Here is a 144179-nt window from a genome sequence, read left to right on the forward strand (position 1 = left end):
GGGATTTATCATTCTGTCACTGTTGTGATTTTATTGAAGTGACATGTGCTGCCATGGATACGTCTAGTAGAACTTTTCTGACGTTACTAAGTGATGAAATGTGTGAGTAGGCTGTTTAGGTTTTCTTATTGGCAACGTTACATAGCGCTCTGTATGAAAATCACTGGCTGTGCTGTGTGCAGTCTGTGGCTAGTTTGCATTGTTGTCTGCCATTGTAGTGTTGGGCAGCTGGATGTGAACAGTGCGTAGAGTTGCGCAGTTGGAGGTGAGCCGCCAGCAGTGGTGGATGTGGGGAGAGAGATGGCGGAGTTTTGAAATTTTTAAAACTGGATGTCATGAACTGATATGTATATTATGAGTTTTCAACATTATTAAGGTAAATACATTGTTTGTTCTCTATTAAAATCTTTCATTTAGCTAACTATGCCTATCAGTAGTTAGTGCCTTCAGTAGTTTGAATCTTTTATTTAGCTGGCAGTAGTGGCGCTCGCTGTATTGCAGTAGTTCGAGTAACGAAGATTTTTGTGAGGTAAGTGATTTAGTGATTTGTGAAAGGTATAGTTTAATGTTAGTCAGGGCCATTCTTTTGTAGGGAATTCTGAAAGTCAGATTGCGTTGCGCTAAAAAAATATTGTGTGTCAGTATAAGGACAGTCATTTGTAATTTTTCTAAGGGGACGTTTCGTTGAAAGGGGACGTTTCATATGTCGACCCTTAGCCGAAGATACCTCACTGGAATCTTCTGATTTATTTCTTGTAGTTTGTGTAATTAGTGTAGCTTCTGTTCATTGCTAGCGCGTAATTATAGAGAGAATTTCCTTTGTAGTTGTAGTTTTTCATTGTTGTACAGTAAAACAGTTGTGGGATGCATGTAGATTTGCAGCAAGTATTTCGCAGCTGCGCTTGCAATGAACTAGATATTATTTTCAGTGCTATGTTAATGTGTTCCCCTATTTTTGCTCTTCAAATTGTGCTTTCCTGTGTTATCGTGTGAAATATTGTGACAATAATGGCGTACGAAAAACGTAACACTAGGCTCCAAAGTAAACTGAGAAATAATAGTGACGACGAGCGTAGCTTATCAGCACCACTGTGTAATGAATTAACAGACATTCAAAGTAGTAATTTGGTAATTGTGCGTAGGGAAATGGAGCCGGCGGCAAATAATGGTGTAGACAGTGAAACAATTAGTGAACAGGGAAGCATTATCGATCGATCGATCGGCAACAGCTCGCCTCAGGATTCCGAAATGACAGGACACAATATTGTAAATACTGTTGACTCAGGTTTTGGGTCCTCGCCGTTCTCTCAAATAAGTCAAGACACATTTTCTGCTCGTCAAAATGTAAATGTTGCCGGGCAAATGCAGTGCCGAAAAGCATAGAGGAACCGATTCCAGACACTAACACGTTATTATTGCAATTAATGCAGCAAATGAAACAAAGTCAGAGACAAACACAGCAACAGTTAGACAAAATGGAACAAAATATTCAAAAGTTAGTCACAATGGAACAACACCAGAGACAAACACAGCAACAGTTAGACACAATGGAACAAAATCTTCAAAAGTTAGACACAGTGGAACAAAATCTTAAAAAGTTAGACACCATGCTTGAAAAAACACGTGAAGATTTAACTACTGAGTTACATAAAATCGAATCGAAATGTCAAAATGTCTGTAACGACGTAAAAACACAAATTTGTGAGCATTTCCAACCTATTTTTTCGCGTCATGAAAATGCATTACAGAATCACGAAGCAGCCATAAAAGAACTGCAAACTGTTGTTCATGAAAATCACGACACCTTGGAAGCTAAAACTGACTCAGTTGCATCTACCGATTCGGTTACGCAACTTGCAAAAACTCAAGAAAACTTAAAGGACACAGTAGATACGATTTCAACACAAATGGACACTCTGAAACTTGGTTCAGAAAAACGCACTGAGGAAATAAGTACACTATCGGAGAAAGTAGCCGAACTTTCGGATCAGTTCACTAACTTATCTGCAAAGGTAGATGATGATCTGAATGACACAAGACCTGTAGCCATCACTGACACAGAAGAGTATGAACAAATTAAGAAATTCAAACAAAATCAGAATCAAATTAATACGCAATACAAAAGAGGAATCCGGGAAGTGCAAGATCAGTTGGCACAAGTAATACAAAAAGTTCATATTTCAGAGGACACTCGCGCTCCAACACGGGAAGAGGAACTTAGAAATACGGAAAAGCCACAAAATAATAACACAGGGCATTTCGGAAATTATGAAAGAAATTGGTAAGGTGCACCGAATTTTGAGATGGAACCGCCGACACGACGTAACATTGACCGATATGCTACTCGCCGACACGATGATTTTGACTATAAGCTGTTCATTACTACACGTAAATTCAAAACGTTTAAGAATTCTGCCAACGACATTCATCCACAAGCGTGGCTCCATCAATTCTCTCATTGTTTTCCTCCCAACTGGTCATTGGAGCACAGGTTAGAATTTATGTGTGGCTACTTGGAGAATGAACCAGCTGTAAGAATGCGATCGGTCATTCACGATTGTCACAGTGAAGGAGATTTTTATCACGCCTTCCTCTCAGCATATTGGTCTCAAGCTACACAAGACCGAGTAAAACATAGCATCATAATGATGAAACATTTCGAACCATCTGAATTTTCCAGTCTTGTGAAATATTTTGAAGACATGTTGCACAAGAATCAGTACCTGTCAAACCCATACAGCCCCTCAGAACTCATCCGCATTTGCTTAATGAAATTGCCTGAACATTTAAGAAATATTATTTTGGCAAGGCGTTGCAAAGACATTGAAGCTTTTCAAGGACTCTTACAAGAATTGGAAATTGACACAGGCAGTCGCGGGATGCGAAAACAGGAAAACAATCACTACAGATCACATCCGTCACAATTCCGTGACGACAGAAGCAATAACTGGACACGACAAGCCTATTCTTACAACGTAAATCGTGACCAAAACAGACACCACCCGTATGACAACCACTGGCAGAGTAATAGTTACAGAGAAAGATCGCATTTCCGTAGTAATGAATATGACAGAGACAATCATAGAAACAGACAATTTGGCAACCAGAACTATTATTATCACGGGAGACAGAATAACTTCAGACGCAACGGTCCACCGTGCAGTGATAATTCAGGGATAAATTCTCCACCACTTAACCGCCAAGAAAGAAACTACAGGAACTACCGACATGACGACAGACGATATAATCATAACGACAGACCTGAATTTCATCAGAACTGGCGGGATTTAAACAGGGCTGGGCCCTCTGGGCAAGGTGAATTTGTAGAAGTTAGACCTCCAAATCCCAATAACGACGCGCGCCAACAAAGGAACAGACAATGACTCGCACCGCAGGCAGCCGCGTGCGCCGGCTGGCTCAGAGAAAAATAACATAGACGCTAACCTTGAGAAAAATTTTAGCACTCCTCACCGACGTATACCGCATGATAATTCCGTTCAAGTTGAAACTCTGAGTACTAGGAAGAGTAAAGGACTGCACCACGTTTCTCATGTAAAACCGTTTATTGAAAGATAATCTGGTTTTTAACTTTGTCTTTGCCATATAACTTTTCACTTTACATTACTAGTAGGCTTTGTCAGACTTAGAATCTGTTAATATGCAACAATATTTGAAGTTAAATATCCAGTCAAGAACCAAGAGAACTTATTTCAACAGAAATTGTGAATGCATTGTTATAGTGAACAGATGACACAATGTTGTTATTTGTACATTCTTGCTTGTTAGTTGCACGATTATGTAACGACTATAAGGCTCACAAACTTAGAACATTTACCAGTACTGCTAATGAGATTTTAATGCAACATTTTGGTTTACTTGAACATACATTCTGGATTTAAAGTACTTTCTGTGAGATACCAGATGACACAGTGGTTAGTTTATGTGACAGCCACATGATTTTATCACGACTAGTACTTTCTTGATCTCGGTAAGGTATGTAATAACTACGATATCTATACGCAAAGCATTTCACTTTCGTTTATGATGAGGTAAGTACACTGACTTCAGTAGAACTTTGCTTACAGAGGACGATAACTACGACACTTCCACAGAATTATCTTACAGCAAGACGCACATTTAGCGCTACAGGACACGCATTTGAGAGATTAATTTTGTACTTAAACCATTTATTTTTCAAGATTTTTGAATTACAAAGAAAGTTTTCCGTGATACATTTCATTCCATTGCTGTAATCTGTAACACCTGAGGGTATAATTACATTAATCCTCAGGGGGGTACACGCCTACTTTGTGTACCATGTGTGTGGCAAGCACAAGGAGCCCTAGCTAATATGGTATTTGCTTATACAACTTCACACATCGGTACCATATTTCTCTAACACATAATTACACAGCTACCTGATCATTTAACTGAGAGAGACAAATATTTATTTTACTACATCAGTGACAGATGTTTACGTACTTACACAGTTGGATAACTTCACACTTACGAAATTGTATTTTGTCTGTACTTTGTGAACTGTTCATATTTTTTCAGAACCATTGTGATACTATGAGAGCTTTGAATGATGTATTTGGTGTGAGATCATGATTTTTAAGGTACGTTTGAGGTAGATGACACTATTGAAATGAGCAGAGAATATTTTTTAGGTCTTGAAATTATTGCAGAAAGCTACAACGTTTTTGAGATTTGACTCAGGTGTTATGATGTTATTATTATGACGACGATGTGTATTATGCTGCTGGGGTATGTTTATGATCAATAAGCTGATGCTATATGAGGAATTTGATTATGCTACGTATCTGTTATGATGAAATATTGAAGAAGTGTCGACGAATATTTGTATGTGTAATAAGGTAAGGAGTAATGAATAGTGGTTAGGGACTCTGACTTGTGAAAAAAGGATGTTGGAAACCAAGAATCGTACTTTAAGAATTATGAAATGTGTGTACATGCGTGAATGTATTACAATGCCACTGAAAATTTTTTGGACTCTGTTATATCAATAGGATTTTGTTTCTACAGATTTGTAACGCAAATTCTTGACCTGTGAAATATTTTTATGTGAGACTGTCACTGTAGCAGAAACTGGTGTCGTAAATATTTCGGTAAGAAAGTTAAGTGACCACCTGCACGTAATGCGTCGTGGGCACCCAGCTGGGCGACAGTCGCCTGAACAAAAAAGCCATTAGTGAGTGCCTTTCAGATGCACAGGTAGGAAAAAAAAGGGAGGCCATATCCTCGCTATTGACATTCCTTTGTAGAAAGCATCGCAAATACGACACGCTCATAACTTGGAAACGTTCTTACATCTGCACACCGGATTAGGACAAGTGTCTATATACGAGAATTGAGAGAATTTCTACTAACTTATGAAATGCCTCATGACTACTGAATGATTATTTTATGCTTTACTTTGTACATAGTTGCTTATTTCATTTGATATCTAGTTTCCAGCTGTGTTGCAGCGTTGGTTTCATAAAATAAAATTAAATGCATTTGCTAATGTGAACACTTTCTGTCAACAGATCTATTAAATAATTATTTTATGACCCACCTTCTTCGAAAAAGGAGCTCTTGGAATTGAAAGAACAATAAGAAGGGACTAATAACAGTAACTGCATATATCATTTTCTTTTCAAGTACTTGGTAATTTCTTTTGTAGAAATAGTTGTGGTGCACCACTTTAATTACATAGACATTAAGATGCGATTATACATTACCTTTATCTGCATTGTTGTCTTTAGTGTACTATTTTTTCTGCTTGAGCTTTGTCTTGCTTAGGTATACGTTATAGCATTTACTGCTTCTGTTTGCCAGGCATAGTGCTACTGAATTTTAATTTGTGTTACTCTGTTAAGCTAGTTTTGCTACTGATTTATTTTTCTTGTTGCTGCACATTGGCTCATATTAGTTGTAATGTTGCATTGCTTCGTAATTTAGATTTACTGTAGCTTGCTTTGCAATTTTCCATTTTTTTTGTCATTGCTGTTTGTGTTAATTGTTTTGTGCTGCTGCATTGCCTCATCCCTTAGTTTAGTATCTGAGCTCAGTAGATTTAAGTTAGCTTAACAGGGGTAGACTATATAAGAGAATGAGTTGCAATGAATTGGAAGAAATGCATTGAGAAGTTTTACGAAGAAAGTACAGAAAGCAGGTATAGATAGCACTTTTTGAAATAATGAAGAACGAAGGGAGATCTCCAAGAAGTAAAGAAAGTTTTGTTTGCAAAATACTGCAGTAAAACAAACCCTGTCCTTTCCCTTTCTGTTATTCCGCTATGTGTTTGTGTACTCTGGTATATTTGTGTTCTTCCTGTCTTTATGTGTTTAGCTAATACGATTTATGTTGTGGAATTTTTTTAGTACTAAGGTACATTCACTATGATGAGGAATACTGCTATCCTCAAATATAATTTGCATGAATAATATGTTATTCATTTTCTAAAGATGAATAGACATTATTAATTCTGTTCTGTTTCTATGCTCAAGTGTGAAATTAATGTTTCGAAAACTATTCTCATTATTTTATATATTTACTTATGTCATAATTCCTGTAACACTGATGTACATGTTTATTTCTATTCTTTTGTAAAGCCTGTTTTACTACAAATGTTATCTGTATTGTTATGTTCTTTAATGATGTATTTTGTACCTTTGTTATTGTATTCTTATGTTATAAAATTGTAACTGACACCAGTTCATCAAATTAAGTAACTTGTAAGTTACATTTCACTGCACATGTTTCTGTTGATCATAGTATATGGACAATATGTGAGAAGTTGGGACTTTTAGCATTTGCACATGTGTTAATAATTCAGCAAGGGACTGGATAACAGCATTGCTGGTTCTAAGGACATTTCAAACAAATTTTTTGTGAGTGCACAAGTGGTGGTTCATGGACTTGCTATATTCTCCGCAAGACTCTTCAATGGTGATTGTGCACCTGCACAGTCACAGCAGATGGCTGCTAGCCATCTCTACAAGGACTACAGTGGGTCTGCATCTTTGATGGCTCACCAATACCATTATCTCTACAAGGACTATAGTGGGTCTGCATCTCTGGTGGCCCACCAATACCGTAATCTCTACCAGGACTACAGTGGGTCTGCTCTGTGATGACCTACCTACCAATACTCTTCAAAATTTCGACTGACTCTGCTGTGGGTTTGCTCTGTTGTGGACCAATACCTGTCTGCATGTCAAGAGTCAGCACTGTCTTTCCGTTGAAAGGACAACACTACTTCTTCAAGATTGCTTGGAAATCCACTACTTCCGTGTGCATTTCCATTTACTGCTCAGACTTTGAGAAAAACACTGCAATGTTACTGTGATGAATGATCGGGACTGTCTTTATGGACTGTGAGAAAATTTTAGCTTTTGACCAACATTGTATCAATAAGTGTGTGTGCATTTGATTTCTTTGTTATTGTAATTGTGAAAAAACTTCAACAAATATGTATTGCCCAGTGCCCAAAAAAATTTGTAAAATTTTTTGTGGGGAGCATGGGGGCTATGTAAGTAGGCTGTTTATGTTTTCTTATTGGCAACGTTACATAGCGCTCTGTATGAAAATCACTGGCTGTACTGTGTGCAGTCTGTGGCTAGTTTGCATTGTTGTCTGCCATTGTAGTGTTGGGCAGCTGGATGTGAACAGTGCGTAGCGTTGCGCAGTTGGAGGTAAGCCGCCAGCTGTGGTGGATGTGGGGAGAGAGATGGCGGAGTTTTGAAATTTTTAAAACTGGATGTCATGAACTGATATGTATATTATGAGTTTTCAACATTATTAAGGTAAATACATTGTTTGTTCTCTATTAAAATCTTTCATTTTGCTAACTATGCCTATCAGTAGTTAGTGCCTTCAGTAGTTTGAATCTTTTATTTAGCTGGCAGTAGTGGCGCTCGCTGTATTGCAGTAGTTCGAGTAACGAAGATTTTTGTGAGGTAAGTGATTTAGTGATTCGTGAAAGGTATAGTTTAATGTTAGTCAGGGCCATTCTTTTGTAGGGAATTCTGAAAGTCAGATTGCGTTGCGCTAAAAAAATATTGTGTGTCAGTATAAGCACAGTCATTTGTAATTTTTCTAAGGGGACGTTTCGTTGAAAGGGGACGTTTCAAATTTTACAAAATTGTCTTTAGTATCTCTGCAATAATTTGGAAGTCGAATTTTCTTATGATATGGCACCAAGTGCAATTATGTAGCACGCTCAATCTTGTAGACGAAACGTTATTCACGAGGTGGACATACGTAGTCTTACATGACGTCCATGAGCCATGGTAAAAATTGCTGTTTTGAAGAGCGCGCCGCAGCGCGTAGTGTGAAGCGGTCGCCCTCCGTTTCTGGCGGTGGCGCCGGTGTGGCAATCTCAGCTTTGGTGTCTCCCTGTGGTGGGAAAGGGAAAAGGTTGCTGTTCACATGCATTTAAGGGGGCTATGAGCTCGCCATTCAGTTAGTCTGTGGTCAGTCTGGGTCAGTCTCTCGTCCCCAGCTTCCTGTCTGTCTCCTAGTCTGTCTCTCGTCCGAATTTGTGAGGCAATTAGCGTCGGTCTGTCGTCCGGAGTGCTATTATGTCTGTCTATCGGATCAACCTTTAAAGCCGGCAAAATGACAGTCTTTCCACTCCGTCAGTAAGAGAACTCAGCGAGTGGTCGCCCGATCGGGACTTAGTTCCTGTATCAGAGTCTGCGCGTTACGCCGCCAGTCTGCTCGAGTTTGCTCAGACAATGGTCATTGGCGGTTGGATCTATCGGTTGGTAGGTCGCACACTGGGACACAAGATGACTTGTCCGTCTTGAGCGTCGGTGCAAGGAAGAGGATGCTGGTAGACCTCTTTAATTCATATAATCTTATGCAAACCGTGTTCTTTCCAACGAGAGTGCAAGGAAACAGTAGAACAACCATAGACAACATTTTTGTTCATTCCTCATTACTAGAAGGGCATTCTGTTAGCAAAAAGGTGAATGGCCTTTCAGATCATGATGCCCAAATTTTAACTTTAAAAGATTTTTGTGCTGCAACACGTGTTAAATATAGTCATCAGCTGTTCAGGAAAGCTGATCCAGTTGCTGTAGAGATCTTTGTAAACCTTATAAAGGAACAAGAGTGGCAAGATGTTTATAGCGCTGATACAGTAGACGATAAATATAATGCTCTTCTCAAGACTTTTCTCATGCTCTTTGAAAGTTGCTTTCTGTTAGAACGTTTAAAACAGGGTACTAGCACAAACAGGCAGCCTGGGTGGCTGACCAGAGGGATAAGAATATCTTATAGAACAAAGTGGCAATTATATCAAAACGTTAGAAACAGTCAAAATCTAAATGCAGCAGCCCATTACAAACAGTATTGTAAGGTGCTTAAAAATGTTATTAGGAAGGCAAAAAGTATGTGGTATGCAGATAGAATAGCTAAGTCTCAGGATAAAATTAAAACCATATGGTCAGTCGTAAAGGAAGTTGCTGGTCTGCAGAGACAGGTTGAGGATATAGAATCAGTGCCTAGTGGGAATGTCCGTGTTACTGATAAGTCGCATATATGTACAGTATTTAATAATCACTTTCTGAATATAGCAGGTGAACTAAATAGAAACCTAGTCCCAACAGGGAATCATATAGCGCTCTTAGAAAAATGTGTTCCGAGACTGTTACCTGAAATGCTCCTCCATGATACTGACAACAGGGAGATTGAGTTAATAATTAAAGCACTAAAGACAAAGAACTCTCATGGATATGACGGGGTATCTAGCAGAATACTGAAGTATTGTTCTATGTATGTTAGCCCAGTTCTCAGCCATATCTGTAACTTTTCCTTTAGGAGTGGTCGGTTTCCTGACCGATTAAAGTACTCGGTAGTGAAGCCACTTTATAAAAAGGGAGACATTGATAATGTTGACAATTTTAGACCTATTTCTATGCCATCGGTGTTTGCTAAAGTTATCGAGAAGGTTGTATATACAAGGTTACTGGAGCATTTAAATTCACATAATTTGCTGTCAAATGTTCAGTTTGGTTTTAGAAATGGTTTAACAACTGAAAATGCTATATTCTCTTTTCTCTGTGAGGTTTTGGACGGATTAAATAAAAGGTTGCGAACGCTAGGTGTTTTCTTTGATTTAACGAAGGCTTTTGACTGTGTTGACCACAAAATATTACTGCAGAAGTTGGACCATTATGGAGTAAAGGGAGTAGCTTACAATTGGTTCGACTCTTACTTTAAGAACAGAAAGCAGAGGGTAATTCTCCGCAATATTGAGAGTGGTAGTGATGTTCAGTCCCAATGGGGCACTGTTAAGTGGGGCGTTCCCCAAGGGTCGGTGCTGGGGCCACTGCTGTTTCTTATTTATATAAATGATATCCCTTCTAGTATTACAGGTGATTCAAAAATATTTCTGTTTGCTGATGACAACAGCTTGATAGTGAAGGATCTTGTGTGTAATATTGAAACAGTAACAAATAATGTAGTTCATGAAATAAGTTCGTGGCTTGTGGGAAATAATTTGATGCTAAATCATAGTAAGACTCAGTTTTTACAGTTTCTAACTCAAAATTCAACAAGAATCGATATTTTGATCAGACAGAATAGGCATATTATAAGCGAGACGGAACAGTTCAAGTTCCTAGGTGTTCGGATAGATAGTAAGCTGTTGTGGAAAGCCCATGTCCACGATCTTATTCAGAAGCTAAATGCTGCTTTATTTACCATTAGAACAGTATCTGAAATAAGTGACACTTCAACACGAGAAGTAGTCTACTTCGCATAATTTCATACGCTTATGTCGTATGGTATTGTTTTTTGGGGTAATTCTTCTGATTCAAAAAGGGTATTTTTGGATCAAAAACGGGCTGTTCGAGCTATACGTGGTGTAAGTTCGAGAACCTCTTGTCGACCCCTATTCAAAAATCTGGGAATTCTGACATTGCCCTCACAGTACATATTTTCTTTAATGTCGTATGTTGTTAGCAATATTAGCCTATTCCCAAGAGTTAGCAGCTTTCACTCAGTTAATACTAGGCAGAAATCAAATCTGCATGTAGAATGCACTTCCTTGACTCTTGTGCAGAAAAGAGTGCAGTATTCTGCTGCATCCATTTTCAATAAGCTACCACAAGAACTCAAAAATCTTAGCAGTAGCCCAAACACTTTTAAGTCCACACTGAAGAGTTTCCTCATGGCTCACTCCTTCTATTCTGTCGAGGAGCTCCTGGAAGAGCTAAAAAATTTAGCAAATTCCAGTGTTACATTGTTGATTTTCTTCATTTAAACTTACGTCTTGTCACCTGAATATGTATTTTTATATTTCATTGTATCTGTTTCTAATATCGTGTTATAATTTCATGTATTGACTCGTTCCGTGACCATGGAGACTTCTCCTTAATTTGGTCCCACAGAACAATAAATAAATAAATAAAAATTAATAAATGTGAGGTCGCCACCTGAGTCCAGTGGGCCGCGGCGTATAGCGAGGGGTAGTGACTTCGCGGTCGACACGAGAACAGCAGGAGTCAACCCACGACATCAGTCTGGCCGGTGCGAGCTGCGACGCCGTGGTGTAATTGGTTCTCCGAGCACTTCTGGGGCCTTTCAGTTACCAGTTGTGGAGCTTGGCTCGATCCTTTCCTGATGCAGGGATGTCGTTTTGCCAGTGGGCGTGTTTGCATGGTTGGGTCCGAGCCCGTATTTCCGCCGTCCTGTGTCTGGAAGTGAGTGGGAGACGCACCAGCAGTGCAGTCGCGACGGAGCAGCAGTCGCGGACGGACCAACTGTCCAGTCGGTCGGTTGGTGCGGACCAGGAAAGACGTGAGATCGGCGCGCCTTCCTGCGTCCGTTGAAGCGGCTGGCATCGGACGGTTCTGGAGAGCGATTTGGGGGTGCTGCGCCAGGTCTTCTCCAGAAATCGCAGTTTATTAGAAGTTAAGTGATAGGTGATATGTTGTGTGATTTACCGTTGTTAAATTCTTCTTGTTTTCTTGGTCAGTCTCTCGTCCCCAGCTTGCTCGTCTGTCTCTCGTCCGCATTTGTTAGGCAGTTAGTGTCTGTCTGTCGTTCGGAGCTGCCTCTGTCATGTTTGTCGAATTTGGTGTGTTAACGAATTTATTGCTTGGAGTGTCACGGCCTAATTCCTGAAATATGTTTTGATCTTGCCTATCATCTTGAGAGGCGGTATCTGTGTACTGTAGAGCATGTTAACTTGCTTGGCCAACCTTGTATAATTTTATATAAGATTGCATTTCATGGGCTTTTATTTAAATGATCATTTTAGTATATAAAGCTGCCACCCTTTCACCGTAAGACTTTTCTTAGAAGTTAAAATCAAGTTGCACCTACGGTGGCAAAGTTAATATTTTAATTGTTAGTGTTTTGTACCATTTCCATCCCTCCTACGGGGTGCATAGTTTGTGTGCTTGTGTGAATTGTTACAACATTTATTTTAAAGTAATCTGGTGTGTTGTAGATTTGCACCAGTGTAGTCTTTCAGAGGTGGTTGTGAGCGGTCGTAACTACGGGCGTGTCAAAAGGGAGTGGCAAGGTTCACAGCCCGAAAGCTCATACAGTCAAAAATTTGTTTCTTTCTGCCTCTGAAGCAATTGTGACTTGGTATTTAGAGGGTGCTTTGTGATTATAATTTTAAATCTGTTTCTTTTTTTAAAAAAAAGGCTTTAGGCACCATTAAATTGAATAAATTACCATTTGTTAAAAAGGAATTTGCTTATGATTTCATGAGTTACTCCCTGGCAACTACTTCCACGCGCACATGGTGTGATTAAATGTGCTAATGTTCTTGATGAATCGCTAGTAAATAAAATAAATTCTTAAGAATATTCTTTGAAAATAAATCCACGGTTCAGTCCATATGCAGTTAAATTTCTTCAGGCTTCTGTCGCTAAGTGAGAAACCGTCTCACATAAGATATGGCTGCTAACTCAAGGCGGGGGCAGCATACGTTGTTCAGTGCTGTTTCTATGTTTTCAGCTGAACGGGGAGGGTCTACAAGGGTAGCCACTCAAAGTTAATGCCTCTGACAGTTAAATGTAGCATTCACTGCAACAGTAATATTTTTAATACTTACTCCACCGCTCCAGATCAACTTTAGAACTAAGTACAACCCACTAGACAACATCTCTCAAAGATAACACTCTGCTTCTCAGAAGAAGTTAATCCCAATTAATTTCAGAACAAGAGGCATTATATATTTAGTATTCTACATAAGAATACTACAAATGATTGAATTTCTCTTATTATCAAGATCGAAAGTTAAATTTCGGGGGTTATTTAGCCACAAAATGCAGTTACAAATGGGGCAGAGTTCAGTTTTCACACACTTCGCTCTTCACAGTTTTGTGATTGTGTGAAATATCACTTACACTGCGGTGTCTTCTCAGTGCTGTGTTCGGCGAGTCGACTTCTGCAGATAACTTACCTGCTCATTGTTTGCCGTCAGCTAGTTCGGAAATAAGTGGAACCATTTCATTCAACATCTCAATTGCGTTACAAAAGGACAAAAAATTGGAGTCTTACTTACATAGTAGGAAGACAATATTAATTAACTTGGTTTTTGCATAATACAGTGGAACTATGAACCATGACTACTCAGATGTGAGTAGTTAAAAGGACCCTCCTATCCTTAATGTCTTTTGTAGTTACGACGGTTTAAAAGAGAGGGGGTAGCGTCCTTTCTCTATGCTGCTGTGGAAACGGCAGCCATCACTATCTACGGTAATAACATATGTCTGATCATCGTTACCCTAGATGATACATGTCTTAAATGATCGCATTTTGCCCTGCTGCCTTGTGCTTGTTCCACTCTCACAGGCAGTTTTTGCCTTTTGACACAGACGGCTTCTTCAGCACTAGTTCGACCAATTTGCCCCACTCAGAAGCACCCAGACAGGTTGCCTTTCCTAACACAAATTAATCATTTGTATGAGCCATGTTCCTACAAAAAAATTAGTATTGTTATTTCTTTATCTAATTTCATGATAGTCTTAACTGTCGATGTTCAACAATAGCTTAAATGTTTAATATGAGTACTAAAGTATGTAATAGTAACTCTGCCTCCTAATGGCTTCGAGTACATCACTCTCTCTGTCTGTTAAATTATAAAAAAGTGATGAAAAAATTAATATTCCATCATAGAAAAACTCTTACAATGTTTTCACTGCTATTTTCAATACCGTAAATGAGTTTCAAACAGTAACAGCGTTCTTAATATACTAACGGGGAAAAATCGAAGCACCAAGGGGTTGTATGACGGAAAGAAAAGTTGATAGGCGTGTTACTACAACTGAAAGATGATGTCTACTCACATTTCATGCACGTCGCCCCCTATGAGGATGCAAATCAGATTTGCTTTAAATACACGCTGTAACTGTCGTGAGAATTAGTTATCTAGTTATCCTTGAGATAATCTGAAATTTCACTACTCTACATTAATTATTTTTTTGTGTTCTGATATTTTTCGCCAGTATACTATTCCTCAGTATTAGTTGCAGGAAATTTCCCTTGCCCTTTATTCTATCCGCCATATGACACAAATCACAGTATTATTTTTATGTTTGAGCTTTTCAAGTGTTTCACTGTCTCACAAAATATGCTTTGCGTCTACTCTGACGTAATAAAATAGATCTTGAAATTATCTTCCATACTCGCTTGCAGGAATGTATTGTCAGATTTTTACATCAAAGATATTTTCAGATACAAACTCTGATGCAATGCCACAGTTATAGTTCTTCAGTGACTCTACAGCTGAATAACTACTCAGTTTTTACCCTCACTTTAAATCCTGAGAGAAACTGGACAAGTCTGCGAACAGATATGCACAAAAGATAGATTGCAATGGTGGCAACCAGAAGTAGGAAGGCGAGGATATCGAGCAGCAGCCACTGCCACCAGTGCAGGTCGAGGGCAGCACTGCGCAAGTGTGGGGCCCCCTTGTGACGTATCACGTACTCCACCCACCGCACGGCGCGCTCCAAAGAGTCCACCTGGTGCTCACGGAATATCGACGACAAAGTTCTCATGCTCTCCCTGTACCTGAAAAAAAAAAGATACAGATCAGAAAATTGCACTTCAGAATAAAGTGTATGAGTATATTCGTCACCTTCTGTAAATCTTCCATATTGTTAAAATTCTACATGGATTTAGAAATTATATTCAGCCTCAGAATAATTAACCGAAAGTTCCACGAAACAGAAATAAATGGCGTTGTGACTGGCATTGCTTCAGTGATATATTGAATACCAATCATTGCGTTTGTTCCCCTTTTACGATTGTACACTACTGGCCATTAAAATTGCTACACCACCAAGATCACGTGCTACTTACGCAAAATTTAACCGACAGGAAGAACATGCTGCGATATGAAAATGATTAGCTTTTCAGAGCATTCATACAAGATTGGAGCCGGTGGCGACACCTACAACGCGCTGACATGAGGAAAGTTTCCAACCGATTTGTTATACACAAACAGTAGTTGACCGGCGTTGCCTGGTGAAACGTTGTTGTGATGCCTCGTTTAAGGAGGAGAAATGCGTACCATCACGTTTCCGACTTTGATAAAGGTCGGATTGCAGCCTATCGTGATTGCGGTTTATCGTATCGCGACACTGCTGCTCGCGTTGGTCGACATTCAATGACTGTCAGCAGAATATGGAGTCGGTGGGTTCAGGAGGGTAATACGGAACGCCGTGCTGGATCCCAACGGCCTCGTATCACTAGCACTCGAGATGACAGGCATCTTATCCGCATGGCTGTAACGGATCGTGCAGCCACGTGTCGATCCCTGAGTCAACAGATGGGGACGTTTGCAAGACAACAACCATCTGCACGAACAGTTCGACGACGTCTGCAGCAGCATGGACCATCAGCTCGGAGGCCATGGCTGCGGTTATACAGACAGGAGCACCTGCGATGGTGTACTCAACGACGAACCTGGGTACACGAATGGCAAAACGTCATTTTTTCGGATGAATCCAGGTTCTATTTGCAGCATCATGGTGGTTGCATCCGTGTTTGGCGACATCGTGGTGAACGCACATTGGAAGCGTATATTCGTCATCACCACACTGGCGTATCACCCGGCGTGATGGCATGGGGTGCCATTGGTTACACGTCTCGGTCACCTCTTGTTCGCATTGACGGCACTTTGAACAGTGGACGCTACATTTCAGATGTATTACGACCCGTGGCTCTACCCTTCATTCGATCCCTGCGAAACCTAACATTTCAGCAGGATAATACACGACCGCATGTTGCAGGTTTTGTACGGGCCTTTCTGGATACAGAAAATGTTCGACTGTTGTCCTGGCCAGCACATTCTCCAGATCTCTCACCAATTGAAAACTTCTGGTCAATGGTGGCCGAGCAACTGGTTCATCACAATACGCCGGTCACTACTCTTGATGAACTGCATGAGCATCTGTACCTATACACGTCATCCAAGCTCTGTTTGACTCAATGCCCAGGCGTATCAAGGCCGTTATTACGGCCAGAGGTGGTTGTTCTGGGTACTGATTTCTCAGGATATATGCACCCAAATTGCGTGAAAATGTAATCACATGTCAGTTCTAGTATAATATATCTGTCCAATGAATACCCGTTTATCATATGCATTTCTTCTTGGTGTAGCAATTTTAATGGCCAGTAGTGTATTTTTTTTTTTTTTTTACAGAACTTAGTATGACTTCATTTCTGCCCATGTTCTCCTTAGGATAAAAATTTCAAGTTACGCAGGATATACTGACTTAGTCCAGAAGGATAGTTGTAAGTGGTCATATGCTTATCAAGTATAACTGACCATAACTTCTTGTCACATCTATCTTTTTCCCAAATGTATAAGGCTGCAACTCACGTTGATTGTGAGCTACTTTTCGTCTCCTTCACCACTTGACAGAAGTAGTGACTGATGGAAGCACTGGACCAACTTTTCTGTAGTGTCTCCGTCAAAATTATTGTTAGTTCTTGTCCAGAAACTTAATCAGGTTTCACAGGAGAGTGCATTGACATAGACAACTCAACTTTGGCTGTAACAATGGGGTTCAGTAGGTTCCCTGTCTGCACGTGTTGTTATAGTGTTAAGACGACATAGCTAAATGGCTATGTATGCACCCAAACAATGCAAATTTCTCTTTATTTCTAGAGTCTAACGGCCATGGACAGTGTGCAATTTACTGCTGTACTGAATGCATGTGATTAACAAGAAATTGCCAACATTTATGCCTGTATCTACCAAGAAACTCATATTAAGGCTCAAAATTGTGTTCCATTCAGTGGAATAGTTATATCAACCACAGAATATTGGTTAAAACTCTCAGAAAATAAGGTTGAAATACCAGCTTTTGAAGCAGCGAGAGGAGTCTAGAAGAAACTTTACGACAGAGAGAATGAAAAGCACATATGTGTAAAACGTAATGTACTGTGTGTCTATGAATCCATACGTCATGATTATGCTGTTTGGAACACATAGTAATACAGAATAACATAGAATGCCACATGCAGATTCTTCCGACTACATGGGCCCTCGAGAACTGGCAATGCCAGTTACTGTTGCTTCCTATAACCGGAAACAACGTGTAGTTCGTGTACGTAGCTATCTTTACTGGCCATGACTGGCAAACGAATCTGCTCTTTCGCCACATTTCACTTTAAGACCCTCTGGTTACAATTGCAATACATTAACTTTTACTGTGTCTTAGCTGCAAAAGAATCAGTAAAACCTGAGGTACATATTTGTGAATGTTCAGCCTTTTCATCAAGCGGAGTTGCTGCCAACCGCTGGGCATCACTATGAAAAATCAGCAAGTCAATACGTGGTGCGCAGCAGCTCGTGGCCACCAGAATACACGAATGTAGTTGGTTCGTTATATTACACTGTATAATTCAATATTGTTATTTTGCATGTTAAGTATTGAGTGATAATTTCACTATTTCTTACAATAGAGAATATTTCGTAATTAGTTATTTTAGTCCATGAGCGAACGCAGTATGTTTTGAAAATGCGTCCATATTTTTGTACAAATTTAGCATCTAAAATCATTAAAAAATCTCCTAGCAGTGCTACATAAGGAAAAATTTGCAAGTCTGAAAGGCATAAGGAGACGCTGCTGCCTACTCTGTCTACTGCCATGTCAACTGAAGTCGCTATCTTCATGACCCGATATTGGTTGTTGATAACGTAGATGATCTCCGACAGTTCATCAGTGTGGTAGCAGATTACAACCGTGATCTAGATCTGAATATTAAAATAAATAAGATGCAGTTTATTATTGTCAAATGACAGCCCAACTCTTTTACAAATACAGATATACAGTTTAGTAGCTTCTTAATACAGAGAGCGGACAAGTTTAAGCACCTTGCTGCTACGTAAAGACTAGAGATCAGATATGGAGGTAAAATTTCGCTTAGAGATCTCCAGCAATGCTTTCATAAAATTTAAGAAAATTCTCACAAAGTACAGACCAGGACCTTCACGTCAGAGTAAACGGTTTTGAAGGTTGTACACTGAATATAATGTCAGCAAGGGAGATCGAGGTTTTTGAAATGCGGATTTACGGCAGAATGATAAAAATACCGTGGGCAGCAAGAGTAATTGACACAGATGTATTACTACACAAACAGTATGAAGTGTTAAAAGTACAGATAAGAATAATTGCATTCCTGGGATATATCTCACAGAAGACCAAATTCAGTCATGTGCAAATCTTAAGGTCGAAAGTAATGTTCCACATGTGCCACTGCAAAATAACATAGATGAAGCTTTAACCTGTTACAGTATTGAACTGCTACAACATTTTCCATAACGTAAATGAAAGAAATACGCAGTGAGTGTAAAATAAATGACACTTTTATTCAAAGACAATAATTACACGGAAGTGGCCACGATTTATGATGATCCCCTTGTTGTTGTTGTGGTCTTCAGTCCTGAGACTGGTTTGATGCAGCTCTCCATGCTACTCTATCCTGTGCAAGCTTCATCATCTCCCACTACCTGCTGCAACCTACATCCTTCTGAATCTGCTTAGTGTATTCATCTCTTGGTTTCCCTCTACGATTTTTACCCTCCACGCTGCCCTCTAATACTAAATTGGTGATCCCTTGATGCCTCAGAACATGTTCATCTTATATCCTCCACTCAAGGCACTGTCCGTTCCGTTCAACTGCTCTTCCAGGTCTTTTGCTGTCTCTGACTGAATTACAATGTCGTCGGCGAAACTCAAAGTTTTCATTTCTTCTCCATAGATTTTTCCGTTTAATGCCCTCGACTCTTATAACTGCCATCTGTTATCTATACAAATTGTAAATAGCCTTTAGCTCGCTGTATTTTACCCCTGCCACCTTCAGAATTTGAAAGAGAGTAATCCAGTCAACATTGTGAAAAGCTTTCTCTAAATCTATAAATGCAAAGATGGTTCAAATGGCTCTGAGCACTATGGGACTTAACTTCTGAGGGCATTAGTCCCATAGAACTTAGAACTACTTAAACTTAACTAATCTATGGACATCACATACATCCACGCCCGAGGCAGGATTCGAGCCTGCGACCGTAGCGGTCGCGCGGTTCCAGACTGTAGCGCCTAGAACCGCTCGGTCACTCCGGCCGGCTTCTAAGAAACGTCGTAGGGTCAGTATTGCCTCACCTGTTCCTACATTTCTACGGAATCCAAACTGATATTCCCCGAGGTCGGCTTCTACCAGTTTTTCCATTCGTCTGTAAAGAATTCGTGTTAGGTTGCAGCCGTGGCTTATTAAACTGATAGTTCGGTAATTTTCACGTCTGTCAACACCTGCTTTCTTTGGGATTGGAATTATTATATTCTTCTTGAAGTCTGAGGGTATTTCGCCATTTTGCTCACCAGATGGTGGAGTTTTGTTTCGCCTGGCTCTCCCAAGGCTGTCAGTAGTTCTAATGGCATATTGTCTATTCCCTGGGCCTTGGTTCGAGTTAGATCTTTCAATGCTCTTTTAAACTCTTCACGCAGTGTCATACTCCTATTTCATCTTCATCTACATTCTCTTCCATCTCTATAATATTGTCCTCAAGAACATTGCCCTTGTATAGACCCTCTGTACACTCCTTCGACCTTTCTGTTTTCCCTTCTTTACTTAGAACTTAACTTTGACAAATACAGAACATTGTTTTTAACAGGGCGTGCAATCATTACGGGCAGCAGTGCATGCATTGCAACGTGCTCTCATGCTTGTCACAAGGTCGGAAAGTAGCTCTACCAGCATAGTTGACAACTGCTGGATGGTCGTTGGTGCCTGTAGACTTGCTGATATATGTCTCCCTACCGTATCCCGCATGTGCGTGATGTGATTTAAGTCAGGGGAAGCTGCAACTCATGCGCCGAGTATCCTCTCACTCCAAGAGGTCCACCACTTGCGCTCTTCGAAGTTATCGCGCCTTTTCATCCATAAAAATGAAGTCAGGGTCGAATGCTCCCCTGAAAAGACGGACATGTGGAAGGAGCACAGTGTCACGATAACGCTGATCAGTGAGTGTATCGTGTTCAAAGATTTGGAGATCGGTACGCCCGTGCAAGATTTTGCCTACCACCGCCATAACACCTGGACAACTAAATCTATCATGTTAGACAATGTTCCTGTGTGCATTACCTCTCACCATAAGAGGATATAACCACAATCACATGTCAGAATGAATTTGCTCTTGTCTGAGGAGATAAAGATGGTCCAGTCCTTGACCAGCGAGTGTATCGTGTTCAAAGATTTGGAGATCGGTACGCCCATGCAAGATTTTGCCTCCCACCCCCATAACCCCTGGACTACCAAATCTATCATGTTAGACAATGTTCCTGTGTGCATCACCTCTCACCGTAAGAGGATACAACCACAATCACAAGTCAGACTGAATGTGCTCTTGTCTGAGGAGATAATGTGACCCAACTCTTCGTTGGTCCAGTCCTTGACCAGTGAGTGTACCGTGCTCAAAGATTTGGAGGTCGGTACGCCCATGCAAGGTTTTGCTTCCCACAGCCATAACCCCTGGACTACCAAATCTATCATGTTAGACAATGTTCCTGTGTGCATTACCTCTCACCAAAAGAGCATACAACCACAATCACAAGTCAGACTGAATGTGTTCTTGTCTGAGGAGATAAAGTGACCCCATTCTTCTTTGGTCCAGTCCCTATGCTCTTGGCACTATCGCAAACGGCTCCTTTAATATGCGGGTATTAACGGAATGCCAAGTGCTGGTCAGCGAGCAAAGGGATCACCCCCATCCAGCCACTATTTGACGTTTGTCTCTTCTTGCCTTCAGGACAATGTAGCCGTCAACTGCTGCTACACCTCACCGTGGTCAGTCACCTCCCTCCTTCGCCCAGCAGTACCAATGGTTTGTAATGCTCCCCATGCACGTGAAATAATGCTATGAGCAGTACCAAATTCGTGGGCTGAACTCATTACACTTTATGTTTCCAGATTCCCGAAGATTGTTCACCTTGTGTAATCAACCAAATTTTGCTACCCATTCATGTCGACAGAGCACCCTAATTGCTAGCTGATAGACACGCACTGTCATTCCCAGTTCCCTCCGTTGCGTGTTGGGTGGCTGGCCCTACCTGAAGTTATAGTCAGGCCGGCTTCACACCATGTGGCGTTGAACTTTCCTTGCACGACTAGGAGACCACTGGAAACGTGCTGCCAAAGTTTCATTCACTCCCGATGAGCTATTATTAGGTATTAGTAAGTTATGTTACTTTATCTATCATGTCATTAAGTTTTTCCTAGCACTGTATATACCTTTACTGTTGATAACCGAGGGGGAGATTGAGGGTGAAAGTGAAAAGCATGAAGAAGAACATCTTCGTTCAATATAAAGCAGTGGACAAGAGCACCAAGGGCAGGTCACCTACTATATAGTGCAGCTCATAGAAAAAATATAAAGATGCATCGTGTGATCGCAAACATCCATTGACGGATACACAGAAGAATATACATATATACAGTGTTGCCTACTTAAACGTTGCAACGCAAGTATCTCTGGAACGATATAGAGTGAAAAACGAGTTTCACGATGAATGTCAGGCAGAGCTCATGAAAGTAAACACTGTGAGACGTTCTAAAATGTAACCAAATATTATTTTCAACACAAACTTAGGTTTTTTTAATGAACTATTTATCACGCAAACAGCAGCAGCGTAGTCTGCATCGCAGTACATTAGCTACTCCCCCTCCTGCCAAGAAATTGCAAAGCGAAATTGAACCTTCAATGCACGACACGCGCCGCTATTGTAAATCCAAAAATGCAAGTGTGAACTCCACGTAGCTCGCAATCGCGATGTGATTGACGTACTACCATGTGACAAACATTGTACTTATTGTTGTTTACACTGTAATTGAGTGGACTGCAAACAATACAGACGTCCAGTCACACACAATGAAAATCAAGGAAAGGAGTTACTCGGTCGTGCTTTATTGAACTTTACTACAGTACTGGAATAGACGTTGCAGTAAAGAAATTCCGAATGTCACCGGCCGGGCTTAACATAGTTAATGGGTAACCAAGGATCTAACAGAGGAGTAAAGGCTAGTTGTACGTAGTTGTACATCAATCAGATAAAGGTACTTGACACAAACAGAAATGTCAATGATTACGTTAAAACTGAAATTTTGCACATACTGAAAAGGTTACATAAACTTTCACTAGTACCTACAAATCGAACATACGTCTTCTCAGAAACACACGAAATGTAAGACGATTTGCAGTCACATTGCTCAAAGCAGGAACGCTACAGCCTATTTTAGAAGAGATCACCATTTACGTGACTACACCTCTATGCACGCTCCAACACTGATCGGCTCACTGCTGTCAATGTTTCTGGTGTTATTGCAGGACATGCAGCGGAAATACAGGCTTTAATTTTGTCCACTGTTGCTGACACCTGCTGATACACCACATTTTTTCACACGTCCCCAAACAAACAATAATCCATGTGGTAAGGTCGTCGAACGCGCTGGAAATCTCTGAACAGGACTGCCCCATCCTATCCATCGGTTTGGGGACTGTTGGTTTAGTGCATTTCTTTCCGCCATGGCACCATGCGTAAGGCATCCATCATGCTGACGCAAGTGAAGAAGTAGATCTTCCATCAGTCCAGGTAAGCTGCATCTCGAGAATTACCCGTACAGTCAACCGTTAAGAATACCATCAGTCAAATATGAGACAACGATGAGTTGTCCTACAATACCACACTGTGCAGTGACATTCCAGTGACGTTAATGTTCTACCTGACGAAGTCAGTGTGGGTTTTCTGGTGACTAGTTGTGCATAATGTGTAAGTTGACGTTCCAATGGTTTGTCAACATGGCGTCATAGGTAAAAAGTGTCCTATGCATAAAGTTCCAGCTTCGACGCAGAACTCACCTCACTAACAGTATTCCAGGCGAATTTGGAATTCTTTGCTGTGAAGCCCTTGATGTAGTGATATGCGGATTGGCGGTCTTTATGCTTACGAAGAATGTGCAGGACTCTTGTTCGGCCGGCTGCTGTGGCAGAGCGGTTCTAGGCGCTTCAGTCCGGAACCGCGCTGCTGCTACGGTTGCGGGTTCGAATCCTACCTCGGGTATAGATGTGTGTGATGTCCTTAGGTTAGTTAGTCTAAGTAGTTCTAAGTCTAGGGGACTGATGACCTCTGATGTTAAGTCCCATAGTGCTCAGAACCAACCATTTAAAAGAAATTTACGCTGATCTGCCAGAAAATCATGACCACCGACCCACTATCGATATAAAGCCATCTACGCCACAGCAGAGTCAACTGGCGAGGAGTGACTGCTAGTCAGAGGCACGAAAAGTGCGTGTAGTATCAGCCAGCGCACTGTCCTTGTGTACACACATCCGGAACCTGTACATAAAATTGGAATAGATGACAACATAAACACCATTTCCGCCCTTTTCACGGCTCGTGAAAACCACACATTGCCTGTTGTACCACCATACAGCGAGACCCAGAGAGGCGGTGGTCCAGACTGCTGTCCACACCGGTACCTCTGATACCCAGTAGCACGTCCTCTTGCATTGATGCGTGCCTATATTCGTCTTGGCACGCTATCCACAAGGCACCGTTAATCCAGATTGTCCCACTCCTCAACGGCGATGCGGCATAGATCCCTCGGAGTGGTTGGTGGATCACGTCGTCCATAATCAACCATTTTCAGTCTATCCCTGGCATGTTCGATAGGGCTCATGTCTGGAAAACATGATGGCCACACTAGTCGAGCGATGTCGTTATCCTGAAGGAAGTCATTCACAAGATGTGCACGATGGGGGCGCGAACTGTCGTCCATGAAGACGAATGCCTCGCCAATATACTGCAGATATGGTTGCACTATCGGTCGGAGGAAGGCATTCACGTATTGTACAGCCGTTAGGGCGCCTTCCATGACTACCAGCGGCGTACGTCGGCCCCACAAAATGCCACCCCAAAACAGCAGGGAACCTCCACCTTGCTACATTCGCTGGACAGTGTGTCTAAGGCGTTCAGGCTGGCCGGGTTGCCTTGAAACATATCTCCGACGTTTGTCTGGCTGAAGGCAATATCTGTGTTTCATGGTCAATGTGAAGGTCCGAGGGAAACAGAAAAACTGCAGTGGTGCACCGGAATCTAATACTGGTCTCCCAGGAGAAGCTCAAAGCACAGACTATTAGAAGAGTCACTCCTCTTGTACTTAAGTGGGCATTGTGCTTTTCGTATTCGAACCCGATGCAATATCTGTGTTTCATGGTCCATGTGAAGGTCCAAGGGATACAGTAAACCTGCAGTGGTGCATCGGAATCCAATACTGGTCTCCCAGGAGAAGCTCAAAGCACAGACTATTAGAAGAGTCACTTCTTTTGTACTTAAGTGGACATTGCGCCTTTCGTATTCAATCCCGATGCAATATCTCATCGGTGAAGAGAACGTGAAGCCAATCCTGAGCAGTCCATTCGGTATGTCGTTAAGCCCATTGTGTCGTGGTTGCACTCGCCATGGACGTCGGGAGTGAAGTTGAGTATCATGCAGCCTGTAGCGCACAATTTGAGTAGTAACACGACGTCCTGTGGCTGCACGGAAAGCATTATTCAACATGGTGGCGTTGCTGTCCGGGTTCCTCCGAGCCATAATCCGTAGGTAGCGGTCATCCACTGCAGTAGTAGCCCTCGGGCTGCCTGAGCGAGGCTTGTCATCGACAGTTCCTGTCTCCCTATATCCTCTCCATGTCCGAACAACATCGCTTCGGTTCACTCAGAGACGCCTGGACACTTCCCTTGTTGCGAGCCCTTCTTGGCACAAAGTAATAGTCCGTACGCGATCGAACCGCGGTATTGACCGTCTAGGCATCGTTGAACTAAAGACAACACGAGCCGTGCACCTCCTTCCTGGTGGAATGACTGGAACTGGTACGTCTAATAGGCGCTGCTCATCCACGGTTGTTTACATTTTTGGGTGGGTTTAGAGACATATCTGAACAGTTAAAGGGACTGTGTCTGAGATACAATATCCACAGTTAATGTCTATCTTCAGAGGTTCTATAAACCGAGGTGACGCAAAATTTTTTTTGGTGGGTCTAGAATGAGGAAGGTACACAGTCTATCTAAGTTTGAGAGTGGATTGATTGTGGAGGGCTGGAGACATTTAGAAAACTCAACAACTTCGGTGTACGAGGAGTTCTATGGTGGGTGTCTTCTACACGTGGCGAAACCAAGGTAAAATCTCTTTCAGATGTCATGGGACCGGGTGGCCAACCCTAATTACAGATGTCAGATGTCGTAGGGTGGGCAGACTGGTAAAACAGGACAGGCGTCGAACTGTGGCGAAACTAACATCAGACTTTAATGCTTGGCACATTACAAGTGTGTCTGAATACACAGCGCACTCAGCGCTCCTAACGACTGGCCTCCTTTCCTAACGGCCCATGCACGTGGGAATGTTAATACCACGGCATCGACAATTACAACTGAAATGAGCAAGTGGCCATAGGCACAGGACGTTGGCGCAATGCGTTGCATGGTCTGATGAATCCGGACACCTTCTTCACCATCGCGACGGGAGGGCGCGATTCCAATGTCTTCCAGTGTAACAGTCCTTGGCACGTGTAATGCGGGACGGAGACAAGATCGTGGGACTCCATTATGCTCTGGGGAACATTTATGTTGGCATACATGGGTCGAGTCGAGCTCTCGCAAGGCACCGTGACGGTTAAACGATATCGTATACTAGTTGCAAATCACATACACTTCTTCGTGACGATCATATTTTCCTGCGGTAGTAGCACTTCTCAGAAAGGTAATTGGCCATATCACAAGGCCAGGACTGTGATGGGGTGGTTTGAGGAACAAAGTGACGAGTTCCAACTGATGTGTTGGCCTCCCAATTCGGCAGCGCTGAACCCGATCGAACACATTTGGAATGAGACTGAGCACGCTGTAATTTCCTGGGAAAATCCCGTCGGAAGAATTCAGAACTGGGCTCTGCGAGTACTGTCCAACTTCCTACTGACCTTTTTTTTTCATCAATCTTTGATACAGCCCGCCACGTATTCCTCCATCGTGCCAGACTCTTCACCTCAGAGTAGCTCTTGTAACCTACGTCCTCAGTTATTTGCTGCATGTATTCTTTGTCTTCCTCTACTGCTTTCTCTAGTACCATGGAAGTTACTCGCAGATGTCTTAAAGACATCGTATCACATTGTCCTTTCTTCGTTTCAGTGTTTTCAATATGTTCCATTCCTCGCTGATTCTGAGGAGAGGGCTCCTCATTTCCCACCTTCTCAGTCAATCAAATTCTGAACATTCTTCTTTAGCATAACATCGCAAATTCTTCGATTCTCCCCTTTACCGGTTTTTCCAGAGTCTGTGTGCTCCAAACGTACATTCCCTAAAGTTCTTCCTCGAGTTAGGAGCTATGTTTCGTATTAGTAGACTTCTCTTGGCCAGGAACGTCCTTTTTGCCACTGCGTCTGTTTTTGATGTCCTTACTCCGTCTGCATCGGTTACTTTGATGCACAGGGAGCATAATTCCTTAACTTCGTCTATTCCTTGATCCCCAACTCTGATAAGTTTTTCTTTGGTCTCAGTTCTGATACTTCTCATTACTTTCGTCTTTCTTCGATTTACTTTCAATTCATATTCTGTACTCATTATGCTGTTAATTCTGTTTAAAACGTTCTGTAATTTTTCTTCACTTTCACTGAGGATATCACTGTCCTCAGCGAATCTTATCATTGACAGTCTTTCACCTTGTATTTTAATCCCACTCTTTCAATTATTTTTTATTTCCGTCGTTGCTTCTTTCTTGTATAGAGTGAAGAGTAGGAGCGAAGGATACATCCCCGTCTTACACCCTTTTTAATTCGGCTACTTCGTTAGTCGTATAGAAGTCTTCCTTCTTGGTTCTCAAATATGCTGTATACCACCCGTCTTTCGCAGTAGTTAACACTTATTTTACTCAGAATTTCGAACATCTTACATCATTTTATACTGCCGAACGCACTCTCTAGGTAGACAGTCCTATGAGGGTATCTCAATTTTTCTTCAGTCTAGCTTCCGTTATCAACTGCAATTTCAGAATTGCCTCTGGTGCATTTATCTTTCCTAAAGCCATACTGATCGCCATCTATCAGATCCTCAGTTTTCTTTTCCCTTCTTCCATATGTTATTTGTGTTAGCAATTTGAATTCTTGAGCTGTTAAGCTGATTATGCCTTAATTCTCGCACTTGTCGGATATTGCTGTCTTCGAAATTGTGTGGGCGATATGTTTCCGAAAGTCTGATGATATATCGCTAGTATCTTACGTTGTACACACCACCGTGTATAGACGTTTTGTTGCCACTCCTCCTAGTAGTTTTAGAAATTGTGATGCGATGTTATCTATCCCGCCTAATCTGACCTTCAGTCGTTCAAAGCTCTTTTAAAGTCTGACTCTAATACTATCCCTTACTTGTCGACTCCTGTTTCTTCTTCTATCACATTTTGAGACATGTCATCCCGTCATGGAGGTCTGCAACATACTCTTTCCTCCTATTTGCTCTCTCCTTCACATTTATTAATGGAATTTCCATTCCACTCTTAATGTTTCTACTCTTGCTTCTGATTTCAGCGAAGACTGTTTTGACCTTTCTGTATGCTGACTCAGTTCTTCCGACAATCATATCTTTTTCGATGTCTTTTCATTTCTTACGTAGCCATTTCGCTTTAGGTTTCCTGTTCTTCCTATTAATTTAAGTTGTAAGTGAGTTGTATTTCTGTATTCCTGTGTTTTCCTGAAGGCTTTTCTACTTCATTCCTCAGTCAGCTGAAGCATTTCTACTTTTACGCATTGTTTCTTCGCAATTATCTTCCTTGTGCCTGTGGTTTTCTTTGACTTCACCGACTGACCTTTTCACAGATGTACATTCCTCTTCAAAGAAATTCCTATTGTGAAATTCATTATCGTAGTATCTATAGCCTCAAAGAACTTCAGTTGTATCTCATCACTCCTTATTATTTCCGTATCCTACTTTTTTGCGCGTTTATTCTTCCTGAGTAGTCTGTTAAACTTCAGCCTCCTCTTCGTCATTACTAAATTGTGATCTCATTTTATAACTCCTCACGGGTACAACGTACAATTCATTATCTAATTTCGGAATCTTTGCCTGTCCATGACGCAATCTAACTAGAATTTTCCTGTATCTTTCGGCCCTTTCTTGTGATTCTTGAACACAGTATTCGCTATTACTAGACGAAATTTACTGCAGAACTTGACGCCCTTCCCCTCACTCATTTCTAATAACAAGCCCATATTCTCCCGTAACCCCTTCTCCTAGTCCTTCGCCCACAACCTCATTCCAGTCCACCATGAGTATTAAATTTTTATCTCTCTGTACGTAATGAATTAACCTTTCAATGTCCTCACATATTTTCTCTCTGCACGTTCTGCTTGCAACATTAATGTGTATATCAGAGCTATTGCTGTCGGCGTAGGCTTGGTGTCGATTCTGATGAGAACAATCCTATTTCATTCCTACTACCAAGCCCGTATTCTCCCGTAACCCTTTCTCCTAGTCCTTCTCGTACAACCTCATTCCATTCCTCTATGACTATTACATTTTAATCGCCGACCGGAGTGGCCGAGCGGTTCTAGGCGCTACAAGTTCAAATCCTGCCGCGGGCATGGATGTGTGTAATGTCCTTAGGTTGGTTAGGTTTAAGTAGTTCTAAGTTTTAGGAGACTGATGACTTCTGAAGTTAAGTCCCATAGTGCTCAGAGCCATTTGAATTTGAACATTTTAATCTTTCTGTACGTACTGAATTACCCTTTCAATATCTTCATAATTTCCTCCCTCTCTCTCTCTCTCTCCACGTTCTGCTTGCGACGTTGGCATATATACCAGAGCTACTGCTGTCGGTTTGGTTTGGTGACGATTCCGATGAAAACAATCCTGTCAATGAATTATTCACGGTAACTCACTCTCTGCCCTACGCTCCTATTCATAAAGAATCCTATTCCCCTTACATCATTTTCTGCTGCTGTTAATATTACCGTGTTCTTGTCTGACCAAAAATTCTTTCCTTCCTTCCATTTTACTTCACCGATCTCCCGTATACCTGGTCTGAGCCTTAGCGTTTCCCATATTAGATTTTCTAACTCCACGTTCAAAATTCTAACGTTCCACGCCCCGACTCGTAGAACGTCACCCTTTAATTGGTTATTCAATCTTTTTCCAATGGTCACCTCCCCCATTGAAAGTTCCTTCCAGGAGATCAGAAAGGGGGACTAAGTCCGAAATCTTTTGCCAATGGAGTGATCATCATGACACTTTTTCATTTACAACACACATGTCCTATGGATGCACGTTACGTGTCTTTAACGCAGTGGTTTCCAATGCCTCCTGCACCCTCATGCCGTTGATCATTGCTGATTCTTCCATCTTCCAGGGCAGCTTCCATACGTCCCATACGACTTCTCCTTGAGTCTGCAGCAGTTGCCTGGGGCAACGCTGCCGACACCCGCATCGAACATATGCACCGAATTCAGAATAGGGCTCTGGTACTGTCTCTCCACCTTCCTAGGCATTGTCTACCTTGAGAACTGCATCTACTGGCTGATGTATCACGTCCGGAAAGCGATATCGAGAATTTGCAAGGATGCTCTACCAACATGCAGCTAGCTCTGCAAATAAAAATGTCAAAAACCTAGGTAGCAAACGCGCAAACTGGCTCACTCGACAACTGCTAAGCAATTTTCTGGACTGACATGGTGCGATATTTAAAAAAAAAGTCGGTATAAAAGAAAAGTAATAAACCTTCTGGAACGTATTGAGTACGCACTGCATATTTAATATGCAGTAAAAAACAAAAACGTAATATATGTTATTTGGATCATTAGTTCCGTTTTAATCACTTCCTTTGTTTCAAAATAAAGGATATGATGGCGAATCTCTATTACTATATGTTCCACAGACTTTTGATACTTGCCTGTAGCTCAAAGAAATTCTTTTATTAGATACAACACATGCTGAGTGGAACAATTACTTATATCTGATCGCATGCGCGTCGTCTAATTCAAATATGAACTAGTATCGAGAGGTTTTATAAACATTCGTATCGACTGCTCCTGCAAAGAAAATTTATCTATCCCTGCCCACACACAGTTCAACTTGACGAGTTTAAAATTACATCTGAGTGTGTTTCTGCTTGTATTCCGCATAAGCAAGTCATCTTGGTACCCATCAAGGGTCAAACAACTAAACTAGTATACAGGGTGTTACAAAAAGGTACGGCCAAACTTTCAGGAAACATTCCTCACGCACAAAGAAAAAAATATGTTATGTGGACATGTGTCCGGAAACGCTTACTTTCCATTTTGGAGCTCATTTTATTACTTCTCTTCAAATCACATTAATCATGGAATGGAAACACATAGCAACAGAACGTACCAGCGTGACTTCAAACACTTTGTTATAGGAAATGTTCAAAATGTCCTCCGTTAGCGATGATACATGCATCCACCCTCCGTCGCATGGAATCCCTGATGCGCTGATGCAGCCCTGGAGAATGGCGTATTGTATCACAGCCGTCCACAATATGAGCACGAAGAGTCTCTACATTTGGTACCGGGGTTGCGTAGACAAGAGCTTTCAAATGCCCTCATAAATGAAAGTCAAGAGGGTTGAGGTCAGGAGAGCGTGGAGGCCATGGAATTGGTCCGCCTCTACCAATCCAGCGGTCACCGAATCTGTTGTTGAGAAGCGTAAGAACACTTCGACTGAAATGTGCAGGAGCTCCATCGTGCATGAACCACATGTTGTGTCGTACTTGTAAAGGCACATGTTCTAGCAGCACAGGTAGAGTATCCCGTATGAAATCATGATAACGTCCTCCATTGAGCGTAGGTGGAAGAACATGGGGCCCAATCAAGACATCACCAACAATGCCTGCCCAAACGTTCACAGTAAATCTGTGTTGATGACGTGATTGCACAATTGCGTGCGGATTCTCGTCAGCCCACAAATGTTGATTGTGAAAATTTACAATTTGATCACGTTGGAATGAAGCCTCATCCGTAAAGAGAACATTTGCACTGAATGAGGATTGACACATTGTGAAGTGTACCCGTGGAGTCCAATCAGCTGCTGATAGTGGCTGCACACGCTGTACATGGTACGGAAACAACTGGTTCTCCCGTAGCACTCTCCATACTGTAACGTGGTCAACGTTACCTTGTACAGCAACAACTTCTCTGACGCTGACATTAGGGTTATCGTCAACTGCACGAAGAATTGCCTCGTCCATTGCAGGTGTCGTCGTAGTTCTAGGTCTTCCCCAGTCGCGAGGCATAGGCTGGAACTACTCTCTAAGACGCCGATCAATTGCTTCGAACGTCTTCCTGTCGGGACACCTTCGTTCTGGAAATCTGTCTCGATACAAACGTACCGCGCCACGGCTATTGTCCCGCGCTAATCCATACATCAAATGGGCATCTGCCAACTCCGCATTTGTAAACATTGCACTGACTGCAAAACCACGTTTGTGATGAACACTAACCTGTTGATGCTACGTACTGATGTGCTTGATGCTAGTACTGTAGAACAATGAGTCGCATGTCAACACAAGCACCGAAGTCAACATTACCTTCCTTCAATTGGGCCGACTGGCGGTGAATCGAGGAAGTACAGTACATACTCAAGAAACTAAAATGAGCTCTAACATGGAAATTAAGCGTTTCCGGACACATGTCCACATAACATCTTTTCTTTATTTGTTTGTGACGAATGTTTCCTGAAAGTTTGGCCGTACCTTTTTGTAACACCTTGTACGTAGTCGTCGGAGGTATTGAACAAATTTAAGTCTTGATGACACCTTTCTCAGCTAAGATGTCGGTTAAAATGATATGGTCGTAACTTACGAAAAAAAGCGTAAATTAGCTTACTTGGAGTCGTGAAGGACGGTCCGTATGTTCCTCAGCAAGGCGTCCTTGGTGATGTCACTGTACTCTAGCCGGACGCCAGCCCCAGTCTGTTGTATCTTAGCGGCGTTGTGCGCCTGGTCGCAGAAGAACGGGATGACCAGCAGCGGCACGGCGTGGTACGTGGCTTCATTGAGACTCTGCAGGCCACCTTGCGTGATGAAGAGTCGCACGTTTGGATGAGCTGTAACACACACAAACAAGTAAAATGTTACAAAAGTCTTCAAAACAGTTATATTGACGTTTCTTTGTCGGATAACGTGATTTCCACCCTCTTAGGATGACTTGTTAAGTCCACGTAAGCTCGCTGTAAAAATATTAGTCCCCCGCTTAATAGAGCCGAATTTCGTGATGATCACAATCAAGTTCTGATGACATAAGTCGTAGCAGTGAAGCGATATGCACATGCATGCTTCAGTTGGTTGTATGTAATGAGCGTAATAAGATGTATCGGCGTGGAAATTTGAGACAATGGCAGAAGGAAGCTGTCGTGTTTTGACGTGTCCATTACCACACCGTGACTGATGTTGTCCAGTACTCCCATCTTCATCAGATCACAGACATCAGAAGAATTTAAAACTGAGGGCGAGTCTATAAGTACAGCAATAAAAAAAGATAAGTCCGGGAGAGCTGGACCCCTGGATGAGACGGACCAGTGGTGTGTTTCCCAAATGCGCCGCTGGAGGGCAGCTGCCGCTACTTGTAAGGAAGCTCTTTCGTCAAGAAACGTAGTGTAGAAGTGCTGCTGTCATTTTCGTGTTAGTTATGCAGAAAAATCAGATTCTCTGTTGTGATAAACCGAAAAGTTTTATCGTGCAGTTACATAAGTGCAATATTAAGGCTTAGTTTGTATAATATTGATGCAGTTTTTTTACTGTGAAGCTGACAAATGTGTGGGTATGAAACAAATATAAAATGACCACTGAGTTGGCTGCCTACAGACAAAAGTCGTGGTGGTTCTTCTTTCCCAGACCGTTGGGAGCGATGGACCAATGTTATTTGGGAGATATGGACCACTTGTTTTCATGCGAGAGAAGTTGTACACAATTAAATTTAGCTCAAGGTATGCACAGTATACCCACTGAAAATAGCCGCAGTCCCAGACTATTATTATTTGTCGGAAGATATGTCTGTGGTAACAAATGCAAGACAGAATGTTGTACACAGGTCAGCCAACTACTTCAAAACTCGTCAAAAGAGCTACTGATCCCAAACACATCGCCGGCCGGAGTAGCCGTGCGGTTCTAGGCGCTACAGTCTGGAACCGAGCGACAGCTCCGGTCGCAGGTTCGAATCCTGCCTCGGGCATGGGTGTGTGTGATGTCCTTAGGTTAGTTAGGTTTAATTAGTTCTAAGTTCTAGGCGACTGATGACCTCAGAAGTTAAGTGGCTTAGTGCTCAGAGCCATTTGAACCATTTGAACCAAACACATCAAAAGGGCAGAGTTATCTACACAAGTCAAATTCCTTCACTGACACAGCTTCAGAAGCCACTTCTACTAAACCTAAAACTTCAAAGATTACCACCTACAATCTGACTTCTCCTAAGCCAGCACAGACAAAAATTTTGGAAGAAATATCACCTGTTCCTTCCACTGAAAAAACCATTATTTTTAAGAGGAAGGCAGCAACTGTATCCAGAGGGCTAAATTCTGTTTGAAATATTGAAACTGTAAAGGAAATGAGGGATAATAATAGAAAGCAAACAGAAAAAAGGCAAGAAACGATTACCAAATGGAGATAGCAGTGAGACGAAAAACAGACTGAAGATGCTCGATAAGATATTGCAAGTATCTCACCTGTGCAGACATTGTAGAAGATTATGAAAATAACTTTGATGAATCAGATTAGGATGAATGTGTTGGATGTAGTAAACTCTACTAAGAAACTGATAAAAATTGTGATTGGATTCAGTGTGTTTCCTGTTCAGATCAACATTTGGTAATAAGTGTAGCTGCTGTGGTGAGAGAAAGACAGACTTATGCTTGAACAGAACCAACAACTCATTACAAAAACCAATGTTAATTAAACATATTCAAAACAAGAATGTGAAATTTTTATTGACTCCCATCTTCATGGATGGCTTTTTTTTACGTACTCTTCTCTCCAAGACCATTGATCGACCTTACCCATACACTTATGGGTGAGATGGACCACGCATATATATTTTCATTTTATCATATGTCTCTTTTTAAGGGGCAGTGCCTCAGTGATACACTATACATAAGTTTGTATGGCACTCTACACGAACATACCGCTGGAGGTCAAAAAAGTTGAAAAATACACAAATTTTATGCTGAAGAAGAACTGTGGTCCACCTCTCCGTTGTCAACTTTAATGAGGGAAGTGTTTGTAAGGCAGAGTGTTGTTAGCCACAGCTGAAACTCTCAAACAGACAGGGAAAAGTGAAAGCTGTAGTATAAACCATGTTTGGATGACGGCGATAGTGGCTGCTTACGTTTCCACGTGTGCATATGTAATACACACAATTCAATTGCAGCAAACAACTGATAGGTAATGTGTGTATCATAACTAAAAGCGCAAAATGACCGTGTTGCAAGTATACAACAATAGAAACAAGAAAAGTCCAGTAAATTTCTTCCGGATGCACTACTTGAAGAAAGTCATATTTTTGAAATAAAAAAAATATTCCGAAGTGATTTCCTTGCACGAATGTACGCTCTTTTCTTAAGGAAATGTTTCATGTCATCTTTCAAAAATGTGATAAAACGCGAATGAACTGTTAATTCAGGTCAACGATATCAGGGAAATCAACCTATGGCTGAAACGAATCGAAGGAATAATTTCAAATTTTTCATAACGAAATGTAATCGGGGAGCGAAGCACTCTTTCTTCTCGTCTCCATCGAAGTAAGCTGGCGTATTTTATCTAAGTCTCTCTGTGGTAGAATTTGTTTTGATTTATAATTAAATGTGTTAAAATGGGGGTATATTTATGTTTCAATTAAAAGGAAATGTGCTCCCTGCAATTATTAAGCGGTACATGATTTATGATTTTTGTAATAGTTTTATTTAGAAAAGGCAGCTGGATCCGTGAGGTCAGCAGATGATGATAAAGTGAGGCCATTTGTCAAATGCAGTTCGCATTCGGCCATTGATTTCATTCCGTTATAAACAAAACGCGTCCATCAGATTATTTGCAGATACTTTGCACAAGCTCAAATAGCGAGGGAGGATCGGTAAGCAACGCATAATAATTTTTTTCTACCCTGGTATTGAAGCTGAAATGCTGAAACGTCGTTTTTTCTGTTTTCCGTCATTCCTTCGTTGCTTCAAAATTCATGCAGAATTGTTCCGTCTGCGCAACTAGCTGAAGGTAGTTTGTTTATTGCCATACGCGTTTCACTTCTTTTATTTTTGAAGCATCTTGAGTGACTGAAATTTCAAGACGATGTTGTGTGAAATTTGTGCTACAGAGGTGCTTTGCGTATTTATTTATTTAGCTCTAGTGTGACAAGCCTGAGCTATGAAACACAAATGGCACCCATGATATTGCCGTCAACTTGTAAAGAGCAGCGAAGCGTAGCTCGATATTTGTGTGCCAAAGAAAATAAACCGAGTGAAATTCACATGGACATGCGTGTCATTTATGGGAACCGCTGTGTAGATCTAAGCAATGTCTCGAGGTGGTGTGCATTCTTCCAAGAGAGACTGGAGGTACCTTAGTGATTCGCCACGCTCCGGGTGGCTATTAACGGCTGCAGCCACGCAGCAACTTGGAACGACCGGCGTGTGCAGCTGCGAACCTTATCTCAGCAGTTCATCATTGCCTATGGTGCAGTGAACACTATTGTTCACGGCACTTCAAGTTAGTGCTCGCCCCCCATGTGGCTGCTCCTGTTCGTGAGAAAATCGCCAAATTTGGGTGGGAGGTGCTCCAGCGTCCACCATACTGTACGGACCTTGCACTGTTGGACTTTCATCTGTTTAGTCCCATGAAGAAAATCCTGGCCGACCAACGCTTTGCGACGAATGCGGAAGTGAAATCAACAGTCCGCAGATGGCTGTATTCCAACCGAACGGACTTCTACGAACAGGCATTCTGAAACTCGTAGCACGATGGGACCAATGTGTTGACAAAGTTGGTGACTACGTAAGAAAGTAGATAAGATAAGTAAGTTCATTTGTGATTTTTTGTTACCTATTAAACTTTTTTATGGTAAAATTATTGTTCCTTACTTTCCGATATTCCCTCGTACATATGATCTGGCCATCATCTCTGAACTCTGAATCTGCTGTTCTCGCTTCTATAAGATACGGGAACCACAGAACTGATGGTGTTGTTAAATTAGTGCGGCTCGTGAATGGCAAAAACTTCAGGAGCCAATTTCGTTCTGAACTCACTGCATCCTTTTTATATGCGTATCAGGTGCAATAGGAAGAATACGCACCACCATCAACAAGAACCGTTGTTCCATTGCTCTATGAGAAATAAACTATACTCATACACTAATTTGATTTTCACAAATTCTGTCATTTTATTCAAATACCTCAGCCAACAACGCGTCAGTCCCCAATCGAGCTATTGACGAGATTAGCGAGAATGTGTGCTAATTATCTGCCTCTGACTTGAGTATGAAGTTTTGTCTTAGTTAATGCAAATGCATTTTACTTATCGGTTAAGACCACATCTAACTGAGCTCAGGTTTTACTCTTTGGCGGCCTAATCTCGAAACATCGATAAGAGCACCATTGATCAATGCCTCTAATGTTACGCACGTTTGAAATGTTCTCAAGGTCAATCAATACAAAAACATGTGGAATTACTGACAACATGTAATGTCTTTTGGGGTTATCGGCCACACGCTGCCAAATTTCAAACGCGTTGTTGGTATATTGGGAAACTTTTATTCGAGACACATAATGCAGTGTATGGAAACAGAACTTTTTATGCATTTATATGCATTTTCATCCATATTATAAGGTTTTTATGATGCATATAATCCGGTTTCCAATTATCCCGCTTCGGGTGCACGGTTTATCATGTGAAACGAGTGACAAATACGATTTCTTGTCTCCTATTGGCATGTCCTTTTCTGGCCTCTCATTAGCTAGTTTTTGAGAGGTGAATCTCGAGAAAGGTCTGGCGCACAGGGTTGGCATCAGTCTGAGAAAAAATGTGTCTGGGAAAAGATTTGCGTAGATCAAGAGTGTATTTTATTCTACTTTAGTTGTGTGGAATTATTTTTCAAGTGATTGTAATTGCAACTGGTTCACTGCCGCGCGATAATAGTTGTGATGAGTGTAAAGTATAATGATATCATTGTTCGAATAATTTAGAGTATTTGTGACTTTTATGTGTATATACAACAATAATGGTCAAATGAGCAATACAGCCAGTGACTAACAACGCAATGTGAGAATGTATGGATTTACAGAGCGATCTGCCAAATCGTTTAACCGATTAGTGACTTTGATGAGTAGCAGAAGTCAACACTGCTATTATCGTAATGAGAACACTCTACGTTAGAACTGCGAATCTGCTGGTACATAGGTCAATAAAGGTAATGTGACAGTGGTAATTTCTCATGACGGTATTGATAAACATGCTGATGAGAAGTGATACACAACAGCGAACGATTGGCAATAAAACTTGGTGTGTTCAACATTCAGTAGTAATGATGAATGGAGCTGTTGAAAAGAGGCTATAATTTAAAAGAAGAAACTTTATCATCTGTGCAGAAAAGACTTGCATCAGTGAGATTATTATTTAGAGTGTCACCGATTACCATTAGGCTAAGATAGATACAATATGCAGATATAGTTACGTGCCTAGTACGTCCTGCTGTGGCAGCCACTTGCTGACCATGACGTTCTCAGGCCGGCTGGGAAGGGAGTCGTTCTCCCACTTCCAGAGGACCCTCTGGGGCAGCTCCCGGAACGCTTCAATGAATGCCTGTCGCTTCCAGTCTGACATCGCATTACTGCGGACATTGGTTCCTAGGCTGAAGTAGATGACGCCGTGTTCTGCCCCATCCAGAAACTGCTTGATGTCCTGACGGCAACACATTAGAGATCAGAAGTAAAATCCCGTGTGACTAGGGCCTCCCATCAAGTAGACAGTTCGCCTGGTGCAGGTCTTTCGATTTCAGGTCAGTTCGGCGAGTTGCGTGTCGATGGGGATGAAATGATGGTGATAAGGACAACACAACACCCAGTCCCTGAGCGGAGAAAATGTCCGAGCCAGCCGGGAATCGAATCCGGGCCGTTAGGCAAGACATTCCGTCGCGCTGACCACTCAGCTACCAGGGGCGGACAACTCCATAATAACAAACACAGATTAGGCAACTACTCAACAGGCCTACATATGATTCACAGAAAATAGTTCAAGTCTTAATCTTACAAGCGCAAATATTATGCAACTCTGAAACAATAAAAGTTGACAAAAATAAACATTATATATAAATCACCACATGAAAAACTTAGAGTAAAATTAAATGTCTCAGACCAAAATGGTCAATCAAGAACCTCTTGAAGACAACAGTATTAATTTATTTTACGTACATTCATTCCTTGTAGACTTGAGTAATGCAACCTGTTGTATAGCTACCAAAACTTCAAGGCCACAAGCAATGTAAAGGTAGAAGATTCATCTCATCCTCTTTCCCCTTCATTAAAGATAAACTTTCTAAAGAAACAACAGTCATTCTAACAGAATTCTTAAAAACCTCCAATGCACATCAGCAAAACAGTTCTGTGCACTCTCATAGAACAAGAAATTGCAAGAGTATTCTTGTCTCTCATGCCAGAACATCTGTCTTAATCAGAATAGTGTCCTTCACAGTGGAACACAATTATACATTCATATTCCTAACATCAAGTTGGTAAAGATAGAAAGCCAGTTTAAAAGCGGCCTAAGTCAATTCCAACGGACCAGAGTTTCTAGTCTGTAAATGAATTCCTCACCCAAGCAATTGGAATTTTGTAATCTACAATTATCAGCCATATTATATCAGTCATGTTTGTGATACATTTTAGGAATGAAAGACTGTATTGACATAGGCATTTGTATTTACAGTCAAACTTGTCCACAGAAGTCACCTGAGGTAAACTGCATTAACTTTGTTATAGACTTGTAAAGTTTCTCTGTTGTGAGACCTGTATACTCGCTTTAAGCTCGCCAGCGCGTCCTATGATCATGCCCATACTTATCGTCTCTTTACGCTCCCAGACTCGATTCGCCATTGTCTGCCACTGAATAAACTTGAGTGTGTTGTCGGGTACAACGGGTACAAGCAAACTACACCAGCGTAGAAAGAAAGACGAGTACATGAGTTCCGAAGTATAACCAAAGATTCGTGGTATTGCTACTCCATACGCAACCATTGCCATAACATTACACATCAATATACAGAATGAAGAAAAGTTCGCGCACTCGGACTTCGTAGCGTTATTCCTCACATACTAGCAATACAAAAACGACTGTCACAAAATTTCGCCCTGCCCATAATTCCGGCAGTAAATGGACGTTAAAGATTGGCAGTCCGGCAACCCTGTAATAACATGTATTGTAACTACCTCTCTCAGAATACAGGCGTACTGTTGTGCAGTTGATGCAGTGGGTACTGTTTTTGGGTCAGCATGCAGGATGCCGAGTTTTCGATTCTAGGTCGAGGTGTATTTGTTTTTATTTGCCAGTTTCATTCTACCATATAGCACTGTTACACATACTGTTTTTTAAGCCATACGTATCCGACAGTTAAGTAGTGCAGTCTATTGTAACGGGGAACTTAACATAAACATGGTCAGACAGATCAGAAATAGAGAACTGAAACAAATGACCTGTCATATGACAGAGTAACAGAAAAAAAAGCAATATCAGTTTCTAGATGCTAAAGACGGTTGCACAGTTAAATAGCTCAGATCTACTAGTCGTTAGTACTACATGGAGTACGCCTGCTCAGATTAACGCATTAGCAACCAGTGACAATAATGATTTCCGTATTAATGATCGCGTGACTTTTACAAAAGAATAGAGATTCCAATTGCACGTCCAAACACTGCACCATACAACTCTGGACTCTTCGCAACATGGCTGGCTACACAGATGCAAGAGCGGCATGAACACGCCCTATCAGTTCTTCTGCATGTGTCGGCGTAGTAGAGTACACTAGCTCCTTCAAGTGTCCTCACAGTAAAAAATCTAGGTGATTTAAGTCAGAAGAACGCGGAGGTCGTACAACTGGACCTCTCTATCCGGGCCGTTTCCCTTTAAATATTCTGTGTAAATACCTTCAACATTAATTCCAGAATGTTGAGGTGCACCATCATGTTGGAAGCATAACCTCTGTCGAAAATGAAATGGAACATCTTCCAGGGCATCAGGCAAACGGTTTGAGAGGAATGCATGATACCTTCGTGCAATCAACCGCCCAGGCAAATGGACCAAGTTTCAAACCCGGAAGTGCGCCGATGCGCGATTTTTATGTGAGTGAACTGGCGAAGTTGACGCATATAAATCGTCCTTACGAAGATCACGACGCTCAAAAGATGCTAAACGGAATTTTTATTATGGGATCTTATCCAGAGACGGACGTATTCAATTGACAAATTTTCTGATTTTATCGAGAAACTAACAGACCCTGAAAATCAAGACACATAATGGGAATAGCAGACAGGGAAATGGCTACCAGAATGGGGATTATAATAGTCACGAAAATAATTATTACCGTAATGGTAGCAATAATATTGAAAGGGGAAATCAAAACCGGAAAGGAAGATTTCGAGACGAAGAGATGAAAGGAGCAGGAGCCTCACGAAATGCAAAAATAAATAGAGATCGCCACATCTCAGGTCAAGATGTGGCGAAAGAAACTGGTGCCGAAAAGGACAAATTATTTTAAAAACTGTGTGAGTGTCGAAAATTGGAAAAGAAGCCACAAATCTCAAAGATGGAGCTTATAACAAGGAAGAATAGCTTTGGGAATAATTTTAAGCAGCGCAACGTAAAGAGGGTGCAATACATGGAGTAAAATGTGCTGAGAGATTCCATAATGGTAATATAGGGCTGGAGGATTTCTTTTGCGAAAGAGAAGTGAATGATGGCATGAATGTATGTATAAAGAAAAATTCTTTGATCAGAAGAGAGGCAGAAGTATATCTCAATTTGGTGGAGGTGGAATGTATGACGAACTCTGATGAGGCACTAGTCAAAAGCAACAGTTGTACTAATGTAGGCGAAAGTACTGTAGATGATTCTGTATCGGTGGAAGTAGGTGAAGCTCTCTGTGAAGGCGGGGAAACTGTAGTTTCATCAGCCGCAGGTGAGTTTTGTGGTGTATAGACGGAAGTATGCGAAGGTATTTGTGAAGGTCGCGTAGCGATAGTCACATCAGCTGGTGATAGAGAATCATTATGTATCAACGGAAGTGGGTGATTTATTGTTAAAGGAAGGTAAAGATTCTGATTTAGATGGTGATGTTGCGAAGGTTGATGTTAGTGATTTAGATATCTGGAAGAAGGAATTGTGCATTTATTGCCATTGACGGAAGAGAACCGATGGCTTTTGATGAAACCATGAATTATGATTAGGTGTGGAAGGATGACCGTGAAAATGTTTTAGACTGTATGTTAAAGCATAAAAGGCGGATGCGTCTGAGAGGAGAGTAAATATTACGGAGACAGAGGTAGATCCGAGTTTGGCGGAATACGTGTGTACAGTGAATTCTAATGTGGAGCGATACAGTAGTGGCAGTTGATATTGTGCATCGGCGGAGGTTGACGGAATTATCAGTGATGATTTGTATAATTTATCGATGGGTCTATTGGATGTTTTAAGGAATGAATTTTATGAGTTAACGGCGGATGTTAATTGAGCTAATTTTAATAAAGTCTATAGGGATTCGGCGGAAATAAGTGAAGTTTTACGTAAAGGAGATGAAATATTTAGTGTGATTAATTGTGATACTGATATCGTAACTTCACAGGAAGGTAACACTATATTTGATGAAACAACTGGTTCTGAGAATGATTGAAATCCTACAGATGATTTAGAGCTAGATTGGGAGAATATAGAAGTGGATAATAAAGAAAAATTTTTTAGGAGGTGATGTTAGTACTGAAAGGTAGAGCAGTAAAGAAAGTGTCTACTCAGTTAATGATTGGAGATGGTATGGAGAATCACTGAAGTCATTAATGCCTTATTTCTGGGCATGGGAGAAGTATAAAGTAGAGGTCTTGAAGGGGTAAACAATGGAATTAATGAATTATTTGATGGTGATAATGAAATTAAGAGTTGGTTTGGCGTTATAATGTATAGAATAAATATGGAGGAAAAATAATGAGAGCAATGTTTAGAGGGTTGAAATTAAAAACGTGCATCCTTTAACTACAATTGTTGATGTCAAAGAAAGAGGAAAGTGTGCACGAATTTGAGTAGGTGAAGAAGTGGAAAAACGTGAGATTCAAAAGATACACAGGCGACGTAAATGTCATAAGAGGGAACAGTGGCAGACTTGCATCTTGTGAATGAAGAATGTGGTATGAAAAAAAGGTGTACAAATATAGGTTTTTCCATGTGTGGTTCTTAAGAATTTTGGTGTCTATCTTTGTTTTGCGTAAAGGGTAAATTTGGTGAATTTAAGATGTTGTGAAATATACTGTGGCACAACTTAGTGCGTGAAGAGTCTCCATATTGGCCACACAAATCTTGGTGCGACAGTACGTAATTAACCTCGTTATTTACCTAAGAGAGGAATATGAATTGCACTGCACATAAAATTTGAGGGAAATGTCAAGGGGTCTGCAAACATACTATTTGTAGTATCTTGGATGGGTTTTTCATGTGGTGTTTAGTATTTTTTAATTATTTTTGGCAGAAATTTAGGTGCTTGGAGGTCATTAGACCTCATTAAAATTTTGCTTGTGGAAGTAGAACATGTAGCTACATGTAAAGTACAAGCTAATTTTTGGGGGTGTATTAAGTGGGCTAATTCGAAAATGAACGTTATTTTGGGAGACTCTTAAATAAAGTTTATGTATGTAAATTCAGGCTAAATTCGTATTACGTTTAAGAGAATAATTCTAGTGATAAACATTTTATGATACAAATAGGATACTGATGAATTTATAGTGCAGTTAAGCTGCTGAGAAAAAGGGAGTTGAATGGGCGATTTTTGCACAGGATGGTATAAGTTCTTTTAAGTCTCTAATTATACGCGGTAACATTGTAGAGAAATGATAAAATATCAGTTTATTTATGGCACCAAACAAATTTCGTGGCACAAAAGACATGTTTTCTAGTGGGGACATGGATAGTGTGATTCAAATGTCGAACTGAATCGATTGTGTTTTGTGAAAACAACAATTTTGACTTTCTATCCTCTCTGTGGCTATATCGATTCCACTGGGAAGGGCGTTCAGTGCCTGACATATGAGGATTTGGAAAGTCGTATGATTATTGGCAACTACACAACAGTCGAATTTCAACCGCTATTGTCCTTCAGTACTGGCGGTGGCAACGCATTGTCACATATATTTAGATTAATGTTCAGTCTTGATCACGTTATGTCTGTTTTAATGAGTAACCGGTTTCGGTTTTTTCTATAAAACCATCATCAGACCCATTGGTCCCTTGGGTTGGTAGGTGGAGCTCTCCTTGCTGCTGCACAGCAGCAAGGAGAGCTCCACCTACCAACCCAAGGGACCAATGGGTCTGATGATGGTTTTATAGAAAAAACCGAAACCGGTTACTCATTAAAACAGACATAACGTGATCAAGACTGAACATTAATCTAAATATAACAATTTATTGATCACTGCATTCCAAAAATGTTTACCAAAATTGTGCATTGTCACATGTTTCTGTGCAGTAAGTGGCCAAGGAGGTCACGAATTTGTGCAATGGCGGCGGGACTGCGTAAGATATAAACTTCGACGCCAGAACACCTTTAGTGAGCTGTGTTTGTGATAGTGAAGTGCTATGATGTGCTCAAAGCAAGAAGTGCCACCAAATGAGCGCAAGATCATTGAAAACTTTTGAAAACATCGAGCTTCATATTTACTTCATATTTACTATCCTTTACATGCGCTCCAAATGCTGTCCGATTGCTATGACTGCAATGTTCCCTGTATCGAATTTCAAAATTCCGCCCTGTCTACCCTACATAGTAACTGTCACATTCAGCACATTTGATCTTGTATACGCCGGAATTGTTGTATTTCATTTGTTTTGTCGTTGCTGGTTTATGTCTTAATCTATGTGTCATTTGCCCTTCATTCTGGAATGCCACAGCGATGTTTTTTGGAAAGCATTTATCAATCCTTTCCGACACATTCCCTTTGTATATCAGGGTGACAAACTTCTTTTTTTTTTGTTTTTCTAGAATCATTACCGATACCCGCGGATTTGTTTTTGATCTTGTTAAACATACGTGCAAAATCTTAGTTGCTGCTACTTGCTTAATAATGCCTAGTTCTTTCTGCAACTCATCTTCCTTTAGTGGCAACCTCAAGGTTGTGTTGCACATTGCAAGAAAGTACGCTGTGCCGGGTGGTGTGACGTCGCTTCTATAATGTTGTCGGAACAAGTGTCTTTTCTATAGACACCGAAAACGTGCCCACCTTCCTCCTTTATGACGGTCAAATCTAAATAGTTAATCGCTCCATTGCTCTCCAGTTCTAGCGTGAATTGAATTTTTGGATGCTGCTTGTTTAAAACTTTAGTCATTTCCTCTATTTCTTCTTTTTTCCCTTTGAATAATAAAGTAGTACAGTCAACATACCGTCTGTAATAAATAAACTTCTCCTTAATTTCTGGAAAAGAGCTGAAAACTTTGTTCTCAAATTCATCCACAAAAATTTCAGCTAAAGTGTTTCCCATAGCTAAACCTTCATCTTGAATAAAACCTTGTCGTTACAGACGAAACTATTAAAACTCAATGTGAACTCTAGCATGTCCACGAGTTCGACGATTTCACCGATGCTCATTGACCTATTTTTTATCAGGTTTTTTCTTATAATTTGCAAAGTTTCTGCAATTGGTGTATTAGTGTTGAGGTTGACTACGTCTAACGAGGATAGGCCAGCGTCCTCTGGAATTGCAATATCCTTCACTCCTTTCGCGAAACACTAGCTTTTTCACTTGGAGCGAGTAAAAATTGTATTGCTTATACCCTAGCCTTTAAAGCTATCTGAAACTTCTTTGTTAGATCTTTTTTGATTTCTTTAATTCCATTTTCTTGAAAAAACTTCATTGTCTTATCTCATAATCTTTTTCGTAAATCACAACTGAGGTATTGTCCTAATCTGACTTAATCGCGATTGCGTTGTTAGAATCCAGTTTTAAGTTAATTTCTTTCACTAACCTCAGATCACTATAATTACCGTTACGTAATGTATTCTGGCATTCAATTGCCTCTTTGGCTTCGATGGCGATACATGTCTCCTGGAATTTAGTTATCTTAGCGTCCCTGCATGCTACCTTCACTTCTGCGATCATTCTCTTGATGTCTCTATCTTGCAAGTTCGTTCGCGGCTTATGCTTAAGCCCCTTATCCAAAAGCTTCTGCTCTTCATTATAAAAAACAATATCTGTTAGGTTAATGGTTCTGTCATAAAAGTTATGTACACACTATACTTTATCTGTTTCCCTCCCTGCATTTGCTATTGCTCTACACAGATTAGTAATTTTCTTATTATGTGTCTTCATGATTTCGTCCCTGTGTACCTGAATCCTTGCTTGAATCTCATTTTCAACTTGTGTAAACTGCAGTGGCGACAATAGGTAAAAAGTAAGATCTGAGTACATATGCACAATTTTTGCAGATAGAGGGCACTTTTTACTTTTGCCGATCAGGTTCCTCCAAACTGTGATTTAAGGTTTTAACAGATTAAAAATTACTTTAGTTATGACAGCGAACCAATAGTACTGTACTGACAGGTTGCTCTGTAACTGCAATATATGGTATGTTCGAATTTAATACGTTCCAAAATTTCTTTTTGTAAACTACGATAGTTCTATCAGTAAATATATCTCTTTTATTAATTGTATTTTTAACTTTATCTAAAAGATCTGAAAATGGGCAACTATCCTGAAACCGGTCGCCGAAAATAAAAAATAGCGATCAAAGACTGAAATGACATATTTTTATGCCTATTTGTTTACTTCAACTATCACTTCTTCCCTGCTTAGCATAATATTTTGGCGTTTTGTCGCGTTTTCTAGCACTATGGGCTTGGTCAGGTACATAGCCTTATTCAAAGCTAAAATGAATTGCCACCCACCTGCTTGGTATCTTACTTTTAGCAGAATGTATGTTTTTTGTTGTAGAAAGTAAGCATTACAGAAAGGATTGAAATTCACTGATGAGCCAGTATGGTATTTCAATCTATTTTAATGAAGTATAAAACAAAGACAGATGAAATTTACTAACGATGCAGAATTTTTTAAGTATAATATTGGACGTAAACAATGTTTTTAGTGAAATATAAAACAGAGAGATGAATTTTACTCAGTGTAAATATTGTTACACTTATTACATAATTTTTACGGTGTGTGCGTACACTGTATGTGAGATGATATTTACTGAAAGACTGTGCACTATTTGATATGAACATTTTTAATAACTAATACAGAAGTGAAACATTGCACAATGTGCGTATACGAGTGTGTGTGTGTGTGTGTGTGTGTGTGTGTGTGTGTGTTGTGCCCCAGTGGAAATATTGCAAAAATCTCGAATGTGATATTTAAAAAACAAATAAAATTGACTTTATCTCGATATTAAATATGAATACTGACCGTTCAGGCTGTAGGTAATTTTTCTCATGTATTATTATTATTATTATTATTATTATTATATAAAATTCTGTTAGAGATTTTCGAGTGCAAAGAATAAAATGGATGCACTCTGACAATAATGGACTACGTAGGTGAAAAAGGACTGTTCAGTTGTCTTCTTTTATCTGTTCACTCTCTCTCTTGTCTTCGGTGCGAGAAGTCGGACATATTGGCGAGTGCTGTTGAATGTAAGATCAATTGTAATGTTGAATTCATAATATATTATTTTCATGTTAATATTCATTTTTATCTGTAAGAGTTGAGCCCTATCTCGTGTCCGCTTCCTTTAAATACCTGTATTTCAAGTGGTTTTTAGCGCAACAATTGCTGCTGCCGCTGCAGCCATAGACATCATTACGTGGCAATCTTAATTTATAAAATACGCGGAAGTGAAGAATTCTCCCGCGTAAATTATAATAAGCATTTTTTCTACAGCCGACAAACGCGGTAGCAGAAGGCATAGTTTTAAGATTTTCATTTTCAGTTCAACGGCCTAGATCCAGAGCCACGATTCGGACTACAATGCATTATAAGAAGGTGGTAAGAAATAATTCTCAGGCGAGTGTGTGGGCAAATGCAAATAATAATCAAAGATCTCATGCTTGAGAGAAAAGTTTAGCAGAGGCAAAAATATAAAAAGAAGTTTATTTCGTTTTTCAACTTAAATGTAACGTGTTTCAATATCAATGTGTTTTAAAGCTATTAATGTGACTGATAACTTCGCTCAGGATTAACTCTCATTAAACAACCAATTTTCCAAAATGCAGTTTGATTTAAATTCAAAAATCAAAACCAAAACCAAATTATCATTTTTTTGAGAAAAGTCCCCCACGTTGCGACAGCTAAATAAAAAGAAATATTTTATTATATTTCCTCTCATTTAACGACGTTGTCTGTGTAACGCGAGTGTGTGTGTGTGTGTGTGTGTGTGTGTGTGTGTGTGTGTGTGTGTGTGCTTACATATTTTCGATAAATAATGCAGGTAGTTAAAACTACTTTTGAACATGGCGCAAAATTCTGTTCATTCAGATAGCTTTGAGCTTGACGCTATTCTACTAACTCAGGTGAATCTTATATATTTGTCACAAATAATACAGATGTGGAAATACTGAACGCCACACCCTTTATATGTTTTTGGTAAATAATTCAGACTGTTCCGATACTGTTCAACATGGTATAAAATTCAGGCCTTTCAGATACTTTTTAATATGGTACAATAATGGTTATTAGAGTTAATGAGTTATTTCTGCGATCTCGCATTTTAATATTTCTAACACAAGGTGGCTAGTTCCACTACCTTGCAAAAAAATGTGTGTGAAATCTTATGGGACTTAACTGCTAAGGTCATCAGTCCCCAAGCTTACACACTACTTAACCTAAATTATCCTAAAGACAAACACACACACACCCATGCCCGAGGGAGGACTCGAACCTCCGCCGGGATCAGCCGCACAGTCCATGACTGCAGCGCCCCAAACCGCTCGGCTAATCCCGCGCGGCCCACTACCTTGCATTTTTTTAATTTCTCGCCACCGCCATCCCGCGTTTTTGAATTTCCCACCAGTGCCGTCTTAGATTTTTTAGTTTCCTACCACTGCCACTGTTATCTTGGACTTTTCTTTGGCTGTTGTGCTGACAAGTGGGAATAACTTGAACAATGGACCACGACCACCACACCCATTCGGCTCATAACGTGTAGTGTATACCGTCGAAGTCAGCACTGTTATACAGATGTTTTCAATTTAATACAGTTACAGTGATAAATAATGGTAAGAAAGTAAATGAAATGTAACTACCCTACAGTGAGCAAGAAGTAACACCAGTTGTATATTACTAAAATACTCGGACAGAAACCCTGAACAACCTCCGAAATCTCGTCATGGCCGCTCGAATTCATCCTGTGTATGTAGTTTTGAAATTTATATCGGTTTCGAACTCACTTTCTTTTAGAATGAGATTTTCACTCTACAGCGGAGTGTGCACTGATATGAAACTTCCTGGCAGATTAAAACTGTGCGCGGGACCGAGACTCGAACTCGGCCCCTTTGCCCTTCGCGGGCAAGTGCTCTACCAACTGAGCTACTTGGGTAGCTCACCGAGGTCGAGTGACGGTCCGGCACATAGTTTTAATCTGCCAGGAAGTTTCACTTTCTTTTGTTTCAAGATTTTTGTTAATGTGCTAAATACAGTCAAAACTGTTTCTGAAATTATCGTTCAATTAAAACTGAAACACGAACAGTAAATGCAGTTAATGGCAAGTTATTTGAGCCGTAATAGGTGTAAGAGGATGTTACATGAAGAAACTGATAGAAAGTATAAGCAAGTACAAAATAACTAATAACTTACTGCAGAGACTCTTATCTTCTCGCTTTACTTTTATTAATGATTCTCATATCTACCGTTCTAATAATTCTTAGCGATGTTTGCATAAGTGGACCAAACTGTGGGGAAAGAAAACAAATAGTAGTACCTTTGGCAGAGGCTTCTGTTCTGTGGCAACGTGGATTCCGGTGATCTCGATGATGTTAGGCAGGTGCGGGCGAGGATATTCCATGACGAAGTGGTTGGTGGTTATGAGGAGACTGACGTTCCTGTCTGCTTCGTACACAGACGGAGGATCTGGACCAAAGTGTTTCCTCATAAGTCCTTCTTGAACTGGCATCGCCTGACAGAACCACATGTGCATCAGCCTTAAATAGAAGTACGTGTTGTACAGCCGCTGCCAGAAATTCATACGGTCTGAGTACCCGAGCCACATATCCGGCATGTAGGCTGGGTTCATGGGGCTTCCGAAGTTGTAGTAGACTGACGAGGGAGCCGTCATCGTCAGAAGCTTCACGACAGGAGGCGAGCCCATTTTGTGTATGAGTCCATAATAACACATGTATATGAAGCCCTCCAGAATCGCAAGGTCGTAGGTTTCGCCAGATCTGTAAGCAGGAAGGTTATTTATTTTATTCATTTAAAAGTGTATGGTAGAACAACAGGAAAAGGTGGCAGATGGAAAACAGAAAAATAAAACCGAGCAAAAATAGGAAAATATTAACGGATCAGTATAAAATTATGGCAAATGAATTTCAAAGTTTCATCGTAGATCTATAACCAAGGAGTTCGACTGTGCAAGAGTTGTAGGAAAGACCTTCATGTTCCAATCTCCTTCACGTCTTATTCGGCGCTCTCCGATAATGTGGTATACTGATCGTTTCATTGTAGCACAGTCACGTTCATGACTGCGTAAAGGGATGCTCTTCATCCTTAATGAATGGTTTTGACGTGGTTAAGGCGGCTCCATGTTTTCCTTGGCAGCTGCATACCTATATGTGGTAAGGTTCCATCCATGTGAATCCACAGATCTTGTCCAGCAAACGGTATCCGTAAGGTCTCCAGCACTCTTGTTCATGCCAAGAAACAGACTATTGGAGAAGGCTGAGTTCCAGCACAGGTTTTCTACATTTGAGCCTGCTGTGTGGAAGGTGGGAAATTGTTGTTGTTGTTGTTGTTGTTGTTGTGGTCTTCAGTCATGAGACTGGTTTGATGCAGCTCTCCATGCTACTCTATGCTGTGCAAGCTTCTTCATCTCCCAGTACCTACTTCAGCCTACATCCTTCTGAATCTGCTTAGTGTATTCATCACTTGGTCTCCCTCTACGATTTTTACCCTCCAGTACTAAATTGATGATCCCTTGATGCCTCAGAATATGTCCTAACAACCGATCCCTTCTTCTAGTCAAGTTGTGCCCCAAACTTCTCTTCTCTCCAATTCTGTTCAGTACGTCCTCATTAATTATGTGATCTACCCATCTGATCTTCAGCATTCTTCTGTAGCACCACATTCCGGAAGCTCCTATTCTCTTCTTGTCCAAACTATTTATTGTCCACGTTTCACTTCCATACATGGCTACGCTCCATACAAATACTTTCAGAAACGACTTCCTGACATTTAAATCTATACTCGATGTTAACAAATTTCTCTTCTTCAGAAACGCTTTCCTTGCCATTGCCAGTCTACATTTTATGTCCTCTCTACTTCGACCATCATCAGTTACCCCAGCTCCCCAAATAGCAAAACTCATTTACTACTTTAAGTGTCTCATTTCCTAATCTAATTCCCACAGCATCACCCGACTTACTTCGACTACATTCCATTATCCTCGTTTTGCTTTTGTTGATGTTCATCTTATATCCTCCTTTCAAGACACTGTCCATTCTGTTCAGCTGCTCTTCCAGGTCCTTGGCTGTCTCTGACAGAATTACAGTGTCATCGGTGAACCTCAAGGTTTTTATTTCTTCTCCATGGATTTTAATGCCTACTCCGAATTTTTCTTTTGTTTCCTTTACTGCTTACTCAATGTACAGATTGAATAACATCGGGGATAGGCTACAACCCTGTCTTATTCCCTTCCCAACCACTGCTTCCCTTTCATGTCCCTCGACTCTTTTAACTGCCATCTAGTTTCTGTACAAATTGTAAATAGGCTTTCGCTCTCTGTATTTTACCCCTGCCACCTTCAGAAGTTGAAAGAGAGTATTCAAGTCAACATTGTCAAAAGCTTTCTCTAAGTCTAAAAATGCTAGAAAATGATGTTTGCCTTTCCTTAATATATTTTCTAAGATAAATCGTAGGGTCAGTATTGCCTCACGTGTTCCAACATTTCTACGGAATCAAAACTGATCTTCCCCGAGGTCAGCTTCTATCAGTTTTTCCATTCGTCTGTAAAGAATTCGCGTTAGTATTTTGCAGCTGTGACTTATTAAACTGATAGTTCGGTAATTTTCACATCTGTCAACACCTGTTTTTTTTTGGGATTGGAATTATTATATTCTTCTTGAAGTCTGAGGGTATTTCGCCTGTCTCATACATCTTGCTCACCAGATGGTAGAGCTTAGTAAGGGCTGGCTCTCCGAAGACTGTCATTAGTTCTAATGGAATGTTGTCTACTCCCGGGGCCTTGTCTCGACTGGTGGGAATTTAACAACGACAAAAAAATAACTATTGTAAAGAAAATATATTTGTCAAGGTAACACAGTTAAGTGGTCAACACTGCAAGTGCGTAGGTTAATGTAAGCGCGAGATAGCCGTTTCAGAAGTGAAAAGCTGGTACATTAATAACCGGTGTAGCCGCCAGAATGTCAAATACCAACATACAGTCGTCCATTCATTGCGTTGTATAGGTGACGGACGTCAGTTTGTGGGATGTAGTTGGTTGCCTGTTGCCCTTGGACGGTCAATACCCGGATGGTAAATGCTCTTTGTGGATGACGCTGGAGTTGTCGACCGATGCTGTTCCATATACGTTCGATTGGAGACTGGTCTCGTGACTGAGCAGGCCAAGGCATCGACATTTTGTAGTGCATGCTGGGTTACAAGAACTGTATGTGGGCGAGCCCTGGAATCTCCTGGAATGTTGTTCATTAATATATATCGTAAGATTAATAGATCGTAAGACTGACGTACAATTTTGCAGTCAGGACGCGGGATAAACACGAGAGTGCTCCTGCTATTATACGAAATGGCACTCTAGGCCATAACTTCAGTTGTAGGTCCAGTGTGTCTTGCACAGACACCAGGTGGTTGCAAAGCCTACACAAACTGCAGCTGAAATAGATATTCCCGGACAGAGGAAATTACAGAAACTGCAAGAAGTTAAGTTTTTTAATAGCTCTGAAGGGAGACAACACGAACGCCGACCACTAGTTGTCTTGGATAGGACGCAGACAATACGCTTTATAGTCGGTTCTGTAACCAAGTTCTCGGAAAAATTTATTAATAGCTTCAGGTCATCAAGTAAATGTGTCATACAACCGATCATATTGTGTGCATCTAGTGCCTACAGAAGAACTTTCTGACCCACCAAGAAAATAAAGAAATGAAAAACACTGATGACGCCTAGTATTAATAGATGGAACATATGTGGTTAAAAACGAAATAAACACTCACTTGACGGTATTGTTCTTATCTATAAGACAAACACTGAATAAAACTCAGTTGCAAGAGACTAGGTTTCGTAATTACTTCCTACAAAATGAATAACTAATCTGGAAGAGACTATTATACGAAAACATTAAATTCAAAGTAGGTTCTAATAATTATGATCATGATTACATCAAGATAACAGAGCTAACTAAATGTATAATAATACTTAACTGAAAGAGCAGTTATCAAAGCAAGTCAGTGCTATTATGTTAGTTTCTGTTCAAGATCCATACGTCACCATTTATCTGACAGTGGACTGCAAACACAGCTTTCAGCGTAACACTGAAGTATAGAAAATTAAATAAAGCAGTAATTAAAGATAAAATAATTCGTCTACCTGATGAACCTCTGTACCGAAGTCTCATTTAACTGCATCTCAGCGCACTTAGCGGAAATGTCCAGCCTCATTGCCATCGACCGTGTCGGTGTTTCTTCGTATACCTTCACATAATCACAGTGGCCTCTTATGTATCTATAAGCTATTGACAAGTCAATCTCGGTATAGTTCTCATGAGATATCTGAAACACAAATGAAACAATCTCAGTTTCTTTCACCTAAATGATACTCAAATGTATCTTTATGACATTCGTCTGTAAGGATAAATAAAAGTCTGTGTCTTAATAATAAAAACTATGTTCTCCCAACAAGATGATTCAGACAAGCATTTCTTCTGGCACTTGGTGTAATTGATTCCAAGATACAATGAATGGTTTTGGTGGACTAATATCTCTGACGACTGGGCTCTAGATATTAGTAAGTACACAAAACAGTTATCGTGTGACCAGCGTTCTGAAAAACCGCATGAATTGATAGAGACCTTGATAGCAACGACTCACACAGAATTTCTGCGGAGTTTATCACATGTCAAGATGATTTTAGGCAATAGCTCAACATTTCACAGGTACTTACTTATATATAAATTGATAGTACTGTATTGTACATGTGTTGTTGTACTCAAGAAAGCATAAAATAATCAGATACACAAAGAAAACCTGAGAGATAAGATGCTCAATTTCCGATTAAAAGTTCAGTGGTCGACATAGGTGTATTTATACTGTATAATGATTAAATTTTTTACCAATCCATAACGTATGGGAGATTCTAGTTTCGTGCATGCATACTTCAATGGACTGGATTGTGGATATTGGGGAAGCCTTCCAGCAAATAATTACTAACTTCTAGTATTTTAGTGCCACTCAATGTTAATCAAAAATTAATTATGTGATTCCTCTTCTCACCACCCCCCCCCCCCCCCTCCTCCATCAATCAAAGTGGTTCAAATGGCTCTAAGCACTATGGGGCTTAACATCTGAGGTCATTAATCCCCTAGACTTAGAACTACTTAAACCTAACTAACCTAAGGACATCACACAAATCCATGCCCGAGGCAAGATTCGAACCTGCGACCGTAGCAGCAGCTCGATTCCGGACTGAAGCGCCTAGAACCGCTCGGCCACAGCGGCCGGCTCCCTATCAATCAAGATGGCTACCTGTGTACAATGCAATTGTTTACAATTTTTGAACTAAAGTATAGAAAAACGTACTGTAAAGTTTACATATCCTAACACGTAACATTCCTATGTGATATCTTCCCAGGTTTCGTTATTGTTTATTCTTTCGTACTGAGTGTGGCTGTCTGTCCATGATAGGTACGCGACAGCATGTGAAAGTAATAAAGAGGTGCTCAAAGAACATGAAAAGAGTATTCCCGACCGCCGACAATGGACCATAGGAAGCAGTGTCAGAGCTGCCCGAGTTTGTAGTAATTCCTTGGAACTGCGAACTCGGTTAAGCCTAGTGATTTGGTTAATATCTAAACATGCCGGTTATATAGAATTTAAGTGTGAAAAAATTTAGTAGTACCTTGTGGGTCACATTCTGATGTTATTTCTGTGAATCTTGGGTTTGATGGAGGGATGGAAATAACAAAATTACGTTTGTGAGCCGAAATGGGAGTGTTCCTATTGTGCAGTCCTAAAGCACTGACTGCAACCGAGCAGCACAGCGCCGCGAACGACGTCAAGAAGGCGCTGACCCGAGCACAAATGGAAAGAGCAGGCTGCACCACACCTCCTGCAAGACAGATTTCAGCGCCCCCTGTCGACTCTGATTTAACCAGTTTCCCATCGCTGGGCGGATCCCAGTTCTGTCGCAGACTTCTAGAGCACGGTACAGGGTAATAGGAAGACGATACTTAGCCTGTGTTCTGAGAGTGGTAATGGAGACTAAAGAACGAGGGTCAGTCCAAAAGAAATGCACACAACTTTTTTAAATCCATCTTTTATTCTACATGTTTGAAAGTTTTACAGTGTGTAGATATATCCTTTAGGAACAATATTTTCATTTCTCCACATAATTTCCATCCCCCTCAACTGCCTTACGCCATGTTAGAACCAGCGCTCGTATACCCGCACAGTAAAATTCTGGACCAACCTGTTGGAGCCACTGTTTGGCAGCGTGCACCAGGGAGTCATCATCTTCAAACCTTGTTCCAAGAAGAGAGTCTTTCAGTTTCCCAAAGAGATGATAGTCACATGGAGCCAGGCCAGAACTGTAAGGCGGGTGTTTCAGTGTTGTCCATCCGAGTTTCGTGATCGTTTCCATGGTTTTTTGACTAACATGTGGCCGTGCATTGCCGTGCAACAGCAAAACATCCTGCTTTTGCCGATGTAGTCGAACATGGCTCAGTCGAGCTTGAAGTTTCTTTAGTGTCGTCACATATGCATCAGAATTTATGGTGGTTCCACTTGGCATGATGTCCACAAGCAAGAGTCCTTCGGAGTCGAAAAACACCGTAGCCATAACTTTTCAAGCAGAAGGTGTGGTTTTGAATATTTTTTTCTTGGGTGAATTTGCATGATGCCACTCCAGTGATTGCCTCTTTGTCTCCGGTGAAAAATTATGGAGCCATTTTTCATCACCTATCACAATTCGTCCAAGAAATTCAACTCCACCATTCTCGTACTGTTCCAAAAGTTCGCTGGATACCGTTTTTCTTGTTTCTTTGTGAGCCACTGTCAATATCCTGGGAACCCACCTGGCACAAACCCTTTTTAACGCCAACACTTTCAGTATTCTGCAAACACTTCCTTCCCCTATCCCAACGTAGCGTGACAATTCGTTCACTGTGATGCGTCTGTCAGCAATCACCAGTTCGTTAACTCTCTGCACATTGTCTGGAGTGTGTGCAGTACGAGGCCTGCCGCTGCGAGGACAATCCTCAATATTGCCGTGACCGCTTTCATCACGTAACCCACTTGCCCACCGACTAAATGTACTGCGATCGACAGAAGCATCGCCATACACCTTTATCAACCTCTTGTGCGTGTTTCCCACTGTCTCGTTTTCACAGCACAGGAATTCTGTGACAGCACGTTGCTTCTGACGAACGTCAAGTGTAGCAGTCATCTTGAAGACATGCTGTGACGGCGCCACTCACGGGAACAGGTTGAACTAAGTTTGAAAACAAGCGGGAAGGATGTATCTACACACTGTAAAACTTTCACACATGCAGAATTAAAACTGTATTTTCACAAAAATAGTGTGCATTTCTTTCGGAGTGACCCTCGTACTTGTATACTGGACGCACAGGAAGTAGTTAAGTTTCTTTCCTTTTTAGAAACAAAGTGATCAAATAATCTTAGTGTTTTGTACAGATTTTGGATCCTGCCGCTGGCCATCGCAACTTCTCTCCTTACTTGTTTGTGTCCGAGCTGAGTTCCACACCACCCGACACAACATCTGGCGATGAGGATTCGAGAACCAACGCTGCCTTCGCTCTACGCCGCTCCGTTACAGCGCGTCACTAAGATTTCTCTCTTTTCCTTCAGAGATGCATTGCTATTAATTGTGTTCTTTCTTTCGCCTTGTTTCTACTTATAATTTGTTGCGGCGCTCACATTAAAGTGCCCTCTAACCCGCCTCCTCCGCCGCTTGCTGTTATTGGTCTAACGCAGTTTATTCATTTTAAGAACCAATAAATGTCGCAGTTGATGACGGCAGTGAAGCGCGCTCATTAATGCAGAAGCCCCTGCTGCATCGTCTCCGCACAACAGACAGCCAAATCCACAGCACTGCCTCCACACATTTTCTCACTCTGAGCTTTCCACGTACAAACAAGAGTTTGATTTGAACAGTTCTCGGGTATCCGACAGGGTAGCGTCGTAATTTCTCCACAATATTTCGGCAGAAGTACACGCTGCCATCTTCAGGTGGTTCCTGACGAATGCTGTGCTGTTCCTCTCGGCGCCCTACATATACTAGCCGTTACCCTCTCCACCGTTCCTCTCCTGGTGTCTTCGGTGCTGCCAGCGCGGCGGCTATTGGAGGTGGTGGGAGAAGCGGCGCCTGAGTCTGAACTGGGGTCTACAGTCTCCCTGCTGCCACCGTCGGGGGCGGTCCTCGATCTCTGGGACCGCATCTTTCGCTCCAGATGAAGATGACCTAGGCCAATGAAAACCAGGCGTTTATCAAATTCCCTGTCTGTGCGGAAAATCATACATTGGGGAGACAGTCCGCACTGTAGAAGAGAGGTGCCGCGAACACAAGCGCCCTACCGAATTACGCCAGGCCACTAAATCAGCTGTTGCTGACCATTGTATAAAGACTGGCCGTACTATGGACTATGAAAAACCAAAAATACTCTGCCACTCCTCCTACTGCTGGGACTGCGTTACTAAAGAGGCCATCCAAATCCGACTACAGGACGATCTAATTAATAAAGTCAGACCGAGCGGGGTGGCGCAGTGGTTAGCACACTGGACTCGCATTCGGGAGCACGGCGGTTCAATCCCGCGTCCGGCCATTGTGATAAAGGTTTTCCGTGATTTCACTAACTCGATCCAGGCAAACGCCGGGATGGTTCCTTTGAAAGGGCACAGCCGACTTCCTTCCCCGTCCTTGCCTAATCCGATGAGACCTATGACGTCGCAGTTTGGTCTCTTCCCCCAAACAACCCAACCCAATAAAGTCAGCGGCCTTCAACTTAGTCAGGCTTGGAACCCTGCTCTCAGCCTGGAGAGAAAGATGCGGTCCCAGAGATCGAGGACCGCCCTCGACGGCGGCAGCAGAGAGACTGCAGACCCCAGTTCAGACCCAGGCGCCTCCTCCCCCGCCACCTCCTGTAGCCGCCGCGCCTGCCGCACCGAAGACACCAGGAGAGGAACGGGAGGGGGGGGGGGGGGTGTAACGGCTAGTATATATAGGGTGCCGAGAGGAACAGCACAGCATTCGTCAGGAACCACCTGAAGATGGCAGCGTGTACGTCTGCCGAAATATTGTGGAGAAATTACGACGCTACCCTGTCGGACACCCGAGAACTATTCAAATTGGAAACACGCCGGGAAAATCTCAGATCGCATACAAACAAGAGTAATGGAATGAGTACTAAGCAAATTTCAACGCTTGCTACACATCAAATGCAAGGTACTGTGGAACTTTCTTGTCTCTTACCGTGGCCAGTACAGGAGACAATCGCCTCGCTCAGAATTTATCCGCACTAGTAGGCCGGAGTTGCTAGTTTTTGAAGAGTTAGTTTCCGCCCTCTCTAAGTATTCTGAGGATCAGGTACAGGTGGTTGCAGCTTGTTACAAGTATTTTCGACTAAGGAGAAAGAACAGACATGCCGTCAGTGGGTCACCGAACTTAAAGGTTTGACACGATAGTGTCATTTTCAATGTACCTGTGGACAGTACTACACTGCCGGCCGAAGTGGCCGCGCGGTTCTGGGCGCTGCAGTCTGGAACCGCGAGACCGCTACGGTCGCAGGTTCGAATCCTGCCTCGGGCATGGATGTGTGTGATGTCCTTAGGTTAGTTAGGTTTAACTAGTTCTAAGTTCTAGGAGACTAATGACCTCAGAAGTTGAGTCCCATAGTGCTCAGAGCCGTTTGAGTACTACACTGCCATAATGAATCATGATGCAATTACGTACACTTTACCACACAGTAGGATTCGTGACCAAATTCTTAAACATTCTGATCCTACTTTGACACAACTATTTACCATCAGGATTCATGTGATAGGGCCGTGGAAAACCTTTAGGCAGCACCCATCTGCAGTGTAACGCAAAGCAACAAACAGATACGACTTTGTGACTGACCACAGCCTACAAATAGGCCACCACACTGTGGCCAAAGTAAACAAGTGTCACCGTGTGTGTCTGCTGTGAAATCGTATCCTCACTGCTTTTCCATGCATAGAAAAAAATTGCCCTTCCTGGAATGCGACTTGCTTTCCTTGTAGAAAGCCAGGTTATGTACAGTCTGTGTGCTTGCAACAGAAAAACACCGAGTACCTTGTAATTTAGTGAATATAGTTTTTTTTCTAAACTGGGTACCCGTACTGGTAGTAACACATTAAGGAAGTGCCCTCTTCCCCCCAAGTTCTGAGCAACGACAGTCAAACAAACTGTTTGTGAGCTTAGTCACTGCCGGGCGATATGTGCGACTTCAATTAGACACTGGCACTTCCGTTACATTGCTTAATCGTGCCACTTACGAGCAGGTGGGCTCGGCACAGTTGACAAAATCTTGTATGCAGCTTACTGCGTATAGTGGTCAGAACATTCCAGTGGTTGGTATACGTAGTATGCCTGCCACATTCCAGTCTCGCACCAGAACAGTGACAGTTACCATTTTGCTTTTGCGACGCTGTGAAAATATTTTTCGGCTAGATTGTTGTTGTTGATTCAGGACACTGTTCTTTCTGTTTCTGCTTTCAATCGAAAAGACACTCTTCTCATTTGACTGAGAAGTTTCCTGATTTATTTTCTGAAGGGCTTGACAGAGCAAATACGCACATCAAAAAATGTGATGCATCACCTTGGTTCCGAGAGTTCCGGAACCTGTACAGAAAATTGAAACAGAGATAAACATAAACATCATTTCCACCCTTTTTATTGCTCATGAAAACCACACATTGCATGTTGTACCACCATACAGCGAGAGCTTCAGAGGTGGTGGTCCAAACTGCTGTACACACCGGTACTCCTAAGACCCAGCACCACGTCTTCTTGCATTGATGCATGCCTGCATTCGTCCTGGCATACTATCCACAAGTTCATCAAGGCGCTGTTGGTCCAGGTTGTCCCAATCCTCAATAGCGATTCGGCGTAGATTCCTCAGAGTGGTTGGTGGGTCACGTCGTCCATAAAAAGCTCTTTTCAAACTATCCCAGGCGTGTTCGATAGGGTTCATGTCAGGAGAACATACTGGCCACTCTAGTCGAGTGACATCGTTATCCTGAAGGAAGTCATTCAGAAGATGTGCACGATGGAGGTGCGAATTGTCGTCCATGAAGACGAATGCCTCGCCAATTGGCTGCCGATATAGTTGCACTATCGGTCGGGAGATGGCATTCACGTATCGTACAGCCGTTACAGCGCCTTCCATGAAGATCAGCGGTGTATGTCGGCCCTAGAAAATGCCACCGCAAAACAGCAGGGAACCTCCACCTTCCTGCACTCGCTGAACAGTGTGTCTAAGGCGTTCAGCCTGACTGGGTTGCCTCCAAACACATCTCCGACGATTGTCTTGTTGAAGGCATATGGGACACTAATGGGTGAAGAGAACGTGATGCCAGTTCTGAGCGGTCCTTCCGGCATGTTGTTCAGCCCATCTGTGCCGCGCTGCATGGTGTCGTGATTGCAAAGATAGACCTCGCCATAGACGTCGGGAGTGAAGTTGCGCATCATGCAGTCTATTGCGCACAGTTTGAGTCGTAATACGACGTCCTGTCGCTTCACGAAAAGCATTATACAATATGTTGGCGTTGCTATCGGGGACCCTCCGAGCCATAATCCGTAGGCATCCGTCATCCAGTGTAGCAGAAGCCCTTGGGCGGCCAGAGCGAGGTATGTCATCAACAGTTCCTGTCTCTCTGCGTCTCCTCAATGTCCGAACAACATCGCTTTGATTAACTCCGAGACACCTGTACACTTTTCTTGTTGAGAGCTCCTCCTGGCACAAAGAAGCAATGCGGACGCGATCGAACCTCGGAATTGACAGTCTAGGCATGGCTGAACTACAGACACCACGAGCCGTGTATCTCCATCCTGGTGGAATGACTGGAACTGATCGGCTGTCAGACCCCGCCGTCTAATAGACGCTGCTCATGCATGGTTGTTTACAACTTTGGGCGGGTGTAGTGACATCTCTAAACAGTGAAAGGGACTGTGTCTGTGGTACAGTATCCACAGTCAAGGTCTATCTTCAGGAGTTTTTGGAACTGGGGTGTTGCAAAACTTTTTTTGATGTGTGTAATTTTGTGGCGATCGTTACAGTGAAGGACAATCAGGTTTTTTCGGGCGTGTCCCGTAGTTCATGCTCTTCGAGAGAAAACTGAAAATGACCTTAGAGAATATCAAGACAATGGTGTTATTGCTCCTTCCTAGGATAATCAATGGGCTTCTCCCTTATTAATCTTACCAAAGCCTTTTGGAAGACTTCGTATTTGTGTTACTTTAAATCCAATGCGGATACACAAACAATGATTGATACCTTTTGTTGCCTAGCCCTGTAATGGACAGGCTGGGTGCAGGCCGCTATTTTTCAAAATTTGATTTACGCGTTGCGTATTTACAAATTCCGCTAGACGAGGAATCTCAAAAAATGGTTCAAATGGCTCTGAGCACTATGGGACTTAACATCTGCGATTATCAGTCCCCTAGAACATAGAACTACTTAAACCTAACTAACCTAAGGACATCACACACATCCATGCCCGAGACAGGATTCGAACCTGCGACCGATAGCGGTCGCGAGGTTCAAGACTGAAGCGCCTGGAACCGCTCGGCCACCACGGCCGGCGAGGAATCTCAGAAAGTGTTTGTGGTCAACACACAGTTAGCGATGGTCAAATTTTTGACCTTACCCTCTTTCAGCACTTCCGCGCCTGCCATATTTCAACGCTACTTAGAACAACTTATTGCAAGTATTTCACTCTGTTCAAGTTACTTTTGGTGTCAGGACATGAATCGGAGCAACATATCAATACCCTTCGTACGCTTTTTCAACTGCTTTCAGCTGCTGATTTGAAATACCGCCTTTCTCAGACTGAAATTCAGTACGTAGGTCATGTTAATCCCATTTCCTCAAATATGCTGGGCATCCGGGACCTCCCTGCTCCTCCGAACGTGACAGAATTTCAGTCAGTTCTTCGGAAGTTGACATATTATATCCGGTTTATACCCAACGCAGTCCAGATCCCGGCTCCGTTGCATCGTCTGCGCTGGAAGAATGTGCCTTTATTTGGATCAAAGAATGTCAGAATGTATTCCAGAAACTTAAAAATGCCTTCTTGAGCGAGAGATGCCCTGTTCATTTCGATACCGCAAACCGAATGGTTTTGGCAGTGTATGGTTCTTCGTACAGAATTGGAACTGTGCTCTTGCACAGAATTCGTTCACAGAACGTTACTGATCAAGACTCAGTGTAATTATTCCTGAATAGAGAAGGAAGTGCTCGCTATTACATGCGGCGAGACAAAGTTTCACCATTATCTGTTTGGTCGGAAGTTGTACCTACTGACGCGCCATGAGCTATTTCAGCCTTTGTCTGATCCGTACAAGTCCGTTCATCATGCACGGATCATAAACTGCAACATTGGGCGTTGTTGTTGCAACAGTATCGGTATGATATATTATAGCCGGCCGGAGTGGCCGTGCGGTTCTAGGCGCTACAGTCTGGAACCGCACGACCGCTACGGTCGCAGGTTCGAATCCTGCCTCGGGCATGGATGTGTGTGACGTCGTTAGGTTAGTTAGGTTTAGGTAGTTCTAAGTTCTATGGGACTGGTGACCACAGCAGTTAAGTCCCATAGTGCTCAGAGCCATTTGAACCATTTGGTATATTATACCGGCCACCTCAAAACACGCAAATGCTGACGCCCTTCCTTGCCTTCTTGTTGGCTTGATTCTGAATTCGATGCTACTGCTGCATCTTGTTATCAGATCATTGCGCAGGACACTAATCTGTTACAGACTTTTCCACTGAACTATACGAAAACTGTGCAGGCCACAGAAGCAGACCCTGACGAACCATTTGTTGCACTGCATCCGTACTGCTTGATCTCCTCCAGTGAAAAACATTCAGAATTCTTATCTGCGCGGATATCTTGCTCGTCGGCATAGCCGCTCCGCCAGCATGGTGTGATTTCATTCCAAAATGTTTCTGGACAATCGCATGTGCCTATTAGTAAAATGATGCAAAAAGATGTGTTGCGATTGCTCCACCAAGGACATTGGGAAATAATGCACACAAAACAGGCAGCGCGTCAGCACTGTACTTGGCCGGGACACTCACATTGAAAACATGACGTCACAGTGTCGCATTTGTGCTGGAATCCATCGGCCCCACCGCAAACGCTTTCAGCTTGGCCAATGTCACAACCTCCGTGGCAGCGAGTGCATATTGACTTTGCTGGTCCCTTTTGCAACACACATTGGCTATTCGCTAACAGATATCCGTTTCCAGTGCAAAAAAAAAAAAATGTTCAAATGTGTGTGAAATCTTATGGGACTTAACTGCTAAGGTCATCAGTCCCTAAGCTTACACACTAATTAACTTAAATTATCCTAAGGAAAAACACACACACCCATGCCCGAGGGAGGACTCGAACCTCCGTCGGGACCAACCGCACAGTCGATGACTGCAGCGCCCTAGCCCGCTATTTTTTTTTTTTTTAATCTCATTTTGTTCTATATTGATCACTGAATTTGTTCGGGGCGGAGGTCCGGTGACACTCCTTCAGGTTGTTTGTTGATCCATTGAGTCAGTTTCTTTATTTCAGAGGGTAGCTAAACCCTCTGACCGAACACGCTGAGCTACCGTGCCGGCTTCCGGCTCGGCTAATCCTGCGCGGCGTTTGTAGTGCCCATTCGAACTTTGCCACATAATTTTTGCTTGGAAGTACTGGTTACAGTCAACGTACCACATTTTACGGCTCAGGACTTTGAACAGTTTTCTACACTCAGTGGTACCATTCACCTTATCATTGCACCGTTTCATTCTCAGTGGAACGGAGAAGCTGAACGAATTGTGCGTGCGCTCAAGCAACAGGTGAACAAACTATGTGCCTCACACACGTGGGAGCAAGCGCTGATGGTCTTCCTCGAAACGTACTTTTCCCAGCCCAGTGACGGTCCGTCGCCGGTGGGGCTTCTACATGTCCGGCACCACTGCACACTGCTCCAGCTGCTGCACTTAACGCAGCGCATAGCGCCTCCCACGCTCCACAAGTATCGCTTTGCGCCTAGTGATTCTATTCTTTCCAGAGTTTTTGTCGCACAAGGCGCCGGGGGACAGGAACGTTTCTTCGAAATTTGGGCGCTAACGTGTATTTAATTCAGGGTCCTGCTGGGTTGCTGCGCCGCCATCAAAACCAGATTCGTGCTTGTCGACTGCGAGATTCTTCTACAGATTTTCTGACCCCTCTGATTCGCATCCTACCGGTATCGTGAGGCTGGTGCAGCCACCTCCGGGTACTTATTCGGCACCGCCAGTGGAACCGGTGGAGCTGGACGCATTGCCTTCGCTGCCGCTGCAGCTAAACTTCGCGGTGCTCGTCCCGCCGCCCTCAGTGGTACGGGCGCCGTCATCATCGTCATTGTAGCCGTCGTCGTCATTATGCTCGAGTATAATGACTTTTATGGAGACAATAAATCACGGGTTTCGAAAAAGACGATCGTGTGAAACGCAGCTCGCGCTATTCGTCCACGAGTCTCAAACGGCCATAGACACGGGTTTCCAGGTAGATGCCGTGTTTCTTGACTTCCGCAAGGCGTTCGATACAGTTCCCCACAGTCGTTTAGTGAACAAAGTAAGAGCGTATGGACTATCAGACCAATTGTCTGATTGGATTCAAGTGTTCCTAGATAACAGAACACAACATGTCATTCTCAATGGAGAGAAGTATTCCGAAGTAAGAGTCATTTCAGGTGTGCCGCAGTGGAGTGCTGTAGGACGGTCGTGCGGTTCCAGACTGTAGCACAGGAAGAGGGTGGGTGCCTGTTCTGGGGTTTTCCGACCGACGTTCCCCTCCGAGCGCAGGGCACATGTCGAGGAGCGACCGAGAGCTCGGTGTCAGTCCCAGTTGCGGCCCCCGGCTCCTCACGCCACCCAGTTTCCTGCCCCCCCCCCCCCCCCCTCACACCTGCAAGACAGAGTTCAGCTACCCTTGTCAACGCTGTCCATCGGTGGTCGGCCCCCATTTGGGTCGCAGATTTCGAGAGTACTAATAGGAAGACGACTCTTAGCTCGTGTTCAGATAGGAGTAATAGAGAGTAAAGTACACTACTGGCCATTAAAATTGCTACATCACGAAGATGACGTGCCACAGACGCAAAATTTAACCGACAGGAAGAAGATGCTGTGATATGCAAATGATTAGCTTTTCAGAGCATCCACACAGGGCTGGCGCCGGTGGCGACACCTGCAACGTGCTGACATGAGGAAAATCGCCAACCGATTTCTCATGCACAAACAGCAGTTGACCGGCGTTGCCTGGTGAAACGTTATTGTGATGCCTCGTGTAAGGAGGAAAAATGCGTACCATCACGTTTCCGACTTTGACAAAGGTCGGATTCTAGCCTATCGCGATTGCGGTTTATCGTATCGCGACATTGCTGGTCGCGTTGGTCGAGATCCAATGACTGTTACCAGAATATGGAATCGGTGGGTTCAGAAGGATAATACGGAACGCCGTGCTGGATCCCATGGTCGAGATCCAATGACTGTTACCAGAATATGGAAACGGTGGGTTCAGAAGGGTAATACGGAACGCTTACTGGATCCCAACGGCCTCGTATCACTAGCAGTCGAGATGACAGGCATCTTATCCGCATGGCTGTGACGGATCGTGCAGCCACGTCTCGATCCCTGAGTCAACAGATGGGGCCGTTTGCCAGACAACAACCATCTGCACGAACAGTTCGACGACGTTTGCGGCAGCATGGACCATCAGCTCGGTGACCATGGCTGAGGTTACCCTTGACGCTACATCACAGACAGGAGAGCCTGCGATGGTGTACTCAACGACGAACCTGGGTGCACGAATGGCAAAACATCATTTTTTCGGATGAATCCAGGTTCTGTTTACAGCATCATGATGGTCGCATCGGTTTTTGGCGAGATCTCGGTGAACGCACATTGGAAGCGTGTATTCGTCAAGCCATACTGGCGTATTACCGGGAGTGATGGTATGGGGTGCCATTGATTAACGTCTCGGTCGCCTCTTGTTCGCGTTGACGACACTTTGAACAGTGGACGTTACATTTCAGATGTGTTATGACCCGTGGCTCTACCCTTCATTCGATCCCTGCGAAACCCTACATTTCAGCAGGATAATGCACGAACGCATGTTGCAGGTCCTGTACGGGCCTTTCCAGATACAGAAAATGTTCCACTGCTGCCCTGGCCAGAACATGCTCCAGATCTCTCACCAATTGAAAGCCTCATGTCAATAGTGGCCGAGCAACTGGCTCGTCACAATACGCCAGTCACTACTCTTGATGAACTGTGGTATCGTGTTGAAGCTGCATGGGCAGCTGTACCTGTACACGCCATCCAAGTTCCTTTTGACTCAATGCCCAGGCGTATCAAGGCCGTTATTACGGCCAGAGGTGGCTGTTCTGGGTACTGATTTCTCAGGATCTATGCACCCAAATTGCGTGAAAATGTAATCACATGTCAGTTCTAGTATAATATATTTGTCCAATGAATACCGGTTTCTCATCTGCATTTGTTCTTGGTGTAGTAATGTTAATGGCCAGTAGTGAAATAAGTTGTGTCATTTGCCATTTTGTTTGGCGACGATTATTGTGAACAAGCCGATTCTAGAGTTTTCACCAAAAGAGGTGTTCATCACACAAGTCGAGTTTTTCTCCTTAGAAACGAGAAATTCATGTATGTGCAGTCTTCCCAAGAAATACATCCCTCCCATACATATGACAAATGGAATTTGTCAAATCCTTCTCGTAGCTTCAACTGCACAATGGTCTCAATCAAATTCAAAAGTAAAACATGCCAGCAGTGTTTACCTTTTTTTTAGCTTGACATTACTTACTGAGTAGTCTTGAAAATGGCCAAAATGAGTTGTTAACAATTTGCGAGGTTCTGCTCTCAGCGATCTAACTCCAAAAATATTCAGTAACGAAGTACGAAGGCTTCACAATGCAACCAAATGAAGAACAGCACGTACTTATACCTTAAAATTAGACTTGATACTTCAACTGTCTGACCCTTACACACCTTTTCCACAATGTGAAAGTAACATGCATACTATACAGCGAAAAAAATAGATTATACTACAGATAATTTATTGGGATGATCTTAACAACACAGCAACAGAGAAAGCAGTGGGGCATGGTTGTCTGGTCGCATAGTGCGTGCCTGTAATTCGACAGGTCGCGGGATAGAATCACAGTCGGACCAAAGAGTTTTCACTCTGCGTTTTAACCTAAGTTTCACCTCTCAACGACGTGAAGAGTCAGCAGAAAAAAACACAAGGTTCTGATTCCACGATGAACTGGAGGTCATCTTTCCAAAGTTGGGTAGCTGGAGTAGGTTACAGACATGCAAGTTGCCAAAATGGCGTCTACTTGAAACACATGTACCAGGCCATTTAACCGTATGAAACTATAACAAAGTAAATGCTATATTTTCTGTTATTCGATCACGCACATTGCTTTTATTTTCCTAGTGTAGAATTACTGGAGTTACGTTACAGTTAGTTTTCTTATGCTGACGTGGTGAACTAGTATATATATATATATATATATATATATATATATATATATATATATATGCCAGCAGTAACTGATTAACACTTTAGTGAGATGGCATATATGTAGCCCAGACTAACCTGAAAGTTTAATATAATGCAAGGCTCATTCACACAGACGGGTCGAAAGAAGTGAAAATGTGTAAACAGAATGCCGCATCAGTACCAAAAAACATGCTTGTGAGCTGCAACAGTGTCGAGATTGGTCTTGGGAAAGTGAATTTGTCATAGTATGGCACGTAGGATGTATAATTCGAGTTGTTAGAGCAGTGAAACATGTGTGGGACTAAGTTGCAGAGTAGGACACCACGCTGAAGTAAGTCAGTTCTGAAGTACCCAGTAAAACTATAGCATCTGATGATCGTTTTCATCTTCACGTAGCTGTAACGTTATCACAGCTTTGTACATGGGTTCCGCTTGAGGTTACAGAATCTGATCCACGATTCGTGCAGAAGTGCTGGAATACTCACCATTCCTCAGTTTTTAATGTCTAGAAATCATACTTCCTTCGGTCAACCACGTTCCTAGGTGCTAAGTAACGAAAATGTAGTGTTTCCAATCGAGCCCCGCTACGAACTGTGCATTAATGATTGCTGTGTTCTTGTTAAACGCTATCATTGTGAAATCAGTTTGGTAACCGCTACGTCAGAGGTATTTTTCTGCAAAACGTACCGCAACAAAAATTTACAACACAATAATTTAAGACCCATTAGGAAACAACTTGTCTTCAGCCCTTCCTTATCAGGTGATGAGCAGTAGTTTATATGCTTGAGTGTGCATCATTACATCCAAAAATCACTGAAGTTTTATTTACAATTAATGACATGATGACTCTGCAAACCACAATGAACTGCTTGGCAGAACAATGCGGGGGAAACATGAGCACTTAAATCTTTCCGTGCGACTCTGATTGCCCTTATTTCATTATGATGATCATTTCTCTCTTTATAACTGGACGCTGACATAACATTTTCAAAGCTCTAAGGCGAAAGTGAATTTCGTGAGAATATTCTGTCACAATGAAAAAGTCTTTGTTTTAATTGTAGCCACTCCAATTCGTGTATCAAATCCGTGGCCCTCTCTCCCGTATTTCGCGATAATACAAAACGAGCTGCCCTCCTTTTCACCTTTTAGATGTTCTCCTTCAGTCCTTTCTGATGCAGGTCCCACACTGGATGGATATACTGAAGAAGATAGCAGGCAAGCCTAGTATGAGCAGAATCTCCTACCGAATATTGACAGGGATGTCTATGGATTCATTGCAGGGGGTGCACACAGATAGTCGTGCGGTGCACTTATTAACACGTCTTCTGGAAACTGTCCTGAGCAGCCAATTTAACAGCCGACATGCAATCGAAACATCTTAGACCTCCTGGCTAAAAAACACACAGGACCTTATGGATGTAGGAGTAAAAATGTTCAAATGTGTGTGAAATCTTATGGGACTTAACTGCTAAGGTCATCAGTCCCTAAGCTTACACACTACTTAACGATGTAGGAGTAGAAATGAGGGCCAGTGATCATCGTGTTATGATAGCAACTGTGGCTACGAAAGTTAATAAAACAGTCAAAAAGGCTAGGAGAGTATTTCTCATAGATAGAGGAGATAAGCATTGTTAGTAAGTGACTTAGAAAGTTAATTGACATCACTTATTTCCAGTAAGATGGGCGTAGAGGAATTATGGGTGAAGTTTAAGCGGATCGTAACTCGTGGTCTGGAGGATTATCTGCCCAGTTAGTGAATGAAGGACAGAAAAGACCTATCATTCGGAAAATGCTGAAGTCCAAAATGGTTCAAATGGCTCTGAGCACTATGGGACTTAATATCTAAGGTCATCAGTCCCCTAGAACTTAAAACTACTTAAACCTAACTAACCTAAGGACATCACACACATCCATGCCCGAGGCAGGATTCGAACCTGCGACCGTAGCGGTCTCGCGGTTCCAGACTGAAGCGCCTAGAACCGCTCGGCCACTCCGGCCGGCAAAATGCTAAGGCAGCAGAGGCTGTTGCACTCTCGATACAAAAGAGCACGCGAAAATGACCATAAGGAGAGGTTAATAGAGATTCATGCGTCAGCCGGTTCTAGGCGCTTCAGTCTGGAACCGCGCGACCGCTACGGTCGCAGGTTCGAATCCTGCCTCGGGCATGGCTGTATGTGATGTCCTAGGGTTCGATAGGTTTAAGTAGTTCTAAGTTCTAGGGGACTGATGTCCTCAGATGTTAAGTCCCATAGTGCTCAGAGCCATTTGAACCATTTTTTCATTCAAGCGCCTGTGAAAAGAGCAATTCCCCGAAGCGTACAACTTTTACCACCTGCATACCCTGGCAAAAGGGCTGGCAGAGAAGCTACGAAAAGAAATAGCACCCCAGACCATCAGTCCTGGTTTTCGGGCCGTATGGGGGGTATCCTGCCGCTGTTCAGGGTGTCTCCAGAAACGTCTAAGCTGGTCACCGGGGCTCAGCTCCAAGCGCGACTCATCTCTGATGACAAGTCTACTCCAGCCAATGAGATTCCAGGCCGAAGACGCCCCACACGGCGGTGGGAAGCCAACTTATCTGTCGCCCACCATCGGGCCCAACAACCAGGAGTCATGGTCTGGGGCGCTATTTCTTTTTAAAGAAGGACCCCTTTGGTTATCATCCGCGGCACCCTTACAACGCAGCGGTACGTCGACGTTATTGTGGCCTTACATTTCAGCAAGATAATGCCCGCCCACACTCGGTGAGAGCCTCTGCTGCTTGTCTTCCTGCCTGCCAAACCCTGCCTTGGCCAGCAAGGTCGCCGCATCTCTTCCAAATTGTGAATCTATGGAGCGTTATGGACAGGACCCTTTGTCTCGGAATTTTGACGATATAAACCCCCAAGTGGTCAGAATTTGGCACGGTACCCCTCAGCAAGACGTCTTACAATTTTATCAGTCAATGCTAAGCGAATAGCTGCTTGGATAAGGGCCAGAAATGAACCAACGCATTATTGACTTGCTCAGTTTATGAAGCTTTTTCTTTTGAATAAATCATCCAATTTTTCTGAAGCTATAATCATTTGTTTGTCTCTGCATTACATCTAATGACGATTTCCGTCCCGTCCGGATAATTCTTTCGTGGTGCGTCTTTTTTTTCTTAGATTGTACAGTCAGTTGCTTATAATATGCTTTTGGCTGACCTTCATGGAGTCTGTCGTCATGAGGGTGACTCGGTGGCCCCTCTGCAGGAGAGCCTTTGTCAGGATGTGGAATGGCAGCTGGTGGCTGTAGGACGGTGACGGTGCGATCACCAAGATCATAGCTGCTGATGACGTGCTCACCACCGCCAGCAGCGAAAACGCGACCACTTGCAGCATGGTTCCTCCTGCAATGAACACGGTCGTCTGGTAGCAGCAAGTGAATTACCCATTTCGACGTGAGCATCGTGCTTGGAGCACGTTAGGTGTTACAATTCATTTAAAAGAACAGGCAAAAGCGAGGACCTTCTGAATCTGAACAAACACAACCTTACTGAGAAGATGGGTTAATAGAAAAAAAATAGGCTAAAAACAGGTGGCACATGCTCTTATAAACACTGTACCTACGCTCCATCTGTGAATGGAACGGAGAGCTATCAAACTGTTTGGTACGATAAGTACTGCCTACGACATACGAGGTGCGATAGTACAGTAATGAGACATGTGAACAAAAAAGTTGCTTACCGTTTTAGTCAAGTTTAGTGTCGTCTTCTTCAAAGTAGTTCCCTTCTGATTGCACACACTTTTTCTAGCGCTTCTGCCATTGATGGTAACATTTCTGGAACTCATCTTCTTTAATATCCTCCACGAGCCGCGTCACAGCTTTTTGGACGCCTTGTGTTGTTCGAAAATGGTGTCCCTTGACCCCGCCGTTTTGACTCTTGGGAATAGAAGAAAGTCGCACGGAGCGATATCTGCTGAATAGGGTGGCTGTGGTAGTACTGAAATTTGTCTTGAGGTTAAAAATTGCTGTACTGACAGAGCAGTATAGGTTGGCGCATTATCATGATGCAGAATCCAATTATCAGCAATGTTGGCACGGACACGAAGAACTCTTTTACGAAGTCTTTATAAAATTTCTTTGTAGTAATATTGGTTAACTGTTTGTCCAGGAGGCACCCGCTCTTTATGAACAATTCCCTTGGAATCACAGAAGCAGACAAGCATGCATTTCACTTTTGACTTTGACATGTGAACTATTCTTGGTCTGGGTGATCCCTTTGAGCAGCATTGCAAACTTTGGCGTTTTGTCTCTGGATCGTACTGCAAAAACCAACTTACATCACCAGTGATAACATGGCTCAACAATTCTGGATTGATTTCCGTTTGCTGTTACAGATCGGCTGCCACATTTTTCAGTGTTTCTCGCTGTTTCGGTGTGAGGTTTTTGGGGACCATTTTTGTACAAATCTTTCTCATACGAAGATCTTCAGTTATTATTAGACGAACCATTTCTCGATTGATGTTCAGTTCTTCTGCAATCATTTTTACGGATATTCTTCGATCAGATCATACGAGTTCACGCACCCTGACCAAGTTGACATCTGTCCTTGAGGTTGATGGTCGTCCGCTGCAGTTTTCATCTTCAACATTCGTTCCGCCTTCACTAAACATTTTATGCCAACGAAAAATTTGAGCCCTTGACATAACCTCCTCTCCAAAAGCCTTCTGAAGCTTACTGTAAGTTGTCGTCGCGTTTTCACCCAATTTAACGCAAAAAGAAATGGCATACCGTTGCGCAATATAATGCGGTTCCATTTCCGTGACGAGAGACACAAACACATGTTAACTTATTACAGCACAACTCACAACCGAGCAGTTGCATCGATGTGCCGCTTGGACCAGAAGCAGCTTATAGACCAAGGTCAAAGATATAGTGCCTACGCAAGCCTGCAGGGTTGCCACATTTTGCAAAGATGCACCTCGTACGTCATAGTGTCAGAGCATAGATATAGATGTACACGTATACTGAGGCCTTACAATCCAGGAGGGAAAGCTCAGTTTGCAATAATTAATGTTAAATCTTTTTTCAGAGGCTTCGGGTCTACATCTACATGCACACTCAGCAAAACACTGTGAAGTAGAGATCAGAAACGCAGCGAGTACGAGTGTAACGCTGAGGCTGCATTTTCATATATCTAGACGCCACTGTTACCACTCGTACTGGGCTTCCATTGTTCTGACTACAGTTCTGAGAGTATGGAGAGTCAGAACTGAGGCGCTGCTGTCGGTTCATACTAGTAGACTCGTTCTCTCTTACTGAAACACGAAGGAATGTGAGGCTAGTCGTGACTTATCGTCAGTACGGAAAATGAGTGCATAACGCTGCAGCTGTAAAGTAGCACTGACAAGGGGAAATGACCGATTGTTGGGATCAGATGACCTTTAACGAAGCTATGTTTTGTAAGGCTGTAAAGGGGCAAGACGAAAATTAATTGATGGCAAACACACAAATACAAATGTGTTCCATTAGAGGAGGAGTGATATCTAACTTCAGACTGAAAATATACTTATTTTCGTCAGATGCAAACGAGATTGTTGTAGCCTTGTTTATTCTATTTCCACCATGAGAACACTTGCTGTAGTGGAAATCAGTACAAAAGCATGATTCCATGACAGAAATACTACAATGTCTGAAACATGTATGTATCGAATTTTCTATGAAAGTAGTAGGTACATACAAGACATAAACAATAATGACTGAACTACAGGGGTCCTTTTATAACACAAAGTAACAAAATAAGGCAATCGTATTTCTTGGAGGAAATTGGTATAAAAACACTCACTATTCCACTGTTTTATTGGATTGTTAGTACTTTCCTAATTTCCTCAAAAATTATCTTCGGCACTGATTTTGCCAGGGTTTGTAGTTCTTGGAATGAAATTGTCACCCTCTCTTCTCGTAAAGCTCATTTCAGTTTACGTATATCATCAAATGGCCTTCAATTGCGAGAAACAAGCACTGCAAGTTTTCCACAAAGATTTTCCGCACGGTTCAAATCCTTGCTATTTTCAGGCCAGGGCAAGACATTTATATTTTATCTTCAAACCACTTTCTGGTTCTATCAGAACCAAACACAGATTCATTTCTTGTTGAAACGTTAGGCTTGCGTCCTCTAGGCCCTCATACACTATAATCAGTTCTGTTTCTAGCATCTCAGTGTGCACACACTCTAGTGTTCAGTTAAGCATTGTTGTGATTTATCTTTAGCGCAGAAGGTTGCCCAAATCATAGCAGTTCCACCACCAAAATTTCTCTTCATTCTCACCGCCTGACGTGTTCTCAGATCATACCAACAGCACTGTAATTTATCCTGGTCATGTAAATTAATCTTATTCTAATTACTGTTTGTCTTTAGCAAAATCCAGACTATTCTGTTTATGTATGGGTATTAATGCGTGTTTCTACTGCCATGTGACAAAATCTGTAGTACAGTCTAGCAGTTACCGGTAACTGTAAATGCAAGTTGAAGAATAATGGTTTGCGGACCTTGATTAGCGCAAAAGTAACCTTTCTATGAGAGTAGAGGTGGAGGTATACTTGGAAAAGGCCGGGTGATACGGGAAGATTTCAGTTAGATTACATCATGGTCGGACAGAAATTCCGAAATCAGGTACTGGATTGTAAGGCGTATCCAGGAGCAGATATAGACTCATATCACAATATAGTAGTGATGAAGAGGTAGCTGAAGTTTGAGATATCAGTCATGAAGAATCAGTACGCAAAGAAAGTCCTAAGGAAAGATGAGAAACGCTTGAAGTTCTCTAAGGCCATTGATACAGCAATAAGGAATAGATCAGTAGGCAGTACAATTGAAGAGGAATGGACATTTCTAAAAAGGCCATCAAAGAAGTAGGAAAGAGAAACACAGGTACAAAGAAGGTACTGCGAAGAAACCATGGGTAACAGTTGATCCATGAAAGGAGGAAGTACAAAACCGTTCAGGGAAACTGAAGAATACAGAAATACAAGTCGCTGAGGAATGAAATAAACAGGAAGTGGAATGAAGCTAAAACGAAATGGCTGCATGAAAAATGTGAAGAAATCGAAAAAGAGAGATCGAAAGGACAGACTCAGCATACAGGAAAGCCAAAACAACGTTCGGTGACATTAAAAGCAAAGGTGGTAACACTAAGAATGCACCGGGAATTGCACTGTTACATGCAAAGCAGAGAGCGGATAGGTGGAGAGAATATTATATTGAAAGCCTCTATGAAGGGGAAGATTTGTCTGATGTGATAAAAGAAGAAACAGGAGACGATTTAGAAGAGATAGGGGATGCAGTATTAGAATCAGAATTTAAAAGACGTTGGAGAACGAAAGAATAAATAAGGCAGAAGGGATAGAAAACATTTCAGCAGAATTTCTAAAATCATTGGGGGAAGTGGCAACATAACGAGTCTTCATGTTAGTGTGTAGAGTGTATGGGTCTGGGGACATACCATCTGACTTTCGGAAAAATGTTGTCCACACAATTCGGAAAACTGCAAGAGCTGACGAGTGCGAGAATTATTGCACAATCATCTTAACAGCTCTTGCATCCAAGTTTCTGACAAGAATAATATACAGGGTGAAAATTATTTAAACTGACAAACTCTGGAGGTTGTAGGGGACATCAAAACAAATACTTTTCCCTAATGGCATTTCTTCTACATCTACATCTACATCTATACTCCGCGAGCCACCTTACGGTGTGTGGCGGAGGGTACTTATTGTACCACTATCTGATCCCCCCTTCCCTGTTCCATTCACGAATTGTGCGTGGGAAGAACGACTGCTTGTAAGTCTCCGTATTTGCTCTAATTTCTCGGATCTTTTCGTTGTGATCATTACGCGAGATATATGTGGGCGGTAGTAATATGTTGCCCATCTCTTCCCGGAATGTGCTCTCTCGTAATTTCGATAATAAACCTCTCCGTATTGCGTAACGCCTTTCTTGAAGTGTCCGCCACTGGAGCTTGTTCAGCATCTCCGTAACGCTCTCGCGCTGACTAAATGTCCCCATGACGAATCGCGCTGCTTTTCGCTGGATCATGTCTATCTCTTCTATTAATCCAACCTGGTAAGGGTCCCATACTGATGAGCAATACTCAAGAATCGGACAAACAAGCGTTTTGTAAGCTACTTCTTTCGTCGATGAGTCACATTTTCTTAGAATTCTTCCTATGAATCTCAACCTGGCGCCTGCTTTTCCCACTATTTGTTTTATGTGATCATTCCACTTCAGATCGCTCCGGATAGTAACTCCTAAGTATTTTACGGTCGTTACCGCTTCCAATGATTTACCACCTATGGCATAATCGTACTGGAATGGATTTCTGCCCCTATGTATGCGCATTATATTACATTTATCTACGTTTAGGGAAAGCTGCCAGCTGTCGCACCATGCATTAATCCTCTGCAGGTCCTCCTGGAGTACGTACGAGTCTTCTGATGTTGCTACTTTCTTGTAGACAACCGTGTCATCTGCAAATAGCCTCACGGAGCTACCGATGTTGTCAACTAAGTCATTTATGTATATTGTAAACAATAAAGGTCCTATCACGCTTCCCTGCGGTACTCCCGAAATTACCTCTACATCTGCAGATTTTGAACCGTTAAGAATGACATGTTGTGTTCTTTCTTCTAGGAAATCCTGAATCCAATCACAAACCTGGTCCGATATTCCGTAAGCTCGTATTTTTTTCACTAAACGTAAGTGCGGAACCGTATCAAATGCCTTCCTGAAGTCCAGGAATACGGCATCAATCTGCTCGCCAGTGTCTACGGCACTGTGAATTTCTTGGGCAAATAGGGCGAGCTGAGTTTCACATGATCTCTGTTTGCGGAATCCATGTTGGTTATGATGAAGGAGATTTGTATTATCTAAGAACGTCATAATACGAGAACACAAAACATGTTCCATTATTCTACAACAGATTGACGTAAGCGAAATAGGCCTATAATTATTCGCATCTGATTTATGACCCTTCTTGAAAATGGGAACGACCTGCGCTTTCTTCCAGTCGCTAGGTACTTTACGTTCTTCCAGCGATCTACGATAAATTGCTGATAGAAAGGGGGCAAGTTCTTTAGCATAATCACTGTAGAATCTTAAGGGTATCTCGTCTGGTCCGGATGCTTTTCCGCAACTAGGTGATAGCAGTTGTTTTTCAATTCCGATATCGTTTATTTCAATATTTTCCATTTTGGCGTCCGTGCGACGGCTGAAGTCAGGGACCGTGTTACGATTTTCCGCAGTGAAACAGTTTCGGAACACTGAATTCAGTATTTCTGCCTTTCTTCGGTCGTCCTCTGTTTCGGTGCCATCGTGGTCAACGAGTGACTGAATAGGGGATTTAGATCCGCTTACCGATTTTACATATGACCAAAACTTTTTAGGGTTCTTGTTTAGATTGTTTGCCAATGTTTTATGTTCGAATTCGTTGAATGCTTCTCTCATTGCTCTCTTTACGCTCTTTTTCGCTTCGTTCAGCTTTTCCTTATCAGCTATGATTCGACTACTCTTAAACCTATGATGAAGCTTTCTTTGTTTCCGTAGTACCTTTCGTACATGATTGTTATACCACGGTGGATCTTTCCCCTCGCTTTGGACCTTAGTCGGTACGAACTTATCTAAGGCGTACTGGACGATGTTTCTGAATTTTTTCCATTTTTGTTCCACATCCTCTTCCTCAGAAATGAACGTTTGATGGTGGTCACTCAGATATTCTGCGATTTGTGCCCTATCACTCTTGTTAAGCAAATATATTTTCCTTCCTTTCTTGGCATTTCTTATTACACTTGTAGTCATTGATGCAACCACTGACTTATGATCACTGATACCCTCTTCTACATTCACGGAGTCGAAAAGTTCCGGTCTATTTGTTGCTACGAGGTCTAAAACGTTAGCTTCACGAGTTGGTTCTCTAACTATCTGCTCGAAGTAATTCTCGGACAAGGCAGTCAGGATAATGTCACAAGAGTCTCTGTCCCTGGCTCCAGTTCTGATTGTGTGACTATCCCATTCTATACCTGGTAGATTGAAGTCTCCCCCTATTACAATAGTATGATCACGAAACTTCTTCACGACGTTCTGCAGGTTCTCTCTGAGGCGCTCAACTACTACGGTTGCTGATGCAGGTGGTCTATAGAAGCATCCGACTATCATATCTGACCCACCTTTGATACTTAACTTAACCCAGATCATTTCACATTCGCATTCGCTAATAACTTCACTGGATATTATTGAATTCTTTACTGCTATAAATACTCCTCCACCACTGGCTTTTATCCTATCCTTGCGGTATATATTCCATTCTGTGTCTAGGATTTCGTTACTGTTCACTTCCGGTTTTAACCAACTTGCCGTTCCTAATACTATATGCGCACTATTTCCTTCAATAAGAGATACTAATTCAGGAACCTTGCCCTGGATACTCCTGCAGTTTACCAATATTACGTTAACTTTTCCTGTTTTTGGTCTCTGAGGACGGACGTTCTTTATCAACGATGATAATGTCCTCTCTGGTAAGCCGTCAGGTATTTTATCGTTTCGCCCAAGGGGGGGTCCCTCTAACCTAAAAAACCCCCGTGTGCACGCCACACGTACTCTGCTACCCTAGTAGCTGCTTCCGGTGTGTAGTGCACGCCTGACCTGTCTAGGGGGGCCCTACAGTTCTCCACCCAATAACGGAGGTCGATGAATTTGCAACCATTATAGTCGCAGAGTCGTCTGAGCCTCTGGTTTAGACCCTCCACACGGCTCCAAACCAGAGGACCGCGATCGACTCTGGGCACTATGCTGCAGATATTAAGCTCAGCTTGCACTCCGCGTGCGATGCTGGTTGTCTTCACCAAATCAGCCAGCCGCCGGAAGGAACTAAGGATGGCCTCAGAACCCAAGCGGCAGGCGTCATTCGTTCCGACATGTGCTACTATCTGCAGCCGGTCACACCCAGTGCGTTCAATAGCTGCCGGAAGGGCCTCCTCCACATTACGGACGAGACCCCCCGGCAAGCACACCGAGTGCACACTGGCATTCTTCCCCGACGTACCCGCTATTTTCCTGAGGGGCTCCATAACCCGCCTAACGTTGGAGCTCCCTATAACTAATAGGCCCGCCCTCTGTGACTGTCGGGACCTTGCCGGAGAATCGGCCACTGGCCCAACAGGCGAGGCATCCTGTGGTGGCTCGGAAACGATGTCATCACTACTAGGAAGCACCCCGTACCTGTTGGAAAGGGGTAAGGCAGCTGCCACGCGGCCAGATCCCACCTTCGCCTTTCGGCCAGGCACGCGCGAGCCCACCACTGTCCGCCATTCACCCTGGAGTGATGGCTGACCGGTAAGATGCTCACTGCCGGAAGACGCAGCGACATCAGGGGTTCCATGTGATTCCAAGGCCACCGAAGTAGGCATAGGTCTCACCACAGTTGCCCCAACGCCACTACGAGCCGACGCCTGCGCCTCGAGCTCGATGAGCCTAACAGACAAAGCCTCCACCTGCCCCCGAAGAGTGGCCAATTCTCCTTGCGTCCGCTCACAACAACCACAGTCCCTACACATGACTATGTTTACCCTACTCTATACGGTGACAAATTCCCAAGATAATCTTCTGATGAGCTACTCTGATAATCAAGAAACACTCACTGAAATACGAGACGCGAAAACTACGCTAGGTTTTCCCAGAAAAACTATTTAAAAGCTAAGCGCAGCAAATAAGTACAAAAACGCTTTATACAAACAGTACTCGCTACTGCTGGTGCTCTCGCTCTGGCTGTCGCAAGACAACTGCTGATTCAAGTGACTAGTGGCTAACGGCCGCGAAACAAACAAAAGACGGTTTTAGGGCGCTTTCTGTTCTAAACGATCAAGAAAACACTAAGAAATCTAACACGAAAACTACGTAAAGTTTTATCAAGAACTGTTAGTTACTATGCAGAGCAGATAAACACAAATAGAATCCCTTCCTTAGTGGAAGGTCGTAAACAAAATGCAAAATAAACGCTTTATACAAACAGTACTCGCTGCTGCTGGTGCTCTCGCTCTGGCTGTCACAAGGCAACTGCTGATTCAAGTGACTAGTGGCTAACGGCCGCGAAACAAACAAAAGACGGTTTTAGGGCGCTTTCTGTTCTAAACGATCAAGAAAACACTAAGAATCTAACACGAAAACTACGTAAAGTTTTATCAAGAACTGTTAGTTACTATGCAGAGCAGATAAACACAAATAGAATCCCTTCCTTAGTTGAAGGTCGTAAACAAAATGCAAAATAAACGCTTTATACAAACAGTACTCGCTGCTGCTGGTGCTCTCGCTCTGGCTGTCACAAGACAACTTCCTATGAGGATTATTTAAACTGGTCGCCGTATTAAGATCTTCAGTTGTAGGCAACTGCTGTCCAACAGCGTGGTAGTGCATTGTCTCTGTTTACTAATGGAGCGATACACCTGGAGTGAGTACGCTGATATGGTTGGTACGTACTACGTAGCGCACCACAGCGGACCAGCTGCACAGCGGGTTTATCAACAACAATATCCTAATCGCCGTATGCGCATCATACGACCTTTGCTGCGTGTACCAACGTCTGCGTGAGACCGGGTCATTTAACAGATTACCTGGACAGGGACACCGTCGCTCGGTAAGAACGTTGCAATTTGAGGAAGCTGTCCTGCAGAATGTGGAGCGGGATCCTTCATTCAGCACTCGTGCAATTTCACGTAACATAGGGACGAATCAGACGAATGTAAGAACAGTCCTTCGAGAGCAATTGTTACGTCCATTTCGCTTACAGCGTGTCCACAACCCAGAACCAGCTGATTATCCACCCAGAGCACAGTTTTCGCAGTGGTACCTGGAAAAGTGTGAAATGCATCCTACATTTCCATCCTCTGTGTTGTTTACCGACGAAGCAATGTTCGGGCGTGATTGAGTCTTCAACATGCACAATTCGCATGTTTGGAGTGAGGATAACCCACATGCCACAGTTACTAGCGCTCATTAAGTGCGGTTCTCCGTTAATGTGTGGGTCGATGTTGTTGGGGACTGTTTAATTGAGCCGTATCTGCTACCTAGGCCATTAAATGGCAGTCACTATTACAATTTTCTCGCCAGAGCATTGCCAGAATTGCTGGAAGACATTCCGCTCCCTACAGGACAACGCATTTGGTTTCAACATGACGGGGCGCTGGCACATTTCAGTCGTCGTGTGCGTCGATTCCCGGACCGACGGTTCTCTGAAACGTGGACTGGCAGAGGTGGTCCTGTACCATGGCCTGCACGATCCCCAGATTTGTCTCCTCTGTACTTTTTTGTGTGGGGAGAGATGCGCAACCATTTTTTTACGCAACTCCTGCTGCATCAGAAGAGGATCTGGTTGCCCGGATAGTAGCAGCAGCAGGAACAATTCAGGATACTCCTGGGGTTTTTGCCCGTGTCAGATAGAACTTGATCTGACGGTGTAACCTTTGTTTACGTGTGAATGGAGGCAGTTTTGAAAATCTACTGTAACTTAAATTGGGTTGTGTTAATGTGTTATCTCTTGAGCATTAAAAATGGAAAAGTGTTTGTTGGTTTAATTAATTTGCCACCAGAGAAATCTTTCGCCTACCGGTCTAAATACTCCTCATAGGAAAAAATGACATTAGGAAAAAATATTTGCTTTGATGTTCCCTACAACCTTCCAGACTTTGTCGGTTTAAATACTTTTCACCCTGTACAGAAGAATGGAAAGAAATTAGGGGATGTGCTAGATGACGATCAGATTGGCTTTAGAAAACGTAAAGGCATGGGAGAGACAATTCTGATTTTGCGGTTGATAATGGAAGAAATACTAAAGAAAAATCAAGACACATTCGTAGGATTTGTTGACCCGAAAGAGCGTTCGACAATGTAAAATAGCGGAAGATGTTCAAAATTCTGAGGAGCAGAGGGGTAAGCTATAGAGAAATACGGGTAATACACAATATGTGCAATCGCCAAGAGCAGACGACCAAAACGAAGCGTTCGCATTAAGAAGGATGTAAGAGAGGGATGTAGTCTTCTGTAAATACTGTTCAATCTGTACATCGAAGAAGCAATGACGGAAATGAAACAAAGGTTCAGGAGTGGAATTGAAATTCATGGGGAAAGGATATCAGTGATACGATTGTTATCCTAAGTGAAAGCAAAGAAGAATTAGATGATCTGCTGAGTGGAATGAACAATCTAACGAGTACAGAAAATTGACAGAATAAATCAAAGAAAGACGAAAGTAATGAGAAGTAGTAGAAATGAGAAAAGCGAGAAACTTAACATCAGGATCGGCGAAGCAGATGAAGTTGAGGAATTCTGCTACCTAGGCAGTAAAATAATCAATGACGGACGGAGCAAGGAGGACATGAAAAGCAGGCTAGCAATGGCAAAAAGGGCGTTCGGGTAGGGTACACCTAATTACACACGAAATCGATGAGCAAATCAGTACGGTCATGTTCTATCTATAGCATCCGTGCAGGTTACATTTTTATTTGAACGATAGTTGAGGGTACCGCGAACGCGCGACACAGCTTAATTTGGAAAAGCAATACAGCAACGGCCAACTTAGTGCCAAGGTGGGATTAAATTCAGTATGGTAACATGAGTGTGGCTGGGTCCAACCGTTGTTAGAAAGTGTGTTGCTAACGAACGCAATAAACTAAGTAAATGGTATGAGCTGTTATTTTTTGCAAAACAACGTTTTACTCTTAAAATTGAAGAACTTCTATATTCGTAAAGGAAAGAGGCACATCTTCGTTCCGGGAAACATGTCGGGTTTCGTAAGGAGCGTGTTCTCTCTCTTAATTATGCCTTTTCCATGTCCGACCCCAGCAAAGAAAACTGTTTCAAGAAAGAATCAGCAAGTTATAGTGGGGGAGAGGTTGCACACTTCGAGGATACTGTAGCAGCAATACAGAGCAATTTAATGTCATCACGTTTTGGAACGGACCTCTGCTATTAAAGTGTTAAATACTCCTTTCAATGACGATACTCTTCCAGCAACGTCAACTACTGGTCTAAACAGTAGATTATTTGACAAAACGACACGTGAGTTTGCGGATATGTATTCGAAGCCAATTCACGAGGATGTAGTATGTATCGTTAGTGCTGATGCTCTACAGTAATCAGTATAATTAGTAACATAGCGAGTAGCACTGGTTGCAGTCTGATACTTCTATAGCGTTAAAAACACTTGACAAAAAAAAAAATCTGGTGCTGATATTTACGTCTAGGTCGTACTGCAGAGCTGGCCGCGGTGGATGAGCGGTTCTAGGCGCTTCAGTCCAGAACCACGCGACTGCTACGGTCGCAGGTTCGAATCCTGCCTTGGGCATGGATGTATGTGATGTCCTTAGGTTAGTTAGGTTTAAGTAGTTCTAAGCTCTAGGGGACTGATGACCTCAGAGGTTAAGTCCCATAGTGCTCAGAGCCATGTCGTACGGCAGAAAAACGCAGTGGACCAGTTACGGCCAATCATGTCATACAGGTACTTGCGAAAAAATATGTGTAAATATATGACACTCGTATACCCCCACGAAGCATATACCTTGCCGTGGTGGGTCAGTATGTGTACCTGTATGATACAGATAACCGTACTGAAGGTACAGCCACATCGCAGGGGTAACTGTGGCAAGGCCAGACTAACATAAGGGACCTCAAGAGGGGCTGAAGCATTTTCCTTGGAGAGACAATCTGGATTATTGATTGATGTGGCCTTGTATCATTTGCCAACATGGCCTTTTTTCCTAGTACTGCGAACGACTGAAAGCAACGAGAAACCGCAGCCGTTACAATTCTCCCTCAGGAGTATGATTGTATCCTCGAGGCTGAAACGTTTCGGAGGTAAAATAGTCCCCCATTCGAATCTGTGGGCGATGACTACGTGGGGAGATGTTGTCATCAGGAAAACGAAATTGCCGCTCTCCTGGTCGAAGAGAGGTAGGTTAGACCCATTATAGGTGTAGGTATGAGTTTAAAAGGAAAAAAGATAGTTTAAAAATGATATAGTGGGAATTAGTATAGGATGGTGGCAGGAAGAACAGCACTTCTGATTACGTCAGCACAGTATTATCGGAAAGAGCAAATTAATTAATGAAAAAGCAAATAAGAATTAATGTGAACTACTGTGAACAGCATGGTGAATGAATTATAGTACCAGAGACTGACACGGAGCCAACATTCACCATAGTAGTATACGTTCATAAGCCTACTCGCTCCAAAGATAATGATGAGATTGAAACAATGCATGAGGCGATGACGGAAATTATACTGTAAGACATCGTGGTCTCCTGACCTTCATTGCTTACATATTCCGCCCTCACAATCATATTCCGCACATCAGGACGCTTCATTCGAACCCAAACTCGATAAGATAAAGCCAGTGTTGTATGAATTCATGTAAACGATATGCAAATAACTAATAAATCGCAACTGCGCACAGTGGTTGAAATACTCAAGGCTGGCATACACACATACATGCCAGACATGACGGTCACAGGAGCTTTTAGTTCGAGAGAGGCAACCGCACGCCAGGAGGCCAGTCCCAACCCATCTATGTCGGCCGGTGGACGCCCGTGGAGCAGACAGCATTCGCCCGAGGGAAAGGAGGAACGACCCCGTGTTCGGCTTAAAAGCAAATTCCGCTACATTGTGTGGGAGCGGCCAGCCTACGCATTCTTTACACATATCACGCAGTTTCACAAATTTTCACAGGGAGACAGCAAACGCCAAACGCCGATACCACAGATTTCCGGATTGGTCACCTTAAACGAAACGTCATTCTCCAGTTTTAGAACAGCAATGCTGATTAGCAGATGATATTTCTGACGCCTTGAGCTGAAGGAGTAATGGAAGAGACATATGGCGTGGAAAGGCGCCGCTCTGCTGTCGCTCTTGGAGTGAGGAACAAGTCTCTCCTCAGTACTTCACTGGGAGAGCACCTCTGTCGAGAGCGAATCGAAGTGCGACTCTCTATATTGAGTCCTTGCGATTAAGCATTGTTCAATGTGTTGGCCGACACACTTATTGTGTGGTGTAATGGACAGAGTTATAGTTAAACGCCTGCGAGCGAATTTTTAGTGGCATCGTGGTGGACTGGTTATCTGACCGGTGTACCATGCCAATAGTTAGATGAGGCGCGAATAGGAATCCTTGACTTGGTCAAGGTGTAGGGAGTGTTTGATTGGCGAAGGTCAATCCAGATAGAACGAGAGTTATCTTATTTGTCAGCAGTGAGCAGCGCAGACAGCAGTCATCGCAGCTTATGGTATTGTGCGCTACAGCTATTGTGAGCCCCATATTTCCTCCACAACAGTGCACTTCACTGCATTTCACACGTGGCAGCCTCGACCGTACCTAGCAACATTCTAAAGGATAATTATTCAAGTTTAGTAGGCACGCCTCTGAGCCATCCTGCCAAGTCAACAACCATCTTAAACTTTGTTTAGAAATTTCATTAGCGAATCCTATCCTTGAGAGGTAACTTCACATTCCGAATAGAACCAGGATATAACTTGTTCAATTCATAACTAAAAGTGTCATTGTGATTTCTCAGAATTTTTGCAAAATAAATAATAACTTTCGTTAGTTTCATGCTTTTCTTACACTAACTAGCATTACCCCACTACCCAAGTATCCCACTAGTTACATAAGAAATTTTGTGAATTTTTGTGTCATTTCCTTACAGCGGACGACTCCAGAAGATATTTATTGCTGAAAGTTTTTCAGGAATTTCTCTTTAGAACGTTAGTAGCGTCTGTCTGACTTCCGTAGTAGTGTGGAGGTGGAAATTGCATCTTGCAGGAGCCACAGGGTAAAGGGTACATCTCAGATTAATCCGTTGCGCAGAATAACCGAATCTCAGATCAACCCCACGCTCACAATGCAGATACATGACAGAAACCTAAATTTAATTGTGATGGCGGACTGGATCTCGATAATATGGAATGTACATACCTTAAACAAAAATATTAGAACGAGGATGGGGGGAGAGAAATGAAAGGGAAGCCACCTAGTAGAATTTGTACAGAGCACAATTTAATCATTTCTAATACTTAGTTCAAATATTATAAAAGCAGGGTTGTATACGTCGAAGATGCCTTGCGTCGCCGGGAGGTTTCATACAGACTACATAATGGAAAGACACAAATTTCGGAATCTGAAACTGCAGAACATTTGAAGGGGCAGATGAGTACGCTGACCACAATTTATTTATTATTAACTGTACTTTAAAACAGAAGAAATTGCGAAAAGATAGAAAGTTAAGGATATGTAACTTGCATAATCTGGAAGGTCCAGAAGTTCCTGAAAGTTTCAAAGGAACCGTTAGGCAACAGTTGACTGAGTTAGTGGTAAGAAACATAATGGAGACGAATCGGCAACTTTTACAGATGCAGTAGTGGAGACAGCAGAGGATCAAATAGGCAAAAGACAAGGCCCAGCAGAATCCATGGATAACATACAATTTATTGAATTTAAATGGCCGAGCGAGATGGCGCAGTGATTAGCACACTGAATCCACGTTCGGCAGTATGATGGTTGAAATCCTCGTACGCCCATCCAGATTTAGGTTTCCCATAATTTCATTCAATCGTTCCAAGCAAATAACGGGAACATTCCTTTGCAAGCGCACGACCGATTTCCTTCCCCGTTACACAGTGCAACTTCGTGTCTTGCCGCGAGATGAAAGTATGTCTTCTTCACTAGATCACATACGCTGACTGAAAACTAAATAAGAAATGTTCCATCAAGAACCAGTTTTTCAGGAAAACATACGCCACATATACCATTTTCGAGAAACTTGGAAACAACTCAGTAGCAATACTGGAGAAAACTGTAGTTATTTAATTTACAGATGATGTAACAAAAGTTACTGTTTGTATTACAAAATTTAAAATAAAATGAAAATAGAATGAGAAAGCTGAATAAAGCTTGAAATGTACTTACAAGTCACAAACTTTTCCTGGAAACTTACCATTTGTGACTGGACGGTAAACTTATTGTAAGAGTGTCAGCAGTAATTCGTCAGAACATTTGGCGACCAAGCTCCTTTATTTCGTTTTCCGTGGCAGCGATATCGTAGTGAAATCACTCCCATGTTGGTCACTTAAATCTTCAAGATTAGGTAATAAGAAATCCAAATGGGAATGAAGTTACCGTAATTCCAGTGAAATGTTGCACCCCATAGCATTGTAATAGCCCAGGTCCCTGTAACTTTTAGACATTACGTTTACCAAGAAATTGTTGCACACATCTTTCGAAGAAAGCCAAGCTGATTTCTCAGTAACTGTTCAAAGATAGTGTCTTTCATTAAGTCACGGATCTGAGACCGAATGAAAATGCCTTCTCTAATTTTTGCAGTGTCAATTGCAGAAAAGTTAGATAGTAAAAACTGAAAACCCTGATCATCTTTGTCCATTGCTTTCCGCAAAATTCTTCATAAAGCCCAATTTCAGATCGAGTGGTGGTAACAGCCTATTGTCTTTGCCAACAAGGGGTTCACGCGAAACATTTTTTTTTTTTTTTTTCACCAGCATGGCATATTGCTCTTAAAGGCTACTCTTTCACTGCATAAGGGTCTTTTTTTTCCCCAATATTCCAGTGACACAAGAAGCAGCGATATTTTATGGAACCAGTCCGCATTCCCAGAAGAAATCCCAGATCTTTGAGATCACCACAGATTTTCCAATTGTGGTTTGCGTAGCAAGCAGCAGGGAGTAACCTCATGTTCTCGCAGATTTCCTTTAACTAAATGGAGCCATTCGTATATAAGGTTTCTCGTTTGCGTTCTGTAACTAAAAAAGTCTGATGTTACTCTTTGAGGAATCTATAAAGGCTCCATTCTCCCAGATTTTGAATCATCGCAAATTTTGTAAGCAGCACATTTATATCATTACAATATACCAAACTCTCTGTCATTGCGGAAAAAGTGGAAAGAAAAAGCTGTCGTTTACGGAGTGTCATTGAAGTGTTTGGTTGTAACAGGTTCTTTTCTTGAAGACGCGACCGAAGTAATTCTCCTTTCCACTTTGAATGATTTAGATCTCTTACAAGATCAATCTATTCTGCCTCCGACATAGGGTGTTCTTGTAGCCCTGCTGGAGATGGCGTGCACTCAAGATCTTCTTGATCTATTGTTTTGTCACTACCATCGTCCGTTTCATCTTCCACGATCCATTCCATCGGTGGTTTTGGAACTGGGGGGAGAATCAGAATAAAAAACTGCAGGAGCTGGATAAGAAACTGTCTGTTTTGATGTACTAGGTACCCTTTTTATTTTCGTTAAAGAAAAGTAATAATCTGTAGCGTGGTCTCTAGGTTCCCTCCACAACTGTGGTACGGCAAATGGCATAGATGGATGGGTTCCATGCAAAGAGCCTCGTAAATAGCAGGAGTGACGCGAGCATCAGTTCAGCGGTGCCCAACACTTACCCTCATATACCTTGGATTCAGATTACAACTCGTATGATTTTTGACTATCGGTGAAATGGGATGTCTTCGAGACTTAGTCATAAACTTGCCACGCACATAATAGAAAAGATATGGTGAATTAACAACACTTCCTAGACATCACTGAACGTAAGAAACACTCGAACACACACAACGTGTTAGCAACTATACACGCGTCAATAACCCATACTGTATTATCTCAAAATGAGACAGTCGATGGTCAATAGTCGATTGACCTATATAAATGCTACTTTCCTTTAGCTACTCCAAGTGGCTATCTCTCCCCCCCCCCCCCAGGTCTCTACTCCCACCACTAGGACATAATATCCCTAAAATAACAGAATGTGATAAGTGCCACGACAGCATAATAACGCGGCCAAGCGCAAATAAAACTGTGTTTCCAGAAGACAGTTTAGGTGATAGTGAACAATGGCTTTCACCACTGTCGTCAGAGTACTGAAATACGTAACAAACAAATATTTTTTCTTCTGGGGTAAACTCCATTGTCGGACTGTGTTACTGAAATATTCCCAGAGTGTGTTGTGCCTCTTGTGACTTAGCTTTCGGCGGGACGTTGAATCCTAATCTTCCCTCGTTCCTTGAATGTAACTGACGGCAAAGTAAAAAATATAAAAATTCAGAAAACGAAGCAGTCAAATAGGAATGCAGAAGTTTAAAAAATGAAATTGAAACCAAGCCTTAACTGGCAAAACAGGAATGGCTAGACAAGAAAATTAGAACCACCAGCTGCCACTCACAGCTGCGCTCACATATCATAATCAAATGCACGCTGGCTTAAGTCTCCCACGTTCTTCACGTAAAGGTGCGACATCTCTCTGTTTGTCACACAGTATTTAATGTTCCTAATCGTTGCGAGTATTTAAGGGTGTCGGCAGATGTAAAAGACGCTTGATGCTCTGCGCCTAAAATGCGTCTGGTTTGTGACAGGTGGTAGTATAAAACAGTGGATTAAACTCGTTTAGGTTTCTACAAGTTTTGTATTCATTATGTTGAACCGTATTATATAGAACACATCAAACAATAAAAGCGTATTCACAATCATGATAAAGTTTCAGAAGTCAAAGAATAAGTAACTTTTTGAAAGGTAATTATTGTTCCATATTTCGCTTTATATTGTTCAAATCAATATATATATTCTACTACGCACTTTTTTAAAGTAGCCTATACTCTTTCTCAGCATGCAAACTATTTCCACCCCAAATTTCATCAAAATCGATGAAGCGTGTTCGTCGTGAAAGCGTAACAAGCGGAGATACTTTCTCATTCATAATACTAGTACGGATGTATGACTGTGGCAAAAATAAATGCAACTTGTAGGAAAATTAAAGAAACATTTGAAGAAAACTGAAGCATTCTATTAATATTAAGAGTTTTGACGGCTTGAAGAATTTGACAGAGGTCTGAAAGAGGAAAGTGGCCCAAAACGACATACAAAAAAGTTAACTGTCTTTCACGGCGCATATCTGCAAATTAAAATTATATAAATGCAATTTTAAATTTCAGTGGATTTATACAGCAGCAAATGCATAAAGAATTCATTACAAAATATTTGGTTTTGCTATGAACTCACAATTTCAGAGACGTTGTCAACGTGTCTTTTTGGGCTACCCGGTGGGGCAAAATGACACACCTTTTCTCTTAGCAGGATAATTCCTTTATTTTTACTAATAAATTGCTAACATAAGCATAAATTATAGCATAAACATATATTATAGTTCAATTAAGTCTTAGAACTGTAATCCTACCAGTTTAAGGATGTGCATTAGTAAAATAAACCAAAATGTATTGCAAATTATTTCCAGGAACTTAGTATCTTACAAATCACATTTAAAATTTGAACAGTATTCATTTCTGAATGATACTTTCAGTTAATTAGTTAGAAAAAAAATATGTTATTGGCACAACTCACACACAAACTTTTTTGTACCCTTTGAAAGTCCAGCACAATCAGCATTGCTCCATTTTGAGCAGCTCATATACTTCAGCCACTCTTCCCTTTCTTTTGATCGGCTGCATGAATCACAACAGTAAATACAAGCTGCGTCCTTTTCTTCAGCAGTACTGACGTTTATATCTGCTACTTCTTCATCTGGTGGGTGGGTGGTGGGGGGGGGGGGGGGGAACCATGGCCAAACGTCGCTTCACAAGAGCCCGGTTTGATTTTCTCAGCTCCTTTTCTCTTTTCTGGAGCTCCTTTTCCTTCAGAACTTGCAATTTTGATGTTGCAGTGAGCTCCTGGCAGCCTTCACCAGTTCAGCGTTTCTTACGCATACCCAAAGTGGAAGGAGTTGGAGAAATCTCTTCGAGGATTGTCTCTGCAGTCTCTGTGTCATTTTTCCCTCTTCAACACAAGCGTAATCTTTGGCCATAACTTCGAAAAATAACGAACACACCATCAAAATATTGCCACAGATTTAAAGACTTACCTTTATAAGACGTCCTCCTGATAGTAAATTTTCCACGAAAATAATCAACACTGCACAAATGTGAAAGTTTGCTAACAGAAGTACTGGTTTCGTTGACTTCAAATACGGTTACCCACGTTTCACGTCACCATATGGAAGCAGGCAAAGATTAATGTCTTGTGGCCAAAGTGTAGCCATAACAAGCTATCAAGCAAACCAAAGATTATGATCCTGTCAGCTGCCAAATTAGAAAAAAAGGGACTATGTCGTTTTGTCCTACTATGTCATTTTGGGCCACTTTCTCCTACCATGCAGATGAAATAACCTCAGACTTCAATAAGAAGGTAATAGTTACTGTTTCAAACAAGACCGGTGAGAATATTACGGGACTATCAGTTTCATAAGTCATGCTTCAAAATGCACGTATTATTTACAGAAAAATGGAAAAGCGGTAGAATCCTATCTTAGGAAAGATCGGTTTGGATTCCGGAGAAATGTAGAAACACTTGAAGTCGTACTGACTCAACAACGTATCTAATGAGACAGGCAGAAGAAATAGAAACCTACGTTTATAGCACTTATGCATTAACAGAAAGCTTTTTATAATATTGACTCGATCACACTCTGTGAAATTCTGAAGGTAGCAGGGAGAAAATAGTCATCTACAACATGTACAGAAACGAGACTACAGTTCCGAGGGCCGATGTCGTGAAAGGGAAATAGTGGTTGAGAATGGAGTTAGTGTTGTAGCCCCTCCCCGATGTTACTCAAGCTGTATATTAGCATACAGAAAGGAAACCAAGCTGAAATTTGGCAAGGGAATTAAAGTTGAGGGAGAAGGTAAACTTTCGGGTTTGCCGATTATGTTGTAATTCTGTCAGAAACGGCAAAGAAGTTGGAAGAACTGTTGAACGGATGGATAGTTTCTTGAAAAGAGATTATAAGATAAGAATATCAATGAAAGTAGAACAAGGATAAAGAATGGAGTCGAGTTGCTGAGGGTATCAGATCAGAAAATGACGCACCAAAAGGAGTAGATGAATGTTGTTATTTGGAAAGCAAATTAAATGCTGATAGTCGAAGCACAGAGGATATAAAATGCAGAAATGCAGACTGGCAATAGCAAGAGAAGCTTTCCTGAAAAAGAACAATTTCTAATATCGAATTTAAATTTGGGGGTTGGGGAAGAGTTTGTCCGGAGCATAGCCTCGTGCGGAAGTGAAACGTGGACGATAAACAATTCACACAAGAACAGGAGTTTTAGCAGTGTGGTGCTGTAGAAGAATGCTGAAGATTGTATGGGTAGATCGCATGTCTACTGAGGAGGTACTGAATCGAAGTAGGGTGAAAAAGTATTTATGGCACAATTCGACTAAAAGAAGAAATCCGATGATCTGACACATTCTCAGACATCAAATAATACTCTATTTGCTTTAGGAGGGAAATGTAGTGGATAAAAATTGTTAAGGGAGAGAAAGGAATACCGTAAGCAGGCTCAAATGGTTATAGGCTACAGTGGTTAATCAGAGATGAAGAGGTTTTCGTAGGACAGACTAATGTGGGAAGCTGCATCAAACCAGTGTTCGGACTGAAGACGACAGCAACAAAACAAGTTAAATGTCCACAGAATACTGTGTCTGAAGTAGACATGATAAAGTGATTGTCATAGATGTGAATAATTAAAAGAAGCTATCCGTTTTCATTGGAAAAATATATTTTTTTGAAGTAAAACTTTCACGCTCTTGTGTGACCGAGAAGGTATGTGCATGACATTTTCAGTGCAGTTATTTATTTCAAAATTATTCTTTGTCTTAGGGAGAGTGAATTAGGTCCCTACATGTTATCTGCCGGCCTCGGTGGCCCAGCGGTTCTAGGCGCTTCAGTCCGGAACCGCGCGACTGCTACGGTCGCAGGTTCGAATCCTGCCTCGGGCATGGATGTGTGTGATGTCCTTAGGTTAGGTAGGATTAAGTAGTTCTAAGTTCTAGGGGGACTGATGACCTCAGATGTTAAGTCCCATAGTGCTCAGAGCCATTTGAACCATTTGAACATGTTATCTATGATCGATACATAAAACTACACTACTGGCCATTAAAATTGCTACACCAAGAAAAAATGCTGATGATAGACGAGTATTCATTGGACAAATATATTATACTAGAACTGACATGTGATTACATTTTCACGCAATTTGGGTGCATAGATCCTGAGAAATCAGTACCCAGAACAACCACCTCTGGCCGTAATAACGGCCTTGATACGCCTGGGCATTGAGTCAAACAGAGCTTGGATGGCGTGTACAGGTACAGCTGCCCATGCAGCATCAACACGATACCACAGTTCATCAAGAGTGGTGACTAGCGTATTGCGACGAGCCAGTTTCTCGGCCACCATTGACCAGATGTTTTCACTTGGTGAGAGATCTGGAGAATGTGCTGGCCAGGGCAGCAGTCGAACATTTTCTGTATCCAGAAAGGCCCGTACAGGATCTGCAACATGCGGTCGTGCATTATCCTGCTGAAATGTAGGGTTTCGCAGGGATCGAATGAATGGTAGAGCCACGGGTCGTAACACAAATGAAATGTAACGTCTACGGTATGTTGATGATTTTCAATTATGGACCGTCTGACAGCAACTGAATAAAACACAATTTTAGTGCCATACGCGATTCGCCTTTATTTTCTGCAAGGCATCATCAGTGGCCTGTAATATGTACATATGTTAGCTATTTTATTTACATTTTTGTCACTGTGCCTATAGGTTATAAACAGTTCTGGTGGTTGGTATTTCCTATTAAGTAGTAATGTTTTGAACTGTACTTACAGGTTGCGTAGACAGTTTCTTACACATTACGCTCCTGTTGCATTTTTGGTCTTGTTCTTCTTCCTATGAGCGCCACTTTGCTGTTTTTTCCGCATTCCACAGCACTATGCACTGAACGCTTGTTTTAATGCAATGTTTTGGTTTCTGTTGCCGACTGTCAAATGTTTTTGCCAAAGATCGAATATTACTGCCAAACTTATGAGTGTAACTATCGAAGTATCTGTGGTCTGTTCGTGTATGCATTTGTGTGTGCGCTTGTGTGTGTGTGTGTGTGTGTGTGTGTGTGTGTGTGTGTGAGTGAGTGTTTTTTGGTGTTGTATTAATTTAATTTTATTGTATTTAATTATTTATTTTTGTTTATGTCCTGTGTATGTGTGTGTGTGTGTGTGTTTTGGTGTGATATATCTTTTTTTTGTGCTGTGTGTGTGTGTGTGTGTCTGTCTGTATTTTGGTGTTATGTATTTTTTTTTTTTTTTTTTTTTGGAGGGGGGCTGTGTATGTGTGTGTGTGTGTGTGTGTATTTGGTGTTATATACTTTTTTCATGTTATTATTTCCTTTATTAAGTGTAGTAGGGAGCCTGTGCTGATGTGTGTTTGTTCATTTATCACATGTTTGTTTTCTGCTATGGCTTTCTGGATGTGGAAGTTTTCTTGCATTTGTATAAGATGTTTGTCATGGTTGCTTATTCTCATTATTTTCATTTCTTCTTCCATGTTTGTAGGATGATGGTTGTAGTGTTTTAAATGCTCTGCAAATGTGGAATGGTTTGTTTCATACTTCCAACATCTGATATGTTCTTTGTATCTTGTTTCAAAATTCCTGCATGTCATGCCTATGTATACTGCATCACAACTTTGACATTCAAGTTTATACATTCCTGATTGTTGGAAATTGTCCCTCTTGGTAGCTGGATGGCTTAGGTGTGATTGAAGGGTTTGCCCAGGCTTACATGCTATTTTGAAGCCCTGTCTCTTTAGGATGTTTGCAACTCTGTGTGTTAGTTTATGTGTGTAGGTCATGGTGTACCATCTGGTTCTTTTCTGTGTGGTGTTGTCATTGTGTGTGTTTGTTGAGTGTGTTTGTAAGTTTTCAGCTTGTGAGTTCTTTTGTATTGTGGAAATGTTGTGTTTGTTTTTTATTTGTGTTTTTATTTTTTGATTGAGCCTGTGTACCACATACGTGTTATACCCGTTGTTCCTAGTTATTTGTATGATCGTGTTCATTTCTTGTTCATAGTTTCTCTTGCTGAGTGGGATTCTGTTTAATCTATGTAACATGTGTCTTAGTGCTGCAAATTTCTGGTTTTGGGGGTGGTTGGATGGCCGGGTGATACGCCTATATGGCGATGACGAATACGCGCTTCCAATGTGCGTTCACCGCGATGTCGCCAAACACGGATATGACCTTCATGATGCTGTAAACAGAACCTGGATTCATCCGAAAAATTACGTTTTGCCATTCGTGTTCCAGGTTCGTCGTTGAGTACACCATCGCAGGCGCTCCTGTCTGTGATGCAGCGTCAAGAGTAACCGCAGCCATGGTCTCGGAGCTGATAGTCCATGCTGCTGCAAACGTCGTCGAACTGTTCGTACAGATGGTTGTTGTCTTGCAAACGTCCCCATATGTTGACTCAGGTATCGAGACGTGGCTGCACGATCCGTTACAGCCATGCGGGTAAGATGCCTGTCGTCTCGACTGCTAGTGATACGAGGCCGTTAGGATCCAGCACGGTGTTCCGTATTACCCTCCTGAACCCACCGATTCCATATTCTGCTAACAGTCATTGCATCTGGACCAACGCGAGCAGCAATGTCGCGATATGATAAACCGGAATCGCGATAGGCTACAATCCGACCTTTATCAAAGTCGGAAACGAGATGATACGCACTTCTCCTCATTACACGATGCATCACAACAACGTTTCACCAGGCAACGCCGGTCAACTGCTGTTTGTGTATTAGAAATCGGTTGGAAACTTTCCTCAAGTGAGCACGTTGTAGGTGTCGCCACGGGTACCAACCTTGTGTGAATGCTCTGAAAAGCTAATCATTTGCATATACAGCATCTTCTTCCTGTCGGTTAAATTTCGCGTCTGTAGCACGTCATCTTAGTGGTGTAGCAATTTTAATGGCGAATAGTATATATGTGCGACATAAATACTGCATTTGTGCGTCACAGATACAGCTGAGTATTAGTGCACTGAATTGTGGTTTTGAAGGCCTAAAAACCATTTTTATAGAGTTTTTTAGTGTTGCAGTTTATAGAGTGGGAAGCTGTGGAGTAAATGCTATCGCGGTTCCTTTTTATTCCCTCGGAGGTATCATTTCCAGATTTCATAAAAATATCCATTAGTACCCGACAGGACAATATAGTTAGATGGATTAAATATTATCGTTGTGGCAGTGCAGAGCCTAGATATACTGTTTTATTTTGTTTGGAGGTGACATTTTCAACTTTACCAGCAAATAAACAACAGGAAAATTGATTAATCATCTTTTCGCATTGCACATTAATGCTAAAGGATTGATTTAAAAGCAGTAAATTGCTTTACTGACAAAGAAGGAAGAAATAAGCCCTCTTTTTTAGTACAGCTGGCCGAAGCCGCACACGAGATACAATAAGAACGAAGATGTATACAGACGTACGTTATAGTGCTCTACTATGTTTTATAAGATGCTCTGGCCTGAAGCAGAGGCAAGAATTTAAAACATCAGCGTCTGGCCTGGGAACAAAAGTACTTAAAATAAAAACCAGATCTCTACCGTGAAAGGAAAAGAACCAGCTAATAATTACAAAGCCTTAAATAAATGGAAAAATGAATTCATTAGTATTAGGATTATTATTTCTGTGTTCTCTTTTCCATAATGACTGTCGATCAGTACTGTGTATGATTGGCATTTTTAGTTCAAATGCTAGTCTGTAATTGGCTGGCCAGACCACGAATAGCCACCGTGTTACCCTACGCTTTGCAAAAGTAACTCGCACGCAACTACGAAATGAACCAGACAACTTCATTTGCCAATGAAATTGTTCTCATTGGCAAAAGTTTTTTATACTGCTTACATAGGGTTATTAACAGTGCCGAATAATTCGCAGGTGATGAGACCACGAATTTGTCTAACATATCCTCCATGTTAACTCAATGAAACACCGTGCAGTTTCTTCTATTTGGGGCTAGTGAAAGATTGTCTGTACAAGCCTTCACTAACAGGTGACCAACATAATTGCAGAATGTGTGACGTTTCTAACTCGAGATACTGCGATGATGATTTGGGTAGGGTTCCCTCATCAACAGAACGTGTGCCACACGTGAAATACTGCTAACATTGGACGCTTGTAGCAAAAATACGCTACTTTTTATTTCGTGTATCATTCATCATTGTAAGTCAGAGAACCACATACACTAACGAACACGAAAAGTGCTACGCCATGAACATTTTAACGTTAAACTACCAAACTTAACAACAGTCGTTGTTAAATCGTATGTATATTGCTTTGATCACTGCAGGGACAGTTTGTGCACGTGGGCTATCCCCTCTATTTGCCACACTTACTGCAGGGATGGTTTGAAAATGGTCACAGGTGTCCGAAGCTAGTCACCTTTACGAAATAAAATAGATACTTTTCAATGTAGTTTATGACAAAGCTGCAACCATTTATTGCAAGAAAAATAGTTGTATTACATTTTGTTCCATCTCCACCATGAGAAAACACGTGCTGCTTCGGACGAAAATGGGCACGGAATAACGTCACTATTATATTCCCGCGAACAAAAAGCGCGCTTTTTGTCTATTCTTTTCAACATGACAACTTCTATTTATGGGCTGACAGCTAGTTTTGTAGCTTATCATTCGCCTCTGTAACTGTTGCGAAAATTGTTTAAATTTATTTTACTAATTAATCACTAATTACAGACTGCATTTCATTCTAATGTCTTCTTCTCTGGCACTGCCATTACAGACGCGGCAACACCCCGGAAGTGTGTATGTGTCATATTAATACGTAGAAGTTCTCTGAATATATGATATAGGTTAAAATAAATTTACAGCATCCATCAAAAAAGTTATACATATATATACGAGGTAAGGAACTTCAATAGTGGCACCTATTTACTTACAGGTCGTACAAAATAGATACGTGTTTCAAAGTTTTACTGACCTTCAAAGTAGTCACCAACGTTGTGTATAACCCGTTGCCAGCGATGTGGAAGTCGTAGGATACTCTTAACAGTGCCAGTTGTGTTAACAGTTCGAGAGGTGCTGTCTGTTGCCCGACGAATTTGTAGCAGTTGTGAAGCGAATGCCGTGAAGTGTTTCCTTCAGTTTAGAAATCGAGTTGAAGTCACGAGGGCTTAAGTCATGGGAGTGCAGTAGGTGGTATAGCACTCAGCAGCCCCGTCAGTCAAACAAATGACTAACAGCTTGCACTGTACATGCTTGAGCATTGTCCTGCGAAATGATGGTCAGATCTTGCAGAAGGTGTCATCACTTCCGTCTCTATGCTGTTCATTTTTGGAGCACAACCTACGACCAGCTTAGAGACAGAAGTGATGACACTTTCTCCAGGACCTGACCATCATTTCGCAGGACAATGCTCAAGCACGTACAGTGCAACCTGTTACTGATTTGTTTGACTGAGGGGGCTGCTGAGTGCTATACCACCGACTGCACTCCCCTGACTTAAGCCCTCGTGACTTCAACTAGATTTCTAAACTGAAGGAAACACTTCACGGCATTCGCTTCACAACTGCTACAAATTCGTCGGGCAATAGACCGCGCCTCTCGAACTGTTAACACAAGTGGCACGGCTAAGACTGTCCTACGACTTCCAGATCGAGGGCAACGGGTTATATACAATGCTGGTGACTACTTTGAAGGTCAGTAAAATTTTGAAACACTTATCTATTTTGTACGAACTGTAAATAAATAGTTGTCACTATTGCCAACCCATATACACTCCTGGAAATTGAAATAAGAACACCGTGAATTCATTGTCCCAGGAAGGGGAAACTTTATTGACACATTCCTGGGGTCAGATACATCACATGATCACACTGACAGAACCACAGGCACATAGACAAAGACAACAGAGCATGCACAATGTCGGCACTAGTACAGTGTATATCCACCTTTCGCAGCAATGCAGGCTGCTATTCTCCCATGGAGACGATCGTAGAGATGCTGGATGTAGTCCTGTGGAACGGCTTGCCGTGCCATTTCCACCTGGCGCCTCAGTTGGACCAGCGTTCGTGCTGGACGTGCAGACCGCGTGAGACGACGCTTCATCGAGTCCCAAACATGCTCAATGGCGGACAGATCCGGAGATCTTGCTGGCCAGGGTAGTTGACTTACACCTTCTAGAGCACGTTGGGTGGCACGGGATACATGCGGACGTGCATTGTCCTGTTGGAACAGCAAGTTCCCTTGCCGGTCTAGGAATGGTAGAACGATGGGTTCGATGACAGTTTGGATGTACCGTGCACTATTCAGTGTCCCCTCGACGATCACCAGTGGTGTACAGCCAGTGTAGGAGATCGCTCCCCACACCACGATGCCGGGTGTTGGCCCTGTGTGCCTCGGTCGTATGCAGTCCTGATTGTGGCGCTCACCTGCACGGCGCCAAACACGCATACGACCATCATTGGCACCAAGGCAGAAGCGACTCTCATCGCTGAAGACGACACGTCTCCATTCGTCCCTCCATTCACGCCTGTCGCGACACCACTGGAGGCGGGCTGCACGATGTTGGGGCGTGAGCGGAAGATGGCCTCACGGTGTGCGGGACCGTAGCCCAGCTTCATGGAGACGGTTGCGAATGGTCCTCGCCGATACCCCAGGAGCAACAGTGTCCCTAATTTGATGGGAAGTGGCGGTGCGGTCCCCTACGGCACTGCGTAGGATCCTACGGTCTTGGCGTGCATCCGTGCGTCGCTGCGGTCCGGTCCCAGGTCGACGGGCACGTGCACCTTCCGCCGACCACTGGCGACAACATCGATGTACTGTGGAGACCTCACGCCCCACGTGTTGAGCAATTCGGCGGTACGTCCACCCGGCCTCCTGCATGCCCACTATACGCCCTCGCTCAAAGTCCGTCAACTGCACATACGGTTCACGTCCACGCTGTCGCGGCATGCTACCAGTGTTAAAGACTGCGATGGAGCGCCGTATGCCACGGCAAACTGGCTGACACTGACGGCGGCGGTGCACAAATGCTGCGCAGCTAGCGCCATTCGACGGCCAACACCGCGGTTCCTGATGTGTCCGCTGTGCCGTGCGTTGTGCCGTGCGTGTGATCATTGCTTGTACAGCCCTCTCGCAGTGTCCGGAGCAAGTATGGTGGGTCTGACACACCGGTGTCAATGTGTTCTTTTTTCCATTTCCAGGAGTATATATATATATATATATATATATATATATATATATATATATATATATATATATATATATGTGTGTGTGTGTGTGTGTTTGTGTGTGTGTGTGTGTGTGTATGTGTGTGCGCACGCGTCTGTAAATATGTAAATAGAGCAATATTCATTGCTAACCGTTCAGTCATTATACTGGATTACAACAATTGTCATGCCCAATGGTTGCTTATGTCATTTAGGCACGTCAGACGTTTTGTGACATAGCAGCTAGCACTTCAGTATGTCTATAAATCTGAAGCCATGGTTGAGTGAAATAAATGAAAAATAATTTACAGTGTAATGGCGGAAATTTCGTTCAAAAAGTTTGTGCCTATAGCGGTAATGCCGCGAGTCCGCGGTTATACCCGCGAACTCGAGTACTCGCTCTCCTTTCTGAGCGAGTCCCGCCCACTTGTGTAACCGACAATGGACTAACAACAACGAATACAAGAACTTTAAAGTGCCCGTATGAGTCACATCACACACTGATGTTGATGACGGACGTTACCGGCCGTTGTGGCTGAGCGGTTCTAGGCGCTTCAGTCCGGAACCGCGTTGCGCATGGATGTGTGCGGTGTCCTTAGGTTAGTTAGGTTTAAGTAGTTCTAAGTTCTAGGGGACTGATGACCTCAGAAGTTAAGTCCCATAGTGCTCAGAGCCATTTGAACCAGTTTGACGGACGTCAGTCCTGAATGGCACCTGTTGCTAGCTGAAAATCTCCACAAAGTTTTATAAATATCGGCGTACTGCTCCATGGATTAATACTTTCGAATTCCACCAGGGTAAACAGAAAACGATATTATTTCTTAATCACTCATACAAATAAGTTTTGTGAACAAGGTGCAGAACATTGAGATCAGTATGCATAAATACAAGGGCCTTTCGATAAGTAATGCAATACATACTTTTTCGGCCAATTTCGGTTGAAAAAAAGAGGTATTTGTTGCGGGACATTGTGTAATGTTCCCATTTCAGCTCCTATAGTTTCATCAAGTTCCCATGGCTGGTGACACTACACATACCCTTCAAAATGGCATCTGTAACAGAGGCGTGTTGAGAGCTGTCATCGAGTATATTTTGGCGGAAAATCGGAGCATTGCATATATTCACAGGCTCTTGCTGAATTGCTATGGGTCCTTGTCACTGGGCAAAAGTACCGTGAGTCGTTGGGCGAGTATCGCGCGCTGGCCGGCCGCATAGAGCGGTGATTCCTACAGTGTCGAAACGTGCGGACACTCTCATTCGACGTGATCGAAGGATCACAGTCAAACTCCTTGCCGCTCAACTGGACGTCTCTGTTCGCAGAACTGACACAATCGTCCACCAATTAGGGAACTCAAACGTGTGAGCCCCTGGCTTTCTGCCGTCTAGCAGAAGACCATAAAAAGCAACGAAGGACCATCAACGTGGAATTTCTTTCTCGTTACGAACTGTTAGTTACAATTTTTTGTGGAACTTCCTCACAAGCGAAGAGATATGGGTTCATCACTTCGAACCGGAAACAAAACGGCATTTCATGAAGTGGCGCCATACCACGTCCCATCCGACGAAAACGTTAAATCCCGAACTCTCTTCAGGTAAATTCATGGCGACGGTCATCTGGGATCCTGAAGAGGTTACTCTGCTTGATGTCTTTACGTTGGCGACGGTCTTCTGCGATTCTGAAGAGGTTACTATCATTGATGTGTTTACGTTCTTGCATTGAACGGGTGAAGTGGAGGATAGCATGGCGATGGGTCCGATGACTGTCTGTCGTTCGGGTAGTCGTCGCATCGACATAGGTAGAAGTAACTAGCAGGAATAACTGTGACTCTCTCAAGGCAGCCAAATAGTTGCGTTTTGCTGCTGGCGGACTGGCCACAGTAAACCATGAAATGTGAAGGAGGCCAAAAATGGGGAGCAGCCGGCAGGAGCCACTATTAGTCTCTTAAGGTAGCAAATGCCTCGTCACCAGGCGAAACACAACAGCAGACTCAATGCGGAAATGGCAGGAATAACTGTGACTCCCTCAAGGCAGCCAAATAGTTGCGTATTGCTGCTGAGGGACTGGCCACAGTAAGCCATGAAATGTGAAGGAGGGGAAAAAACGGGAGCAACTGGCAGGAGTAACTATGACTCTCTTAAAGTAACATCTACCTCGTCACCAGGCGAAACTCATCAGCAAACTCGAGAAGCTACTGGCAGGAATAACTGTGACTCTCTCAAGGCAGCCAAATAGCTGCGTATTGCTGCTGGCGAACTGGCCACAGTAAGCATGAATATGTGCAGGTGGACAAAAAGGGGAACAACTGACAGGAATAACTATGACTTTCTTAAGGAAACAGATACCTCGTCACCAGGCGAAACACATCAGCAAACTCGAGGAGCAACTGGCAGGAATAACTATGCCTCTCTCAAGTCAGCCAAATAGTTGCGTTTTGCTGCTAGCGGACTTTCCACAGTAAGCCATGAAATCTGAAGGTTGCCAAAAGGGGGAGTAACTGGATGGAGTCACTATGACTCTCGTAAGGTAACAAATGCCTCGTCACCAGGCGAAACACAGCAGCATACTCGGGGAGCAACTGACAGGAAAAACTCTGACTCTCTCAAGGCAGCCAAATAGTTGCGTATTGCTGCTGGCGGACTGGCCACAGTAAGCATGAAAATATGAAGGTAGCCAAAAACGGGAGCAACTGACAGGAATAACTATGACTTTTTTATGGAAACAAATACCTCGACACCAGTCGAAACTCATCAGCAAACTGGAGGAGAAACTGACAGGTATAAATGTGACTCTCTCAAGGCAGCCAAATGGTTGCGTTTTGCTGCTCGCGGACTGGCCATAGGAAGCCATGAAACGTGAAGGTTGCCAAAAAGGGGGAGCAACTGGCAGGAGTAACTATGACTCTCTTTACGTATCAAATGCCTCTTCACGAGGCGAAACTCATCAGCAAACTCGAGGAGCAACTGGCATGAATAACTGTGACTCACTCAAGGCATCCAAATTGTTGCGTTTTGCTGCTGGCGGACTGGCCACAGTAAGCCATGATATTTGAAGGAGGCCAAAAATGGGGAGCAACTAGCAGGAGTCACTATGACACTCTTAAGGTAACAAATGCCTCGTAACCAGGCGAAACACAACAGCAAACTCGAGAAGCAACTGGCAGGAATAACTGTGACTCTCTCAAAGCAGCCAAATAGTTGCGAATTGCTGCTGGCGGACTGGCCACAGTAAGCATGGAAATGTCAAGTTGGAAAAAAGCGAAGCAACTGACAGGAAGAACTATGATTTTAATAGGGAACAGATACCTCGTCAACAGGCGAAACACATCAGCAAACTCGAGGAGCAACAGGCAGGAATAACTGTGCCTCTCTGAAGGCAGCCAAATAGTTGCGTTTTCCTGCTGGCGGACTTTACACAGTAAGCCATGAAATCTGAATGTTGCCAAAAAGGGGGAGTAACTGGCCAGAGTCACTATGACTCTCTTAAGATAGCAAATTCCTCGTCACCAGGCAAAACACAGCAGCAAACTCGGGGAGCAACTGACAATAAAAGCTGTGACTCTCTCAAGGAAGCCAAATAGTTGCGTATTGCTGTTGGCGGACTGGCCACAGTAAGCATGAAATTGTGAAGGTAGACAAAAAGGGGAGCAACTGGCAGGAGTAACTATGACTCGGAAGGTAACAAATACCTCGACTCCAGGCGAAACTTATCAGCAAACTCGAGGAGCAACTGGCAGGAGTAACTGTGACTATCTCAAGGCAGCCAAATAGTTGCGTTTAGCTTCTGGCGGACTGGCCACAGTAAGCCATGAAATGCGCAGGGAGCCAAAAATAGGGAGCAGCCGGCAGGAGTCACTACGATTCTATTAAGGTAAAAAATGCCGTGTCACCAGGCAAAACACGTCGGAAAACAAGAAGAGCAACTGGCAGGAAAAACTGTGACTCTCTCAAAGCAGCCAAACTGTTTCGTATTGCTGCTGGCGGACTGGCAACAGTAAGCATGGAAATGTGAAGGTGGCCGAAAACGGGGAGCAACCGGCATGAGCCACTATTAGTCTCTTAAGGTAGCAAATGCCTCGTCACCACGCGAAACACATAAGCAGACTCGATGCGGAAAAGGCAGGAATAACTGTGGCTCCCTCAAGGCAGCCAAATAGTTGCGTATTGGTGTTGGCGGACTGGCCACAGTAAGCATGAAAATGTGAAGGTGGCCAAAAACGGTAAGCAACTGGCAGGAGTAACTATAAGTCTCTTAAGGTAATAAATGCCTCGTCACCAGGCGTAAGACATCAGAAACTCGAGGAGCAACTGGCAGGAATAACTGTGACCCTCTCAAGGGAGCCAAATAGATGCGTATTGCTAATGGCCTGACTGGCCACAGTAAGCATGGAAATGTGAAGGCAGCTATTAAGGGGGAGCAACTGGTAGGAGTAACTATGCTCTCTTAAGGCAACAAATGCCTCGTCACCAAGCAAAACACACCAACAAACTCGAGGAGCAACTGGCAGGAATAACTGTGACCCTCTCAAGGCAGCAAAATAGCTGCGTATTCCTGCTGGCGGACTGGCCACAGTAAGCATGAATATGTGCAGGTGCACAGAAAGGGGAGCAACTGACAGGAATAACTATGACTTTCTTACGGAAAGAGATACCTCGTCACCAGGCGAAACACATCAGCAAAAACTGTAACTCTCTCAAGGCAGCCAAATCGTTGCGTATTGCTCCTGGCGGACTGGCCACAGTAAGCATGAAAATGTGAAGGTAGCCAAAATGGGGAGCTACTGACAGGAATAACTATAACTTAATTAGGGTAACAACTAGCTCGACATCAGGCGAAACTCATCAGCAAGCTCGAGGATCAACAGGCAGGAATAACTGTGACTCTCTCAAGGCAGCCAAATAGTTGCGTTTTGCTTTTGGCGGACTGGCCACAGTAAGCCATGAAATGTGAAGGAGGCCAAAAATGGGGAGCAGCCGGCAGGAGTCACTACGACTCTATTAAGGTAACAAATACCACGTCACCAGGCAAAACACACCGGAAAACAAGAGGACCTGGCAGGAAAAACTGTGACTCTCTCAAGGCAGCCAAATAGTTACGTATTGCTGCTGGCGCAATGTCAACAGCAAGCATGGATATGTGAAGGTGGCCAAAAACGCGAAGGAACTGGCAGAGCCACTATTAGTCTCTTAAGGTAACAAATGCCTCCTCACCAGGCGAAACACATAAGCACACTCGATGCGGAAATGGCAGAATTAACTGTGGCTCCCCCAAGGCAGCCAAATAGTTGCGTATTGCTGTTGGCGGTCTGGCCACAATAAGCATGAAAACGTGAAGGTGGCCAAAAATGGGGAGCAACTGGCAGGAATAACTATAACTCTCTTGAGATAACAAATGCCTCGTAACCAAGCGAAACACATCAGCAATCTCGAGGACCAACTGGCAGGAAAAACTGTGATAGTCTGAAGGCAGCCAAATAGTTGCATATTGCTGCTGGCGGACTGACCTCAGCAAGCATGAAAATGTGAAGGTAGCTAAATAAAGGGAGCAACTGGTAGGAGTCACTATGCTCTCTTAAGACAACAAAAGTCTCGTCTACAGGGAAAACACACCAGCAAACTCGAGGTGCAACTGGCAGGAATAACTGTGACCCTCTAAAGGCGGCCAATTAGTAGCGTTTTGCTGCTGGCGGACAGGCCACAGTATGCAAGAAAATATGAAGGTATCCAAAAACGGGAGAAACTGACAGGAATAACTATGACTTTCTTATGGTAACAAGTACCTCGACACCAGTCGAAACTCCTCAGCAAACTCGAGGAGCAACTGACAGGTATAACTTTGACTCTCTCAAGGCAGCCAAATTGTTGCTTTTTGCTGCTGGCGGACTGGCCACAGTAAGCCTTGAAATGTGAAGGTGGCGAAAAAGGGGGAGCAACTGGCAGGAGTAACTATGACTCTCTTTAGGTAACAAATGCCTCATCACGAGACGAAACTCATCAGCAAACTCGAGGAGAAACTGGCAGGAATAACTGTGACTCTCTCAAGGCAGCCAAATACACTCCTGGAAATTGAAATAAGAGCACCGTGAATTCATTGTCCCAGGAAGGGGAAACTTTATTGACACATTCCTGGGGTCAGATACATTACATGATCACACTGACAATACCACAGGCACATAGACAAAGGCAACAGAGCATGCACAATGTCGGCACTAGTACAGTGTATATCCATCTTTCGCAGCAATGCAGGCTGCTATTCTCCCATGGAGACGATCGTAGAGATGCTGGATGTAGTCCTGTGGAACGGCTTGCCATGCCATTTCCACCTGGCGCCTCAGTTGGACCAGCGTTCGTGCTGGACGTGCAGACCGCGTGAGACGACGCTTCATCCAGTCCCAAACATGCTCAATGGCGGACAGATCCGGAGATCTTGCTGGCCAGGGTAGTTGACTTACACCTTCTAGAGCACGTTGGGTGGCACGGGATACATGCGGACGTGCATTGTCCAGTTGGAACAGCAAGTTCCCTTGCCGGTCTAGGAATGGTAGAACGATGGGTTCGATGACGGTTTGGATGTACCGTGCACTATTCAGTGTCCCCTCGACCATCACCAGTGGTGTACGGCCAGTGTAGGAGATCGCTCCCCACACCATGATGCCGGGTGTTGGCCCTGTGTGCCTCGGTCGTATGCAGTCCTGATTGTGGCGCTCACCTGCACGGCGCCAAACACGCATTCGACCATCATTGGCACCAAGGCAGAAGCGATTCTCATCGCTGAAGACGACACGTCTCCATTCGTCCCTCCATTCACGCCTGTCGCGACACCACTGGAGGCGGGCTGCACGATGTTGGGGCGTGAGCGGAAGACGGCCTCAAGGTGTGCGGGACCGTAGCCCAGCTTCATGGAGACGGTTGCGAATGGTCCTCGCCGATACACCAGGAGCAACAGTGTCCCTAATTTTCTGGGAAGTGGCGGTGCGGTCCCCTACGGCACTGCGTAGGATCCTACGGTCTTGGCGTGCATCCGTGCGTCGCTGCGGTCCGGTCCCAGGTCGACGGGCACGTGCACCTTCCGCCGACCACTGGCGACAACATCGATGTACTGTGGAGACCTCGCACCCCACGTGTTGAGCAATTCGGCGGTACGTCCACCCGGCCTCCCGCATGCCCACTATACGCCCTCGCTCAAAGTCCGTCAACTGCACATACGGTTCACGTCCACGCTGTCGCGGCATGCTACCAGTGTTAAAGACTGTGATGGAGCACCGTATGCAACGGCAAACTGGCTGACACTGACGACGGCGGTGCACAAATGCTGCGCAGCTGGTGCCATTCCACGGCCAACACCGCGGTTCCAGGTGTGTCCGCTGTGCCGTGCGTGTGATCATTGCTTATACAGCCCTCTCGCAGTGTCCGGAGCAAGTATGGTGGGTCTGACACACCGGTGTCAATGTGTTCTTTTTTCCATTTCCAGGAGTGTAGTTGCGTTTTGCTGCTGCCGGACTTTCCACAGTAAGCCATGAAATCTGAAGTTTGCCAAAAAGGAGGAGTAACTGGCAGGAGTCACTATGACTCTCTTAAGGTAACAATTGCTTTGTCACCAGGCGAAACACAGCAGCAAACTCGAGGAGCAACTGACAGGAGAAACTGTGACTCTCTCAAGGCAGCAAAATAGTTGCGTATTGCTGCTGGCGGACTGGCCACAGCAAGCATGAAAATGTGAAGGTAACCAAAAATGGGAGGAACTGAAAGGAATAACTATGACTTCCTGAAGGTAACAAATAGCTCGACACCAGGCGAAACTTATTAGCAAACTCGAGGAGCAACTGGCGGGAATAACTGTGACTCTCTCAAGGGACCCAAATAGTTGCGTTTTGCTGCTGGCGGACTGGCCACAGTAAGCCATGATATGTGAAGGAGGCCAAAAATGGGGAGCAACTGGCAGGAGTCATTATGACACTATTAAGGTAACAAGTGCCTCGTAACCAGGCGAAACACATCAGAAATCTCGAGGACCAATTGGCAGGAAAAACTGTGACAGTCTCAAGGCGGACAAATACTCACGTATTGCTGCTGGCGGACTAGCCACAGTAAGCATGAAAATGTTAAGGTGGCCAAAAACGGAGAGCAACTGGCAGGAGTAACTATAAGTCTCGTAAGGTATCAAATGCTTCGTCACCAGGCGAAACACATCAGCAAACTCGAGGAGCAACTGGCAGGAGTAACTGTCTCTCTCAATTCAGCCAAATAGTTGCGTATTGCTTCTGGAGGACTGGCCAAAGTAAGCATGAAAATCTGCAGGGTGCCAAAAAGGGGAGCAACTGGCAGGAGTCACTACGACTCTCTTAAGGTAACAAATGCCTTCTCACCAGGCAAAACACATCGGCAAACAAGAGAAGCAATTGGCGGAAATAACTGTGACTCTCTCAAGGCAGCCAAATAGTTGCGTTTTGGTGCTTTCGGAATGGCCACAGTAAGCCATGAAATGTGAAGGTGGCCAAAAAGGGGGAGCAACTGGCATGAGTCACTACGACTCTCTTAAGGTAAGAAATGCCTCGTCACCAGGCGAAACACATCAGCAAACTCGAGGAGGAACTGGCAGGAATAACTGTGACTCTCTCAAAGCAGCCGAATTGATGCGTTTTGCTGCTGGCAGACTGGCAACAGTATCCTATGAAATGTGAAAGTGGCCAAAAGGGAGTAGCAACTAGCAGGAGTCAGTATGACTCTCTTAAGGTGACAAATGCCTTGTGACCAGGCGAAACACACCATCAAACACGAGGAGCAACTGGCCGTAATAACTGTGACTTTCTTAAGGCAGCCATTTAGTTGCGTTTTGCTGCTGCCTGACAGGCCAGAGTAAGCATGGAAATGTGAAGGTAGCCAAAAAGGGGAGCAACTGACAGGAATAATTATGACTTTCTTAAGGTAACAAATACCTCGACACCAGGCGAAACTCATCAGCAAACTCGAGTAGCAACTGACAGGAATAACTGTGACTCTCTCAAGGCAGCCAAATATTGCGTTTTGCTGCTGGCGGAATGGCCACAGTAAGCCATGAAAAGAGCAGGTGGCCAAAGTTGGGGAGCAACAGGCATGAGTCACTTATGGTAAGAAATGCCTCGTCACCAGGCGAAACACATCAGTAATCTCTACGAGTAACTGGCAAGATTAACTGTGATTCTCTCACGGCAGCCAATTAGTTCCGTTTTGCTGCTGGCGGACACGCCGCAGTAAGCATGGAAATGTGAAGGTGACCAAAAAGGGGGAGCAACTCGCAGGAGTGACTATGACTCTCTTAAGGTATCAAATGCCTCGTCAGCAGGAGAAACACATCAGCTGACTCGAGGAGCAACTAGCAGCAATAACTGTGACTCTCTCAAGGCAGCCAAATAGTTACGTTTTGCTGAAGGCGGACTGGCCACAGTATGCCATGAAATGTGAAGGTGGCCAAAAATGGCGAGCAACTGGCAGAAGTAACTATGACTCTCTTAAGGAACAAATGCATCGTCACCAGGCGAAACCCATCAGCAAACTCGAGGAGCAACTGGAGGGAATAACTGTGACTCTCTCAAGGCAGCCAAATATTTGCGTTTTGCTGCTGGCGGACTGGCCACATTAAGCATGGAAATGTGAAGGTGGCCAAAAACGGGGAGCAACTGGCCGGAATCACTATGACTCTCTTAAGGTAACAAATGCCATGTCACCAGGCGAAACACATCAGCAAACTCGAGGGCCAACTGGCAGGAATAACCGTGACTCTCTCAAGGCATCCAAATAGTAGCGTTTTGCTGCTGGCGGACTGGCCACAGTAAGCCATGAAATGTGAATGTGGCCAAAAAGGCAAATCAACTTCCAGGATTCACTATGACTCTCTTAAGTTAATAAATGCGTCGTCACCAGGCGAAACACACTAGCAAACTCGAGGAGCAACTGGCAGAAATAACTGTGACTCTCTCAAGGCAGCCAAATGGTAGCGTTTTGCTGCTGGCGGACTGGCCACAGTAAGCATGGAAATGTGAAGGTGGTCAAAAAGGGGGAGCAACTGGCAGGTGTCACTATGACTCTCTTAAGGTAACCAATGCCGCGTCACCAGGGGAAACACATCAGCAAACTCGAGGAGCAACTGTCATGAATAACAGTGACTGTCTCAAGGCAGCCAATAAGTGCGTATTGCTGCTGGCAGATTGGTCACAGTAGCCATGAAATGTGAAGGTGGCCAAAAAGGGAGATTTACTGGCAGGATTCACTATGACTATCTTAATGTAACAAATGCATCGTCACCAGGCGAAACACATCAGCAAACTCGAGGAGCAACTGGCAGGTATAACTGTTACTCTCTCAAGGCAGTCAAATAGTTGCGTTTTGCTGCTGGCTGACTGGCCACAGTAAGCTTGGAAATGTGAAGGTGGCCAAAAAGGGGGAGCAACTGGCAGGAGTCACTATGACTCTCTTAAGGTATCAAATGCCTCGTCACCAGGCGAAACACATCAGCAAAGTCGAGGAGCAACTATCGGGAATAACGGTGACTCCCTCAAGGCAGCCAAATAGTGGCGTTATGCTCCTGGCGGAATGGCCACAGTAAGCCATGAAATGTGAAGGTGACCAAAAGGGGGAGCAACTGGCAGGAGTCACTATGACTCTCTTAAGGTAACAAATGCCTCGTCACTAGGCGAAACGCATCAGCAAACTCTAGGAGCAACTGGCTGGAATAACTGTGACTCAAGGCAGCCAAATAGCTGTGTTTTGCTGCTGGCGGACTGGCCGCAGTAATCATCGAAATGTGAAGGTGGCCAAAAACGGGGAGCAACTGTTAGGAGTCACTATGACTCTCTTAAGGTAGCAAGTGCCTCGTCACCAGGCGAAACACATCAGCAAACTCGAGGAACAACTGGCTGGAATAACTGTGACTCTCTCAAGGCAGCCAAACAGTAGCGGTTTGCTGCTGGCGGACTGGCCACAGTAGGCATGCAAATCTGAAGGTTGGCAAAAAGGGGGAGCAACTGGCAGAAATAACTATGACTTTCTTAAGTTAACGAATGCCTCGTCACCAGGCGAAACACATCAGCAAACTCTTGGAGCAACTGGCAGGAATAACTGTGACTCTCTCAAGGCAGCGAAACAGTTGCGTATTGCTGCTGGCTGACTGGCCAGAGTAAGCATAAAGGTGTAAAGATGGTAAAATTGGGAGCAACTGACAGGAGTGATCCATTCAGGAAATCGAAGAAGCTACTTCAGCGTGTTCGTCTCCACAAAAATACATCGGAATTCTCCTTCTCCATGATAATGCAAGGCTTCACACCCGTCTGCGCACTGGAAAGGAGCTCAGGGTACTTCGTTGAACTGTTTTCCCTTATCAGCTTTACTGCCCGGATCTTGCTCCTTCTGATTTCAATCTGTTTGGCCCACTGAAGGATGCACTCACGGGAGGCAGTACATGCAGAGATTAGTGATGCAGAAAGACATTGGCTCCGACGTCGACCAGTGGATTGGTACCATGCGAGCATACATGTGACGTAAGGCCGCCGCTCTGAACGGAAATTATGTCGAAAAATAGTTTTATAACCAAAAGTGTGGGGAATAATATAATGTACGGGAGTCCTGAATATAACCATCGTGCTTTCAGAAAGAAGTGTTGCGTTACTTATTGAACACCCCTCGTGCGTTAGAGATTATTCCGTGGCTGAAATTATTTTATTCTACTTGTGATATAAAATCCCTGTTCGGATTTTCAGCCCCCTCTAATTACAATGAAAATAACACGATAAGAGTGTTCTGGATCTGCAATAATGAGCCGAAAGGACAATAGAAGTTTTATCTGAGACGTATTCATTCAGTCTTACAAGAGCGTCGTTCATGTGATACAGGAGAAATTGGCTGAGAATTACACTGCGTCCTATTGCTGGGACGGCGGTAGCCATAGATGCAGCAGCCCACGGAGAAATAAAACGTATCCTTACCTCATAAGCTCGCTTCTTCGACTGGGTGCAGGGTAACAGCTTAGGTGCAAGTTGATCGACGGCCACACAAAGTTTTCCTTTTTTATAGATTCCGTAGTCTACCTGGACGTCAGAAGTAAACGATAACTTCAGAGCTAACGAGCGCGTTATCGTAGATTTGCTGAATGGGAAAAATACTGCACAACCTAGCTTCAGTAATTAAAAAGTGCTATCCGGTGTCAGTTACAGTCGCACGGTCATCATAGACGATAACAGAATCGCATAACGAAAGTGTGTCACGTTGTTTCCTAACGTGTCACGCATCACGCAAAAAAAAAAAAAAATCTGTAGTTCTTCGCTATCGTGGATATGTGCATGTCAAAAGGAACTTTCCATCCTAATCAGAATAACATAGGCACTGCAATATCGTATTTAGCTGCCGATACTGGGAAGCGACTTTCAAGTACAAGTATAAATTATAGATGTACGAGTAGAGGCCGTAGACGCATGGTTGACGAGATTTGGAAGTTTTGGTTTCGCCGTGAGTCGTGCACAGATAGCAAAATGGTAAGGCGACCGCTCGCGTTAAGCGGGAAATCCGGGTTCGAGTATCGGTCCGGCACAAATCCTCCTGTCGTCATTCTATTCTACAGTTGATGGTTGTCATTATTCACAGTTGCTAATTCATTTCCCGTATGTGACTAATGGTCGAAAGACTAGCCTCATAACTAATAGCTCCTTGCCCCACGCTGTTAGCGAACCAACATGCCTCTCCTACACGAGCATTGGTCCGCACTCACGGAGGCGATAGAAAGCGCTGTGCAGCATTGATGTTAGACACATGATCCCTCCTCTTAGGTATATCTACACCTGTGCGTCTCACACCTAGTCTCCGTCCGCTGGTGTTTGCGTTCAATTGGTTCAAATGGCTCTGAGCCTTATGGGCTTAGAACTACTTAAACCTAACTAACCTATGGACAACACACACATCCGTTCCCGAAGCAGGATTCGAACCTGCGAGCGTAGCGGTCGCGCGGTTCCAGACTGTAGCGCCTAGAACCGTTCGGCCACCCGGGCCGGCTGTGTTTGCGTCATGCAACAAGAGGCATATGTATGTAGTCTCACGCCTCTTTTCCTATATGAACGTATGCGTCTGTCCCTTCACACCTAGACAGATCTACGCATGCTGTTCTAGTGATCATCGCAGCCAGAATATTAGCAGACAAATAAAATCCTATAAAGAAGGGTAAGTGAGCCGTGGCTGGTTCATGCTATGCGTTGGTTAAACTTTGGTTGGTATTCTGTGTTTAGTCTCACGCGGTTGTCGCTATTATGCTGTTATCCTCTCTTTCCACGGGTGTCAGCATCATCGAGTAGATATCCGCACCTTGGACTATCTTTGGCCTGCCGCTTATAGTTTCCGGCTGGGCTGTGTGCGGGCAGTTGGTCGGTTGGCTTGGGGCAGCGAGGAAATCTCCGCGGCGCGTAGTTTGGCCAGGCCGCTGGTTGCCTGTATGTGGTGTCGGAGTGTGTGGTGCTGTTCCCATTACTACGAGGTTAGTGGCTCCCTGTTCCTGGACATGAAAGTTCAGTTTTGACTGAATCCACCAGCAACTCAGGACCGTTCACATTGTGTCGTTTGGAGTTCGTTGTCGGCTGTTGAGATATTCCTGCGAGCAACAACGTGTGTTTTCAAGTTAGAAAATTTTAGCCACCCTCCGGTGGAGTTTAACTGTACTTGGTTATTTGAATTGAAGTGCACCAGCGGAGTCTTCTGCCCTGTGGCCGTTAACGTTTCGGTTACCTGCCCTGGCCGTTGACACAAATTCCGGCTAAGTATTTTCCTCATCGTGTTGTCGCTGTCCAGCATAGTGTGTAGTTCGACAGCTCAATGTCTAATTAATTGGTTGTGGGTGCCAATACCTTCTACGTTCTTCCTTTGAACTCCCTGTTGTGTGCTAGTTGGGTGAAGTGGAGGTTAGCTTGTAGGTGGGTCCGTTATGTCTGTCGGTTGGGTTGTCGTCGGATCGACAGTGGTTGGGCCGACTGCCTGTCACACCTAGGCGAGCGTTAGTGTTTGAATTCCAGGCCGACCATCAGAGCTTCTGAGCGCCTTTCTATGTACTGCCTTTTCTTGTTTGTTCTTGTTGTTTGTACTTGCATTGCTTCTACCAGATTTTGAATTAAAGTTGTTCTGCTCTTAAGCTGTCAGATGGTTTGGGACATCAGCCTTAATTTAAGAACTGTTTTATATAAAGCCTTTAGCATTTTTAAAATTAATGTTATTGAGTCTTAAGTGTTGGGCCTTCAGCCGATTTTGAATTTACGTTATTTTGCTCTTCAAATTTCAGATTCTTTGGGCCTTCAGCCTCATTAAAGAACTGTTTTAAGATAAGGCTTTGCCTTTTAAATTTCTGATTTTGGTTGAACTCTAAATTATTAGCTTTCAGCCGTTTTCAAATTAAAGTGGTCTTGCCCTTAATGCATGAGATTGTACGGCGCATTCAGCCGCTAATTAAGTTCCAAAAATTAATGCTGTGTTTTTTTTTTAAGTTTTCTTTGGCTCTTGTAATGTTTGATCAAATAAAAGGCTGTATGTTCGAATGTAACTGACAGCCGCTTATTTTGGCCCCTTTCCACAACATAAACTACCTGTCCTGTCGTGTGGGTTTATCAGGGCGTCTCATTGGTAGCAGAGTGTGATTACGCTTGTGCTTGCCATTGTTGTCAGTTTCGCTCTTGTTTCGTTTGTGTTCTGTGGCACCATATTGTTTTGGCTGTTACTTGTTGTTTCAGTTGCTTATCGTCATGGCAGTCAGACAGTGTCTGGGGATCGGCCTGCTGACAAAGGACCACCTTGTTTACGAGTTGGCAATAAGGCGCCAATCGATTGAGGGCAGTGTCCCAGAGCTGGAAGCCCGTTTGCGCGCTGCCGTTCTTCAGCCGGTTGACTTCACGTCGGCGGTGGTGGGTGAGCCAAGAGCGGCAACTGAATTTTTGTTTGAGGCTATTAAAGGCCTTGATGACACTATATGTCTTTTGAAGGGAACCCAACAGTCAGCTGGATAAGGTGCGGGCACAGTTAATGCATTTAACTAATTGGATAGTGGATTTAAGAACGTTAGATTTGGACGATCATCACAAAAAATTCACCATTGAGGTGGGAACTTTTGTGAGCACATTACAGTTTAAGCTTACGTGTTTAGAGTTGGATGGGAGTAAGGTTGAAGATAGGGACTTGCGCTGTCAGGGAGAGAGTGAGAGCCAGCACGGGGGTGGTACTGTTACATCCTCAGTCTGCCTCGCTTCTCTTCTTCGAGTATTTTTGCACTCTCCTCCTCAGCCTTTCCCAACTCCCTCTCGTGTCTGCCCTGCCCCCCCTTATGAGTCCACTCCCTCCATCGGCTCCTCCCCTCCTCCCACTTAGTTTTTCCTCTCCTTTCCCCCCCCCCCCCTCTTTTCCCCCTCAGCGACCCTTGGCTGTTGTTACATCTTTGTGCCAACTTTTTAGTGCAGTGTTTTAAGTGAGTTTTCAATGTTGTGGGTCTTTTCCGAAGCGTTGCAAACAGAAATCATACTGTCGCTGGGTATGATCTTTATATCTCTTCTGAACAGAAACCTGACTGTCACCGTGTTTAATTGTCTGTCTACTGTTTTACCTGTCTGCTTCCTTTGTATTTTATTATCATCACCCCCTTTGTTTTATATTTTACCTTCCACAATTTTCCATCATTTTACAATTTAAGTCACCGTTTTTATCGCCTGTTTTTATTGTTTGTCTTCTTCTTCTGGTTTAAAAATTCTGTAGCCTAAAGAGCGGTGGACTAAGCCGCTGCCAGCCCACATTCTTTGGGGGGAATCGAAATCCAATAAAGGAAAAAAAGTTATTAATTTGTTAAACTCAACACTCTCTTCTCTTAAATATTTTTGCAATAACCATTCGGTACTGGTTATAAGTTTTGGTTCAGTTAATCGTTTGCAGAATATCGTGATTTCCGTTAGGAGAGACCAATTCTCCTGACTAAAAATGCTGTCGACATTTTGCTTGCTGTGTGGATTTAGAGCATATGAATGTTTTTGTTTCAGAATTGAGCAGCGACCACGTGCTCCCCAGATCTCACCATCTCACAGGACACTGCAGATTAAGGCCAACGTGGCTTGTAATTCTCGAGAGAGAAAGACATAGGATCGTTTATATAAATGTATCATTAATGTTTCGTCTATCTATTAAATACAAAAAGATTACAGTTAACATGCGAAACATAAGTCAAAAAACAAGATTTTGTCATTTGAAGCTAACTTCCCTTATCGTTAATTTATTTCTCGACATGTCGGAAATGTGTGTCATACTAGTAGCATTTGATGGATACACTCCCCAAATCTAAAGTTCTTGGCACAAGATTAGTTCACAATACGTACTTTTCTTTGACTGCCCCAAAGAATATCATTGCGTTATCCGTTGCCACCTTAATAAATTCTACCAGTAAAGGGATTGTTCTGAAAACTTAGATCGGCGGAAATCTTAATGAAATCCAATTAGTTAAATGCATTAACTGTGCCCGCACCTTATCCAGCTGACTGTTGGGTTCCCTTCAAAAGACATATAGTGTCATCAAGGCCTTTAATAGCCTCAAACAAAAATTCAGTTGCCGCTCCTGGCTCATCCACCACCGCCGACGTGAAGTCAACCGGCTGAAGAACGGCAGCGCGCAAACGGGCTTCCAGTTCCGGGACACTGCCCTCAATCGATTGGCGCCTTATTGCCAACTCGTAAACAAGGTGGTCCTTTGTCAGCAGGCCGATCCCCAGACACTGTCTGACTTCCATGACGATAAGCAACTGAAACAACAAGTAACAGCCAAAACAATATGGTGCCACAGAACACAAACGAAACAAGAGCGAAACTGACAACAATGGCAAGCACAAGCGTAATCACACTCTGCTACCAATGAGACGCCCTGATAAACCCACACGACAGGACAGGTAGTTTATGTTGTGGAAAGGGGCCAAAATAAGCGGCTGTCAGTTACATTCGAACATACAGCCTTTTATTTGATCAAACATTACAAGAGCCAAAGAAAACTTAAAAAAAAAAACACAGCTTTAGTTTTGGAACTTAATTAGCAGCTGAATGCGCCGTACAATCTGATGCATTAAGGGCAAGACCACTTTAATTTGAAAACGGCTGAAAGCTAATAATTTAGAGTTCAACCAAAATCAGAAATTTAAAAGGCAAAGCCTTATCTTAAAACAGTTCTTTAATGAGGCTGAAGGCCCAAAGAATCGGAAATTTGAAGAGCAAAATAACGTAAATTCAAAATCGGCTGAAGGCCCAACACTTAAGACTCAATAACATTAATTTTAAAAATGCCAAAGGCTTTATATAAAACAGTTCTTAAATTAAGGCTGAAGTCCCAAACCATCTGACAGCTTAAGAGCAGAACAACTTTAATTCAAAATCTGGTAGAAGCCATGAAAGTACAAACAACAAGAACAAACAAGAAAAGGCAGTACATAGAAGGGCGCTCAGAAGCTCTGATGGTCGGCCTGGAATTCAAACACTAACGCTCGCCTAGGTGTGACAGGCAGTCGGCCCAACCACTGTCGATCCGACGACAACCCAACCGACAGACATAACGGACCCACCGACAAGCTAACCTCCACTTCACCCAACTAGCACCCAACAGGGAGTTCAATGGAACAACGTAGAAGGTATTGGCACCCACAACCAATTAATTAGACATTGAGCTGTCGAACTACACACTATGCTGGACAGCGACAACACGATGAGGGAAATACTTCGCCGGAATTTGTGTCAACGGCCAGGGCAGGTAACCGAAACGTTAACGGCCACAGGGCAGAAGACTCCGCTGGTGCACTTCAATTCAAATAACCAAGTAAAGTTAAACTCCACCGGAGGGTGGCTAAAATTTTCCAACTTGAAAACACACGTTGTTGCTCGCAGGAATATCTCAACAGCCGACAACGAACTCCAAACGACACAATGTGAACGGTCCTGAGTTACTGGTGGCAAAATAATGAGGTTACGTCGCCAAAGAAAAATAGGAATATGCACAAGATATTTTATCACAGCAGGCTGGAAAAAAATAAATAACAAAAAAGTTCCTGCTAGCGAAAGTAAGCAATCCTTGATAGCCTGCCACGAGCAAAAGGAGGTAACACGCAAGAAATTGAGTTACAGTATTTATTGCAAACCTGATTCTCAAAATGTTCAAATGTGTGTGAGTTCTTAATGGACCAAACTGCTAAGATCGTCGGTCCCTAGATTCACACACTACTTTAACTTACGCTAAGGACACCACACACACCCAAGCCCGAGGGAAGACTCGAACCTCCGGCGGGAGGGGCCTCATAATCTGTGACATGGCGCCCTAGACCGAGCGGCAAACCTGCTTTTTCGTCCTCACATCTCCTTCTTTGTGTTCCGATTCCTTTTTTTTTCGGTGTAGTTGCAACTAACGTAGTGAACGCATTGCAGCGTTTCTAGGTTCATCACAAGGTTTCTGAGCTCGTCGAACTACGTTTTTAATCGTCATTTTTTTCACCAATAAAATTTCAGTTACGCTATACAAACATGCCCAAAGTGGCACTGCAGTGACAAAAATGGACTAAAAAGCGTGTTATCATACCTGAAGAAAACTTTTAATAACTGCCAAAATTTATGTAAAATTGAAAAAATCACAAATTCAGTAAAATATTTCTAAAAACATCTTTCTCTTTTTAAGATGCAAAACATAGGCTGGACATTTTCAGTGATTTGCGATTCTGTGTTAATCTCATATTATGTGTACTTATTTGTTGTTTATATGTGTCAAAGTACGTAAATGTGTCGAAGTATGTAAATAAAGTCAGAACTTTACTGACCTATAGAATTTGTTTTGTACAAGCAACACACCCTGCACTGGCAGTGAAAAGAAGACAACCAGCTGAAAAATGCGTGTCTGAGCATAATCAGGGCAAATATGTTCCTCTTTAAGACTCTGATAGAAAATTGTGGAACCAGCTGCTTCAATCTTCACCCCGCATTCCTCACCAAAATTTTTTTCATGCGGTCATATTCGCACTTTTTTGTGCTGAAATCACAGTAGTGGAGAGCGAAGAGCGAAGGTCGAGAAAGGAAACAGTGACAGTTGAAGAGAGAAAGTGACAGTGAGATAGAAAGAGATGGATGGAGACAACAGCAGTGGGACTAGTGAGAGACAATGGCAATAAGAGGAACAGAGATGGATTGAGACAGAAGCAGTGGGAGCAAACGAGAGATGAGACAGTGGAAGTGAAAAATAGATGAGTGGAGGCCATACACAGGCTTGGGACATCTGGACCCTCCCATACCATCGAACTTTAAGACGTAGGTACAGATAAGGATGCATATGGAACGAAACTTTAAACTCGTGGGTGTAGGGGAAAAATAATTTGAATTCTCCAGAATTTTGGGAGCTGCCGAGGTATGGTGGTAACAGTGACAGTGGAAAAGGATAAGAGTAGATGGTGTAAGTGAGACAGGAGACAGAGGCGACGGTGTAGGTCTTAAATCAGTAGGAGAGAACGGAGACAGTGGGAGAGAGACATGAGTAGACAGTGAGAGTGAGAGTGAAAGGGAAGTGCTGGGTACGAAGGCTTAACTACAGAGAGAGACTGGATAAAAAGATTTACGATGCTCTCTGTTAAAAGAGCAAGAAAATTTCGCATTGCAAAATTTTTGGTTGGTAAGGTGGAACGAGGATTGAAAATGTACGTTCACCAATTTTCTCAGAGTCTTTTAAAGAGGATCATAATCGCCTTGTTTGTTCTCCAACAGGAACACTTTTCCACTGATAGAAGATGGAGAAACTGACACCATCTTTGACTCTGCAGCATCTACCATCTTGCAGTTATTGTAACGAGGCTACTCTGACCGTATCAGAAAAGAGGGTAGCAAGTGTGCAACTATTTTATTGAAGCAAATATATCGATAAACTGCCTACTGGCTTCTGTCTCGGGTTCTTCGGCCGACGTTTATCTAATGATTTTTCTGACGTTTCGCCAGCACGAGTGGCTGGCATTGTCAGAACTTTACCCTCCATTGCCGGTGGTGAACTGGCAATGGAGGGTGAAGCTTTGACAATGCCAGCCACTCGTGCTGGCGAAACGTCAGAAAAATCATTAGATGAACGTTGGCCGAAGAACCTGAGACAGAATCCAGTAGGCAGTTTGTCAACAAGTGGCCACGAAAGCCTCAACAATTAAATATATCGAACTGCCAGTAAATTATTATATCACATTATATGCAATCTGAAATGTGGTTGTTCTGCAGGGACACATAATTACTAAACTACACCTACAAATATATTCTTTATCTTGAGTCGGAGGGTATTTCACGCCAATATTAGGGTATTTTTGTCCACTTAAATTCGATATTGAGTTAGGGAAGAATAATATCAATCTATTTGCCTCTGTGCACATCCTAATGTCTCCCATTTTTATGATCCCCATCTGGGGTGGCAGGTAAATAATCTTATTGATCTTTACTTTTTATTATCTCGATAATGTGAAAACACACTTAAATTGTGTACGGTTCACATCTACCTTCCCTGTTTACAAGAGACTGAAAGCTATTTTCGCAATCAGCCAAAAAGCGATGGAGAATGCACTCACCATAATTTCTAGTCTGCAAGTCCACGTTACACATTCTGCTCATTCAAAGAAATTGTTCGTACTTGCTGATCATTCAGCAGGATCAGGAACAATGACTACAAACAAAAGTTTTGAATCTTAACTGATAGACGTATCCAATAAAATTTCGCACACAGAAAATATAATAATAATAATAATAATAATAATAATAATAATAATAATAATAATAATAACAATAATAATACGAGTAAATAATAATATAATAGATAATACAAATATTAAAGAAGAACTAAAAGAAAAATATAGACAAAGACTATCAAAAATACTGAAAACAGAATTGACAGCAAGAAACAAGACACAAGTTATAAATACTTATACCAATATTGACCTACTCATTTGGAGTAGTGAAATGGAGTAACATAGACCTAGAAGCACTCAATACACTTACACGATCACAATGCCACAAATATAGAATACATCACATACATTCAGCAACAGAAAGATTCACATTAAGCAGAAAGGAAGGGAGAAAGGGATTTATCGACATAAAAAACCTACATTATGGACAGGTAGACAATTTTAGAACATTCTTTCTAGAACGAGCAGAAACTAGCAAAATACACAAAGCAATTACTCATATAAATACATCGGCTAAACCACTGCAATTTCATAACCACTTCTACAACCCTTTAGATCACATAACATCAACAGAGACGAAGAAAGTAAATTGGAATAAGAAAACACTACATGGCAAGCACTCGTGTCATCTAACACAGCCACACATTGATCAAGACGCATCCAACACATGGCTAAGAAAAGGCCATATATACACTGAGACGGAAGTATTCATGATTGCAATACTGGATCAAACAATAAACACCAAATATTACAGCAAGCATATTATTAAAGATCCCAATACCACAACAGATAAATGCAGACTTTGCAAACAACAAATAGGAACAGTAGATCACATCACAAGCGGATGTACAATACTAGCAAATACAGAATACCCCAGAGGACATGACAATGTAGCAAACATAATACATCAACAACTTGCCATACAACATAAACTAATAAAACAACACGTTCTCACATACAAGTATGCACCACAAAATGTACTGGAGAATGATGAATACAAATTATACTGGAACAGAACCATTATAACAGATAAAACAACACCACATAACAAACCTGACATCATACTCACCAATAAAAAGAAGAAATTAACACAACTAATCGAAATATCCATACCCAATACAACAAATATACAGAAGAAAACAGGAGAAAAAATTGAAAAATACATCCAACTGGCTGAGGAAGTCAAGGACATGTGGCATCAGGATAAAGTTGACATTATACCAATTATACTGTCAACTACAGGAGTCATACCACACAATATTCACCAGTACATCAACGCAATACAGCTATATCCAAACGTAAATATACAACTACAGAAATCTGTAATTATTGATACATGTTCAATTATCCGAAAGTTCCTAAATGCAATGCAACTTATACCGTACAATTAATAGGAAGTCACGCTTGATGAAGGTCCGCGTCACTTTCCAATTTTAACCAGACATAACGTCTGAGAAAGGAATATAATAATAATAATAATAATAATGATATGATGATGTCCCTATCGGGAACAGCTCTCTTATCAGTTTGGAGGCGACCTCTATGGAAAGTTCCAGGTCAAATGGTCTATCACCCTGACCTCGAATTACCAGAAGTTAATATCTCGCCTTAATAGCGGAAAATAACAACGCCACACGGTTTTGTCAACACTACGAACCGCACACGGTCACTTGCGTGATATCAAAGTGATCCAGGACGGTGTACAGACCTCGCTAGTTCTGATCCTACTTTTACCGAAAACGCTTTCGGTAGTTGCCAGGCTGTGACGTCATGCGAGGCACAGCGCATGCAGGCATAGGCGTTTAACTTACGCGGACAGAGTGATAGCTGGATGTTAAGACTCTCTCAGATGCCTCCCTGACTGTATATATACAATGGTGTCAAAAATTAAGCAACAAACTGGTATTTTTTGTCTATTTCATTATATACATAATCATACAAAAGGTCAACAAACGTAGTTTCCTGCACGCAGGATGACATTTCGATTAACAGCCAACCACGCCAGCAATGACGTCAGGGCACCTATCAAACGGAGTAGTGTTTGCAGAGTAGTCCCATATCCCCAGTTGCTGTGTACACAGTCGCAGACGGTGCAGTATGGCACGGAGAAGACGCCTACAGACTCTCTGCTTTGGAGGGCCATAGGAAGAATCGAAGGAGGAGAGTCGCAAACGGATGGTGCCCGATGGCTTAATGTGAATCGTTCTGTTGTTTCTCGGATGAAGTGACAGTTTATAGATACGAAACTGTATCCCGGATACTAGAACAGGGCCGACCACGCGTGACATTAGAAATAGTGGACGTTATTTGGCTTTAAGAGCACGACGGTACCTCCTTAGTACTTCTCTACCACTGGCTTCTGACCGCGCAGCATCCCCTGGACATGTTGCATCGAGGCAAACTGTGTACAGAAGGCTTCAACAGAGTGATCTTTATTGTTGGAGATCTGCTGTCTGCTTGGTTCTGGCGTGTCTTCACAGAGGGAAACGTCTAGAGTGCAGCCGTCAACATTCCTCCTGGATGGTCAAATAGTGGGCCAATGTCCTTTTCACATATGAGTCCCGATTTGGTCTGCAGAGCGATTCTTGACTGTTTCGCATCAGGAGGGCACCGGAACATGATTTTAAGACCCAAACATAATGGAAAGAGGTCGATATCGATGAGGATCCATAAGCGTATGGACAGGGATTATGTTGACCACTCGAACACTTCTTCATGAAATTCTATGGGTGAATCAGCAAGATTTAACTGCTGTCATGTACCGAGAGCAGCATAGAACACAGGTGGTTGGTGGTTTTTTTGAAACAGAAAATATTGCACGCATGGCGTGGCTTGCTCGCTTTCCTGCTTTGAATCCCATTGAGCATATATGGGATGCACTAGGGAGACGAGTTGGATCATGTCAGGGTCCACCAGCCATTCTCAAAGACTTGTGAGCGGGTCTGCAGGAAGAACGGTCGTTATTGCCTCAACATAAGATTGATGACATCATTCACAGCAGGCCCGTCGTTGACAGGCCTGTATTGCTGCCAGAGCTTGTCACGCCCCATACTGAGCACATTAACCAGTTGTCGTAGTGCGTGAGCAAATCCATTACGTTTTAAGGAAGGAAGAGCATTTTTGTCTACAGTTACACATGTACAGTTGTTTACGTTCTGTATTCTTTACATGGTTTCTACTTTACTATCGCCTGTTTATACTGTTGTAAAATAATCGCAACCTTCCAAATTTTCGTTTGTTGTTTTAATTTTGGACACCAGTGTATATAGGCCCAGCGGAACATCTATCAGCCGCCTTAGGCATAAGTAGCAGCATCTAAATGGCCCTTTGATTGGAAAGGTACTAATTAATATCTCTGTCACTTAATAATTTATAGTCTTCCAATTTTTACATAAAGAGTTAGGTTAGCTTTAGCTACTGAAAAACGTTTAACTCGACTGCATTTAACTTTGCTGGCAAGTATTTTTAGAACTGAACCGAGCTTATAACATGACCTCTGAACTGCCTCTTTAAGATTCCTTAAAATGATTGTTATTTACAAAAAGGCTTAAAACTTAGTACAGCTGTATTATTTCTTCAATGCAATCAAGTGCTGTTGTTAGAACTTTCTATAACAAATTCAAATGATCCTCAGTCTATTGTGAATAAGAACGTTTTCGTTACAAATTTGGTTTTTAGTTACTAACCTGAAAACTAATAGAGGTAGGTTATCGGGGTCACAGACCTAGGGTTCGTAGATCAAACGAAGGTTACGTACGAATTTTCATGTGCCTGAATCTAGTATTTAGCACCTCCAATTTTTCGTAAAAACACCAATTTTGACCAAAATATCTCTCTGATCAAGTTAAAACTTGTAACTTTCAACTAGGGCGTACATTTGTACATTCTGGCAGTTTTTAGGTTTCAAACTTTATTATTTAGTATCATTTTTATTAAAATAATATATTTAGCAAAACATATTCATTTGATCATTCTGAGACTTCACAATGTTGACTTTAATGTACTGAAGCATACATCGATAAAGTTTGGAAGAGTTGTTTTAACTTTTAATTTTACTCCTAGATTATGTTGCAGTCCTTTCTATGCTACAGCCTGGCGCGTTATGATGACGTGGCAGTGGTAGTAGTGAAGTGGGGTAAGTTGCGTCCCACTCGCTTGCCTCTGTATCACTTACAATGATACAGAGCTTGTTTCGCCTCATCACCCCCCCCCCCCCCCCCCAATCTGTTTTATGAAGAAAAATATATTTTAAGAAAATTAAATATTAGAAACAGGTGATGTTACTGTCGCTGATCTCTTTTAAATGAAATTGATTTTAGCTAAATTTTTTCTTAATACTACACCCACAAAATTAACCAAGCACTTTCACTAAAACATTTAAGGCAGAGGGTGGGAAGTCACTAAGTATGGCGTTCTTCACGATACTCTACAACAAAAACGGAAAGGTGAGGAGGCACTGCTGCCTCGCCTTCTTCTTCAACACAGTTTTTAGGCTGCCTTCCAGAAGCCTTCATGTCCCCGAGAAACAGGTAACATAGCCTAACCTTCTGTTCTCAAATTACATCTTAGGAAGGACAAAACACATCTAATATTCTGTTTTCTTTCTCTGATTTAAGCAAAACTAATTGAGAAGTTCTCAGAAAGTACTTTTTATTCAAGATTTATTATTTGGAAAATTATTATTAATTTTTTCAAAATGATTATTGTCAATACGTCTCTTCACAAAATCGTGACTTTACTCTGCTCCCTTTTACTATTTGCATCATCATTAAGCTTGAATCACGAATTTTGCAATTTTTTTTTACAAACCATAGCTATTATCCTCCGAAAGTCAAGATAGGTTTTTAAATAATTACATTTTGGGCTAGTTTTCAGTTTCTTTCACTACCTTAGATGTTTCTTTACTCAGAAAGTCGAATAACCTTTGTAAGTTCTATCTTCATATATTTCAATTATCGTACGAATTAGTATGTTAAAGAAGTCATTTGTTCAACAGAAATTACTTTGGTTTCTTACACACACCATAAGAAACCTGTTTTTACTATAACGTACCAATAATATACGATCTGCATTTCTTAATACATTTTTTCATCGTTATTATTGTCTGTATGTGTCAGTATTTATCTCTTAAATGACCATCTGCCTTAAGCAAGATTATGCGTATCTCAACCCTTTTTACGAGATGTGAGGGAATTACACACCAATTGTTCCGTCATTTTCCCATATATATCAACCCACTGACTTCATTACTCCTATTTCTCCCTATTTTCATTTGTCCATGTATTTCACTTTCCTACATATTTCGATGCTGCTTTCTCCCTTTTATCTTCTTCAGGTCACTGAACTCATTATTTACATACATATTTGGTGTAATCCTAAAGCGACTTTCACACACATCCTTTAACTAATATCACAATGCTTTGGCTTGCCTCTATTGCCATCATATTATTACCCTCTCTTACTTACAGATCACTTTACTTCCAGCAATAGCAGTATTAATTTGTGCAGAGTTTAGGAATTTTAGCTTCAATTATTTCATAAGACGAGCATGTCATTTTGATTTTTGTGAGTTATCGATAAGCACGTCAGAGACAGAGCAAGTTACGTTGTACTGTCGGACAATCTTTGGTCTTGTCGTGGCACAATCTGTGCCTCTGCGCATTTTGATGCATTCTTAGTTGAAGTGTGACAGACGATGGACGTGTTTAGCGGTGTTGTGTTGACTTGTAATGGTATCTGTTAGATGAAGAAAGACTGACTTCAAGGGACAGCAAGGATGAATATCATGTATATAGTGAAAGGCGAAAAGAATATAAATTCTGAATAATGTTACTTTTTTGGAAGAGAAGATATTTGAGGTATGACTGTAGCACAGCGCAACTTGTTTGTCTGAATGAATATTGTCAGTTAGTTAACTTAGTTGACTTGCTCAGAGCTGAGAGAAAGACCACCCACTTTCCTAAGTCATACGTTAACACAATAACTGATTAAGCTTTTTGGTTTTTATAGAAATTCTGTGTTAATTTTGTTCACGCTGTTAAGCATGGTATTATTCAGAAAATGTCATGTGTGAAGATCACAATGTTTTACTCTGTACACGATGCTACGCTTTTTATTTTTGTTTGTTTGGTCATTCTACTAATTTTGTTTCTCCAAGAAGTAGTATTTCATAATGTTTGGTACATCAGAAAATTACATGAAAGTTCGTCGTAGCACAATAAAACACAGGATGTTACAAAATGACGATTCGGTACAGGATGAGATAAGCCACCTCGCGCTATTAGCAAGGGCCAATAATTTATGAGATTACAGGAAACTGGGCGGGTCCACAAGCGAACAATATTTAAACTGAACAAGTGATACGTAATGAAAACGTAAATTCTGTAGATGAGTCGGTCGGTGATAAGTCGCCACAATCTAACGAAAGCTTACAAAAGTCGCTATAGCCTTGCAAAATTTTGCAGCTGGTAACAGACACACTAGAACTAGGTTTAGCGTCAATATTTCTTGAACGAGCACAACACACATCGCGCTTAGTAAACAATTATACAGAACGACTCTGCGCGAATCAGACACTTTTTCTATAAGCTATTCGTCAGATGCTTAAAGAAACACAAGATGAAAACAGGAAATTACAGGTAGAGAACAGTAAACCAGTTGGGGAAGAAATAAAAAAAAAAAATCACAGGGTGAAATTAAACTGAAAATACAAAATTTATCACTTGAGATTAGATAGAAATTAAGAATGACCTTGTACCAGTAGTAAGCAAGTTTTGCAACTACATAACGTGACCTTGAAAGACGACACGAAAACTGGAAAACATATCAGCGTAATGACAAGAAGGAATTGTTAGCTAAATTAAACACCGTAGTTCAGAGTGCGTAGTTACACAGACAAAAGGACACAACTAACATCTTAATACACCGCGAAAAGAAATTAGCGAGCAAGTAAAATAAATGCCGTGTGTATAGGGCCTCCCATCGGGTAGATCAGTCGCCTGGTGCAAGTCTTTTAAGTTGACGCCACTTCGGCGACTTCCGTGTCGATGGGTATGAGATGATGGTGATAAGGACAAGAGTCCCTGAGCAGAGAAAATCTCTGACCTAGCCGGGAATCGAATCCGGGCCCGGTGGTACGATATTCCTTCGAGCTCACCACTCAGCTACTGTGGGCGGACAGCGAGCAAGTGGAAACTTTGTCATTAAATTCTGAAGAGCGAGAAGTACAGTTAAGCGTATTAAAGAAAAAGTTGATGACCTGACAAGCAAAATGGGAAATCTGTCAACCACTGAAGACAGAGATACAAATGACACAATGCTAGTAGCGGTTTCAGACGCAGCACAATATCAGTCATTAATAAACTTGAAAGTCAACCAAGAGAAAATAAATCTGAAAAATAAGCGTTATAGTGACACTACAAATGAAAAAGTCGAGAGTCTTGAAGAGAAGCTTAACCGTGAAGACGGAAAGGACAAATTTGACCGTTTATATTCATATTCAGAAAACTTTGGTGACAATACAGATTTATGGCGGTTAGGTGATTTTCAACGAGAACAGTACCACACATCCAGTTACGACAGTGAATCGCCGATGTCGTGCAATAGAGAGCAATCTGGTTCACACAGAAATAGTGATTGTGATTGCAAATGCTTTTTGACAGTACGTAAATTCAAACTTTTCAGCAATTACAGAAACGATATTCACCCCTAAGCTTGAACTGATCAGTTCCTATTTTGTTTACCATCAAATTCGCCACTAGAATACGAATTAAAATTTTTGTGCAGTTATTAGGAAAATGAACCTGCGGCAGGAATGCGCTCAGTAGTGAAAGATTGCCAAAGCGCATTTTTATCAGCCTACTGGTCGCAGGCCACACAAGATATGGTAAAACGTAGGATTATGTTATGAAACTTTGAACAATCTGACTTCTCTAGCCTAGAAAAATAGTTTGAAGACATGGAACGAATAAATCAGAACTAATTTAGCCCACACATTCCGTCAGAGCTAATTGACGTTTGTTTAACAAAGATACCCGCACATTTGAGACATGTAATTTTGGCCTGAAGATGTAAAAATGATTTAGAAACATATCAAACATAACTTCAGGAAATGGAATTGGACAGCGACAACGGATTAACGAAAAGACACAATAACAATCACAACAGAAATTATAACACATAACACGCTTTTGTAGCGCGTAAAAAAAAAGAAATTATGGAAACTCGCATTTCTATTTTATCTTCTGTTGACCTCCAAGTAAGTTTTTGGCAAATAGAGCTATACCCAGAATGTAGAAAATATACTGCCTTCTTATGTTTTGGGTGTGCTACCAGTTTCGTAAATTACCTTTTGTCCTCAACATCTCGTCAGCTGCCTTTATTCGAGGTTTGAATACTAGTTTACGTCACTATTTGAAAAGACACATAACATCCTATGCTGACGATATTCTTATAGCAGAAAAATCTTGGCCACAACATAACCATATTTTGAGAAGCTTATTGCATATTTTTGAGGATTCAGGAATCACTGTCAACTAACAAAAATCAGAATTTAGAAAAACAAGAGAAATTCCTTTTCCACATGATTTCGTCAGAGAAACTAGAAGCAATTAGGACAGTTTCCCCTCCTTCCACAAAACGTCAAATTCGAAACATCAAATCAACAACCACTAGATCGTATTAGGGAGTTAATACCATCTCAAGCTTCGAAAAAAAAATCGGCTGTACGCGGGCAAAAAGATCGTCTGCGCATAATTCCACGGCTTCACCTCGTTCTACGTTGTGTATGGCTCCTTGCACTATAGTATTTACTATACGTACTTTCTGATATACTACGAGTACACAGGGTGCTAGCCTGTTTGCTACTCTACCATGCATGTTGTCGAAAATCACCTTCTCACGTAAATTAACAATGAATATCTTGACTTCATAATGGCCACATCGTAGATGCACGTGATCTATCAGCAGTTGCGATGGAAAACACATTTTCCATTCTGCGCAATCTAACTTCTTTCATCGGAATAAAATTCCTTTATGTAGGCAATAGTACTGCTCTACTTTTGTATAATTGTCGACCCTTAAATGGCTTTTTACTAAACTCAACTGATCATTTTTCTCCCTTAAGTTTTTACATATTTTCTTCAAAGCACTTTCCTCCTTGAGCTCATGTATGACTAACATGCACACTTCATTCTGATCCGCTAACCGAATTTCTGATTTCCTGCATAGCACTTCTTCATAGCCCATCTGCTACCAGATTGGTCTTTCCTTGTATACATTTAATCTCAAGGTCGAACTGCTGTAGGTACGTAGCCCACCTGGGTAGTCTTGGATACCTCTGTTGCTAGTTCTTAAGCGCAAGTGAGTTGTGCTCACAATATGTTATCACCTTGTGACATAACAAATAATGATCAAACTTTAGCATACGAAACACAATAACCAGTGCCTCTAATTCCGAAATTCCGTAATTTCACTCAGCAGGTTGTAGTGAGCGACTCGCAAACGCCTTTGTTTTATATACCACTTGGTTTGCTTCTGTTTCCATCCGAAACACCTCTACTGCAATCCCATAACCACTTGCGCCAGCTGACATGCGAAAGATGTTTTGAAAATCTGGATACTATAACAGCGGACTATTCATCAGTGTTTTTTAATTCTTCCAAAGCGACCTGACACTCTTGAGTCCAAACGCATGGGGTATTCTTCAATAAATGGAGCAGACAAGCTGAATTAAATAAGTGATCTTTAACAAAAGGGCCGTATAATCCGTATAAACCGAATATTGACATGAGCTGCTTTTCATTTGGAAGGCTCAGGTAATATACGCTTCCTGCTAATTTCGTGACCCAAGAATTTTATTTTATCTCTGACACACTCAGTCTTCTCTACCTTCAATTTCATACCTCCTTTTCCTGTAGCTTTTAGCACCCTGTCTAATAGACTGAAATTTTCTTCCCTTGTGGGAGTTGCAAACAGTAAATCGTCTACATATAGATAGTCACCTGATTTAACAATTCTTGCCCCAATACATGAACCATCACTCTTGCAAAGGCACACACAGAAATATTAAATCCAAATGCGACTACTTTATATTGGTAGTACACTCCTTCATACAAAAATGCTGTGTATTTACGTGATTCTTTTTCCAGTGACAAATTCCAATATCCGTATGTTATGTCCATTGTCGTAAGGTACATAACTCCTCGGAACTTACGTATCAATTCGTCCATATTCTGAAGACAATCCGCCTCTCTTATTACAATTTTATTAGCCAGCTTGCGTCCAGTACTAATCTAACGCTTCTGTCATGCTTAGGCGCTAAAAGAGAATTAATATTCATTAACTGCTTGCTCAGTGACACCCCATGAAAACATACGCCGAATTTCTGACTTAACGCCTTGCTTTCTGCAATATGTATCTGATAAGTTTTCTTGAAGGGACCCGTCTAGGCTTTACATTCAAACAGCATTCATATTCTTTAACTTCACCAGGCGTAAATGAGAATATATTGTGACGATCTGTTATTATCCTACCCACCAATTGATACTAAAACTTCATGTTGTTCTCGCCTAGAAAATTTTTCAGTAGCATCTATTATTCTTAAACAGCTTACTTTCATGACAGTCAACGCATTCTTATCAGTAGTAGAATCAACGAATACTTGCGACAAAACACTTGCTTCACTGCCATTATCAAGAAGACAACGCTCTTTTATTTCAGAGATGCTAGATTTTATAACAGGGTGAGTTATTCTAGTTTGAACTAGCCTTCTAATAAATCTTTTTCAATCTCTTTCCAGCTAAAGTAATTTTGTTCAATCGCAAGTATATTAATACTTCAATTCATCAGGCCATAACCTCAACATCCACAGCTGCCTTTTTCATCCTGTCCACCAATTCTAAATCAAAGCACTTTACGACTTCCTCTACTTTCCTTTCCTGCACATCAACTAAAATAGTCTCTTCCTCCGAGGAACTACGTCCCTGCACAACGTTTGCTATCTGTAATATAGTCGTCGGCTTTTACAGTTCGCGGAAAGTCAGTACAACTAATATGTTCCGTAACCTCATAATTATTACTAACCCCTTCATCTAAGAACTCCTTCTCTTCGTCTACCGAAACTTTAGCCTTCTGATTGTCATTATTGTCGAAGATATAAGCCTTTACTTCACGGTCCTCATCAGATTCAAACCAGTCAGTTTGTTCTCTCCTATTATCTGTAGCGTTTTGTTTCTCCTTCTTGACCTATTTTCCTAATGTGTCCAAAACACTATAAACTACACAGGGTGAGTCACTATTACCACCTAGGAGTGCCACCTAGAGGTATGACACCTATTTTCCTAATGTGTCCAAAACACTATAAACTACACAGGGTGAGTCACTATTACCACCTAGGAGTGCCACCTAGAGGTATGATAGTAGCTGAAAAGTTGTGGGACAAAAGTTCTATGAGACAACGGGGCCATAATATGACGTTGATGTTTTGTTGCTACGTGGGGTCACTTCAGAGATACTGACGTCAACTTTGTTTTCTTTAAGTGGGATGCTACAGTTTGGTACTTATCTTCTGATAGCGGCTATCGATACGCATCCAATGAAGTGTAAAAGTAAGTTCTTTGAAGGTCAACGTAGGTCAAAAGGGTGGCATGAACGTCTGTTTGCAGAAGGTGTTCTAAGTGATGACCATTGGTATCAATGCAGTGCTGCAATCTTCTTATCATGGATTGAGTGGTATTCCTTATCACTTTTGCATTTATCGAAGTACAAGCTCTGACAATCCTCACTTTTATATCGTGCATATAGTAAAGATTCTCCGAATACGGCGTATCGATCTAACGTGCCATTGACATATAAACACCATTCGACGGTTTCGCAATACAACACTAATAGTCGAATCAAGCGAATGCGAATGATGTATTTCTTCTAAGAAAAAGTCGATATGCTTCTCATTTACGGAGGATTCCACCGAAATTCAGTGAGAGCTAGAGACTTATACGCTGAAGTCTCTAGCTCAGTGACACCTCATGCCAACATACGCTCAATTTCTTTCTTAACATCTTGCTTTCTGCAACATGTATCTGACAAGGTTTCTTGAAGGGTTCTCGGCTAGGCTTTGCATTCAAACAGCACTTATACCCTTTAACATCACCAGGCGAAATTAAGAATACATTGTGATGATCTATTATTATGCTACCCACCAATTGGTACTAAAGCTTCGATTTGTAGTGGCCTAGAAAATTTTTCAGTAGCACCTATTATTTTTAAACAGCTTACTTTCATGACAGTTAACTCATTCTTATCAGGAGTAGAATCAACGAATGCTTACGACAAAGCACTTGCTTCACGGCCATTATCAAGAAGGCAGAGCTCTGTTATTTCAGAGATGCTAGATTTTATAATAGGGCGAGTTAATCTAATTTGAAAAGGTTCCTCGTAAAAGCCTTCTAATAAATCTTTTTCAATCTCTCTCCAGCTAAAGTAATTTTATTCAGTCACAGGTATACTTATACTTCAATTTACCAGGCCATAACCTCAACATCCGCAGCTGCCTTCTCCAACCTGTCCACCAATTCTAAATCAAAGCACTTGACAACTTCCTCTACTTTCGTTTGCTGCACATCAGCTAAAATAGTCTCTACCTAAAGATCATTGTTAACTTCACCAGTTTAAGTTTTCGAAATACTATCAATTTATTTAGTTTTTCTCCTACTTTGATTTGCCGATCGTATTGATTAGAATCAATTTTATAATTTAAGCTATGTAGTTCTGAAGGCTTTTCATGAGTTAGTTCTTGACTACTATCCTTCAGTTCTTTACTATTATCCTTCACTTCTTTATGATGCGATTCAAGTTTAGAAAACAGTAACCGCATCCAGTTTGGTGCCTCAGACTTGCCACCTGGCATTTCCACAGTTTTTAACAGTTTCTGGCATTCCCTGACATGGCTAAACTTCAGAAATATTGAACTCAGTTTCATTACCTGATAACTCTGTCAATTCCACTTTTTCTTTTTTGACTTCAGCTTCAATTATATGTATCATCAGAGATTGGTTCTAATGTCTCAGTGACGCTGAATTTTAGCTCCGATTCTACTTTTGACAAACCACCTACATATTTTGGGAGTATTACTTTGACGGAACCATCGTTTTTAATTTCAATTTCGAATTCTGAGGATCCATCATCAGAGACCATCTTAACTTTCACATCATCCTTATCAATTTTTAACAACCTGTTAGAAGCAAGCAACAAACACGTTACAGATTCTTGACTTAATTGCTTGACCACGACGAGCAATGCCGGTGTGGTGTACCGGCAAACGTGATGCGGCGCGAATGTAGGCCGCAGCAGCAGCTGCGCCGGTGAGGATTGTGGCCAGTATCACGTACTGCAGTAGGTCCAGTGGGGGGGGGGGGGGGGGGGGGGGTGCGGGGGTACCGGTGAGCGCGCCCAGTACCTTGCAGGTAACTAGTAGACCCACACACAGCCGTGATGATGCACCATCTTCTTCCAACCTCAGCACCGGTGGTAGTCCTGATGTAGCGTCGTCTTCTTACCTCCTTTCGCAGCGTTCAAGGTTACTGAGGTTGACATTCACAATTCAGTTTCCAAACTCATGAGCAAATTTTAACACTGTTTTCACTCTAGTTCTGGCACATTTCACTCCGATATCCTGTTAATACATACAGAGTTCCCTGCTTTGTGTCAAACACTTACACGGTTCAGTTTCCCGGCCAATGCACCATATGTGAAGCGGCGGGTAAATAATCTTACTGGCCTTCACTTTTTGTTTTGTCCATTAATGTGACCTCCCAGGGGTCCACAACTCTTTTGTGGATACGTGCGTGGCGAACATGGGCTCCCGAGCTATTGCAGCCTTCCTTCTTTGCAGGGATGCATTTCCTTCCCCCTCCTTGCTCCTTCCCCAACCTTGCTCCTTTCCCGTCGCCCTCTCCTCTCCCTCTCTTTGTGTCCTTGCTTATGTTGGCCCCCGCTATCCTCCTGGTTCTGTTGGTTTTACAATTCGGCTTTGTTGCGTAATCATCTCCTCCTTTTGGCATTCCCTGGTCCCCTCTGGGGTTAGAGCTCCATTACAAAATTTCTCCCCCGTAGTCTGAGCCATTTGGGGAAGAGCACCTTACCTAGTGTCTCCGATTTGCGCCCTCCTAGTACATTCCACCTTTTCTTTCACGTCGTTGTCTGATGCTAGGGTGCATAGTCAGCGTGGTAGCCAGCCCGTGTGGTGGGGTCGCTATGTACCCTTTTGGTTGAGCCCCCTGAACACACAGGGATCACACTTCTGATATCTGAGCTGTGACCTCCTCATGCATGCCTTAGAGTGGTTGCTCGTCATCCTGGAGCATCAGAACTCCTGGCAATGGCCGCCGTGGCAGACGGCCCTTGCTGTGGCTGGGTGGTAGCCGTGAGGAGAGCCCCTGATCGGAGTGGATGGTATCAGGGTGGACGCTATGCAAATGAAACACATATGGGTCCAGAACTCTGGCCGTTCTTCTGCGGCCGTCTCTCTGCATGGAACTGATTGTTCAAGTGCTGCTTCTCTTGCCCCTTCGGCCTTCCCTTCCATGGCTATCCCCTGGGAAGAGGGTCAGGCCCGTCGGCTAGGGGCGAAACCTTTCCCCAGTTTTCTAGTTTCCACCAGGACTGATGGAGATACTTTCACCAATATCAAACCTTCATTCTTTGTGGAACACATTGAAGACAAGTTTAGCGAAGTGGACTCCCTGAGCAAGATGCGGTCGGGTTCGTTGCTGATCAAAACTGCTTCAGCTGCCCAATCTGCGGCCCTTCGTGCCTGTACCCATCTTGGCACAATTCCTGTGTCCATTACCCCACACCAGTCTCTAAATATGGTACAAGGTGTGATTTTTCACAGGGACCTCATCCTTCAAACTGATGAGGAACTTCGGGACAATCTCGGGCGGCGGGGTGTTCACTTTGTTCAGCGTGTTCAGAAGGGTCCTAAAGACAATCGCATAGATACTCGTGCCTTTATCCTGGCCTTTGAAGGGGATACCCTCCCTGAGAAAGTTAAGATTGTGACTGTGGACGTCCACTCCATGAGGGGAGTCCCTGTGTTCCCCCTCCTGTGTGTGTAAATTGTCATGGCAGTCGTTCTCCCCATTCACCAGATTGCCCAGTATATAAGAAGGAAAAGAAGATACAGGAGTATAAGTACCTCGATCGTTTAACTTACACAGAGGCCCATAAGAAGTATACACGTCTTCACCCTGTGTCCATGACATCTAGTTACGCTTTGGTTACATCTTCACCCCTTCCTCCCCCTTCCTTACCCCCATCCGGGATCCCTCTCCTCCCCCCCTCCCCTGTGGCTTCCACACCTTCTCCTCTGGGCGCTGCTCCCCTCCCCAGCCGGAGAAGTGTCCCACTCCTTCGGCGTCTGCCGGTCAAGGGCGTCTCTCCCGGGATGCCCCTTCCCGGCACCTTCCAGGCCAAAAGTCTGCTGCCGCGCGACGACCGCGAGAGTTGCAGTCTGTCGGCCCCCAGGTCGCCCGGTCTCCTTCTGTTCCTGATCTTGCTGCAGCTGACTCCTTTATGCCACACTGCCCTCCTCAATCTCAGCCTGAAAAGAAGAAGAAACATAAGTCCCGGGATAAAGAGCCTCTGGTGTCACCAGAGGTCCCATCCCCTACTTCACAACCGGATTCTGACCTGTCGTTCATGGATGTCGCCCCCTCCTTATCGGTGACGGGTGGGGACCCGGCGGTATGACTGGCTTTAGCGTGTTCAGCCCCCGTTTAAATCATCGTTCTGTGGTTCTCCAATGGAATTGCAATGGATACCATCGTCGCCTTCCGGAATTGAAATCCTTTCTTTCGACTTACTCTGCAGCTTGTGTGGTTCTCCAGGAATCTCATTTTACTGATGCTCACTCACCGACCCTCAGTGGGTTCTGTGTTTTCTGTCAAAATCGGGTCGGACCCCTGCGGGCTTCTGGTGGCGTTTGTACGTTGGTCCATACCGACATTGCTAGCACGTGGATTCCTCTTCAAACTGCATTGGAAGCGGTTGCTGTTAGGGTCCACCTAGACTCTGCGGTCACGGTTTGCAATCTTTATCTCCCTCCTGACAGGGCTCTTACACCTGCTGCCTTAACTGCCATTCTTCAGCAACTCCCTCCTCCTTTCCTCCTCCTTGGGGATTTTAATGCTCATCATCCCTTGTGGGGCAGTGCCTTTCCATCTAGACGAGGTCTTCTCATAGACCAGTTTATTGCAGACCACGACTTGTGCCTTCTTAATGATGGCTCCCCTACCCATTTCAGTGCCGGTCATGGTACCTTTTCCGCCATTGATCTTTCTCTTTCTTGTCCCTCTCTCCTCCCTTCATTACACTGATCGCCACACGACGACCTTTGTGATAGTGACCATTTCCCGTTGATTATCTCGCTCCCTTCCCGCTCCCCGATGGACAGGTTACCTCGGTGGTCTTTCCAACGCGCCGATTGGCCTCTATACACTGCACAGGTCGTGTTTTCTCCCTCTTTGTAGGGTTGTATTGATGACGTCCTACGTGACGTGTCTGACGCGATTGTTCGCGCTGCTAGCCTTGCTGTCCCGCGCTAAATTGGACCATTTCGTCGCCGGCAAGTCCCATGGTGGAGTACGGCCATTGCCACTGCCATCCGTGATCGCCGTCGAGCTTTGCAACACTATAAGGGGCACCCATCTGTAGCCAGCCTTACTACCTTTAAACGCCTCCGCGCTAAAGCCCGTTATTTAATCAAACAGAGCAAGAGGATATGTTGGGAACGATTTGTTTCTTCCCTCGATTCTACTGTCCCTCTGTCACGGGTATGGGCTACACTTCGCTCTCTCCAAGGTTGCCATCGGCAGTCCACCCTCCCAGGCCTTCACCTCCCAGATGGCTTTTGTACAGACCCATTAGTTCTTGTAGAACATCTTGCGACCCATTTTGCAGTGGCATCAGCATCAGCCTCCTATCCAGCTGCTTTCCTTCACCAGAAACAGCGGGCTGAAGCTTCCACCTTACGTTTTATCACTTGTGAGTCAGAATCTTACAATGAACCTTTTACTGAATAGGAATTTCTTTCTGCTCTCTTCTTCTCATGATACGGCCCCTGGCCCAGATTCCATTCATAACCAACTGCTTTAACATCTCAGTGCTCCACAACGGCAACATCTTCTTCAGGTGTTTAACCGTATCTGGCTCCAGGGTGACTTCCCTTCTCAGTGGAGGGATAGCATCGTGGTTCCTGTCCTTAAGCCTGGTAAGAACCCCCTATCTGTTGACAGCTATTGGCCAATTAGTTTGACCAATGTTGTTTGTAAGTTACTTGAACGGATGGTAGCCGGTCGGCTCAATTGGGTCCTCGAACCTCGGGATGTATGGTCCCCTTACCAGTGTGGCTTTCGGGAGGGACGGACTCCAATCGATCATTTACTTCGCTTGGAATCCGCAGTTCGGCAGGCTTTTTCCCAGCGCCGCCATTTGGTTGCAGTGTTTTTTGACCTTCGCAAGGCCTATGACACGGCCTGGCGCCATCACATCTTACTTACCCTTCATCAGTGGGGTCTTCAGGGCCCACTCCCGATTTTTATCCACCAGTTCGTGTTCCATCAATCATTCAGAGTTCGAGTTGGTACTGTTTTTAGTTCTCCACAGACCCAGGAGACGGGCATCCCACAGGGTTCTGTCTTGAGTGTCCTTCTTTTCCTCATTGCTATCGATGGACTTGGGGCCTCTGTCGGTCCTTTGGTCGCCGCTGCCCTGTATGTGGATGATTTCTGCATTTGGGTTAGTTCCTCCTCGATGGCATCTACAGAACGGCAGCTCCAGGGAGCTATACGGCGTGCCTCTGCATGGACCCTCTCACACGGGTTTCAATTCTCTCCTTTAAAATCGCGACTGGTCCACTTCTGTCGCTGTACTACGATCCACCCTGATCCAGAGCTCTATCTCGATGCACAACGATTGCCTTAGGTCCCACAGTTTCGTTTCCTGGGTCTTCTTTTCGACAGCAAGTTCACTTGGCTGCCCATATCAGACTTCTGAAGGTAGGATGTTTCCGTAAACTCAATGTCCTTCGCTTCCTTGCCCACTCCTCTTGGGGTGTGGACCATTCCCTACTTCTCCGTCTTTATCGTGCTCTGGTTCTGTCTCGCTTGGACTATGGTTGTCAAGTTCATGGTTCAGCTGCTCCTTCCACACTGCACGTGCTGGATCCAGTCCACCATCGTGGTTTCCATTTGGCCACCGGTGCCTTCCCTACTAGCCCTGTTGATTGTCTCCTGGTTGAATGTGGGACCCCCCCCCCCCCTTTTGTGTTCGGCGGTCCCAGCTTCTGGTGTCTTATGCACTCACTATCCGTTCCTCTCCCACTCATCCTTCCTATTCTCTCCTGCTCCCAGACCATGGACATCACCCACCCGACTCCCGCCCTCGGACGGGTTTACCGGTTGGGCTCCGCCTTGCGTCTCTTTGCCGTGATTTTCAGCTTCCTTCTTTGTCCTGTCTTCCTCGCTCCCTTCCCTCCACCCCCCCCCCCCCTCCTTGCTTAGTTCCTCGCCCTCGAATTCGGATGGATCTCCGCCGAGGTACGAAAGATTCCATCCCCCCCGATGGTGTTCTGTTCCTTTTTCCGCCAAATTTTATGGGAGTTTCGGGACGCTGTTGTTTTTTACACTGATGGCTCTAAATCTGCTGATCATGTGGGGTATGGCTTCACGTCCTCTGTTGGAATGGAAAATCATCAGCTGCCACCTACATATGGGGTGTTTACTGCGGAATTGATGGCAGTTTCTCAGGCCCTTACCTTTATTAAACAGTCCCAACATAACCGCATTTTGTTATGTACTGAGTCGATGAGCGGCCTTCTTGCTATTGACCGGTGTTTTTCGCGCCATCCCTTGGTCTTTGCCATCCATGACCATCTCGCTGATATTCACCATGCTGCTTGTTCCATTGAATTCCTTTGGGTCCCTGGCCATGTGGGTATCCCGGGTAATGAGCTCGCTGATCGTTTGGCTGGGGGAGCAGTCACTTATCTCCCGTTTATTGTAGCCTCTCCTGCAGCAGATTTACGGCTTCACATCAAATCCCACTTCGCACAGTCAAGGCCAACTCTTGGGAGGCTACTACACTGTCGAATAAACTTCGTGCGATTAAGGTGACACCAGGCCCGTGGCGTTCTTCCTTTCGAAAGGACTCGACCACACTGTGTCGACTGCGCATTGGCCATACCAGGCTGATGCATGGTTTTCTTTTGCGTGATGAGCCACCCTCACTTTGTGGTTGTGGAGCCTTCCAGTCACTCGCCCACATTTTGGTTGACTGCACCCTTCTTTTGGCTCTGCGTGCTAAGTACAGTCTCCCCCACACTTTACCTTTAATGTTGACTGACGATTCCCGGATGGTCTCTCTGGTTCTCGGTTTCATCCGGGAAAGTGGCTTTTATTCTCAGTTTTAAGGTTTTTAATCTCTCTCTGTTGTTGGGGCAGGGCAGTGAGTGTTTGGGTGTCTCCCACTGTAAGCCGTGTTTGCAGATTCCCAACTCACCTCCCTGACCGAGATCCTCTTTTCTTCCCCTTTTACTCTGTTTTTACCCCTTTTTTTTAAGGATTGGTTAGTCTCCTTTTCCCATACGTACCTCTATATTCTAGCGGTTGCACCTTTTAAGTCACAGGTGGTCTTGCCTATACTGCTTCAGCATAGCGTTGGGTTCGTTCTCTTGCTGACTTCCCTCATTTTGTTTTTATCATTGACAACATGACTGCCCTTTTACGTTTTCCCTTTTATTGTTCTGACTTTCCTGAGATGTCACATTAGCCGAATGGACCACATTTGAAACAAGGGACTGATGACCTTGCTGTCTGGTCCCTTAAACCCCAAACAACCAACCAACCATTAATGTGAAAGCACTTGTCTGTGCAATCTTTACACCTACCTCTGCCGTTTACATGAGCCTGAAAACCATTTTTGCGATCAGCCAGAAAGCAGTGGAGAACATACTCACAATAATTTCTAGTATGCAAGCCCACATTACTCATTATGCTCACTGAAAGAAAATGAGCTTGCTTGCGATTTACTCAGCAGGATCAGGAACAATGACCTTAAATAAAAGTATTGAATATTAACTGAGAGATACGTTCAGTAAAAGTTCACAAGGGCAAAATATAATAATATCCCTAACAATAAAAATAATGTCCCTATTGGAAACAGCACTGTTAACAAAAAAATGGTTCAAATGGCTCTAAGCACTATGCGACTTAAGTTCTGAGGTCATCAGTCGCCTAGAACTTAGAACTAATTAAACCTAACTAACCTAAGGACATCACACACATCCATGCCCGAGGCAGGATTCGAACCTGCGACCGTAGCGATCGCTCGGTTCCAGACTGTAGCGCCTAGAACCGCACGGCTACTCCGCCCGGCCACTAGTAACAGTTCAGAGGCGACCACTACGAAAGTTCCTGATAAAATGCTCTGTCGCCTTGACTTCTAATCACCAAAAGATAATTGCTCGCTTTAAAAGTGGAAAATAATCTCGCCACTTGCCAAGCGGGTTTGTCAACATTACAGGCGGCACACAAACCGTTACCTCACTGAAATCTAATCGACCCATGACGCTGTACAGTCCTCGCCATTTCACTTGTTACTTTTACCGAAAATGCTTGTGGTAGCTGGCGGGCTGTGACGTCACCCGTGGTACAGCACATGCAGGCTTAGGCATTTCACTGACGCGGGCAGAGTGATGTCTTGGAGTGAAGTGTCTCTTCAGCTGCCTCTGTGGCTGTACACACATATGGGCACACCGGACCGCCACATGCACAGGCAGCAGCATCTAACTGGCCCCTTTCTTCGACACATTAATTAATATCACTGTCGTTTAACAATTTACAATGTTTTTAATTTTTATGTAGAAAGAGTCAAGTTGGCTTTAGTTACTGAAAAACACTTAGCTCGACTGCCTTTAAACTTTGCTGGTTAGAGATTTTAGTACAAAACCGACAGTAGAAAATGACCTCAGAACTGCCTCTTTAAGGTTCCTTGTAGTGATTGTTATTTACTATAAAGTCTTAAAACTTGGTATGGCTGTCATCAGTGTAATGGAGTGTTGTGATTAGAACTTTCTATAACAAATATAAATGATACTCAGTCTATTATAAATAAGAACGTTTTCGTTCCAAATTTGGTTTCTAGTAAATAACTTGAAAACTGATAGAGGTAGCGAATTTATGTCATAGGTATAAGGTTTTTAGATCAAACTGAGGTTACATATGATTTTACATGTCTGAGTCTAATATTTTGCGTCTTCAATTATTCGTAAAAATACGGATTTTGACCAAAATATTCCTCTGACCAAATTGAGACCCGTAACTTTTAATTTTGACATACATTTGCACATTCTGAACAGTTTTTAGCTTTCAAGCTTCATTATTTAGGGTTACTTATTTCTTTCTTAAAACAATATATTTAACAAAACATATTCATTCGATCATTCTGAGACTTCACAATGTTAACTTTAATACACTGAAGCATACACTGACAAAGCTTGGAAAAGTTATTTTAATTTTTAATTTCACTCATAGATTATGGTGTATGTTAAATACAGGTGCATTATGCCGGGGCGCTGGTGGTAGTGAACTAGTGTAAGTCCCGGCACAGTCGCTCGCCTTTGAACCTCTTCCAATGACACAGCCCTTGTTTCGCCTCACCTACACAATTGAAACAATGGTGGAAGCGTAACTGTTGTACAGTCTTCATCGAATACAAGTTCCCGTTGTTTCCGTTTAAACTAGGAAAATGGACAGGAAATTTGTAAGATTACTAAACTTATATGCCTCAATGATTGTTTTTAGTTCTATTCGAGTAGATCAACTGATATGTCCTTAAATAATTTTAAATGATCAACTCGATTCCATCGAAGTTAATTTTCAATTAAAATACATTTAATGTCACATGATCAACTGGCCAATAAAGAGATTCATTATTATTCTTACGTAACAGATCAGCCATCTACAAAGACTTCAAGGAGCCTAATTTAAATGTGTGAGTGTTAATTGTTGTCTGAAAACAGGGTCTGCAGGAGCCATTTAGTGAATGCTTGCTCTGGATTGACTGTGAAATTGTTCACAGCACTTACATAAAGGCTCTCATAGGAACCGTTTTACAAAACATTAAAACATAGAACTGCTGCTGAAACATATCGGTTTATATGTGGGCAGAATGTATGCTGCAGCTTTTTGATTCTAATGATTTAATACAAGGGCCGCCAGATGCCGGAGCATCAGTGATATAAACAAAATAATGTATTCTAGTGCCTTTAGCCTGATCGGTTGCAATCTGTTGTTTAAACGAAGATTTGCACCATGGAATTGTAATAAAAAGTAATTTCCTAGACATATAAGTATGGTTGTTGGCCTTGGTTGATGTATATTCAAGTGACATGGGACTAACTAGTGAAATATGAAGGGAATTCGATTGCTACTCATGTATTTTAAGATTAACACACACCTAGATTAAGGACAAAATGAGGATATGAAACAGGGCAGAAAAATAAAATTACATACGGAATATCTCAGCTAGGCACCCTATCTTAGCCATACGCATGACTTAAGTCACATATAACCCCCTGAGGATTTCATTCCCAATATATTTGAAAAATCCACTGCTACACCACTGAGGAAATTACCAATTAAACAGTGTAACATATTTGGATCTGAGTTAACAAAACCAAGCGACGAACCCAGAGCATTCTGGGTCAGATTCAGATGTAGAATAACAGTCTCACCCAGAGCGAAAAAATCTAAAAAAAATCGCAAGTGCACCAATCAACAAATTTATTTCACTCCATTTATGTCAGTCCTCTCAACACACCATACACATAACTTAGTCATCAAAACACTATGCAGAAGTTAACCCCTGTGTCTATTCCTCTTATGATTACATAAATTTGAGCTCACACAAATAAAATCACCACCGGGAGACTTAAGTACCCAACATAGCAGTATCATCGTAAACTTATATACGTGACCAATGCAATACCGTTCCAGTCACAATCACTTAATGGAGATCCAAAATCACCAAAAACTGCACAATGCTCTGTTTAAGCCGGTCGGCCTGCATCTCTTGTTCGCGTCGGATTCCGGTTACTGAATCACCAAAAATAATTCTGCCAAAAGCTCGTGTCGGTCAACCAGGACACGTGCTTATTTGTTGACTTTTCACAAGAGAGAAAATTTTCTGCACGAGTTCCCTCCTGTCGTCTTATGAGCCTCAGGAATTTCGACGCCACATAATAGCGCAGACTGAGAACCCTTGCCTCGGCATTAGCCTATCAGACGTGAATAAATGCTCACATCTTCCCCTACCATTCAGACTATTTT

At 42.8% G+C, this 144179-nt stretch overlaps 1 protein-coding gene and 1 long non-coding RNA gene across 2 annotated transcripts; both read right to left on the minus strand.

Moving 5' to 3' along the window:
* Positions 1–14647: 14647 nt before the first annotated feature.
* LOC124596332 (UDP-glycosyltransferase UGT5-like) lies at positions 14648–50145 on the minus strand. Its single transcript, XM_047135435.1, has 4 exons — positions 49723–50145; positions 38249–38471; positions 32422–32641; positions 14648–15048 (listed from the first exon to the last, which is right to left on the minus strand). The coding sequence occupies exons 1-4, from the start codon at positions 50134–50136 to the stop codon at positions 14769–14771; spliced, it is 1137 nt and encodes a 378-aa protein (XP_046991391.1). The 5' UTR covers positions 50137–50145; the 3' UTR covers positions 14648–14768.
* Positions 50146–53621: 3476 nt separating this feature from the next.
* Positions 53622–112077, minus strand: LOC124596512. The gene is made up of 3 exons (XR_006978315.1): positions 112045–112077; positions 71171–71355; positions 53622–53744 (listed from the first exon to the last, which is right to left on the minus strand). It is a non-coding gene; the product is annotated as an uncharacterized LOC124596512 (long non-coding RNA).
* Between the last annotated feature and the right edge of the window lie 32102 nt (positions 112078–144179).

The sequence above is a fragment of the Schistocerca americana genome, chromosome 2 (assembly GCF_021461395.2).
Source record: "Schistocerca americana isolate TAMUIC-IGC-003095 chromosome 2, iqSchAmer2.1, whole genome shotgun sequence".
NCBI classification, from domain to species: Eukaryota; Metazoa; Arthropoda; class Insecta; order Orthoptera; family Acrididae; genus Schistocerca; species Schistocerca americana.

Excerpts from the sequence above, each read along its gene's own strand:
- LOC124596332 (XM_047135435.1), bottom strand. The coding sequence starts at position 50,136 with ATGTGTTATTATGGACTCATACACAAAATGGGCTCGCCTCCTGTCGTG. Across the intron at positions 32,642-38,248 it reads GCCACAGCAGGACGTACTAG|CTCATCCAAACGTGCGACTC; the intron begins GCACGTAACTAT and ends TGTGTGTTACAG. Across the intron at positions 15,049-32,421 it reads ACCGTCCTTCACGACTCCAA|GTACAGGGAGAGCATGAGAA; the intron begins GTAAGCTAATTT and ends TTTTTTTTTCAG.